Raw genomic sequence first — 144,179 nt, 5'->3', positions numbered from 1 at the left:
TGATCAGATACTAAGAGGGAACTGTGGATAAACGGACTCAGCAGGATTCTTGTTACACCTGGGCTAAGTGGACCAAGGACAGAGCCTAAGGCTGGGACCTAGTCAGACTCAGGAACTTGATTCAAGTTTGGTCAGGGTAGAGAATCTGTCATATTCCACCGTATGTCGTGTGTCATTTTCCCTAGCTCTTTCAACATTTTCTCTTTACCTTTGGTTTTCAACACTTGGACTATGATGTGATTAGGTGTAGTTTTCTTCTAATTTATCTTATGGAGCTTCTTGAATTTGTACCTGTGAGAAGATGTCTGCCCTATTCTACCCCCCCCCTTTCATTTGAGGAGTCCAATTATGTGGGGAGTCTATAATGTTAGACCTTTTGATATTGTCTCCCATGTCCCTGAGGCTCTGTTGACCTTTTTTTAACTTTCTTTGAACAGTTTGAGGATTACAACAAAATTGAGATGAAGATACAGAGATTTCCTACATACCCACTAGGCCCCCCCCCAACACACACATGTATAGCCACCCCTGTTAACATGACTGGTACAATATTTACCAAGGATGAATCCACATTGACACAGCATAATCACCCAAAGTCCATAGTTTGTCATAGGATTCATTCTTGCTGTTGGATATGCTATGGCTTTGGACAATGTACAATGACATACAGTCATCATTATAATATCATACAGAATATTTTCACTGCTTTAAAAATCCTCTATGCCCTGCTTATTCATCACAATCCCCTCCCCCACAATCACTGGTCTTTTTACTATCTCCATAGTTTTTCTTTTTCCAGAGTGTCATATAGTTGGAATCATACAGTATGCAGCCTTTTCAGACTGGCTTCTTCCACTTAGCAAGATGCATTTAAGGTTCCTCCACGTCTTTCTGTGGCTTGATAACTTGTTTCTTTTTAGTATTGAATAATATTCCATTGTCAGGATGAACCACAGTTTCTCTATCCTTTTACCCATTGCAGGACATCTTGGTTGCTTCCAAATCTTGGCAATTAGGAATAAATATCCATGTCCAATTTTTTACATGAACAGTGATTACTGGATCTTATGATAAGACTATATTGCTTTTGTAAGAAACCACCAAACTGTCTTCCAAGGTGGCTGTACCATTTGCATTTCCACTAACAATAAATGAGAGTTCCTGTTGCTTCACATCTCCACCAGCATTTGGTGATGTCAGTATTCCAGAAGTTGGGCATTTTAATACGTATGTCATGGTATAAATGTGCATTTCCCTAATGACAAATGATGAGGAACATCTGTTCATATACTTATTTTCTTTCTGCATATCTTCTTTAGTGAGGTGTCTGTTAAAGTCTTTGGTCTGTTTTTTAATTGGGGTGTTAGTTTTGTTATTGTTGAGTTTTAAGAGTTCTTTGCTTATTTTGGACACCAGTCCTTTATCAGATACATTTTTTAAATAAATGTTTTCTCCCCAACTGTGGCTTGTCTTCTCATTCTCTTGACATTGTCTTTCACAGAAGCACAAGATGGATGTTTGTATTAATTTTAATGAAATCCAGTTTGCCAATTATTTCTTCCAAGGATCATGTCTTCCCAAAGTCATCTAGGTTTTCTCCTATGTTATCTCGTAGGAGTTTTATCGTTTCACATTTTACATTTAGGTCTGTGCTCCATTTTGAGTTAATTATTGTGAAGGATGTAAGTTCTGTGTCTAGACCAGACACAGGCCCAGATGTCCAGTTATTCCAGCACCATTTGTTGAAAAGACTGTCTTGGCTGCATTCTTGCGCTTTGGTTCCTTTGTCAAAGATCAGCTGACTGTATTTATGGGAGACTATTTCCTGGGCTCTCTGTTCTCCTCCATTAATCTATTTGCCTATCTTTTCCAATACCACACTCTCTTGATTACTGCAGCTTTATAGTAAGTCTTGAATTCAGCTAGCATTAGTCCTCCAATTTTGTTCTTCTCTTTCAATATTGTGTTAGCTCTTCTGAGTCATTTGCCTCACTCCATATAAATTTTAAAATCATTTTGCCAATATCCATAAAATAACTTACTGGGAGTTTGATTGGGATTGCATTGAATCTACAGATCAAGCTGGGGAGAACAGACAGCTTGACAGTATTGAGTCTTCTCACTCATGAACATGAATATATCTCCATTTATGTAGTTCTTTGATTTCATTTATCAGAGTTTATTTTTTTTTAATTTTTTTTAATGTTTATTTATTTTTGAGAGAGAGAGAGACAGAGCATGAACGGGGGAGGGTCAGAGAGAGGGAGACACAGAATCTGAAACAGGCTCCAGGCTCTGAGCTGTCAGCACAGAGCCCGACGCGGGGCTCGAACTCACGGACCGCGAGATCATGACCTGAGCCGAAGTTGGCCGCCTAACCGACTGAGCCACCCAGGCGCCCCTCATTTATCAGAATTTACTTGATTTCCTAATACAGATCTTGTACATACTTTGTTAGTAAGTATTTCCTTTTGGTGAATGCTAATGTAAATGGTATTGTGTTTTTAATTTCAGATTCCACTTGTTCATTGTTAGTATTTAGAAAAGCAATTGACGTCTATATGCCAACTTGTATTTTGAAAACTTGCTATGATTACTTATTATACATAGATGATCATGTCATTTGTGAACAATGATAGTTTTAAGTCTTTCTTCCCAACCTGTATACCTTTGGTTTCCTTTTCTTGCCATACTGCGTTAGCAAGGACTTCTAGTACAATGCTGAAACTGGGTTCTGAGTAGGGATATCCTTGCCTTGTACCTAACCTTAGAGGGAAAGTTTTGAGTTTCTCACAATTAAAATGATGTTACCTGTAGGTTTTTGGCAGACAGTCTTTATCAAGTTGAGACAGTTCCCCTCTATTCTTAATTTACTGAGAGTTTTTATCTTGAATGGGTGTTAGATTTTATTAAATGCTTTTTCTGCATCTATTGATATGATCATGTGATTTTTTTTCTGTGGGATGGATTATATTCATTGATTTTTCAATGTTAAACCTGCTTGCATATCTGGATAAATCCCACTTGGTCATAGTATATAATTCTTTTTATACTTTTTTGGATTCAATTTGCTAATATTTTGTTGAGGACTTTTGCATCTATGGTCACAAGAGGTATTGCGGTTTTCTATTCTTGTGATGTTTATGTTTGGTTTGGTATTAGAGTAATGCTGGCCCCATAGAATGAATTAGGAAGTATTCCCTCTGCTTCTATCCTCTAGAAGAGATTTTAGAGCATTGATATAATTTCTAACTTAAACATCTGGTAGAATTCACCCAGGAGCCCATCTGGGTCTGGTTCTTTCTTTTTTGGCAGTTTATTAATTGTCAGTTCAATTTCCTTAATAGATAAGGGCTTATTCAGAGCATCTATTTCTTCTTGTGTGACTTTGGACAGGTTGTTCCTTTCAAGGAATTAGTCCATTTTGTCTACATTGTCAGATTTGTGGGCATAGAGTTGTTCATACTATTTCTTTATTATCCTTTAATTTCTGTGGGTTCTAATAATAATGTCCCCTCCTTTGTTTCTGATATTAGTGATTTGTGTCCTCCCTCTTCTCTTCATCTATTTTATTTTTTATATATTTTATTCATCTTTTCAAAGAGCAGTTTTGAGTTTCATCGATTTTTCTCTATTGATTTCCTGTTTTCAATTTCATTGGCTTTTGCTCTAATCATTACTATTTCTTTTCTTCTATGTACTGTGGATTTAATTTGCTCTTCTTTTTCTAGTTTCCTAAGGTGGAAACATAGATTATCAATTTTAGATATTTTTTTTAATAAATGCATTCAATGCTATAAATTTCCCTCTAAGTACTACTTTCATTGCATCCCACAAACTTTGATAAGTTATAATTTCCATTTCATTGAGTTCCAAAAATTTTTTTAAATTTCTCTTGAGATTTCTTCTAGAATCCATGTGTTATTTAAAAGTGTGCTATTTATAGGGCACCTGGGTGGCTCGATCGGTTGAGTGTCCGACTTCAGCTCAGGTCATGATCTCACAGTTCATGAGTTCAAGCCCCACATTGGGCTCACTGCTGTCAGTGCAGAGCCTGCTTTGGAGCCTCTGTCCCCACCCCCATCCCCACCCCCACCCCCCATCCCTCCTCTGTTCACACACACTCTCTCTCTCTCTCTCTCAAAAATAAATAAACATTAAAAAAAATTAAAAGTGTGCTGTTTAATCTCCACATCTTTTGGGATTTTCCAGTTATCTTTCTGTTATTGATTTCCAGCTTAATCCTGTGGCAGTGTGGTAGCAGAAATCATATGATTCTATTCTACATGAGGAGTGTTTTAAAATTTTTAAAAAGCATACCTAATATTCAATACTATCATTAAAAAACAGTCAAGCTAAAAGAAGACAGGAAAAGAAGAAAATGGAACAAAGGACAAATGGAACAACAACAATAACAACAAGAAAAAGGTTAACAAGATGGTAAATTTAGGCCCAACCAATAATAATTACATTAAGTGAAAATGGCCTAAACTCTCCACTTAAAGATTGCCAGATTGGATAAAGGGAACTAAATATATAAGTATAAATATAAAGATATAACTAGGTTAAAAATAAAAGTATAAAAATAGAAATGCTGGGGCGCCTGGGTGGCGCAGTCGGTTAAGCGTCCGACTTCAGCCAGGTCACGATCTCGCGGTCCGTGAGTTCGAGCCCCGCGTCGGGCTCTGTGCTGACTGCTCAGAGCCTGGAGCCTGTTTCCGATTCTGTGTCTCCCTCTCTCTCTGCCCCTCCCCCGTTCATGCTCTCTCTCTGTCCCAAAAATAAATAAACGTTGGAAAAAAAAAAAATTAAAAAAAAAGAAATGCTATTCAAACACCAATCAAAAGAAATGCCTCATATTGATTAAAGCAAATTTCAGAATGAGGAACACGATCAGGGATAAATAGAAACATTTTGTAATAATAAAAAGGATAACATATTTAAAAGATATTAACAATCTTAAAAGAGTATGCACCAGGGCTCCTAGTTGGCTCAGTCAGTAGGGCATGCAACTCTTGAACTCGGGCTTGTGAGTTCAAGCCACTATTGGGTGTAGAGATTACTTAAAAATAAAATCGCTTTTGGGGCGCCTGGGTGGCGCAGTCAGTTAAGCGTCCGACTTCAGCCAGGTCACGATCTCGCAGTCCGTGAGTTCGAGCCCCGCGTCGGGCTCTGGGCTGATGGCTCAGAGCCTGGAGCCTGTTTCCGATTCTGTGTCTCCCTCTCTCTCTGCCCCTCCCCCGTTCATGCTCTGTCTCTCTCTGTCCCAAAAATAAATAAACGTTGAAAAAAAAAAAATTAAAAAAAAAAAAATCGCTTTTTAAAAAGTGTATGTACCCCCCCTCTGCCCCTCCCCCACTCATGCTCTGTCTCACTCTGTCTCTCAAAAATAAATGATAAAAAAATTAAAAAAAAAAAAGGGGGTACCTGGGTGGTTCAGTCGGTTGAGTGTCCAACTTCGGCTCAGGTCATGATCTCGCGGTTTGGGGATTTGAGCCCCGCGTTGGGCTATGTGCTGACAGCTCAGAGCCTGGAGCCTCCTTCAGATTCTGTGTCCCCCCCTCTCTCTCTGCTCCTCCCCCACTCTTGCTCTGTCTCACTCTGTCTCTCAAAAATAAATGTTAAAAAAAAAACTTTTTCAAAGTGTATGTACTTACCAACACAGCTTAAAATGCATGAAGCAATAAGTAATAAATCTGAAAGAAATAATAACGTCCACTGTTTGAGTGGGATATTTTATTACATTTATTTTTTTATTTTTTCAAGTTTATTTTTGAGAGAGTGAGACAGGTCAAGCAGGGGAGAGGCAAAGAGAGAGGGAGACACAGAATCTGAAGCAGGCTCCAGTTTCTGAGCTGTCAGCACAGAGCCCGACACAGGGCTCGAACCCACCAACTGCAAGATCATGACCTGAGCCAAAGTTGGATGCCCAACTGACTGAGCCACCCAGGCGCCCTTTAGCAGGATATTTGAACAGTTCTCTCTCAGTAATTAATAGAACAGGTAGACCAAAAAACAAAACAAAACAAGACAACAACAAAAACAAAAAACAAAACAAAAACCACCACCACCACCAAAAACCAGTAAGGATACAAATCTTGAATAACATTTTAATCAACTTGACCCAACTGACATTTATACAAGAGTGCACCAAAACACATCAGAATAGGCCATCTTTTCAAGTGCATATGGAACACTCACCAAGAAGAACATATTCTGAGATGAAAAAAACAAATGTCGAGAAATTCAAAAAATTAAAATCATCCAAGAATGTTCTCTGAACACAAAGGAATTAAATTAGAAATCAATAAAAGAGAAATACCTGGAAAATCCCCAGATATGTGCAAATTAAACAAAACACTCCTAAATAACTCAAGGGATGAGGGACAAATCAGAAGGGAAATTAAAAAATAGTTTGAATGCAATGAAATCAACCTATCAAAATCTGGGGGTTGCAGGAAAAGCAGTGCTTAAAGGGATCTTTATCACATTAAATGCTTATATGAGAAGAGAAGACAGTCTCAACTCGGTCATCTAAGCAGGCAAACTAAACAAGTAAGGAGAAGGAGGAAAGAAAATACGAGAGATAAGAAAGAGCAGGAATCAAATAGAAACTGAACAAACACATAGACATTACATTTAATTTAAATTCAGTCTGATAATCACTTCACAAGTCAAATCATTATGTTGTACATGTTAAACTTCTACAGTGCTGTATGTCAAGTATATATATTTTTTAATGTTTTATTTTTGAGAGAGAGGGGGAGAGACAGCGGGAGAGGGGCAGAGAGAGAGGGAGACACAGACTCTGAAGTAGGCTCTAGGCTCTGAGCTGTGAGCACAGAGTCCGACGTGCGGCTCGAACCCACAAGCCTTGAGATCACGACCTGAGCCGAAGTCAGATGCTCAACCGACTGAGCCACCCAGGTGACCCTGTCAATTACATTTCAATTAACCTGGGAAAAAATAGAGAATATCAATGAACCGAAGCAGTTATTTCTTTGAAAAACCGGTAAAACTCCTCTGGGCCAATAGACAGACTGCTTCCTGGGACGCAGAAACAAAGGCCTCTGTCTGCACCATCCCTCCAGGGCTGAGAGACCAAGGGACCTCAGCCTGAACAGGGTTAGGTAGGGGCGCCCTTCCTAACAGCGCCCCTTCTCCAACCTCCTAGCAGATACTGGACAGACGGAAAGCCGGCTCAGTGCACAAAGCAGCCTTTGATATCCAGCTGCAGCAGGAGGCCCAGGGAGGGTGGGAGGGGCAGCCCAAGGGTGGGAGGGGCAGCCCAGCCCTCAGGACCCATAGTCCTTGCTCTGTCAGGCCTCTGACCAGGGAGCAGAGCTCCTCCCTGCCTCTCTGCAGATTGCTCCATGCCTAGCAGGCTCTGGCACATTCCTCACATTCTAGGATTGAGATACACAGTTTGGTTCCTGTGGGGGCGGCCGGGGTGGGGGAGGAGGGCAGGGAGCATCCCAGGAATCAAGGCTGCTGTGCTTGTTTTCCCCCTGACTGCCTTGGCCCTCACGGACTTGCCTGCCAATGAGCAAGTGATCCCCACCCGGCCTCTCTCTGCAAACACCTCCCTGAGCGATCTGGGCGACACCGGAGCTGTGGGCGCAGCGTCTCACCTCGGCCCCAGCAGCATCAGGGAGCCAACCCCTCATCGGGGGGCAGGGGGGTGCGTGCAGAACCCCAGCCCCTGCTCCTAAAGTCAGGAGGAACCTGGGAAATCGCCTGATGGAGCCCAGCACCTTACAGACGAGTGGACAGAGGACCAAATGTGTGAAGGCTAGGAGTATGCACAGAATCTAGTTACACAAAACAAACCTCATTTGCGTTTTGGATAGTCAGCAGAGCAGAGGAATGCAGTTGACATAGTGAGCTGAACTTCAAAAGCCTCCCGTGAGATCTCACAAATGAGACGGAAAAACTATGGACTGAATCCAAATAAGGTTAGACAGATTGATGACTAATTTAAAGGCCACTAATAAATTACGTAATACTTCCTCGGGTGCTATTTTCTTTCTTTTTTATGGGCATATAGTTGACATATAATGTCATATTCGTTTCAGGTATACAACGTAGTGATTCCACAGTTTTATACACTATGCAGTGCTCACCAGGATAAGCGTAGTCACCATCTGTCACCGTACAAAGTTATTACAATGTTATAGACTATATTTCCTGTGCTGTACTTTTCATCCCTCTAAGTTATTCATTTTAGAGCTGGAAGTTTGTGTCTCTTAATTCCCTTCACCTGTTTTGCCCCTCCCCCCCTCTGGCAACCACCAGGTTGTTCTCTGTATTTATGAGTCTGTTTCTAATGTGTGTGTATGTATGTGTACATATTGGCTTTATTTTTTAGACTCCACACATAAATGAAATCATATGGTATTTGTCTTGCTCTGCCTGACTTATTTCCCTTAGCATAATACATTCTAGGTCCTTTCGTGTTGTCACAAATGGCCAGAGTTCGTTCTTTTTTAATGGCTGAGTAATATTCCGCTGCATTTACATACCCCATCTTCGTCCATTAATCTATCAGTGGACACGGGCTGCTTCCGTATCTTGGCTATTGTAACTAATGCTGCAATAAACATGGGGATGCGTCTCTCTTTCCAAATTAGCGTTTTCATTTTCTTTGGGTAAATACCCAGCAGCGGAAGTACTGGACCATACACAGTATTTCTGTTTTTAATATGCTGAGGAACCTCCGCGGTTTTCCATGCTGGCTGCACCAATTTACATTCTCACCAATGGTGCCCAAGGATTCCCTGTTATCCCCATCTTGGATGCTGTTTTTTGAGGACGTTCTTTGTCCAGTTCTCATGCCAGTCCATTCCAGGCCAAAATCTAATCAAGTCTTGGATGAAGGCACAAACTCACTCTTTTATGTAATATTGAATGAGCCCCTACTCTGCACTGGGAACTAGTGACACTGTTGAGTGAAAACAGAGCCCGTGCCTTCACAGAACCCATGATCCATCAGTCACTTAGAGGTCAGCCAAAGTGTCCCACAAATGATTATGCAAGAAGGGCTGTGACGGGGAGGAAGGGAAGTACAATAAGCACATATAAAAGAGGAGGGTGGTGCCTGGGTGGCTCAGTCTGGTAAGCATCTGACTCTTGGTTTCGGCTCAGGTCGGGATCTCACGGGTCATGAGATCGAGCCCCGTGTCAGACTCTGTGCTGACAGCACGGAGCCTGCTCGGAATTCTCTCTCTCTTCCTCTCTCTCTGCCCCTACACACTCTCTCTCCTCTCCTCTCTCTCTCTCTCTCTCTCTCAATAAATAAATAAACTTTTTTTTTACATGAGGAGGCATGTAGGCAGGGAAATCAAGGAAGGCTTCCCTATAGAAGGGACTCTTCAGCTACCATCTGAAAAATAAGCAAAAGTTACATAGACAAAGATGAGAGAGAAAAGAATTCAAGAGGGACCGGCATGTCTCCCAGAGGCCCTGTGCCAGGAGGGGAATAGGACTAGTGTGAGGGAGTGAAAGGCCACTGAGCAAAGTGCAGGGAGCTCTGGGGAGCTGATATTACCTGTTAGAATGAGAGCTCTATGAGGACAGAGAATTTTTATTATTTTGCTCACAGCTGTGTCCCCCAGAGCCTATAACTGTGTGCCTATTACTGTGCCTTCCACACAGTCGATACTGACAGATAGTGAATGAACGAGTGAATGAATGCTGGCTTGGGAAGCTGGCAGAGTGCTCGAGTGACAGGGGATCTGAACAATAGAAAGGGTGTAAGACTTCAGGCAATGGGACATTATGAGCAGATTTCTCTATTTTGTAGCTCCTAGTTTCTTGAGAGATTTTATTATGAATGGATGTTGAATTTTGCTAAAATGCTTCATCTGCATCATTGAAATAATTATGTTCTTCGCTTGTCTGCTTATATGGTAAATTACATTGATCGATTTTCAAGTGTCAAACCAACCTAGCATCCCCCACTTGTGTTATCTTTTTTAATATACTGCTGGATTTGATTTGCTAACATTTTGCTGAGGACTTTTGTGTCTATGTCCATAAGGTATATTTGGGCTTTAGATTACTTTTCATGAAACCTTGGTCTTTGTCTGGTTTTGGTATCATGTTAGTATCGGCCTCATAAAGTAAGTTGGAAAATGTTCTACCCTTTACCATTTTTTGGAAACATTTCTCTAGAACTGGTATTATTTCTTCCTTACGTGTTTGGAAAAATTCACCACCATGTAGCACTGATCAGACTATTTCTTCTTGAGTGAGCGTTGGGAGTTTGGGTCTTTCAGGCAATTTTTCCATTCCGTGTAAGTTCTCAAATGTATTAGTGTAAAGTTGTTCATAATCTTTTAATTCCTGTAAGATGTATAGTAAAGTCTTTTCTTTCATTTCTGATATTGGTAATCGGTATCTTCTCTCCTCTTTTTCCTTGATCAGACTGACTAGAAATTTGTAAGTTATGGCTCAATAGCTTTTTCTCTATTATTTTCCCGTTTTCTATTTCATTGATTTCTGCTCTATATTTCCTTCCTTCGGCTTCCTTTGTGTTTAACTTGCTTTCCTTTTATAATTTCTTAAGGTGGTAGCTGAGATCATTGTTGGAGACTTTCCTTCTTTATAAGTAATTAATTCTATACATTTTCCTCTGAGCATGTCTTTAGGTGCATCACACATTTTTTGAATATGTTGTGTTTCCATTTGTTTAATTCAAAATACATTAGAATTTCCTTCATGATTCCTTCTTTGATCCACAGATTATTTAGAAGTGTGTTTTTAAATTTCTAATTATAGTTTTTGCTGTATCTTTCTCTTATTCAATCCTAGTTTAACACTATTGTCATCAAAGAACATGCTTTGTATTATTTAAGTCCTTATAAATTTGCAGGTATTAGTTTCATGGGCCAGCATATGAATTACTTTGGTGAATGTTCCATGTGTATTTGAAAAGAATGCTTATTTTGTTATTAGGTTCTACACATGTCAATTAAGTCAGGTTGGCTGATAGTGTCTTTCAGGTCATCGACCACAAGTTGGTAGACCACGTCCTCAGCGTCCTTCAGTTCCTCTGGTATATTCCAGGTCTTCTTCACAAGTCACATAGCCATAAATATGTACGCACTTAATAACAGAATTGGAGAATACATAAAGCAACATGCTGTAACTAAAAAAAAAGGAAAGACAAGTCCACAATTATATTTGAAGACATCAACACTGATAGAACAAGTAAATGAAGAGAAGTTACAAGAGAAAAGAATAGAAAAAGTGTAAATTCTATCTGTATTTCTACATCATCGTTAGCATATCATCATCATCAAACATTTATGCCTCCCTGGTATATACTTGACCATTAGGAGTTGCAAACTTCTATGTTCACAAGAGCCAAGCAGGTGAGTAGATAAGTGGAGGTGGCTGGCTGACACTCAGCTTTTGAAGGTGTCAGGGAAACAACAGGAAAAGGTACAGCCCTGAAGCACAGGAGAGGACATGTCCAGTCTAAGGGGAAAAGCCCTACTCAGCTGTTCCAGAGTGAGTAACATGATGTAAAATATGACCAGGACTTCTGTTTTGGCTTAGAAACCAGAAACCCACATCTTTAAGTGAAATATCCTCCATTTTTTAATGTTGGAAAGGTAAATCAAAATAGTACTTGAAACATTGTGTGGACCAATACCTTAGTATAATTGGCTGTAGGCCAAGTCCAACCTAAGGGCCTTTGCCTTGCAACTTCAGGTATAAATGTCAATTATTCCTCTTGGATATTTACTTTTTAGTTGGAGTAATGACATAGGCACTCGGGTTATACACTTAGGATCTGTTGAGAACAAAGTGGGAAACATTGACTCATTCAACAAACAGGCCCTTACCACCTACTATATACCAAGCATTACTCTAGCAGTAGAGATTTATCAGTGAAAAAACAGATGAAATCTTTGCCCTCAAGGATTTTATAATCTAGTGAGAAGATAAAGATAGTGAAAATCACAAATAAATAAATAAATACCATAATGAGTTATATGATACGTACTATAAAAAAAAAAAGTGTTAATTGCCAGGGTAGAAGGGCTGCAATTTTATCAGAACACAGACACATGATCACTGAGAAGGTGACAACTGAGCAAAGACTTAAAGACATGAAGGAGGGATCCACAGACATCTAGAAGAAGGGCATGCCAAGAAAAGAAAAGAGCCAGTGCAGAGCCCCCAGGGTGCAGGGAAGGCACAGAGCTTCCACGACCTCTCTAGGTTCACCCTTCTCCCCAAATCTCCGGGTGTTCAGCAACCCAGAAGCTCTCCAAACCTTGTTTGCTTGCATTTGTATGGAGGCTTCGTTACACAGTCATGATTGATTAAACCATTGGCCACTGGCGATTGATTCAACCTCCAGGTTCTCTGCCCTCCCCAGAGGTCAGAAACAGGACTGAAAGTTTCAACCCTCTAATCACATAGTTGGTTCTCCTGGCAACCCATCCTTAGGTTAGTTGCAAAAGCCACCTCATTAACATAAAGGAGACACCTTTATCACTCTCAACACTTAGGGAATTCCAAGGGTTTGAAGAGTTTGAACCCTGGATGAAGACCAACTATATATGAGAAATATATTTTGATCATCTAAATGACAAATGTATCTTTTTCTTACAAATGACAATATCATAAAAGTGTTGCTTGAACAAAGTGAGCCCTGGGGAAAGGATCAATCAAGATTAGGCAGGAAGCAGAGAGCATCTTCAAAGGAGTCACTGAAGAGTGTTGAGTATAAAGACTACAAAGCTGTGGACAGAGGTAAGGTAAACCAACAAGGTCAGGCCCTGGAGAGTTAGCAATAGCACTCCTTGGCCAGAAGGGGTCAGCAGAGAGCAGGATTCCCAGAGCCCGGAGAAGGCTGGCTATAGGAGCGTTACTGACAGACGTGGTCTTTGGTAAAAGAACAGAGTTATGGCCACGACCAGGCTTGGCAGGGAAGGAAAGAGAGGACTAACTACCCCGGTCTCTCTCAGCTCCCATCTCCCCCATCCCAAACCAGCGCCTGCCATCGACTGATCCAACTACAAGCCAAAAGACTGTGAAGGTTTGAAGATTCCCATGACCAGTCTCCCGGAGAAGAGAGAGGGATGGAAAAGGCTGAAGAGTGAATCTGGGGGACAAGATGAGAGTGTCCAGGACAGAGAGAGCAGTGGGAGATGAGGTCAGAGAGGTGTGAGGTTTTGTAAAGCCTGATAGAGTGTTTCAAGAATGTTGGCTTTTGCTCTAAGTGAAATGTGGAGCCACCACGGGACTTCTAGCAGGAGACTGAGGATTTGACCTGTATTTTACCAAGATTTTACCACTCTGACTGCTCTGTAGAAATGGATTGTGTGTGAGGGAAGGGCAGGGGTGGAGTCCCTTGGCCCTGACTTGGACCATGGTGGTAACAGTGGAGGTGGTGAGAAGTGTTCTAATTCTGGATATTTCCAAGAAGATCTAAAAAGATTTCCAGATGGACTAAGAGTAGGATGTAAGAGAAAGGCAAGCATTGGGATGACTAATGTTTTGGCCTGAGCACTTAGAACGATCGAGTTGCCTTTAACTGAGAGGGGAGAGCCAGCAAGTAGAGCTAACTTAGCAGTGTGGGTGGGTGGGTGGTGGACATATTAAATTTGAGTCTATTAGACATCCCAATGAAGGTACTGAGTAGACGTTTGAATATACCATAAGAAAGATTTGGACTGAAAATATAAATTTGGGAACCACCAACAATGAAATATATTGGAAATATGAGAAGGGAGAAGCACTACCAGATGGGGAAACAAAGAAAGCTTCACAGAGCAGGGGGCATGTCATTTGCATCTTGAAGGATAGAATTGTGACAGCAGAAATAAGTGAGAAGAGCATTCCAGACAGAGGAAAAGCCACTTGGAAAAATGCTAAGATAGGAAATTAGAGGCAGGTTTGGAGAAGGCCAGTAGAGTCAGCAGGTAGACTTGTTGTTAAAGGAAGTCAGAGGCAGAAATGGAGCTAGAACATGGTTCCTCGTTTCCAGTTCATTCATGCAGTTGTCATATATTCATCAAACATCTCTGGGCTACCTACTCGGTCTAGGTGCTATGCTCTGTTCTGAACATTAATAATAAAAACACGTATTGAGCATTAATTATGCACTCAGAGGGAAAAAAGTCACCATCAACGAAATGAAAAGGCAACTATGGAATGGAAGAAAATTTTTTCAAATCACAGATCTGATAAGGGGTTATTATCCAAAACAATATTTAAAAAAAAAAAACACCTCACACAAGTCAGTAGCAAAACACAAACCCTTTGACTAAAAAATCGGCTAAGGAACTGAATAGACATTTTTCCAAAGACAGACAGATGGCCAACAGGTACATCAAAAGGTGTTCAACATTGCTAATCATCAGATGAATGCCAATCAAAACCACAGTGAGACAGTATCTTACACCTGCTAGAATGGCTGTTCGAGAAAAGACCGGAGATAACAAGTCTCAGCAAGGGTGTATAGGCAAGGAAGCTCTTGTGCACTGTTGGTGGGAATGCACACTGCTACAGCCACGATGGAAAAGAGTATGAAATTAAACAAATTCAATTAAAAATAGAAGTAAACTAAAAATAGAACTACTAGCAACAATGATCCAGCCATTCCACTTCTGGGTCTTTACCTGAAGTAAATGAAATCACTCTTTAAAGAGATATCTGTACCGCATGTTCATTGCAGCATTATTTACAATAACTTCAGTGTCTACTGACAGATGAATAAGGAAAAGACCCATATTACATATATGTATATATATATATACACACACACATATATATAGCACATAAATATTATATATATATATACATATATATATATATATCTCCAGTAAGTTTTTGCTATTAGTTTTTGTTAATCTATGTATTAGCAAATATATATTTAAATATATATATGTACACATATATATATATTTTTTTAAGTTTACCTATTTATTTTGAGAGAGTGGGAGCAGGGAGGGGCAGAGAGAGAGAGGGAGCGCGAGAGAATCTCAATGAGGCTCCGCACTGTCAGCACAGAGCCCGATGTGAGGCTCGAACCCACGATTCATAACATCATGACCTGAGCCAAAAGCAAGAGTCAGACACTTAACTGACTGAGCTGCCCAGGCACTCCTCAAATATACATTTCTAATGGAATAACAGTCAGCCATTAAAAAAGGAGGAAATTCTGCCATTTGCAACAACAGAAATGGACCTTGTGGGATAATTATGCTAAGTGAAATTAGTCTCTTAGAGAAAGACAAATGATGTCACCTATATGTGGCACCCAAAAAAAACCCCCAAATTCATAGAAACAGAGAACAGATTGGTGGTGGCCAGGGGTAGAAGGTGGGGTGTAAGCAAAATGGGGGAAAGTGGTCAAAAGGTACAAACCTCCAGTTACAGGATAACTAAGTCCTAGCCATGCGACATGTAGCATAGTGATATAATTAACAGTACTGTATTGTATATTCGAAAATTGCTAAGAAAGGAGATCTTAAAACTTCTCATCATGGAAAAAAAAATTTGTAACTACATGAGGTGATGGACGTTAATGAAACTTATGGTCATCATTTTGCAACATACACGTGTAACAAATCATTATGTTGTGCACCTAAAACTAATACAATGTTATATGTCAATTACATCTCAATAAAGCTGGAAACAAAAGTGATGAACGAAAGAAAAATACAAGAAGAGTGAAATTTATATATATATATATATATATATATACACACACACACACATATATATATATATATATATATATATATATATGTTACCTACTTTGTGCTAGACATTCTCCAAGGCAGTAGGGATAGAGCAATGAATGAACTAGACCCAGATCCAAGCTCCTAGGGAACTTTCAGAGTAAAGTTTGTCCTGCTTTCACAAAGACCCACCTGGCAATGTGCCCCCTCCTGGAGACTCACCTACAGCCCTAGTCCAAGAGCACTCACCTTTTACCCACTTCCTACACCACCCTCTACATCAAGATGCCCGGCTCTTTGGTTTTTATAACTAATGCTTTATTTCAAATTTTATACTTTCATGACGAGAACTCTTTTTATATTATATGGATCCCTGGAATAAATTTCCTGTCAACGAAGTAAAAAACAAAAGGGAGGGGAGAAAAGAAAAAGAATTTCCCTGAGTCCTCCTAGCACTCCACCAAAGCTATATTAACATTACCCCCGTTTAAAGACGAGGAAACAAGAGTCTGAATGACGTGCCCCAGCTCACTCAGACAACAGGGCACAGCAGAGCCGGGGTTCGAGCCAGGGCAGTGGGACTCCGGGGCTCCGTCCTTACCACTCCGGTTAGTGCCCGTCACTCTGGCAGGAAAGGCGAAGCAGCATCTGTGGCTGGAGAGCCCTTGTCACATGGTAGCAGATTACCAAGCCACGGGCGGGCGAGGTGTTCTCCCGGCTTCCCTCTGCACGGATGAGCATCGTGCCCTTGCCAAGGGTCAGGGGAGGACCTGGCGGCCGCAGCTCGGGAGGGGCGGGGCTGCTGACCTGCTGACCCGGCAGAGGTCACCAGTGGCCGGCTGTGACCTCACCCGGGACAGCTGATGCTCTTTCAACGTGTCAGTTTCCTATTTCTTGGCTCCCACAGCCAGCCTGGGGTCAAGGGGCGGGCGACGGGAGCCCCACCCTGGGAGGCTGGCAGCGCAGGAATCCATTCCTGCTTGTTCTCCTCCAACCCACTTTAAAGAGAAAGAAACTGAGGCCCATAACGACTAAATCATTTCTTCAACCCTTTTAGGCAATCCCGTGGCAAAGCCCGCATGAGAACTCAAACCCCGGGACCTTCAATTCAGTGTGCTTCCGCGAACGTGCTAACACCAATAAGCTCAGGCTTGAAAATCAGGTTCCCTAGTGAACAAGCTGGGATAGGATGGTGTGTCAGGACACGAGCCCAGGACGGACACTCCCCACCGCTCCCAGGGACAGGAATTTCTCCTCAGTCCAGCTATCTTTCAGGGACACTCAGGTTTTGCAATCATGGGACTCAGCAAAGGGCAAGGGAAGGAGGAGTCCTTCCGCCCAACGAGCCCAGGTCAGATGTCCTTCCTGGGGAGACTTGCATCTGGGCCAAAAGAGGCCTGTGCGAGCAGCAGGCCTGGAACTAGTGACAAATAGGAGTTTCAACACCCCTCCACCCCCACCCCCGTTCGGGAGCCGTAAATAAGCGGAAGAAGGCACAGCGAGAAGAGGACGAGGAGGAGAAAAGTCATGGCCAAGCGCGTTGTGTCCCGAAGGGCCTTAACCAGCAGGGGGCAGTACAGACACAGCATCTGAGCTACAGAGAAAATCCGCCACGGTGACCTTTTTTTATTCTTTGCAGGTGCAGCGATCACCACCACCAACCTGTGATTGTACAACAGGTCCCTGTTTGTAAAGCTTGTCCGAAGTCAGCGACTCCTTACATCCTTGCACCACGAAGCAGCAGGCCTTTGTGTGAGGAACATGTCAGCTGACTTCTCTGAGGTCTTATTTCTAATAGTCTTAGAAATAAGCAGAGATGAGTTTTCTCACATATGGGGGTGCGGGCGTGTGTGACAGGAAATACACAAACAGGAGCTTCATCACTTAAAACGTATAAAAGAATATAAACCAGAAACACACACACACACACACACACACACACACACACACACACCCCACAGCACCAACCTCACATCCATCTTCAACAATTCTGCCTAATGGTAAAGTCTAGATGCTTCCAACCTACACAGAACCACATTCCTATAGCGCTGAAGCAAACAAGCAGACAAACGTCACCCACACACTTACAAGCACAGTCAGCAAAAGTGAGACAAAACATTTTAAACACATAGGTGAGCTCTTCTCAACTCTTAAAGTGTTTTAATACCATACACTGCTACTTTCCCAAACCTTAAAATGCAAACGAGCCCTTTGGGAATCTTACTAAAATGTAGATTCTGATACTGTAGGGCTGAGGGAGGGCCCAAGTTTTTGCATGTCCTGGCAAGCTCCCAAGTGACCAGTGGCTGCTGGTCTATGGACCACACTTTAAGTAGTAAGGCCACAGCCCATGTCACCCAGGGCCAATGCTTTCCCTAGACAGAGGCCTCCAGTTAGCTTGAGATGGGGGAAATGGAGCTGCAAACCCCTTGGTTCCTTATCTTTCACTCTGAGCATCTCCCCACTGAGAGTAACTCTGGTGTTTAAAGACACATTTTGTTTATATACGGCCCTTAAAGCCTGTCAGTTAACCTGAACCTAACCTGTAGAAACTATGATCCTATAATAGCTCCAGGCTTCCAAGTCATTCCAAGGACTATTTTCACTATTACGAGATTTGGGGGTCTGATCCTCTGATATGTGTGAGTCCCACATATGCAACACCACCATTGACTTACAGCAGAGAAAGAATTTTTGTGAGTGTTTTATTTTGTTTTGTTGTCACTCAGTTCCAGTGGTTCTCAACCAGGGGCAATTTTGCCTCCTGGGAACATTTGACGGTAACCAGGGACCTTTCTGGTTGTCACAGCTGGCTACTGCATTCTGGTGGGCCAATGTCAGAGATGCCGCTAAACATCCTACAGTGCACAGGACAGGCCTTGCAACCAAGAATGATCCCGCCCAAAATGTCAGTGGCACCAGGGTCAAGAAACCCGGCCCTATTCAATCCACTCACCCTGATCCATATCTTCGGCAATCTATTGAATGATTATTTGAATATTGCCACAGATCAGGGGAAAGAAAAAGATGGCGGACAGCCTTTCATATTGGACCTTAGAGGTCTTGCTGTCTTGGTGCCTGAGGCATCCAGTGGTGGGCCTGCCTTCCAACTCTGGACAAGCTGGACAAGCTGGACAGAATGGACAAGTCGTGGACAAGCCGGATGGAATGGACCGGTTACACAAAATCTCTCAGCTTTCACCCCCTCAGATGTCAAGTGACTGTTAGCCCCTGTAAGAGGACAGGGATGTTTCTATAGGGGGTCTCTCTTTGGGACAGCAAAGTATATACATCCTCCTTGCACAGAGGAGTGCTTGTGGGTTTACTGAAGGAATGAATGACACCTGACATGCTTATAACAATCTTTCTTTAGCATTCTGATGGTCACTCCTACTTTTTCAATCTGGATGAGAAACTTGAATGTTAGGGATTCCTATCACTAGCTGCACCTTGTCCTGGCAAAGCCAGACTTGCACTCCAGGATTTGCACAGCATCCTTCACTATGTGTGTACTGTCTTGGAAGTAGGAAAGGCTAGCGTCAGACAGCCTGGGTGCAAATCTTAGCTCCCCTACACGAGCTTGGACATTTGATTTACTCTCCCTAAGCCTCAGTTTCTCCATTTGAAATAATAAAGGGAATAACAGTTCCTATCTCATGGGGCACTGGGAAGAATCAAAGTTAAGTGGGATGGTAACATGCCAAGCCTTTAGCGCAGCGTCTGGCCCACAGCAAGCTGTCAGTAAAAGGGGGCTTTGTCATGCTTTTGGTCTCCAGCCTCCAAATCAAGGGCACCCGCTCAGTTCCCTGTCCAAACAGTAGTAGAGCCTGAGTACCAAAATCAGAACCTGGCCCCAGAGACCAGGCTGACCCAGCTCCTTTCTGCTGTGTGGAAAGTCGGGAGCTGATCCTCCCCACTCCCCACTCCATATGCCTGAACAGAGGGGTTCTGAAACCAATATTCCCTACTCTTCTGCGTGCCGGCTTAGTCCTATTCAGAATACAGCCCAATGACTAGATACACCGCATTTTCATTCTGCTCAAAGGCCAAAAGACACCAATAAAGACATCAAAGCTCAAAATTGTTTGGAGACCAAAGAAACAAATGAGGAGAGAAAAATGTAGTCTTTGATTCAATAATGAATTTTGCATCAAGGGCTCCGGATCACAGTTCACCAGAGACCACGCTGCCGCACATTCTGCATTCCATTTTTTATGAGAAAGAGGAAAATGGCGCCGGGGTGGGGTTGGGGGGTGGAGGGGACACACAAACCGATATTAAGGGCATATTAAAGAAAGGGTATTCAAGCATATATCTTGATTTGAGCATGTGGACCCAAACCATTTATATTTTATAGCATAGTAAAAGCTTGGAGCAGAAAAGGAGCATCTAGTCCAACCTCTTTGTCTTCTAGATGAGCAAACCGAAGCCTCGGGGCATTAAATAAGGGCCCCACACTTTCAGCCTCATAGCAACCGACTTAGGCAGGGGAACCATGGGGCTTGTTCCTCCATCCACTCCTGCCTCACTCAAGGATTTGGCTCTTGCCTGGAAGGGACTGGAAGGAAGCTTGGCATCCTTCTTCTCCCAGGACACCATTCTCGCTGGGCTTGCGAAGCTCATGCATTCATTCACGTACTCTTTACTGAGCACTTACGATATGCCAGACACCATTCTTGGTACTCGAACTACAGAGAAGGACCGGACAGGTGCTTGTCCCTAATGCACCTGTCTTCCAGGGGGCTACCCGGTCTGCAAAAGGGCGCGACCCAGCTCTACAACAGAATTCTGGTGATGTTCCATGCTCCCGGGGGAAGTAACATAGCTTGTGTTAAGGGAGAGGGACTGACGTTCACTAGAGATGAGATCTGACCCCTGAGAAGTAGCCAGTCATGTGGAAGTCAGAGGGAACAGCGTTCTAGTTAAAAGGAACAGCAACCCCAAACACCCGAGGCAAGCAAGGGAGGCAGAGTGACCAGAAAGGAAGCCGGTGGGGCCAGAATAGAATGAACAAGGAGAAGGTGGTAGGAGTGGAGCTGGGCTGGGAGCACTTGCCCCAGGACCCCAGGAGGTGGAAGCAAGACTGAGATTCGGACTGGAGTGTCCAGGCTCACAGTTGTTATAGTTCTGCATCAACTATGCTATGCAGACCCTTCTCTCATGTTGAGTCACCCACCGGGTCAGCTACAAGAAGACCCTGACACACTGGGAGGACCCCGGCCATGCCGAGCTCACACTCAGGATATGGCATGGGGCAAGCCTCCAAAGGCCGGGGGAGCCCCCAAGACCAGACGGACCAGACATCATGGAGATGGGAAGTGGACCCATCCCTCCCTAGTAGGCGCCATGACTCATACAAAGTTAGTCAGTCATGAATCAGTCCTGCCAGCCCAGAGGAAGGGCTCAATAGAGTCTAAGGCTAATTTTAAAAACCACTATTATTAATTTTTGATCCCACAAGAACTCATGAATACATTTTCCTTATTTAAAAAAAATGAAATGAAACGAAACATGGTCCCTAAGGCTAGTGTCCCCTTAAGACTCCTCTCCTCCAGGGGCACCCAGGTGGTTCAGTCAGTTAGGCAACAGACTTCGGCTCAGGTCATGATCTCATGGTTCATGAGCTCGAGCCCCACTTTGGGCGATTCCCGCTCCTCTCCCTCTCTCTCTCCCTCTCTGCCCTCATGGGATTCTCTCTCTCCCTGTCTCTCTGTCCCTCGCTCACTTGCACCCTCTCTCTCTCAAAAAAATTTTTTAAAAAAATTAAAAAAGAAAGACTCCTCTCTGCCAATCCTGGCCATCGGGTCAGTTCCCCAGCTCTCTCTCACCTGGACCTAAATACAATTATTATTCCAGCCCATCTCATACGCCCTAAAATGCACTCCTAGGAAAGATAGTGTGGTTTCTATGTGTTCATTCGAATAACTTGTGGCACATTGTATATACTGGTCTGCAGCCTGTCCTTGTCCCCACCAGACAGTAGGTCTTGAGCAGCTCTCCAGGTTCTGACGTCAGCACTCACCTCGCTTTGCTCATTTGCCGTGTCATATTCCTTAGTATGATACGTCGCTGCTCACCTCCCTCTGAACTGGCATTTAAACTGTTTCCACTTCCCTTTGTATCACAAAGACAATCACGCTGCAGTGAAATTTCCTCTTTGTCCACCATGTGGGGATTCTTCTGTGATGGGGGGAGGACTCTACTCTTAGAGGCAATCCCCGAACGGAAGCAGAATCAGCTCTGGGAATGTCTAAGCACCTAGGGAGCATCTAGACCCCACAGACCTTGCCTTACCGTCACTGCCCTATTCCCTGGACGCCACTGGGACTCTGTAGAAGGAGGGACTTAGTTTCGATGGGCTCTAAAAACTCTCCCAGCGGGGGCAACCTAAAACTCCCCCAATGCCAGGGAGTGAACAGTGGGACTTTCTCACAAGTAGAGGTGTGCTGCCCTTTCAGAGGTTATGAGGCACGGGCAGGAGGCCTGTGGATTTCAACGCCACTCCCAACAGTGCACTGTGCTTTAATGGTGTTCCTGGGGAAGTGACTAGTGCACACATACCGCGGACTTCTGTTTGCCCTTTACCAGGGCCTTCCTGGATATCAGGGGATATGATGTTACTTCCCACAAATTCTGTGTAAATAACTGAGCCGGAGTGGCTAATTTGTAATGAGATGAGGGGAAAATAATCACCACCTACTTTGCATAGACCGGAGTTCACAAAGCACACAGTTTCTCATTTCATCTCTGGAACTACCCTGAGATATACACAGGGAAGGGATAATTACAGTACGTATTATGATAATGTTTCATGGCAACTGTTATTCATTACAGCTGAGCAGATTCAGACAACAAGAATGAATTGGTTGCCCAAGGTCACACAGCGAGGAAGCGAGGGCAAACCCAAAACTCGGGGTCTTTTGACTGCTAGTCCATTTCTCTGTACTTCCCAGCTGTGCCGCCGTGAAGACCCGCTTATAATTCTGAATGCCTAAGGGACAGGTGCCCCCTTGGCAGACTCTGCAGGATATAGTGGAAGACCATATTCAGAGATAGACTTCGGTCTTAAGGAGCCAAGTGAATCAAGAGGGAAGCAAGCCAAGTTCGGGGTAGGAGGGCAGGGCAGTTAATTCAACTGGACTCTGAGATGAGTAAGTCCGTGTTGTCTGAGAGAATTTTACTCCACCCATTAATTAAAGATACTCTCTGGGATACTTTGGCTAGCTGGTCATGCAGGGCCTCTCTAGGGAGGTAGCAATTAAGCAAAGACCTAGAGGAAGAGGAGCTTCCAGCTTTGCAAAGAAGCAGGGAAGAGCAAAGCAGGTGTAGGGAACAGTGTGTGCAAAGTTCCCAGATGGACAACCTCACAGCAAGGCTGGGGACCCCCTCTGCGGGGAGCCAAAGGGAGTGGGGGCAGGAGGTGAAGGCGGTCCCTTGATGACTGGCCTGGGCAGTCAGTGCTAGAGGAGCTCAAAGGATGGCTTCCAGGAGAAGACAGGACTTGAGGGCATCTTGAGGAAATGACTGGCGTCATTCAAGGGAGACACAGCGGGAGAGGGCACTACAAGCAGAACTGTAGGCAGAAGACAAATGGTCAGTGAATAATGGGTAAGACTGTCTCTTAACTGTCAAATGGACGGAGGGGTTAGAAGGCTCACTGACATCCCATTGGGACGCCAATAAGGAAACTGAGCCCAGTGAAGCCTGGCCAAGGGAATGGCAGGGCTGAGTCCAGCTCCCAGATCTACCAGATTCCCACCCTCCCATCCGGAGCTGGCTCCACCCCAGCCTCTTCTGCTGGCAGGGCCACTGTCAGGAAGGAGGCCCGGGCTGTGGTCGGATGTGAGTAGAAGGCCTCAGCAGAACCCTGCGGTGGAACCGTCTGGCCAGAGCTCCCCCGCAGCCAGCACTGCAGCCCCCAATACTCTGATCTCAAAGCCAATTCCTTTGTTCCCGCCCCCCCCCCGGAAGCTTCCCAAAGACCTGGGGGACACCTTTGATATTTTTTAAACATTTTTGCACAAAACAATGTAAGGAACCAGGGGAAAAGCATGGCTCCATCACCAAACTGTTTGGGCCAGAAAAATAGGCCCGTGTCCTGCCAATTCCATTGCAGTTTGGGAGCTCCCCCCAGGGAGGAAAGGGGCGCGCACAGGGAGCCAGGTCCGGGAGCACCACGCAAAGCACCATTTCCTGGTGGGAAGTCTACTCTTTGCTCAGGGCCTAAGGCCCAGCACAAATTAGTGGTGCCCCTGGGGGATCAAAGGTCTCTGCACCAGCCTGGAACATGGTCAGATCTTCTGCCAAACTCCAACCATAGGTCACTCGGATACTTAGAGCCAAGAACGCTAGAGTAAAAGGTACCTCAGGACTCATCTGGTCCAATCCTCCACTTATAAAACTCAGGCCCAGAGAGCCACCTCCAAATCAGCCAGGTTCTTCCGAGGTAAACAACAGCAAAGTGTATGAGCATCTAATGATGCCTGACACAGTGCTAAGTCGTGATGCCTGTCATCGCTGCAGACGCTAACAGTGAAGTAGATAGTGTTATGACCCCTGCTTCACCCACAAAGAACCTACCTAGCCTAAAGAGGTTAAGTCACTTGCCCAAGGTCACACAGCAAGGAAGAGTAGTCAGGACTCCAGTCCAGACCACTTTATCCCACGGCCCCAGGCCTCCTCAGAGCTCACTGCATCAGGACTGTAAGCAGGATCTCTGACCTCCCAGCCTCGTAGGGCATTTCCATCCCAGGTTCACTAATGCCGAACGTGGTCTTGACCATCTGCACTGGGCTCAGCTCTTCCACAAAGAAGCCTCTAGACTCCCCACCTGCATCCGGTCCTGCCTCCGCCTGGACCTGTGACGTTCTTTTTTTAGTGCTGCACCCGCTCCTTCCCCACAACCCTCCGCCAAACCAGGATGGCTATTCCTGCTTCTTCAGCTCAGCTCGAATGTCACCCGTTGAGAGAGACACCCGTCTTTAATGTCTACTCCCAGCCCCTCTTCACGTACTTTACAGACTGCAATTATAAGTCTGCGTGTTTGTGTGTGTATTGTCTCCTCCCCTATGTTTCTGGCAGGCACAGTTCCTGGCGCGGATAGACAATTAGAAGTTGTAAAGTGAAGGAACAACCGAATGAATGAACCAGAAAACGAAAGAATACCTTAGTTCTTCTTCGAATAAGTGCCTGCACAAAAGCTTACCCTTGTCCAAGTGATTTTGTTAAGACTACATAATCCAGGGGGCGCCTGGGTGGCTCAGTCGGTTAAGCGTCCGACTTCAGCTCAGGTCACGACCTCACGGTCCGTGAGTTCGAGCCCCGCGTCCGGCTCTGGGCTGATGGCTCAGAGCCTGGAGCCTGCTTCCGATTCTGTGTCTCCCTCTCTCTCTGCCCCTCCCCCGTTCATGCTCTGTTCCTCTCTGTCTCAAAAATAAATAAAAGCGTTAAAAAAAATTAAATATAAAAAAGACTACATAATCCAAAAAGTTACTTTGATCCAAGAGCCTGATAATTATGAGTGTGTATTCCCATGTCTTTTTCTACGTCATATAGAGATAGGTATATGTGGTACCTATATGGGATCCCATTTATGGAAAAATGATTTAACTATGTTATATGATATGTATATTCTACATGTTCTACAGATTACATAACACATAGGTCCACCAATATACATCACCCTAAAAAAAAAGTACAGAGTATATTTTTCTGCAATTTGCTTATTTAACCACATACCCTGAACGTTCTCCCCCGCTACCACATATAATCTGCCTCTTCTCGCTAACAACTACATATTATTTTCGAAAAATAAAAATTAAAGTACTCACTCTTGGTGGGATACTCAAATAGTCTAAGAATGGCAAGTAGAAATCACTGGATCATAAGCACCTCTTCCCACCATTGCCACATCTCCCAGGCCAGAAGGATGTGGTGTCCAGAGAAGGGTGAGTGAGGGGGTATTCGTGAATGGACAGGAGCACACAGCAGTGCGGTGAGAGGCACAGGCTCCCGTGCAGGAGAGAGATGTGGGGTGCAGCCGGATGAGAGCGAAAGAAGGGCAACTAGGAAGAAAAGTTGGGGAGCCTAGGGCTGGGTTCGTCAGGGAGAGCCTTGAGAGGGTCAGAATATGGGGAAGAAAGCTAGAAACCACCCCAGTCGGGGACCGGAAGTCGAAAGACAGAGGGGCTCTTGGAGCAGAAGAGAAGCATAATGGGGGAAGTTCTTCCATCCCACGAAGAAGGTGGACAATCTGTCTCCCGGTGGTTTTCCCACCTGGCTTTCCAACACCCAGGAGCATTTGCCTGTTTCCGAGTGAGACGTGTTTATCTCCATTCTGGAGTCTCAAAGTTCAAAACAAACTTCCAAACAAAGGGACCCTCCGCTCTGCAGTTTTCGGCTTCATTCTCTTGCAAGGACAGAGCCAAGATTCTGCTTTCCTGATGACTTTCACAGCCAATTCCACCGGGAATCCCACCCCCAGCTTCCTTCTGCGTCTTTCCTGGCTGCCTCCGATTGTTGTGGACATCCTCACGGGTATAGTTTTTTTTTTTTTTTTTTTTTTTAGCTTCTTTTAACTCTTTTCTTCCTATCTTTATAATGATGCAGGAAAAATAAGATTGTTTTCCCAACAGCAATTTGGGGCTGGTAGAGTGGACCAAAGTTCTCTCCAAAGAGCTGGATTCATCAGCACATATTATTAAAAAGAACCCTAGACAAGAAGAACCAATCAGTCAAGCTCCCTGTAGTTGGAAAATTCTGAGACATGTTTTCATGGCCATCACTCTATGGAAAAGCCCAACAGGTTTGCATAAGTAGAAAATGACAAGAATGTCTCTGAGGGCAGGTATAAGTGAGGGATATACTAAAACTCAGCACACGTCGTGTTCATTTGCTAAGCATTACACTGAGTATTTTAATACAGACAATAATCCATGAGGTGGAAACCATATTAATGTCCATTCTACAGATGAAGAATTTGAGGCTCATAGAGTATCTCACCCAAAGTCACACAGATACTAAATGACGGAGGTAGGACTGAAAATCAGCCAGTCTGGAAATGGCTCCCAGACTCTTAACCAAGCCACCATTGGGTTTGCCTAATTCATGCTTTGCTAACTTAATTATTGTCTACCACCCCTCTTCCAAGTAGGAGTTATGCTCCAGGAGAGCAGGTCCTTGTCTGTCCTGTTGTATCCCCAGCAGCCAGCACGGGGCCTACCACAAAGTAGACACTCAATAAATGCGTACTGAGTGAATGAATTAATGAATGAATGCTATGGTTTTATTTGACGATATCCTGTTATCTGACAATTTCTGAACATTGAGGCTTTGGGTGATAACTAAATATGTTTATTGAACAGTCCTATTAATTTTACCTATTTAACTTACCTGACCCTGCTCCCGGGGCGGGGGTTGGGGGGGGAGGGCGGGGAGGGACAAAACTTTTCCAAGCATTAGAACCTAGCAAGTTACATGAAACTTAGGAATTGAATAAGAAATTCTAATCTGAAAATTTAAAGAGAAAGTACATGCAAATTTAAAGAGATCTTTTGGAATCGTGTATTTAGTAATCACTTTCTATGTTTTCAAAGCTGTTCCAGGCCCCTGGCTTTTTCAGTAACAAAGGTGGTCTATGAACCACCTGGGATACTCATTTCAAATGCAGAGCAAGAAAACCAGGAAACTGGGAATCTGCATTTTGCGACCATCTCAGTTGGTCTGACATAAACAGAACTTTGACGCCTGCTGTGAGGAAGTTAAGGTTATTCTCTGCCCGTTGGAAAAAAACCCTAACAAGCTACCAAAATGTGTTTCAAAAACCGCTGACCCTTTGATTTATCTGATGATTCCTTAAGGACTGTGGCATCTTGGGATCGTGAGCCATATCAATTTTTTTAGTCCTGTATAAGGCAGGAATGTTGTATTTATCTGCAAGATACTCTTTCCCCAGTTTTGAGCGGGTGGTCACCTACCGTTGCCCTGACATCCCGGACTCCTGTGCACTGATTCACTCTCACACGGAACCAAGCCAGGAGCGAGGGGAACTGGTCCAATTCCGCCGTGAGATGCTGCGTGTCCGAGGGCAGGTGGCTCAGCCTCGGTGACCGACTGTTTGCACGTCCATAAGCCTGGGGTGTGAGTGTTCCCCACGTTTTGATTCTACACATGCTCAAACCAGAGTCCTTCTATAGACAGGGATCAGGGAGTCTCCCAATCTTGTTTTTCTGTACTCAAAAGTCATGCTTCTGTGACCATGAATTAAGTTCAGAAGGTGACAGAAGTAGTCAGGGGACTGTGAGGAACCCCACCCCACGGCATTACTCACGACCAAAAAATCAGAATATAGGTTTCTGTAATCCACACCCGCAAGAACTAATTACAAAGATAATAATAATAATACTTTGGGCAAGAGTCAGTTGGCCATACAAAAACTGGGGGAACCAGTGAGGTTGAGCCGGGAGGCCACATACCTGCCTTTGCCACAGATGGGGAACGACCTCAGGGTGGCGATTCCCAGACCTTCTGCTCTGAGGGCTGCACAATAGTAGATCCAGAAAAGACCTGGGGCATTCTGTCAACAAATGTTTACTGAGACCTCCTATGTGCCAGGCAACGTTCTGGGGATGGGGGGCCCTGTGGTGAACCCACCTGACGAGAGCCATACTCTCAACGAGTTAAGATTCTAGTGGGGAAGGGAGATGATAAACAATTGTCCCAAATGAATCTCATAAAGGGGGAGGGAGGGACACATGTGAGGAGGCTGGTGGAACCCGTCATGTCCACCCACTCGGTCCAACCGCCACCTTACACACGTGAGGAAAATGAGGCAGAAACAGCAGTGACCTGCTCAAGACCAGAGTCCACGGAGCTGGTTAGGAGTGGAGTTAGGAGACGCCTGGGTGGTTCAGTCGGTCAAGCGACGGACTTCAGCTCAGGTCATGATGAGCTCACCGTTCGTGGGTTCGAGCCCCACGGCTGGCTCTGTGCTGACCAGCTCAGCGGCTGGAGCCTGCTTCGGATTCTATGTCTCCCTCTCTCTCTGCCCCTCCCCTGATCGCGCTCTGTCTCTTAAAACTGAATAAACATTTTTAAAAAATTTAAGAAGCAGAGTTGGAAGTGAAAACTGTCTTCCTGCAAAACCCATCCTTTCTTCACAGCCCCTCCCAGTGACTGCTTTATTTCCCTAACACTGTCTCCGCATAGACCCCGGCACTGAGGGAGGGGAAAGAAGCGCTCAAGCACCCCTCGGCTGGCCCCAGGGTACAAGGGTCCCCTGCATCCCCCCCCCCCATCACACCCCAAGACCCAGCGAGAAGCCCCGCGGGGCGGGGCCTGGCCACGCGCCGGCGCGTCCAGCAGGTGGCGGCAGCGAGCGGCCGCGCCCCCCGCGCTGCCACCCCGCGAGCCCGCATCATGGATGTCGAGCTCTCCTATTTCGCTTTGCTCGCCTTGGAATTCGAGACTCCAGACGAGGACCAGGATTCATGAGCCGGTCGCAGGGGCCCAGGCAGGGGCCTCTGGCTCCCGACGCTGGCCGAGAGGTGGGTCCCGGGGCGGTGGCTGCTCCCGAGGCCGGGCGGGGACGCGCTGCCCCCGCCCTGCCTCCCCGTGGTCCACACCCCCTTTGGGCTCCGGAGCCGCGGGGACGGAGTAGTCGGGGGTGCGCGCGGGCCGGCGCTGGCAGCCCCGCTCAGCCCGGCACTGGGGTCCGAGGGGCCGCAGGACGCGGCGCGCGTGCCCTCCCGCCGCCGCCTCCTCCCTGCTCTCACCTGCGCCCGTTAGCCCACTCGCCTTCAAGGCCAGTGGCTGCAGCCCAGTCCGCGAGGGTCGGACCGCAGAGGGAGAGAGAGCACCTGAGGATACAGAGCGGGCACTGGACTGCCTTTTCACCCCCCAGGTGATGAGTGAGGTCGGAAGATCGCAAGATTTAAAAAGCAACCGGGTCCTCCGTATTGAATGAAAGACCCAGTGCAAAGGCATCACCATGAACACGAGCAGTAAGTGGGTCCTCCTCTCCTTTGCCATGGGAACAGGGTGGGGGCGGGAGGTGCAGGAGCCTGCGCTGGGGCTGCCTGGAAGGAGGAAGGAAGCCTGCCATCGTGGTGGACACATGGCCCCCAGACTCCTTCGTGGTCCTTCCTGTGCTCCCCCGGGGAAGAGGGATCTGGATCTGGCTTTTCATGGTCATTTTGCTAATGTTTTACTGGCAGCAACACTTGCCTCTGCGGGGAAGGCTGCCTCTCTCCTTCTAGCAATGCCTGGGAAGGCCTAGGAAGCACTAACGAACGTGGCCATTGTCTGACTGTGGGGCTTCTGAGGAGACCTCCCTGCACACAGCTGGAAAGCCACGGAGGACCTGGCTTGTCCTGAAGCTGGGAGGAGCAGGGAGGCTGGCGCTGGGGCTGGGGCTGGGTGGATGTGGGCAGGCAGTGGGCTGGGAGCGAGCAGTTTGATAAACAAATCATCAGGAAGCCACCTCTGGGTCTGGAGATTGTGAAATACCCTGCTTCTGAGTCTGCAGCCCCACGGGCCGGGGGCTGATGGCTCCACACACCTACAAGCCGTGTGGCCATCCTGAGAAGAGAGGAAAGGGACGAGCCCTTCGGCCGAGGTCTCTAACATGCTAGAGGCAAGGACTGCTTTGCAGAGACAGGACCAGACATTTTGCTGCTGGGCTGGGCCTCGGCTGCTGAGACACGCAGGCAGAAATGCAAGGAGGCCCAGTCGGTTTCTCTGAGTGTAGTCCCTTTGACCGTGGGCACCCAGATGACCACCACCCTGGAGAGGAGGTCGGGGTTCAAATCCTCTCCCTCCTGCCTCCTCATCAGCTTAGCTTGTCCTTCCAGTGGTAGGTGGGATTGTTGAATCAGAAGACCCCTAGCAGCATTCAGTTCCCTGGTCTCTGACTTTCCCGTCCGTCTCCTCTCTGGATCCCAGATTGCTCAGTGAAACGAGAACGGTTGAATCCAAATCTGTAAGTTTCCTCTGAAGACGCTAGAGCTGAACAGCAAGGCTAGAAAAATCAGTACCTTCGGAGGCTGTGTCCAGACCAAACGCACGATTTCCCCACCCTCCCTCCATTTCAGGGCTGGTGGCGTGGAGGGGAGGAAAACAAAGCAACAGCCAGTGAGATGGAAATGAAATATATTTATTTACTATCTATTTGTATGACTCATCTCTCTGCTGTCTTTCTTTGTGTATTACATAGCTCTGCTAAGCAAGCGAGTGTGGCTGAACTCCCTCTGCCTCTTCCAGCCAAAGAATTTTGCCTCTTGATTTTCACAGTCTGGACTGGTGCTTTTTGGCTTTACCCCGGGCTCAGGAAAAGAGCAAAATTCTGTAGACCTGCTCACCTGAGTGGGCCACACGTTTGCATCTGCGTCCTTTCAGCCAAGATGTGAACGGCCTGTCACTTGTCACTATCTCTAGGGGGGGAAACGGATTTATGGGAGTCCTTTCTCACTAAATGATAGAAGAGAAAGATGGCTCATCTATTTTTCAAGAAACTGAGAAATAAGTTCACAAGCAGCTGGCCCTGCCCTTGTCTCTTGTCCCAGTAGCAACACCGAATGTTCCTAAAAGAAGGAAACAGGTTTTACTTTAAAAAACAAACAAACAAACAAACAAAAAACGAAATAACAACCAATAGAGTTGAATACTGCAGAAGACGAAAACTAACAAAAATGCTATTCCAGCCTCTCTAAGTAGGGAGAGTGCGTTCATCTTCCAGGCATAGTGGAAAATAAACAGAGTACAGTGACGTGGGGAGCCGTGGGGATCCCTAAGGTCCCTCCCCATAAGAAGAAGTGTTTCTCTAAGGGCTACCTGGGGGAACACTGTGGCCACTCATCTCAGGGCTCGGGGGCTGGGGTCCATCATCATCGAGGCTCCTTGCAAGCCTGAGAGGCCGCAAATGGAGAGAACAGAAGTCAGACCTCACAGAAGTGAAGGAGTGACAGGGTCACCAGGTTATAGGGACGGGGCGTTGGCGGAAGGTCGTTGAGGTGGCCCGATCTAAGCAAAAATGCTCTCCCCTTTGGGATGTGAAATTCTTACGTAATCCTCGTGCCTGAAATTGAACCTAAGAGAAAGTCTTACTCGGTTTTTCTTTCACTTCCACGTACTGGGTCCTCACTCTCCACCAGTCGGTGTGCTAAGCCTCTCACCTGCATGGTCTCCCCAGCTCTCACCCCCAGCCCGTGAGATGGGTGTGTTTACTCCGGTTTTACCGGTGACGCCTCGTGGCTGATGTTCACTAACTCTTCAAGCCGTGCAGTTAGTTGTTGGATTATGAAAGGTATTTGGATGCATTGCATTTTGACAGGGTGCATCCTGCCTGCTCAGTGGTTCGGATGTCACGGCTGAAGTGGGGCAAAGCATGAGATTATTATGAAGTTGTTATCTGGGCAGGAGGAGTGTGGGGCGGAGGTCTTGGGAGAGCATGTAAGAGCTGACAGAGCTCGGGCTCTGGGATCCGCTGGTCCCGGGGTTCTGGTCCTCCTCTTCCACTCCTCAGCCGCGCGGTCTTCAGCATGGTTGTCGCCGCAAACTGGGGATGATGGGACCCACCTTGCGTGGAATGGAGATAAATATTAACACGGCGTGTAAAATGCAGAGGGTGGTGCCGGGGCCGTAGCTGGCCTCATGTCAGTGACGGCGCTGTCCTTGTCACCACGGTGGTCATTGTGGCCGTTGTCACTGTGGGCTCTGTGTCATTAGCAGGCGGGTCACTCAGCCTCTCAGATGTCACACCGTTGTCATAAATCGAGGATACCAGAAGTGTGGTTTTGTGGATTGAGCACGATCACGAGACAACGCTTTGTAAACACACGTGAAATTGTTTGTATTCGTGAGACACCCGTGGCTCAGATGGCAACACCAGGGGAGCGCTCCATCAGCGACTTCTCAGGGCGCTTCTAGTCTCATCACAACGCTTTCCTCCAAAAGCTAGCTGAGCGTTAGTACCCCACAGAGCAGGAATTTGAGACAAAGGGGTAATTTTGGAGGTGATGGAGTGAGGTGGTGGTACAGACGTGGGCGGAATGCCAACGGAACGTCCCGCTGATGCATGCTGTCCGTGCGCCTTCGCTCTGTTCCGTCAGAGCCTTGTCCGTCATCCCACACTCGTCCACGTGACCACTGGCCACTTTTCTGAACCCACAGAGCAAGGAAGGCGCTGACCCCAGCCCCATCACTTTCACACGGAGCCATGGAGGCACCCCCATCTAATCTGCATGTTGTTAGGCAACAGGAAATCTTTGGTTATTCCCTGTCAGTGTTGCCCATTCCCATGTCGGCCCCAGGAGCTCCCAAGCCCCTTGGTCCAAAGCCAGGGGAAACTGAGTTTACCGCAGGTGCCAGAGGCCCTGAGCTCCAGAGTCGATTCTGGGTGCCACAAAATGCCGTTCTCCTCACGTGGGTCAGAACCCCCAGAGCTCCTGAAAACTATGGCTTGTCGTCGGCATAAAACTCAGCACCGGCCCATCCTCCAGGTTGGGGGGCGTCATGCACACCATGTACGGTCGGGCCGAGAACCACCCTCCTTCGCCTCATCGGCTTTTCCTGTGCTCTGACCCTTGCCTTGGTCTCCATCATGGATTGGAGCCACTGTTTTGGAGTAGACTGTTTTGCTAAAGAGACCGTTGAGGGGTTATATCACCCCCACAAACGTACCAGGAGGTAAGCAGACACCATCCTGGGGCTGTAAGAACCTGAGCTTTGGGGTATGGGTCCCTGAGTTCAGGTGCAAGATCTGTGGTGCACTGTGTCTGTGATCTTGAACTGGAGAGCTCACATCTCTGAGCCTAAATTTTATCACGTATGGAACGTGAACGATCACGCCAAAGTGCAGGGTTGTGGTGAGGATTAAGTGAAATCACGTGAGAAACTCACTGGCATCGGGTCCCAGGGGATGGAGTTGAATCTGAAGTTGAATTGGCCATTGAGCGGAGCCAGGTTCTAGAATGACAGTATCATAAGAACCCAACCCTCTGGTTGGAAATGAGCATGCTGTGCCGCTGTTGTAGCTAGCATTAGGTTCTGTTCATAGGAAAGCCATAGCTTCCTGAAGGAAGGCTTCGGAAAGATTATTAACCCAGTGTTGTATATGGCATGGGTTGAAAATTCAAGACAGGAAGTTGGGATCCTAGCTGAGAGACAACTACCCTGGTTCAGAAAAGGTCTGAGGGCCAGGAGTTTGGGGGTTGCAAGGGAAAAGGTCTTTTAGAAAATGAAATCTACATGGCCTAGCACCTGTTGGATTATAGGGTAAAAACGAAGGGGAGGAAACTATCAGTTAGGGTCCTGGCAGGGAACAGACGGGCAGGTTGAAGGGAGCGAAATAGAAGGAGCCTTTGCAAGTGTGTGAGAAGCGTGCAGAGAAGCGAACAGGAAGCCAGGACAGCCAAGTTCTAGAAGGCTGGTAACTGCCTGACCTCTCTCTCCTCCCTGCCTCCATCTCCTACTACGCTCCCCCTTGGCCCAATCCAACCAGGGGCCAGAGGGCAAGGAAGGCGGTTGATGGGCCCATAATATTCAGCCTCGCAGGGCACAGTGCTGACGAGAGAAGGCAGCAGAGTGGGTGTGGAGAGGCCTGGGAGCTCAAAATTGAAGACATCCAGCGAAAGACGCAAGCTCTGCCAGGTCAAGAGCTCCAGGAATTCTTTAGGAACAGTCTCCATTACAAACGCAAACTTGGCGGGACACCCTCTAGAGAGATCTTAAATTCGCCAAATTTAGATAAAGTAGAAATGGCTCTATACCTTATAAAGATGGAGATTTTTTTTTTTTTTCTTTAAACCATGCTTCCCAAGTGAAGGAAGCAGTTGGTCAACAAATGATTACTTGAGGCTGGGCGGGGGTGTTGGGGGAATAACGTAAGGAACCGTTTAAAAACCATCCAAAATGAGTATAACACACCTCTGAAAATCGCAATGTGATTTCAAGAGTATTTGGGTTGCATAAAGGAAGTGATATCAGTTCTGAGCTCCAGTTTTCCTATCTGGCAAAGGCTTTATCTTGCTGAGATATCATCTGCTGTGGTGAACGGTCCACAGCTGGCTGAGCTCCAACGGTAGCCAGATTCCATTGTAAAAGAACAGAAAACAACCAGGAGTGTGGAAGCACCTCTGACTTTTTGAATATTTCACCAGTTAAGTTGTTCTCCTTTAGTTCTTAAGGGCCCAGACTGGAAATTGCCCCCTACTTGCTGTGTGTTCTTGAGCAAGTCACTTACCTTCTCTGTACCTCACTCACTTCCTCATCGGACCACACGAGACCTAAAAATAGTGCCTCTCTCATAGAGTTATTATAAAGAACATGTAAGTTAATAGTTGTGAATTGCTTGAAACACTGCAAGTGTTTATAAAATGAGTAAAACCAGTGGATATTCGTTTGCTAGACTTGCCACAACAAAGTACCACAGACCGGGTGGCTTAAACAACAGGAGTCTATTGTCTTACAGTTCTAGAGGCTAGAAATCCAAAATCAGGGCGTCGGCAAGATTGAGTCCCTCTGAGGGCCGTGGAAACAATCTGTTCCAGCCTCTGTCCTTGGGGGTGAATGGCCATCTTCTACCTGTGTCCCTTCACATCATCTTTCCTCTGTGTGTCTCCAAATTTCCCCTTTTGATAAGGACACAAGTCATATTGGACGGGGGCCCATTCTAATGACCTCATTTTTAACTTGGGTCCCTTTGTAAAGATCATATCTCCAGATAAGGTCACATTCTGGGAAGAGAGGGTTAGGACTCTACAACATAGGAATTCAATCCGTAACACAGTATTTGTTACAAAAATGACCCCCTCCAGGAGAAGACTTTTCTGTGGGTTGGTTCCCCCTGAATATCAGCTACTCCCTACCCCCTCCCCCCCGCCGCCCCGCACTAGTGGAAGATGCTGACCTCTGACCAGCAGGGATAGAGCCTCTCCCTGGGCACTTGAAGGGTAGGAGGTCCCCAGAAGGGAGGACTGTGGAGGCCTAGTATTCCACACTCAGTCTGTCTGAAGAAAACACACTCCCCACTCCATCCTCTCTCTGGGTCATTATGCAAAAGTGTAGCATCTCAGTGGTGTAACAGAATTTATAGTCACAGTATTGGTTTTCAATCTGCCTAGTTCCTGGGAATGTCCAACATGGGGAATAAGAATTGGATTGCTCGTTTGTTCACTCAACAGATATTTACTGACCACCAACCCTGCACCAGGCATGATGCGGGGGGACACAGTAGTAAATATAACAGCCATGGCTCCTGCCTTCGTGGGTCATGCAGGCCCTGAAAAATGGGCCATCTGGTGGCCAGCGTGATGGGACATGTTTTATTTGCCCTTCCTCAGGTTTTCAATGAACTTGAATTCTTTGCCAACGTTGGGAAACTGGGAAATGGAGATGTCAAATCTGGGATTCCTAGCTCCTCTTGAAAAAGGCAGAGAGGGGAAGGTCTCCATCCCTGCCCCTATTTTCCTACATGACACTAGTCAGTAGGATCGCCTGCTTTTAGTGGGGCAGGTACGGGTCTCTAGGGCAGAGCCCAGTTGCCACTGCTTCGTCTCAAACTGCACCAGGACAGCCTTGTACTTTTATGCTCCCTCGCCCCTGTGCACGTTTTAATTTTTAAACCCCAGTCTAGTAGATGATCAATACAACATTAAACACAGAGAAGTGTCTCTTCACACAGAGATGCCAAGACGGCAACATATCCACTAATTTTTCCCGGAGAAAGCTTGATCTAGAGTTAGCAACTGATTAACACCGCCATGCTGTTAAAGTCCCCTTGGAATGAGCAAACTCCTGTCGCACAAATAAGGATTTCCTCAGCTGACCCATTCCCAGAAGGGTGATATCATATCCTGTCCGATACAGTTGGGCAAACATGTCCTGCCCCCATCTCCTAGAGGTCACTTTTGTTTCCAGGGGAACCTAATAGTAGGGGGTAGGGCACAGACCGAAGGAAGGCAATTCTGGATAACCCATCCCAGCTCTGGGTCCTTTTTCCAAACCAAAGGAAGGTACCGTGAAAGACTGAACTATTCCAGAGATTGTTCTGACATATGGGACCAGCCTGGTCCTTTTGAGGAGATCTGGTCAACAGCATGAGTTCTGTGTCAGTAAGGTCAGTTTATGTACCCACCCAGCTAAGGAGTGATTGCCAGAAGGTGATCGCTGAACTTGACCTCATGTAGCATTCATCCCATATGGCTATTCAAGACTTCTCCTCTGTCATTACAAGGTTCTCCTGCTTGAGAAACAAAGGTGAGTAAGTGGATAATGCCAACATAATTTCTTCAGTGGAGGGCAGATTTTTCTTCATTCTTCTAGAAGGAATAAGGTAGCAAATAATTCATAGAAAGCAAAGCACAATGTCTAACACATCGTAGGTGCTCCAAAGATATTTGATGAATTCATTTATTTTTTTTTTTTAATTTTTTTTTTCAACATTTATTTATTTTTGGGACAGAGAGAGACAGAGCATGAACGGGGGAGGGGCAGAGAGAGAGGGAGACACAGAACCGGAAACAGGCTCCAGGCTCCGAGCCATCAGCCCAGAGCCCGACGCGGGGCTCGAACTCACGGACCGCAAGATCGTGACCTGGCTGAAGTCGGACGCTCAACCGACTGCGCCACCCAGGCGCCCCGATGAATTCATTTATTAATGAAAGGCCTGCTCTTTTTTCTTGATGATAAAGAGCTCTCTACTAAGTTCTGGGTTCATCTTTTGGACCGTCTGCTAAGTTGCCCACTTGGACGTTCCCAGGCACTTCAAACTCAGCCTAAAATTTGATAAATTTATTCTCTTTAAAAGAAAAAGTGGAGAAAAACTACTTCAACTCTAGAAAATAGTTGATCGCTAGAAGAGTCACCTAAGTGAGTCATTAAAAAGTAGTCCTCGTTGGGGCACCTGGGTGACTCAGTGGGTTGAATGTCCTACTTTGGCTCAAATGATGATCCCACAGCACACGAGTTCGAGCTCTGCATCCGTCTCTGCTCTGACAGCCCGGAGCCTCCTTCGGGTTCTGCATTTCCCTCTCCTCACGCTCCCATGTTCAGTCTGTGTCCACGTCTGGTCACTCCTACCTCCCAAGCCTGGCTGGACCTCTTCCATTCCTCAGCTACCATCACTTCCCTCTGTTTACGACACGAAGTATGGCAGCCACTGGAGTAAAAGGTTGGAGGAGGGGAGGAGGGGATCTCAAGTTCAGTAGGAGGCAGTGGGGCAATGTGGGCTGCCGGATGACACGATTCCAGGCTGCATGGACAGGAGGAGATCGTAGCATCGCTCTGCAGAACCCCGATGAGGCTGTGTCTGAAGCACGGCATTCAGGCAGACAGTGATCAACCAGAGCGTGCCCAGGAAAGGGTGGCCAGAAGGGTAGAGAGAGAGCATTGAAGGGGCAGTGGGGAGGTGTCAGAGTCAGCCCCACACATCTGCTTTGTGTCCCTCGGAGAGGATGAATGACCCCTCGATGATTTCACACAGTGCTACGGGGATGTGCCCTGCAACCCAGAAGTCCCTAGCCTCTTTACTAAGTTTATCACCAGCCAGACGAGGGGTCCAGACAGGCTATGCTTTGCTGTCCCATCGCTCCCAGTGCCGTGGTTACGGCCGTGTGCTCCTGCAACAGCCCCCACACCCTCTCTTGGCAGAATTCCACTCTCTGCTGCCTGTATCCTTTCCAAACCTTCTTCCTCGCATCTGCTTAATTTTGTGCAGAGCGCAGGTCTTTCTCCATGAGCTGTTATCTCTTGCCCTCACCAGCACCAGCAGGGGCAATGGAGCGACTGCTTTGCAATAGTCTGTCTAATGACACAGTTGATCTATTTTAAGCACCTGAAGCACACCCCACTGCTGCCAATCTTCCCTCAGCAAGCTGCTCTCAGCATGCTGGAGCAGAGGCAGCCTGAGGTCTGTTCCTGCTTTTTGAGATCTGGGGAAACAGCCCAGGGATCCGGACCCTGCCCGTCCAAAGACGATCTAAGGCAACCGTAAAATTAGATATTTTTACGGTCAGCATGAGTTATTCTGGAAGCAGAAATGCCTGTGATGCTAGGATTATATGGGGCAGGAACCTCAAGTGAACAAAAATCCATCTTTCGAGGGACAGACACAGAGCCTGTGCCCTTCGCATGTAGAGAGGAGAGACCTGGGAGGCAGCATTTCAGGAACAAAGAGAAGCCCAACCCCCATCAGAGATCTCTTAGGCCCCCACCACGTTTTTCTCCTCCTCCTAATCAAGAGACATTCTTTTCCAACTAGAGGCTGAGTGCAAATGTTTTACGTATACGAGTTATTTAATCCTTGCAACAATCCTACGTGGGTCTTCTCTGTATCGTAAACCTAAGACACTCCCTGTGTTATGTTGGCTCTCACCATCCTTCACAGAACTCACCGCAGTCGGTAACAGTTTCATCCATTCGCATGTGTACTTTGTTTCTGTCTCTTACTCTCTTTGGACTGTAAACCACATGATGACAGGCCTGTCTGTTTTGTTCACTTGCCGGGTGCTCCAGACTCATCACAGTGCTTGACCCAGAGTGACAATAGCTAACGTGAGCATTTACTGTGGACCAGGCACTGTGCTAACTAAACTCTTCACAGACAGAAACTCACTTTACAACTTTGATTGAAAGTTGTAGGAAATAGGTAGTAATAGTGCCCTCATTTTCCGGAGGAGGGAATTAGAGCCCAAGGACCGAGTCATTGGCCCCAAATCTCACATTTAATAAGCAATGATGAAAAAATGCTCAACATCACTAATCATTAGGGAAATGCAAAGCAAAACCACAATGAGAGGACGCCTGGGTGGCTCAGTTGGTTAGGCATCCGACTTCGGCTCAGGTCATGATCTCAGGGTCTGTGGGTTCGAGCCCCGCATCGGGTTCTGTGCTGACAGCTCAGAGCCTGGAGCCTACTTCGGGTTCTGTGTCTCCCTCTCTCTCTGCCCCTCCCCAATGCGCACGCACGCTCTCTCTCTCAAAAATAAACATTTAAAAATTTTTTTTAAAACACACAATGAGAGAACATCTCACACCTGTCAGAATGGCTTGTATCAAAAAGACAAGGAATAACAAGTGTTGGTGAGGATGTGGAGGAACAAGAACCCTTGTGGACCAGTGGTGGGAAAGTGGATTGGTGCAGCCACTATGGAAAACAGGGTGGAGGTTTCTCAGAAATTAAAAATAGAACTACCATTTGATCCAGCAATTCCCTTCTGGGTATTTACCCAACGAAAATGAAAACACTAATTTGAAAAGATACATGCACCCCTGTGTTTATGGCAGCGTTATTTACAATGGCCACGATATGGAAGCAGCCTTAAGTGTCCACTGTTAGATGAGTGGATAAAAAAGGTGTGAGATATATATATGCACAATGGAATATTACTCAACCTTAAAAAAGAATGTGATCTTGTCATTTGCAACAGCATAGATGGACCTAGAAGGTATCATGCTAAGTGAAATAAGTAAGACAGAGAAAGACAAATACTATATGATTTCACTCATAGGTGGAATCTTAAAAAAAAAAAAAAAACAGAAACAAGCATTAAAAAAGCAGAAACAGTCCCATAAATACAAAGAATATACAGGTGGTTGACAGAGGGAACGGGAAGCGGGTAGGGGCAAAATGAGTGAAGGGGAGTGGGAGACACAGGCTTCCAGTTACGGAATGAGTAAGTCACAGGAATGAAAGGCACAGCAGGGGGAATATAGTCAGTGATATTGTGATAGCATTAGCTACACTTGGGGTGAGCATAGCATAATCTATAGAGAAGTTGAATCACTATGTTGTACACCTGAAACTAATATGACATTGTGTGTTGACTCTAATAAGAAAATAATCATAAGTGATGAAACCTTGAGCGAATATGCAAATGGATGAATTGAACAAGGAATATTTAATTCTCCCCTTTTTCATGAAAGGGAAATGAGGTTCAACGTGAAGACACCTGGCCACCCTCACGTGAGCTAGGAGGTATAGGGCAGGCGTCTAGAACCATGTCCATCTGACCCTGATCTCCTTTCCCTCCTTCCTGCTTCCTCCTTTTCACCATCTTTCCCCATTTTACACTAACGAGCATCACAGGGGGAAGGTGTGGGTTGGGGTCGCTGATCCTACAGTCAGTCTCCTGTTAGATGCCCAGCCCTGCTGTCCCATTCACTGGGGCAATGACACAAATCCCTGCTCTGGGTAGAGCAGCATGCCAGGCCTCGTGGTGTGGGAGATGCACAGGACAGAGAGCATGACCTTGGATCGCCTCCCTTCACAGTCACCGAAGGGTGGACACAAGTATGTGACTGAAATACTAGAGAAGCCATCATGGGTGTTGAGAGAGAAGGAAAGAGTGAAGGAGAAGACAGGCCAGATTCCTTTGGAAGACTTGGGACATCCTTTGTCGAGAAGACCTTGGGAAGTGAATACACTTTTGTTGGGTAGAGTATAAGGGAAAGTTGGGGCATTCCAGATGGGCTTCCGCAATCCTTCTCCAGCATGAATTCCACAGTCCGTGTTGCACAATGTCTGTGTCCTGGGCCCTTGGCTGGGGTGGGGACGAAATAAATAGATGCAGAGTGTTCCAGGAAATGTCAGGAAAGTCCAGTTGGTCTGTACTCTGTAGAGTATGACTAGGTGGCCAGAGAGGAAATAAGCCTGGGCAGTTGGTGAGGATCAGATTTTTGCGAGTTTTAAATGCCAGTCTAGAGGGTGTTTGTTACAGTCTATGGCCAATGAGGAGCTGTGGGAGGTTCTGAGCCAAGCAGTGACCTGACCAGAGCTGTGCATTATTTAGAACTATCCCCTCAGCAACACATACGTGATGGACGGGAGAGCCCACAGGCAGTGAGAGGCAGGCTAAGCTCAGTGGTGCCAGGTGAGTGGATGGCAGGGGAGGTGCGAGGTACAGAGAGCCCGCTGTGCATTACTGCTCTGACGCCCACAGGTAGACCTGTTATCTGATTCTGATTTCTGGGACTGGGAACTGATACTTTGAAAACTAGGTTACTAACCAAATCCAGCCGCCTAGATAGTGTATTTGATAAACACCTGAGCTGCGGAGTCAGACTACCTGGGTTCACATTCCAGCTCGGCCACTCGCTAGCCATGCAGGCTTCGGTGCCTTGCTTTGTCCCCAAAGTTGCAGTTTTGTCTCAAGATGGGAATATTGGGGTAATGCTTAGTGAGGGAATGGAGGTGTGGTGCTTAACACAGTGCCCAGCACACGAAAACGCCCGGTAATGATTAATAGTGGTATAGGGATGAAATCCATTTGAATGTGTGGGGGAAGCCTCTTTTAAATACACAAAGTAATTGGGGCGCCTGGGTGGCTCAGTTGGTCAAGCGTCTGACTTTGGCTCAGGTCATGATCTCATGGTTCATGGGTTCGAGCCCCCCCATCGGGCTCTCTGCTGTCAGCATAGAGCCTTGTTCAGGTCCTCTGCCCCCTCTCTCTCTCTGCCCCTCCCACTCATTCTCTCTCATAAATAAACAAACAAATCAATAAACACACAAATTAATCGACACATAGTGTCGTTACGATGCACTTTGCCTCTTCGTCATCCCATCGCGAAAGGGGAGCAAAGGTATGGATTGATAACCCAGGGCTCTGTTTGGCTGACATTTAAGGAATGCTTTATTATATGTCCGACTACAGTCTAAACTTTCCTCAAATGGTCTCTTTTGATCCTAGGCTTGAGTCAGAAATAAAATTAGTGCTGTAGAGGATAATACTAATTGAGTAGGGAGCATGTCGTACTAGACCAGGGGTTGACGCCTTTTTCTGTAATGGGCTACGTAGTAAATATTTTGGATTCTGTAGGCCATACAGTCTCTGTGGCATGAAAGCAGCCCCCAGACAATGCGTAATCAAATGGGTGAGGCTTCCGTCCAATCAGAATTTATTTACAAAACTAGAGGCGCCCGGGTGGCTCAGTCGGTTAAGCAGCCGACTTCGGCTCAGGTCATGATCTCACGGTCCGTGAGTTCGAGCCCCGTGTTTCGCTCTGTGCTGACAGCTCAGAGCCCGGAGCCTCCTCCAGATTCTGTGTCTCCCTCTCTCTCTGCCCCTCCCCTGCTCGTACTCTGCATCTCTCTCTCTCTCTCTCTCTCAAAAATAAATAAACATTAAAAATTTTTTTAAAGTATTTACCAGAATGAAAGTGGAGAGCGACTTAACCCCCGAGCCAGAGTTGGCTGACCCCGATGCTACATAATCTCCACCATGTCTTCCAACGTTGACATTATACTGCAACAGTGACACCAAAATGCCTAGTCCTTAGCTCATCGTTGTAACTACAAGGGAAATTTACTTCGAATATGATACACAAGATGCACTGGAAAGATTGACACAGAAAGGCCTATACAAAGTTGTCTCCAGTCTTTGTGCCATCGTCATCTTCAGCACACCCCATAATTCACACTGTCCCCAAGGGGCCACTTAATGCCAGGCTGCCCAGGCTGCCCTGGGATCTGTTCAGTAGCCGGCTCTTGGGCTATAGAGAACGATACTGGGAAAAGACACACAGGGTGGTACTCCACACCCCTGCTTCCTGTCCAGAACGGAGTCTCCTCCTGCTTTGCTCCCCGTTCACACTTCCTACTCAAAGCCCCCATTCCCTTCTAAGGAAATACCGTAGCCAGGTGTCTGTTCAGTTACCATCCCTCCCTCTGATTCTTTCCCACCAATTCCATGCTGGGGCATGTAATGGCTGTCAGCTGTAGTGTTCTGCGGCTCCCCCAGGTGACGACATGTGGCCTAGACTGGCCAATCAGAGTTTCCCATCTACCTTGGCCGCAAAGATTGCTCATCAGTGGACATTAGACCCAAGAAAAGCCAACCAGAGTATTCCTTGAAGTTGAGCAGGGAGCCATTGGGAAGGAGAAATATTCATTTCGTTGAGGTTGCTGAGCTGAGGAGATTCTGGGAGGGCCCAGGGATTCGAGTGGCCATTCTTATCCAGTATGTGGGAGGAAGAAGCTGTCTGAAAAATAAAGAAAGTCAGAGCTCTGACCATACAGTAAGGCCCCCGAATCTAGCCAGACCTGAAGTCAGAGGCTACCTACCACTCCCCAGCCCCCAGACCTCCCAGTTGGAAGAACCAACAAATTCACTTTTTGCTTAAACTACACTTCAGCGGGGTTTCTGTAAATTACAACAGAAAGGATCCTAACTAGGGCACTTCTTTTTTAACCATTCTTCCCTTTGGCAACTATCTCCTATAATTATTCCCATTTATCAAAATCCTAGTCATCTGTAAGCTAAAAGACTCTTCCAGTCCAGCCTCCTCTCATCCACCCCTGAAGTGATTTCATTCCTTCTTCTCAAGTCCCTGGCCCTTGATTTAAAACATTCTTATGGTCACAGGTCATTTGCTGGAGATCAACGTGGTTTCTTCATGAGCATTTCCTAGCACTCTTCTTAGCGTATAAGCTCCTTGAGGAGAGGAGCCATAAGTCAGATGTCCATAGGGTAGATTTCCTCCTCAACTTCATGCTACAGACCAGGAGGGAGCCGGAGAGTTACTGCTGGAGCTTATAAATCCATGCGTGCGCTAAGCCTCAAATGCATAATATTCTGTCAAATCCACGTGCTGGAGAAAATTCAGTATGGCCAAAAGCTACCATAACTATTACTTAAACGTAATACTAATATAGAGAGGCTAGCAAATACTTGGGGCATTCAAAACAAGTCCTCAAGTGATCTGAGTGTTATTACATGGATGTACACGTATGTGGAAACCTTTTGAGTTTTACACTTAAGATGTGTGCACTTTAGGCAAGTTATGCCGCCATTCAAAGTCAAAACTGAAATAAAAATACAGGAGTCCTCATAGTTGACAAATCTGTCCATCACTAGTCAATACACAAAAAATTAATTTGAAATGCATCAGGGACCTAAATAAATTGAAAGCCAAAACTATACAGGTCTAGAAGAAAATATAAGAGAATATCTTATGCCCCTGAGGTAGGCAATGACTCCTTAGAACCCTAAAAGCAGCAAAAAAAAAAAAAATAGGCAAGAAATTCTAACAGACACTTCACAAAATAACATATACGAATGGTCAATCAGCACACAAAACATGTACAACATCATTACTCATCAGGGAGATGCAACTTAAAACGACCAATTTAAACCCACCAAAACGACTAAAATTCCTCACACATTGTTGGTGGGAATGTAAAATGGTACAACTTTGGGAGCCCGTGAGTTTCCTAAAAACTGAACGCATGCCTACCTATGATCCAGCACCCCCACCCCTAGGTATTTACCCATGAGAGATGAAAACATGTATCTGCAAAAAAAGATTTGTGCAGGAATGTTCCTGGCAGCTTGACTCATAACATCCCAAAGCTGAAAACAACCCAAATGTTCATCTACAGACAAAAAAATAAACAAATTGTGTTACATTTTACACAGTGGATTGCTACTCACCAGAATGAATAAATAAATAAATAGCCAACTATTGATACAAGCCATAGCATAAATGAAATCTCACAAGCATGCCAAGTAAAGGGAGCCAGATGTAAAAGATCACATACTGTATGATTCCATTATACGAAGTTCGAGAACAGGCAAAACTAATCTATGGGGGTGGAAATTATAATAGTTTGCCTCCGGTTGGGGAAGGAGTGATTGATTGCAACAGCTTGCAGCAAATTATCTGGAGTGGTGCAAACTGCCCAATCTTGACTGTAGATGTTGTTTACATGGGTTTATGCATTTGTCAAAGCATTGTTTTTAAGATCTACGTATTTCATGATTTTTTAAAACCTTTTCAGTGCTTGTTTATTTTTGAGAAAGAGAGAGAGCGCAAGCAGGGGAGGGGCAGAGAGAGAGGGAGACACAGCATCTGAAGCAGGCTCCAGGCTCCAAGCTGTCAGCAGGGAGCCCAACACGGGGCTCAAAATCACGAACTGTGAGATGATGACCTGAGCCAAAGTCAGATGCTGAACCAACTGGGCCACCCAGGTGCCCCTACATATTTCATTTATAATTTATACCCAACTTATGTGTGTGTGTGTGTGTGTGTATATATATATATATATATATATATTGTAAGTATTGTGTATATATATATATAATAAGTATTATGTGTATATATAATATGTATATAAGCATACGTACACACATTTACATATATATGTGTATATATATGTATATATACGTATATATTACATATATATGTGTATATATATGTATATATACATTATATAAATATATATGTATATATAGTTATGTATAAACTTTTATACTCTAAATTTTACATATAAATAATATATAGGTATGTAAATATATACTAGGTATAGATATATATGTGTATATATATGTATATATACGTATATATTACATATATATGTGTATATATATGTATATATACATTATATAAATATATATGTATATATAGTTATGTATAAACTTTTATACTCTAAATTTTACATATAAATAATATATAGGTATGTAAATATATACTAGGTATAGATATATAAACATATAGGTACATAAATATATATCATATATAAATATATAACAATTATATAAATATACATTATATGTATAAATATATATATAAAGAGAGAGACAGACAGAGAGAGACCTTTTAAAACATTCCTAAGCTTAGAAACAGAAGAACTGACTCCAAATCTCAACTCTCCTATGAACTCTGTGATATCTGCTAGGATCCTCATCAACCTAATAGATCTATCAGCCTCGCTTACCTCAAAGGGCTGTTTCAACTGTAATAACACCTGGGAAAGTGCTTGGGAAACTTTCAACTGTATATTTTAAGAGTCTCCTCTGCAAGTTACTTTGTGTGGCTCTCTCCCTGACCCAGATGTTCTAGCTATACTGGCCCCCTTGAACTCGCCATGTGCTTCCCAGCCTCAGGGCCCTTGCTCATGCTGTTCCTCCACCCACATTCTTCTTCTCCCTGGTCTGCCGTGGCTGGCTTCAAATTCTTGCAGTGTCAGCCGACATGCTTTATCTTCAGATTACCTGTCCCCACCCCTTACTCATTTCCTTCTTTCGACTAGTCCTACTTTGTAGTTATTTATTTGTTTATTGACTTACTGTGTATCTTCCCCCATGGAATTGTGAACGCGCAAAGAATAGGAAGCATGCTGGTTTTATTCACCAGTGCATCCCTAGTCCTTAACACATAGCAATTACCCAGTCTGCAAGAAATTACCCAAGTTTATTGCCAAATAAATGACTACACCAACACGCATGAGCTTCAGGGCATGGTCTTTAAAATCTGCTTGTGCTGACTGGTCTTCCCTGGACTTGGTGGGTACCAGAAAAGGGACACCAGGGTAATGCTAGTGTCATTGTAGCGTGCTCACTTGGGAAAAGCTTTGGGGTCAAAGGACTCAAGAAAACCTTAGGACACCTTGTCCTTAGGAAGTCTGAGACGCTCTGTATTCATAGCTATTCTTTATGGTCCCTCTGTTGGCTCACCACCTGGCGTTCTGACTGTACCTCCAGGTTGAGAAGAATCTGAAGCACAAATAGGCTAACTATCTAACAGGCAAGAATTGTCCTCCAGCTCCAGAGCCCTCTGCGTCCCGTACCCGGCACAGAGACCGGAAGCAAATGGTATGAATGCCTGTGTCCGTCCTCTTGCTTGGCACTTTTCAGACTTCCGGCTTCTCATGGAGACTTTTAGCCCTAATCTCCTCTGTCCCCCTCCCTCTAATAATCGAACCACTGTCTTCTCTTGGGTTTTCTGGATCTGAATGCCATTGCCCTTACTGAGGTCATTTCTCTTTCTGGTATTAGCCCCAGGTTGAGTGGCTGCCCCCACGTCCAGGACACCTGAGCGTCACACATAGCTAATCTGCCTGTGGGAGCTCTCTGAAACCTTCTGTTTTATAACTGGAATGTGTTTGCTGGCCTGGATTATTTTGGCTTCTGTGACATCAGTGCTATGGGGAAATGCTCCTTAGCCAGTGGCAAAGTCCATTTGACTGTATGAACTTAGAGAATGCTCTGGTGAAAATGTAGGGACTTTGAACTAGGGGAGAAGTTTCCCCCTGCCCCCCACCTACTTCCTCTGTAGCCAAAATTCTGTTTCTCTCTGCCTGTATCCCTTGAAATCTGTATTCTTTTCAATAGATAATGTCAATAAGCCCTTTATGTGAGTGGGATTTGGGGCTTCTCTGTTTCTCATCTGAGAATCTGTCCTATGCCAATGAGTTTGGGCCTGTGGCCCACCTGTTAATTATTGTACCGGGTTTCTGGAGTCGACTGGGGACAGAATGCCTTTTTGGCTAGAAAAGAGGTATTCTGGTAGGATTTTTTTTTTCTTGAAGCATTAATCTAGCTTCGAGAGGCTGAGAGAGCAAAAATGCTTGTATGTTTCATTGACATTTGCTCCTTCTTTTCTGAGCAACACGTTTAACTGGGGTTTGGGAATCAAATGTTAATGAATCTCTTGGGATTTCTTGAACCTATATTGGCAATAATCATTTTTTCTGACATCAGTGCCAGGAAATAAAAAACAAAAAACAATATTTTAGGATGCAGAAGAGTGGAAAGGGAGCCTAGTGGTCTCTGTGAGTGTGTGATGTGTGTGTGTGTGTGTGTGTGTGTGTGTGCGCGCGCGCAAAAGTGTAGAAAAGAAAGTTCACTGAACTAGGGTCAGAAGGCATATGTAGGAGTCTGGCCACATCTCTCCAGCTCCCTGAGCCTCAGTTTTTTCATCCATAAAACGGGCAACATGACCGTCACCTCTCCTGACTCCCATGTCTGGTGAAAGTCAAATGAGGCAGTGAATGAGAAAGCCTTTGGGGTAGCCTCTGTTTTGCTAGTTATTAAGTAGATGCCTTTTTCCCTTGGCTATTCTTTGAAAGAGAAGCCAGCATATATTTGGCTTTTTTTTTTTTTATTACTTTTGGTTGCTGGCTATGTGTCTTTTAATCATTAAAATTTAATACAATTCTGCACAGCAGTTGAGCAAAGGCAAATCCAGCTTTATTTGGGTTATAGGTAAATAGGGCAAGGTAAAAAGAGTCCGTTCGTTGCGGGTTTAGTGTCCTTATGTTCAGTTGTCCTCATTTTAAATATTTCATCCCATTGTTAGGCCATGCGTCCAACCATGCATTTCGGTCTCTCATTCAGAAAGCGTGGTCTCTACAATTAAGTGATAATAGAAAGAGACATAGGACAGCAAGCGCAGGATAGAGGCTTTGCGCTTCTCTTTGTGTCTGGAAGGGCAGTGGACAAGCCAGACCATAAAGAAAGAACCCTTTCATCACTCTCGTCAGAGCAGGTGATTTGTTTTGGCCAACAGGCCCAGAATTTCACCCCTCAGCTCCTTTTACAATTCCCAGGTGAGTGGTACCTGGTGACACCTGTGTCCAGCTCGGGAAGGACATCCTGCGTCCATCTCAGTAGGCCTCACCTTTTACTGTGCCCCTTCCTCAAAGCTCTGACACTTGTCAGCTGCTCTTTGGATGATTTCTGCTGGTGACTAGCCTGACAAAGGCAGTGGGGCAAGAGCAGTGAGGACTCCTTCCTGCTGGAAGCCATCTGCCTCAGGATGCGTTTTCCAGGAAATGTCACCCGTCCGAATGCAGAAGCCCCTCTGGCGTGTCTGTTTCAGACTGGGAGTCTCTGGTGTTGAGAAAGATCAGGATGCATTTGAGGAAAAAGGAAGAAAGCCAGTGTGGCTATCATGCACTGCCAGAGGGGAAAAGGGTCTGGGAAGAGATGGGGGAAGCTGGCAGGGACCGGGCCACGCAGGGCCTTGCAGACCATGGCAGGCAGTCTGGCTCTATCCCAAAGGTCAAGTGAAGCCACTGAATGGTGTTAAATGCCATTGGCGGTGGTGGGAGTCAAGGTGAAGCGTCATCAGATTTGCATTTTGAAAGCATCTCTGTGGCTACTGTGTGGAGAGTGGGTGAGGAGAAGGTCCGGTGTGGACCTGCTGGGATCCTCCGGGCAAGAGATGTTAGGGCTGAGGTGGTGCAGGGCATATTGTACTCTAGGGGCATTGCATAATCTTGATTTCCTGGCAGCTTTTATACCCTTTATGTTATTTAAAATACTGCCGTGGAGCCTATATAAGTTTGCTTGGGCTACCCTAACAAAATACCCCACGTGGGTGGCTTAAACAACAGAAATCTATCTTACGATAGCTCTGGAGGCCCGAAGTCTGAGATCTAGGGGTCATCAGGGTTGGTTTCTCCGGAGGCCTCTCTCCTTGGCTTGTGGACGGCTGTCTTCTTCCTGTGCCTTCACATCGCCGCGTGCATGCTCCTGCCCTGATCTCCTCTTCTTATAAGGACATCAGTCTATTAGGTTAGAGCCTACCCTAATGGCTTCATTTTAACCTAATCACCTCCTTAAAGACCCTGACTCCAAATAAAGCCACATTTTGATCCCCAACGTGCTTTTATTTTTTGATTCCTTACAAAGGGTATTGAGCTGAGCTTTAGTGTTTCTGGTATTTGTCATTGTGCGTCCCCCCCCCACACACACACACACCCACCCCTACCCAGTAACCACATTGTGTATAGGAAAAGTTACATAACCATTTGATGGATTTCATTTGGGTTTTGGTCTTCCACCAGAATGTTGAACTTGACCATGTTGTGATTTCTATTACAGCGTGGTTTAGCCACAGAAATTTCCTGTACTGGCTCCTAGTTACTTCTTGGGAACATGTCTGTTGCATTTGCCTTCTTTGTGGGCTCAAGAAATACCTGTTGTAGGAAACAGCTGTCAAGTTCATCCTGACCAGAAACTTAACTCCTCACCTCATCCCACGGGCGTGTCTAAATGTTTGGCGAGGACCCGCAAGAATCCTCTAGGCTGTAGCATTTCTCCTCAAGCAATTTAAAATCTGCTAAGGGAAATAAAGCAAGCACAAGTAACGCCATTATAGGTTGAAAATGTTCTAGGTCAGTGGTGGTCCCCTGACCGGCAGCAGGAGCATCACCAGGGAACTCATTAGAAATGCAAATTCTCAGCCTCACGCCAGACCTATTCAATGGAAAACCGGGGCATTGGGGCCCAGCAATCTGTCTTTTGACAAGACATTTAGGGATTGTGATGCCTGCTCAAGTTTGAGAACCACTGCTTAGTCATAAGGAGTATATGCCATGAGTTTTTAAAGAAGAGAGCTCATATTTAGAGGAAAGTGAGGGGAGAATCTGGAAGAATTTCTAGAAGTATGTTGCATACGAGATAGGCCTTGAGGAGTGGGTTGGATTTTGATATTTATATGTAGATGATCATATTTACTACAGTTGCCATCTGCATGTTTATGTATTTCTTTTACAGAAGTAATTAACAGCCTGGACTCTTAACTCGAAAGATCTGCTAGCTGTCCCTTCCTTGCATTTTAACTGGCTCACTATGAATTGAAGCTTCCACCAACATATGCTCAGTTATAGAACTGGCAATTACAATTGGAGGCATTTTGTTGGCGGATAGTTTCCATTCCAAACATAGCTTGAATTGGAGGTGGAGATTCTACCTCTCTATCCTTGAGGTAAAATCAGGCCAAAGCATCCTTGAATCTCATAGCGGCTAGGGAGCTTTAAAATCATCTAGTCTAATACCCAGCCAGACAACCTCTGAGCTGGCTTTGAAACATGGGTGGCATCAGGACGCTGAGCATAGACACACACACTTCTGCTAGCCCACTGAATGAATCTGTAGCAGGGGTGGGCAAGCTGTGGCTCGAAGGTTAATTCCGGCCCACTGCCTATCTTCGTAAATAAAGTTTTATTGGAACGCAGCCATGCTCATTCATTTTCCTGTTGTCTATGGCTGCTTTTGAGCTACAATGGTGCAGAATTTTAACCCCCTCCTTAAGACTGTATTTGCAGGAGCTCTTGGTTCAAATTAACTCACGTTAAACCGGATTCTGTGGGCTCCTGGGCTTTTGAGCAGCTGCTCTTGAGATCTAAACGCACTGTGCTCTCTGTGTATGCCGTTCTAGCCAAGTGTATTGTACCTCCAGCTACCAAGCCCCCTCCCTGCTCGTGCCGTCTGCTTGACTCTTCTGCCTGCATTGCCCATTTCCATTTCATCCCATCCCGTCCACTCTCCTAAGTTCAGGTCTTTTTTCTGGTACCGTGGATCCTGCGGCCATGGCATGAACACTAGACTTGGCATCAGAAGTCCTGGATTCTAGTCCTGACTCTGCTGTTGAATCCAAAAACACGAGCTAAAATTCAGTCAAGACACTGAAATGACCCCCCCCCCCCCCGCCAGTGTGTAGGGTCAGGGGGATCAGGGAATTGCCCCTCGTTGAGAGCCACTGATCTAGCAAAGATGTGTGGTAGGAAAGCGATGGAAGCCAGGGGAGAGATGCTTGTGGCTGGGACAGGACTGGTAGAGATGGAGGGAAAAGGCTGAACTGGGAAGCTCGGTAAGGGATCCATCTATATGTCTTGGTAATGGGTAGACTATGAGAGTTTCCACGAACCCACGAGTTTCAGGGTTCATCGTGTCCAAGAACTGACTCTGGTTTGGACAAGTGGCCACGTGACAAGCTGGTTCTGAGACCTCAAAGCGCATTCCTCAGAATACACTAGAGAGAGAGGAAACACCTTTGCTCATCTCTCTGCCCACGCAGCCACCACTGTTCATCTCTGCCTGATGGGGGGGGGGGGGCGGGGGGGTGATAGCTCTAATAACAGACCAGAAACAGCTCTTCCTAAAAGAAATGACAACTTTAGAAAAGAGAAGGGTTTAATGAATTAAGAGGAGGCTAATCTATTTGTATTAGGACATCATTTCATTGCCAGCTGACTTTTAAACATCTGTGAAGATTGGCAAACACATCAGAGAAAAATACACTTTGTAATACTCAGAAGGATATTGGCATAAATCTATCTGTGACAACACTTTCGATGTGCACTAGTATCAGATATCAGGATTTCTAACATTCTCATCGCGGTGCCAAAGAGTGGGTGAGTCTTCTAGTCACTAACCCAAGGGCTCTCGGTCTTTTAAGAAAAGACTCTCCAGAGGAGCTTGTTTAAAACTTAAAGTCTGATTCAGTAGGTATGGGGTAAAGCCCAGGAATCTGTATTTTGATAATCCACACCCCCTCCCCAGGTGATTCTGAAGCAGGCGGTTGGCTGATCACTTTGAGAAACACCCAGCAAAAAGCACCACCATGAAGACATCCGGTCCGGTTTCACTTCCACCACTGACTTCCACACCCACCTTGTCTCACCTCTCCTCTGCTTGGCTAACTTTTTCATCCCCAGAGTGGCTCCAGAAACCTCCCTCGACTGCTCAGAGGCTCCTTAGCATAGCACCCTTGGTACCGTAGAGTGCCTGCAGCCATACGGGACAGCCCCCAACTAAAAGTAGCTTCAAGAATCTAGCCATGTCTGTTTCATAGAAGAGAAAGGCCAGAGGAGGGGAGGGGTGATAGCAGATCCACGCATGTCGATTTAAAGGCTCAGCAGCCTCCTCAAGCACCCAGATTCTTTACAGTGTAGGTGGCTCCCCTCAGGATCCGTTGCGGGAGGCAGGGCTGCAGTTCCAGCGTCCAAGGCGGACAAAAACGTCCAGAGGCTGAGAAGCACAAGGAAAACCTTGGGCTTCCACCTGACCTCCCCTCCTGTCTCTTCGGCCAGGAGTCCGTCACATGCCTCTGCCTGGGTCAATCAGCTGGCAAAGGAATGAGGTTATGAGAGCCAGTTTCACCAATAAGGACTCCCTCCCCAGGTCTAGGAAAGACAGAAAGACATGGCTGCTCAGGGAAGGATAAACAAAAATGGGTTTCCTGCAGGAGAGGGAGGTTCTGTTAGCAGATGAAGAGACGAATGGCTGTTGAGACCGCAACAGTGGTGCCTGCTACGGACTCCTCTTCCTCTCTTGGAGCACTTTGCCCACTATTTTCCCTGCTGGAGTGTGAGTCACACGAGGACAGGGGACCGTGTCCACCTCATCCGTCCTTGTGCCCTCAGCGAGATGCCGGGATCACGTCACATACATGAGGTCTGGCATGAAATGGTCCTGGAATGTGTTTAACTTAAATCGATGGCAGATTATGATTTAGAGGGAAAACTGTGATTAATTAAGACATAAAGTAGTCGGCTGCATGTGACGAAACCACAACTCAAGCTCACTCATAATTGTTTTAGAAAAAGACTGTGCTATATTGGTGCGTATGATTGGGAAGCTCAGATGTGCCGCTGGCTTCGGGCCCATCTGGATCCACAGACTCAGGTGATAGATTCAGGGATCTGTTCATCCTCTCCTTCCATCCCTATCCACTAGGCTGTCCCAACGTGGGGGGCGAGATGGCATCGGGAGCCCCCGACCGCCTTCCCCTAGCTTAGCAACCCAGATGGCTTCTGGGAGAGCTCCTGTAGAAATCCCCGGAGATGACGTGGTCACGTGCCTGCCAGTCACGTGGGAGAGAACTGGGGTTCTCTGGCCTGGCCGGCCCGGGCTCCTTCCCGACCCTGCGTTGGAAGAGGGTCAGCCCACCCAAACCCCACGGAGCGGGTTCCCCACGGGAAAACGAGGTTGTGTTGCCAGAAGAAGCCGAGCAGATGCTGCGCAAGCAAAACAACAGATGTCCGCTACATTTGCGGCCGGGAAAAGCTGTTTGCAGGGCACTCTGCACGGGCCAAACCGTAATTGAGAACTACTTGCTGATACGCACAGAAAGTAAACATTGCCCCCGCATCCCCCTGGATAAACAGATTCAACTTTAAACTCTGAACAATGCTTTGTTTCCTGAAGGTAAAAAAAGCAACTTTTGCCCATTGATTTGGGGAAGGGGGGCAGGGAGAGGATCTTTGTTTTCATAAAACCTTTTCTCTCCGAAGGAAATGTATTCATCTTTCCCCCTAATTATCTTTTAGTCGTTTTATTCTCTTTCTTGGTTACTTCCCGTGTCTTGACTTCTTCATCCCAGATGACCATGTGTCAACAACCTACTTTAAAGTACAAAATGCCCCGTCCTCCGTTGTTGTCTTTCTTCCCCCTCCCCTTTTCAATCAGAAATAATCGGTAAGATTGTCAGCACCCCATTTTTAGACCTCTCTGATTCTTTTAAGAAATTCTAGGCTGTAGCATTTAGGGACATATTTTCATTATTTGTTATTTGGCAAGTATGAATTGAGTGCCTACTAGTCCCCAGGGACTGGGTTTGGCATTAAAGTCGCAGTAATAAAAGGGGTTCCTGGGTGGCTCAGTCAGTTAAGCCACCCACTCTTGGTTTCAGCTGGGTCATGATCTCGTGAGTTCGAGCCTGGCGTCAGGCTCCATGCTGCCACTCAGAGCCCGCTTAGGATTCCCTCTCTCTCTCTCTCTCTCTCTCTCTCTCTGCCCCTCCCCCACTCACTCTCTCAAAATAAATAAACTTAATTTTAATAAATTTAGGGGCATCTGGGTGGCTCAGATGGTTGAGCCTCTGACTTCAGCTCAGGTCATGATCTCGCAGTTTATGAGTTCCAGCCCCATACCGGGTTTGCTGCTGTCAGCACAGAGTCCGCTTCGGATCTTCTGTTCCCCTCTCTCTCTCTCTGTCCCTCGCCTGCTCCTGCTTGTGCTCTCTCTCTCTCTCTCTCTCAAAAATAAATAAAACGTTAAAAACGTATCTTTAAAAAGATGCAATAAAACAAAAACTTCCCGACTCCATCGTGGAATTTCCTATAGAGTAGGAGATGTATTTACTTTATCTTTACATCTCCACAATATTTAGCTTTGCTATTATTATTGCTGTTATCGTTATCATTACAGCAAGCTTTGGCTTAGCACTTGCAATATACCAGATGATATGGCACAAAGCACTTCCAGGAAGAAAGGAGCCATTTACGCCACCTTTGCTCCATTCAAAAATTCTAAAAGGCAAATATACCATTCCCAGTTTACAGATCAGGAAACTGAGGCTCAGTGGCATAGCACTTTGCTCGATCTCATACAGCTTGCGAGAGGAAAAGGCTGGATTTGAACCCAGATCTGACAGGTTCCATAGCCTGTTTTTGCTCCAGCTCACAGAAACTACTCCATAAATACCACCTAGAGCCATGAAAATTTGCTTCGGTTTTTCTGTGAAGGTTAAGAGTCTAATCCAACCACCTGTGGTTGCAGATGTGGACTGCAGATGTGGCCTTTGAGTTGCGGATCCCATAGTGAAGATAAACCTGCAAGGGCCCACTCTTCACCCTGATTCCTCGTGTGACCCTGGCAGACATCTTTGAGGCTACCTCCATTTGTCCCCAACCCATACGTCCGCAATTTCAAATCTCTGTCTCTGAAGGGCCATGGGCCTTGGTCTCTTTTCTTGGCAAAACCGCGAGGCTTATTGTAAAGACACCTAATAGAACTTTCTGCACTAATGACGATGTTCTATTTCTGCTGTCCAATACAATTGCCACTTGCCATATGTGGCCACATGAGTACTTAAAATATGGCTAGTGTGACTGGGAAACCGGATTTTTAATTTTACTTAACTGATGTTAATTTGGCCACATTTAAAGAATGATTAGCCTGTGGGACAGTGCAAACCTAGAAAGATCTTCATCATTCTTTTCATCTCTGAACTTATACATATTACTGGGTGGCAAGCAACATCTTTTAATGAAATAGCATGAAGTATTCAAATGGAATGGAATAGAGAAAGAAAAGATCAGTACGTATCATGTGTACTAAAAATAAGTCTCGTTTGCGAAAATTTTGTTTCACGTATTTGTGTATTGGGTCATTTTGCAAAAGTAATTTCTTCTAGTGGTTCATGGCCAGAAAAATTGAAAACCCATGCCCGTCCCTGAGGAAGTAATGTAGCCAGGACCTTGAGATTGACATGCTTATATGGTGCTCCCTTACCCAGCCTGGGGCTCTGCAAGACCTCATTTTAGGAATATTCTACTCTTCCAGATCCTACAGGCATATGGTGAGCATGTGACTTCTCAGATGGTAATTGGAAGTGACTTTGTGGTCATCTATCTGCCTGGATGCAGGGATCCCAAACTGGTGGCCCACAGGCAGAATATATCCCGCCACAGATACGCCTTTTTGGGACCTTAACATGTTTTTGCAGGACAATAATCCCCTGGGGCCTAGCAGCTTCTTCTCCATTAGGTGAGCGAATCTTGTCAGTTTGATCCCCTTGGATTGATTTTGCACTGACATTACCTGCCTGGCCCCTGAAGGCATTTTGTGTTGCACTTGTGTTTAATATGCATAGCATATTGGCTCCGAAAGGAAACTGAGAGATCCAAGAATGCAAACCTTTTCCTTTATAGATGGGAAAACAGTAACCCAGGAATGGGGCGTGTCCTGCCTGAGGCCTCACAAAAAATAACTGGTTCCGTCTCCCAGGGAAGAACCAGCTATTAACAGAAATCTTGGTAAGACAGAGGAGGAAGGAAGACAGGGGGAAGGTGGGAAGGGGGAAGAAAGGCAGAAGGAGAGAGGGACTGAGAGATAAAGAAAGAAAGAGGGAGGGAGGGAGCAGATGAGACACGGTAGAACCATGGTGAGCCATTCTCCCAGCCTGGGGAAAGGAAGGCCTGACAGCCCAGATTGGGGGGATGGGGGGGGTGCTATTGTGTAGTAAGCGCACCTGCAGGTGAATGGATGATGGCCAAGGTCATCCAGGAGAGCCCTGTCAAACTTGGAGCAGTGAGGCAAGCAGTCTGGACACCAAAGAGGGGGCTTTTGGGGACCTCTGCACCCTGAGCACTGAAGCTGCTTGGGATGGCTTTGGTGTCACTTGTACCTGACTTTGGCCTGTTCTTGGGCAAACGGTCCCTGATCAGAAGGGAGAACATCTTCCTGCTGGAGAACATCTGATGTGGCCAGGGTGGCAGAGACCCTGAGCGAGCTCCTCCCCTCACGGAGCCTCAGGGCTGCATGCTGCATCTGTAAAATGTGGAGGAGAAGGAGCCTAAGGAAGGCGTCCGTCCTGAGGGCTAGCTTGGAGAGAGAGGGGGTCACAAGTAGGTGGCGCGTCAGACCCTACATCACTTCAGTCACAGCAGCTGTGTGGGCCTTGGGCGGTGATCACAACGCCAGTGCCTTCAAGTGCCTGGCAGTGTGGGAGAGAAGCTGGCCAGGGGTGAGGCAAAAGGAAGAGGTGGGAGCCATGGTGATGTGGAAGGATTTAAAAACAAACACCGCGCCGCGCAAATAAAGCGTGTCTGGGAGCCCCATCCAACGCAAGCATCCCCTGGTCTAGGGGATTTCCCTGAATAACTCCCAGGTCACCGTGTGTTTGCATTCCAGGCATGGTTTGCAATGAATCCGGACAACCTAGAGGCCATTTCATCATTTCAAGGAAGGGTTTGAAGCTTTAAAAAAAAAAAAAAAAAAAGGAAAGCTCTAGACGAGATATTTTCTATATGCCTTCCCTTCTGATGCTGAAAACCCATAAGTCAAGGGGAGCCCGGGTGACAGCTGATGTTCCTTGCATTTCCCAACAGTCTGTCAGAGCCTGATGGCCTGCCAGTCTCAGGAAGCAAACATTGTATAAGTATTAAAACCTCTGGCTCGGAGGCCAAGGGACTGAGTCACTCATAGCACAAAGACAATTGGTAGCTTCCTGGAGTCCCTCTATTTCCGACATGGTTTCCAGGGCCTCGGAAGCAACCCAAATAGTGTTCTCAGATAACCTGTAGAGATGCTGGAAAGGGTGCCTCGAGGCCCCAGAGCAAGACAGCCATTATGCTTGTTGGGATTGCCTGGCTGGCCAGGTCCCCTTCTTTCCCTCAGGATACACTAGGAGGCAAAATCAAGCCTCTTCTAGACCTCCAATGCCTGCCTGAATCCTAGCTCCAATGTCTGCATGTGGTGTGAATTCAGGCCAATTAATTAACCTCTCTGTGCCTCAGATTGCCCTTGGATAGAAGAGGGATCCTGGGGTATCTGTCTCGTGGGGCTTGAGAACTCAGTGAGATGGTGGGTCTGAAGAACTTAGCACAGGGCCTGGCACCTAGTAATTGCCCAGTTCATGTTAGCGTTTAGCTCTTTTCACGGCCCTTCAGTGTCCCTGATTGGGGGCTTGGTAAAGATATGAGGGACAGAGTCAGCAATGACAAGAGAGTGGTGTTGATTGACAGGAGCCACCTCCAAGCGGGGGGGGGGGGGGGGGAATGCCAAACACCCTAGGGATTTCCCCCTCCTGCAGCAAGTCTCAACTATTTCTCAGCCATTCATACCCAGCTCTATAGATCGTATTTTTAGAACCCCATGCCCAAGTGCAGCAAGATGATAGTCTTGAAATATTAACTGGTACTTCCTTCACCCAGCCCTCCTGCTCCTTCCCTCTATTCAGTGAAGGAGGCCTCAGGGCCAGGATGGGCAGCAGGAGGCAGAGACAAAAGAGGCCACTTCCTGGCTTTTGAATTTCAAAAGTTTGTGCCCTTACAACAGGAAGGATCCACTACAAAGCTAAACATTCTAGAGAAAGTGTAAATTAGAGAGAGCAAAAAGCACTCCTTTACCCCCAGCTAACAAAATGAGTCCCTGGCCCAGAGGTGGGGAGGAGAATCTGCGGGAAAGAAATGAGAACACAGATCTATTTGAGTCCTTAGAAAGAGGCCCCGTGCTGCCCCTCTGGGCTGAGCCCCCCAACGCAACCCCAGTGAAGAGCAGGGTGGGGGTACATGCTGGCCATCTGCTTATGTTGAGTTTCTGCTTATGCTTAAATAGGAACCGAGCTGACTTAAAAGAAAGAATTGAGGGCTTTTATTGTTGTTGTTTTCTAATCTTGAAGTGTTTTATTGAATTTAGTCAGAAGTATATGGGTTTTCTTTCTTTCTTTCTTTCCTCCTTTCTTTCTTTCTTTCTTCCCTCCTTTCTTTTCTTTCTTTCTTTCTTTCTTTCTTTCTTCCCTCCTTTCTTTTCTTTCTTTCTTTCTTTCTTCCCTCCTTTCTTTCTTTCTTTCCTCCTTTCTTTCTTTCTTTCCTCCCTCCTTTCTTTTCTTTCTTTCTTTCTTTCTTTCTTCCCTCCTTTCTTTCTTTCTTTCTTCCCTCCTTTCTTTCTTTCTTTCCTCCCTCCTTTCTTTTCTTTCTTTCTTTCTTTCCTCCCTTCTTTCTTTCCTCCCTCCTTTCTTTCTTTCCTTCTTTCTTTCTTTCTTTCTTTCTTTCTTTCTTTCTTATCATAAGATTAACATAGAAATGAGTAGAAAGTTAATTCTATGATATTGTCTCGGGACCAGCTTTCCGAATTTAGCAACTCAATAAAAATCCACAATTCTCATTTTATCAAGTGACTTGACCAACAAGTGAAGAATACATCACTCCAGTCGTGGACTTGAGGTCCAGGGTCCTCGCCTGGGACCTCGCTGAGGTAAAGAGCCATTTGAGTCTAGACAGACTCTTGCTGCTGGAGCTGGAGCATGGCAGCTGGCTGTCAGGCAAGAGCAGCCTGTCTGGCCAAGAGCGTGCCGTTCTGACACATGTCCTGACAACATACTTCTGAAGAAGGTGGCACGGCCATGTTGCCAGCTCCCCGCCATGACCACAGAACACACTGACGAGCCTGGCAGAGAGAGGCTGAGGAAGAGTTTCTGTTGCAGCAAGGCTTTTACAATGTCGTCTTGGGGTGACAGACCGTGTTACCGACCTGCTGACACGGGAAAGTGGGGCCAGGCCGGGCCATCTGTGCAGGGACTGGGGGTTTCCCAGAGCGCCCCTGCCTCTGCTCTGTGACAGCTGCCAGCACCTGCAGAGCCTGCCTCTCTGAGGGACCCAACACCCACACCTGTCGGGCTGCCCCTCTCGTGCCGGGGAAGTGGCTCAAGGCTGCCATCCACTCATTGGGGGGGGGGAGAGGGGCAACCATCATGGCGTCTTCATCCTTGGCCACAGATGCTGCGTTACCGTGCCCAGTTTCCTGGGCTGTACCCTCCAAACGTTATTCTTAAATCTGTGTGAAATTTATGTGCACATTGGAAATCGGCTAGACAAGGGATGGATGATTACTGTCTGGGGAGTAATTAGATGACCTTTGTAGCCTCCCCCAAGCCCACTCCCTCCCCAGAGGAAGCCGTGTTGGCACTGGTGCATGGCAGGCAGTAAAGCATCGTGGTGAGAACTGCCTAGGTTCAGGTCCTGCTGCCATACTAACGGTGTGGCCTTGGGCGAGTGACCTCAGCTCTTTGGGCCTCAGTTTCCGCATCTGTAAAAGAGGGATATTAATAAGGTCCCCCTCCTGAACTCGAAAACTCAGCGAGATGGCATATGCATATGGCTGAGCACAGTTTCTGACAGAGTAACCGCTCTCTCACTGCTGTCCCTTATCCTTCCAGGCCTTTCCTTGGGCATTCAGCCATGCTGTTTTGTTCAGCTTCTTTCCGAGCTGTCCCCTGATGCTTCTGCATCTTAGACCACTGACCCCACCCCACCCCCAACCCCCATCGGCCCACCTGGGCTAATGCTAAGCCTCAGCACGACTCCAGATTTATGGAAATGTATTCTTCTGTGTCTGTGAACTCCCTCCCCCACCTTTCGGTGACCCTGGGGCCACTCTCCGGGTTGCCTCTCTTATCCTGTTATTCTAGAACACACACCCTCAGACACTGACGCAAGCAAGCCTAAGTTCTCTCCCCTCCCTCCGGGCCTCAGCCTTCTCATTTGTTAAATGAAACCAAGGGACTCATTTTATTCGCTCTTTAATTTATCCACCAAATACTTTTGAGCACTCACGTACGTGGCACACAATAGTACAGTGGCCAACAAGACACCCGTGGTCCCTGCCCTCATGCAGCTCACAGTCTAGTGTATGAGGTCACCTCCCAGTCCTCTTCCGCTCTGACCAGCCCCAGGGAGTCACACGATGAACACAGGTGTAATGACGCCATGAGGGGGCACACGCGTGGCCCTTCTGCGCTACGGGAAAGCAGCCCTCGCGGTCTCCCTACAGTTTCCAGAAAACAAATCACTCACCGATTCTCAGTATGCACACACAACCAACGTGCCAACGCGTCCCCCAGGGAACAGCAGATGTGCCCAAAATACACCGCCCCAGGAAAGCGCAGATCATAGCCTCTGTTCCCACCACAGGAAACACCCAAGTCACACATTCCTCTTCAGGGTACATCAAAAGCGTGTCAACCACCCACCTCTACAGCCCACGGAAACCCGTACACAGACAGCTCGGAGATGGGGGGAGAAAGAGGAGGAGCCTCTAAGGTGGGGAACAGGCGGCAGCCAGGGCGCCACTCTTCCTGACAGGAGGGAGGGAAAAATCCAGAAGACCTTTGCCCAAGTTGGACTGGTCCAAAAATGGATTTGACAGTGTCTGAACCCAACTCGGTAGCAAGTGACAGGAGCCATTCAGAAAAAGTTCCTATACTGAGTTGGAGATGGGAGCGTGTGGCTTCAGAGGTCTTTTAAATTTTTTTAAGTTTATTTATTTTTGACAGAGAGAGAAAGAGAGCGTAAGCTGGGAAGGGGCAGAGAGAGAAGGAGACACAGAATCCGAAGCAGGCTCCAGACTCCGAGCTGTCAGCACAGAGCCTGACCCGGGGCTTGAACTCACGAACCCTGAGATCATCACCTGGGCCGAAGTCAGACGCTCAACCCACTGAGCCACCCAGGTGCCCCCCAGAGATCTTTTAATATTAATCATTGCTTGTATTTACCACGCCCGAGTTACATGCAAGCTGTGTACTAAGCACTTCTATATAATTTAAGTGATATAATACTCACCGATGACCTGAATTATTCCCACTCTAGAGATGAGCAAACTGAGACAGGTGTCACGCCCTTAACTTGTTCAAGGTCACACAGCCGGCAGGCAGCAGGGCTAGAATAGAAACTCAGCCTTCCTGACTCCAGCGTCCACACCCTTAACCTCTGTGCCTCAATGCAAGGATCCTACATCTCTGTGGCCTTACCCCAGGAAACGGGATCAGGGCTGCAGGCCCTGATTCAACCCCAAAATCAAATTCAAGGATCCTGTTGTAAAGTGCCAGATACTCTTCTATACAGGCCCCACCCTAAGCTTTCAGGCAACTGCTTTCTACCCATGAAATGCCTGGATCCATAGTCGGGGCTCCTCCTCGGTATTTAGGAAATACCTGTGAACACGCCCCGGGTACTCTGGGCCCTAATGAGGCCGTGGGGAGCAGACGTGTGACAGCTCCTGCCATCGGTTATTTTCCTGGGCCCGGGGCGGGTGCAAGCTCATTTCTGAACCGGTTGATTCCCTGCTCGATGTTACACCATTCACCCAGAAGCTCCACTGTTTTTATTACACTTCCAGCCAGTGATTCACAGTTGTACTGTCTCCAAGTCAGTTTCGTCGCTCTTTTCATTATGCCCCAGGATAGCATAGGTGCTCCTGCCTTTTAAAGACTATTTTAAAGATGACTCAATTAGAATGTAGGAACGTTGTTATCTACAAGGTCAGGCAACCCTCAGGGGAGGAAGGCAAATTGTGCAGGTACCGCATCAGTAAGGAGAACATAACTTCGGTCGGGGTGTTTGGGAGAGGGCAATCACGCCATCATCTGCTTTTGAAAGAGACTCATCTAATGACAGACAACGCGGTCTAGTTTAAAAGTCGAGACCAGTTCAGGGAGAGAAGGGGGGTGGAGGGGGGGGGAGGGAGAAGGAAGCACAGAAAAGGACACACAGAGCCAGACCCAGCTTTTAATTGGAGGGAATCTTGCAGATCATTTTGTCCAAGCCCCTCATTGATTGCAGAGGGAGGATTTGTCCAAGATGGTAGAACCAGGTAAGAACAGGGAGGGAATTGGAACCCAGGCCACCCACGCACTATCTATGAGAGAGAAGCAACTAAGATTTAAAAAAAAAAAAAAAAAAAAAGGATGGCCAGAGGGAGGGAAGGAAAGCTGATGGAGGAATTGGATGCTCAGCTTGTTTCCTGCTCAGTTCAACTCGCTGTCTCCTTTAAACTTGCCAGGAGGCCGGCCACCCCTCCCCTCCCGAGGTGCTGTTGTGCTCCAACACTTTTAAATTATCTTTGTCACATTTGGGGAGAGCTTCACGTGCAAACTTCATCGCGGAATTAAGTTGTATTTCCCCATCGCGCTTAAAGATTTGCTATGCATGTGAAAGACGACTTCATTTTTCAGAACCTTCAATTTTCATCTCGAAGGCATTGACCAGCTGATTTTCCGTCTTAAAAAATTACTCTGACAGCCTTTTGCCAGCTGACTTTTTTTGCCCTTGTTCTTGGAAAAATTAAGATTATTCAGTCTCGCGGTGCCTAAAACATTGTGACTTAAAAAAAAAATAGTATTTATTTCATTGCTCAGAAGATTTTGTTTCCAGATCAAATTCAGGATGGGTGAATGTGTGTGTGTCATTGGCTCCTGTTGCAAACTGCTTTTAAGTACAACTTTAAAACTCTTCAAGGGTGAAAAGGAATAATTTAAGTCTGAGGCGGTATTCCTGAACTAATTGGTACGTGTTATTTTTATATAAATAAGATTCAACTAGATTTAATTTCTTTCCGGCCCCCCTCCCCCACCCCATCCTCATTGCCTGGTGTCCGTTTGTGGATCTATAAAGCTGTAATGTCCAATAATGGTGCCGCTAGCCACATGTGGCTATTTAAATGTAAATTTGTATTAATTAAAAAGAAATAAAATTAAAAATTCAATACCTCCGTCATGGTAGCCACATTTCAAGTGCCCAACAGCCACATATGGCTAGTAGTTATTAACATTGGACGATGTAAATGCAGAACAGTTCCATACTCAGAAATCTACTGGACAACACTGCTTACGGACTAGGAAGGGAGAATGCCTCTCCTAGGTGCCCTTTATTGGCCAAATAACATTAAACAGAAGCCAGAGATTCCCTACGCGCATTTGAGAAACAAATCACATGATCCATATGTCTAAACCGGTAACTTCATGCATTATTCCACCAGTGAGCAGAGTTAATGTCCTTTGAGGTTCATGGTCGCTGTAAAATGTTGCTCCCAGGGATAGGCAGTTCAAAAATTCAGGTAAAAGTCAATTTGGAATTCAAGGGACATTTGCCCATAAGACAAATGTTATAAGTCACATGACTGATTTTGTAGTACTTTCTGAGATGAAAATTAGTGGAAATGATACCCAGCAGAAAATCAACAATAAAATTTTAATGTGTTTTTTTTTTTTTGGAGGGGTGTAGATTGGTGGGAAGAAATGACCCCTCCATACACACCTACATGCACAGAATCAGGTTAGATTACCTTGTGGATGTAATCACCCGAGGATGCTTTCCGGGCAGGAGCAGATATGGCATATGTCAGCATAGCCTCCTTGACCCCTAGAGTTTCTGTTGGCACTATCTAGATAAGGAAAGATCTTCACACATCTCGAAGATCAAATCTTGCTACACCGCTGCCCTTTTATAATCACAGTTTATTTACATCAGCAATCTGGAAGAACTCACACCCGTGATGCCTGCATTTCTATTTATGGGATTATTTACAAACATCAGACATTTGTAGGTTTCCAGCCTGTCAGCCTCACCAAAGCGGCACCCTCATCCTGAGGGAAGCAGCAGGGTTAGGGCGGGGGGAGCCCATCAGTAACTCTGCCCCCCCCCCAGAAAACCCATTTTCTCAATCCGTCCCCTCACTCTGATTTTACGCCTTTTTATCTGAGTGGTTCAAAGACTGAGTTTTGACTGAGGACCATGATCACAAATAAATTTCCCTAGAAAATCAAATCGGGGAAAATCTAATTGATCTTGGAAGTTGGTTCTTGAGCAGGAAGGCAGGTTAAATTAGAAGAGGTAGATGAAAATCAGTTCAGAGCATCTGGAGGGACTTTGGGATACTTTTGAGACCTCTCATCCCTATTGGTGATGATTATCCTGTTGGTACTTACTTGATTTTCAGACTCATAGATGTGTTTCCCTCGACAATGGTGGATCACTTCAGTGCTCAAGTAAATAGAATCTACGTGGCTTTTTTCCCCCACAGATTGGTGGGAGAGGGGAGAGTGGGATATTTTCCAGGGATGGTGAACAAGAATCAGAGAAAGAAGAAAAGGAAACAGGATGAATGCATATGGACATTCTGGGGGTGGGAAAGGATTGCTCTGAGCTGTGGGGAGGATGTGATGATCATGGTACCGGTGAACATTTGTGGAGCACTTCATGTGCTTTTTGAAATGCTTTACATGTATTAACCGGTTTAATGAGTTAATTAATGATTTAGTTAACTAACTCACTTAACTTTTGTCTTAAGTTTAAGACGGGAAACAAGTTGGATAAGGAGCATGAACTCGAGAAAAAGATTGGGAAAAGGATATTCTCCTGCCTCAGATGGCAAACTTGTCCGAGGCAACACTTTCAGGGCTCAGCAACCAGCTTTTTGCCCTAAGGTGCACCGGGACTTCAGGGTACCTGTAAGTGAACGATAATTTGAAGTCCCACTTTCCTGTTTCTTATCTTCAAAAGGAGGAAGCAGATGAGATCAGTTACAAAGATCATCTTTGAGAATCTGGAGAAAGCTGTGGGATAATGTACCTAACACCAAATTTTATATTTAATTAGAAATACTAGACCCCAGGTGCCTCCGTCAGGATATGCTGCAGTAACAAGGCAATGACAACAAAATTCCTCCTTGCTCACAATAGATGTTCATCCTGGGTTAGCCTTGGCACTCTGCTCCATGACTCCCCAGTCAGGAACCCAAGCTGATGCATCCTGCACACCATCTGGGGTTTCACTGGTTGCTGGGCTATGGAAAAGGCACCAACTGGCTCATAGGGCTTCCAGTTGAAAGTGACACACACACTTCCCGTTCACATTTCATTGCCAAGCAAGACAGCACGGGCCACCCTTCATGTGCCTAGAATAAAAGATTCAAATTTCAGCCAACAGCCATTAACAACTACGGCCCTAGGTCAGGAAGCCCTGAATCAAGTGATCTCTAAGTCCCTTTTCAGTGCAAGGTTTGCGTGACTTAAAATACGCTTGTTCAAATTGTAGGCAATAAATCGATATGTCTCAATGATAGACATCAATTCCCCTCCAATCAGGTGGTCATCTTCATAGCCAGGACAAGAGTGAGCCTCCTCCTAATAGGATATGAGCAAAAAGAGTTTAGACTGTTGCTTCAAGTTTGAGAATTGAGGAATTCTCTCCCAGTCCCCCTAGGGGCTTTCTACAAGAGAGATTTGACTCCTCATTGGCAAAGCTATGTCAACAGCGTATACGTAATGAGTGGACCAGAGAGCTGTCAATATCCCTTCCAAGCCTGAATGAAGCAGGTGCTTAGAATAAACAAACAAAGTTATTCTAATCAGATGACCAGATTTTAGAATGGTTAAGCAAAGTATATCTCAGGGACGGGAGATCTAGAAAAGTGGCCATGAGAACGTCTGAGCAAGAGAACAATAGACCCAGAGGCTAGCAGAGCTCTGCAGTATTGTTAAATGCCCAGCCTCCAGGGACTTCAGCCCCTTCGTCCTCTCTGCCAGATCCTTTTTCTTCATTAGATACTTCTGATGTTTTCTCAATGTTACGGAAACTGCTCTCAAAGGCAGCCTTAAGAGGCGTCCCCTCATCAACCTCCTTCCAAACTACAGTGCCTCCCCTTTATGCCTCTTTGTTACACAAAGTCTGTGCTACCACTGGCTACCCTCATTTTACAGATGTCAAAACAAGAGGCCCAGTGAGAGGGTGTCACTTGCTTAACTCAAAGGCCGATTGGAGGCAGGGTCAGTCACCCATTTCTTTGAGACCCGTGTCAATTGCAGGACCCAAATTCTCTTTGAGAAGTTCGGGGCCTGGTTTTGATCCAGAAATCACCAAGGAAATGGGATTTCTTGAAGTACTCTACTTCTTTTTTTACTTTTTTTTTTTCCCACGAATTTGGCCACTATTATTGCGAGGAAAGGTTATGCTCACTCTTAAGTCTCTGCCTGCTTAAGGAGATTTATGAACTCACGTCTCAATGCCACTCACCTTCTCATGATGCCCGAGCTTGGCAGGTGCAGCCCTGATGATGTATTGAAGGTACTCAGCTAATTACTTCCCTTTCTGCTTTTTCTCCCAGTTAGGATTAGGACAGTGTCTTCTAGCAGAGTTTTTAAAGAGCAAGGGCCTTCTGGATGGTGATCTCTTTGTTTCTTTCTACAGTTCCTTATCAGCAGAATCCTTACAATCCCCGAGGCAGCTCCAATGTCATCCAGTGCTACCGATGTGGAGACACCTGCAAAGGGGAAGTGGTTCGTGTCCACAATAACCACTTCCACATCAGATGCTTCACCTGTCAAGGTAGGAGACCCAGACTCCCAACCCCCTTGTCAGATTGCAGGCCCTGGTGTCACCCCCCAGGACATGCCACAGGGGCGGGCAGAGCGAACACAGGCTGCTGAGATACCTATACGGGCCCAAAGAAACTTTCTTTGCACCTGTTATGAGAACTCTCCCATAGGCAGCGTGGAGTGAAGAGGGGACAGAAGAGTCGGGATGTTGGGGAGAGAGGCAAGCTGGTGACCTCAGAGTGGTAGCGCTGACCCGGAAGGAAAAAGGCAATCCCGCAAGCTTAACTTACAGATCTGGAAAGAAATCCTGTCTTGTGCCTATAAATCAATCTGAGAGTGAATGAAAGAGTAAGCAGTCCTGGCTGAAAGTCAGCATGGTGCTGAGTCAAGCACCTGTTCTGTAACAATGTGGCAATCCTCAAAGGTTAAGTTTAACAGAGGAGAAGGTCCATTATGACTTCACTAAGGTCTGTAGTTTGGGGGCAGATGGATGTTGGGTTACCTCTGAACCCTTAGGAGCCATCAGTTCCTAAAGAAGCAGGATAACCAGCAGGAGGAAGGAAGAGAAACTCTGCTGACAGAGCCCAGAGACGCATCTGGCCCAAGCAGGGCAACACTCCCTTCCCCATCGTCCCTGACAGATGCCTCCCCAACAGATGCCTCCCCAGCCTCCACTTCTTGAACGCCTCATCCAGGCTTCCTGTTCCACAGCGCAGCCAATCTGAGGTTGGACGGCCCTGTGGGTTATAAAATGTTTGGCCCCAAAGAGTTAACGTGGCACCTGTTGGTTCTAGATCCGCCCTTATGAAGTCCGATGAGCACTTCGTGTTTGCCTTACAACCGTGACTGCTATTCACATGCTTGTAGCAGCTAGGGCTCCCCGTGCCTGATTATAGATCCTTAAATTGATCCTATGGACCCTTAAATTCCAACTTGTATCATCATCGTGGAGTCTTCCTCCTTGGTCCATTCCGGTTTGTCAGTATCATTCTGAAAACATAGCGCCCAGGACGGACCACGGCTCTCAAGGTCCGCCAGCTACAGCAAGGGCAACATTTCTGTGAATTGGACTGACGTCGAATTGACCTCCTGAGGAGCCACTTCACACCATTGACATAGACTGAATTTGAGGCCAAACGAAACCTCGGATCTTTTCTTTTTAGTAACTGCTTCCAACCTCAGTCTCGTGTGTCTGAGATTGACTTCCCCTGCCATCGAGAAAAACTCTGGATCTCTTCCTCAGGATCTAACTACACACCACACTGAGCAAATAAACTCAGCGAATAAACATACTCACATGCCCTAATTTTTTGTACGGAAGCATACATGGAGTATATTTTAATTGACATGGTTTAAATTCTATAGTGTGAGTTGGCAAGTCCCTTTAGTGCAAGCTGACCTGCAAAAGTGTCTTGGTGAGTGACCGTTGTTACATCCCCTAGAAACCGAGGCAGGACAGAGGGTGCAGACAATAAAATTGTTCTCGGGAGGTTTGAGCTAGCACGGTGCAGTTGTATTCTTAAGCAAGTATATTAGTTACCTTTTGCTTACACCAAAATTTACCAGTGTAAAATAATTTTTTATTTAGCTTGTGATTCGCTGGGTTGGCGGGGCCGTTCTTCCAGTCTGCGCTGGCCCTCCGTATCTCCGCTCGCCTCATGATATCGGTGGGTCAGCTGGCAGTGGTTGACAGGCTGTTGAGCTGGGTGCCTGCATATGGCTTCTCGTCCTCCAGCAGCCTGGCCTGGACTCCTCTACATGGTGGTCTCAGAGTTCCAAGGACAGGAGAGCAAGCTTCAATAAGCGAGACCCGTTTGAGCCTCGGCATGCGTCCTGCTTGCTAATGTCCCATTGGCCAAAACGAGTCAAATGGCCAACCCAGATTCAAGATTGTAGGGAGATAAGCTTTGCCTTTTGTGGGAGGATTTGCAGATGTCAAGAGCATGAAGGCAGAGAAAGGAAGAATTTGGCCATTTTGACAATCCACCACAGGGCGGTTATGGAATCTCCTTTCATGGAGATTTTAAAGAAAAAAATAGATTTACTTTTCTGACTGTTTTCCATGTCAGCTTGCTTAGAAGTGAAACAAATGAGAGGATTTTTGTTTCCAGCAGTAACCAGTTATAGAGACTAGTTACCCTAAATAGCCTCATTTGAAAAAGTTAAAATCTCTATGAATTTTTCTTACAACTCTTTTACCGTGCCCTACTGTGCTGACATGAAAGGAAAGAACCTGCAGAGGTGAAAAACAAAAATAAAAGCAGAAGTCCTGGTGTGACTTCCAAAGCCATATTTAGTCCCCTAAACCTTGGAGACCTTGAGCTCTTGCCTTGATGGCTATACGGATCATGGACAGGTAGAGGTTAGAGCTGGTCTGAGTAGAAATGTAATAGGAGACCTCTGAGTAAAGCTGAGATTTTCCCCTATGAAAATCTTACTCTCATTGTATGGATGGATGAGAAATAAAGTGGAGAAGGAGACAGCAACAAAACTTGTCTGTACCAACTTTGGCACTGGGTAGAGAATAAAGCTTTTATCAAAATGTCTGTCCACAACCCACCTTTAACATGGATTCATGTTCTATATTCATGCTATATATTTGGCATAAATTTTTAAAAAGTATAACGTCATTTAAATTCTTTTTTAATTTTTTTAATGTTTGTTTTTGAGAGAGAGAGAGAGAGAGAGAGAGAGAGACAAGCATGGGAAGGGCAGAGAGAAAGAGAGACAGAGAGAGGAAGACACAGAATCTGAAACTGGCTCCAGGCTCCGAGCTGTCAGCACAGAGCCTGATGCGGGGCTTGAACTCGGGAACAGCAAGATCATGACCTGAGCTGAAGTCAAAGGCCTAACCGACTGAGCCACCCAGGCACTCCCAGAATTTAAAAGAAAGTGATCCTACATTTGGTAAATGGCAGAAGCAAATGATAGTCCTCTTTGGAGGAACTCAGCTTTACTCCAGACCTCAAAAAACTCCCTCAGATAACATTATTAGCAAAATGAGTAACTCATTCCAATCATAATGGCATAACTACCAGCAAAAGCAACGTAAAGAAGAATCAGGACCTTAAAGACTTCATAAATTGGTATTTTCTGACATTATGTAATGACTAGATTCAATACATTTAAGTAGGGGAGAAGGGCCATAAAAAATGAGCAAGAAACAACATATTGTTACCAATAGCACAACAGATTTAAAAAAAGACACATGGGGTGCCTGGGTGGCACAGTCGGTTAAGCGTCCGACTTCAGCCAGGTCACCATCTCGCGGTCCGTGAGTTCGAGCCCCGCATCAGGCTCTGGGCTGATGGCTCAGAGCCTGGAGCCTGTTTCCGATTCTGTGTCTCCCTCTCTCTCTGCCCCTCCCCCGTTCATGCTCTGTCTCTCTCTGTCCCCAAAAAAATAAATAAACGTTGAAAAATAAATAAATAAATAAATAAATAAAAAAAGACACAAAACTTCAAAATAAAAATATGTAATATTTGAAATTAGAAAGTCAATGTATGGATTATATAGCAGATTAGGTGTTGCTGGAGAGAATTTAATAAGCTGTAAGATTTAGCCAAGAAAAAGGTATATCCATATAGCCCAGAAATATAAGAAGGTAGTAAAAGTAAAAGAGAAGTTCATACACGGAGAAAATAGTGAAGAGGTTTGACATACATCCAATCAGAGCTCTAGAGGTATGTAACAGAACACATGAGTGGGAAGACAGTATTTGGAGACATGACAGCTCTGAAGTTTCCAGAACTGTTCAAAGATACAAATCCTTGGATCCAGAAACTTAAGAAATCCCGCTAGAAAAATAGAAAATACTTACATCATCAGAATGAACTGCAGATTACCAAAGACAGAAGACGATCTTAAAAACATCCAAGAGAAGAAATAGATCATCTGCACATGAATGGTAAGCAGACTGACAGCTGGCGTGTTAGCAACAAGGAAACCAGAGAACAGTGAAATAATACCTGTCTGTACTGAAAGAAATAACTATAAATGTAGAATTAGGTATTCAGCCAAAGTATCTTTCAAGAACAAAGGCAAACCCATGACCAACGTCATACTTAATGGTGAAAGACTGCTTGCCTGCCTGTAAAATCAAAAGTAGGAACAGGATGTTTGCTCTCACTACTCCCATTCAGCATTGTACTGTAGGTTCATATTGGGTCAGTTATACAAGAAAGTGAAATGAAAGACATCCAGATTGAAAAAGAAAAGGTAAGATTATTTCTCTACGCACGTGGCATGATCTTAATATATGCACTAAAAAACCATTGGAAATAAATAAGTTCAGCAAGGTTGCAGGGTGAAAGATCAGTATACCAAAATCAATTCTTTGTCTATACACTTGCAATGGACAGTCTGAAAATGAAATTGAGAAAGCAATGCCAGTGACAATCGTATCAAAAATAAAATATGTAGGAATAAATTTAACAAAAGTACAAAATTCATACTCTGACAGTTACAAAATATTTAAAAAGATCTAAATAAATGAAATCTCGTGTTCATGGGTCTGAGGTCTTAATATTGTTAAGATGGCAGTGTTCTTCAGATTGATCTATAGATTTGATGCTATCTTAGCTTACTTAGTATTTATCCCCAACAAAATACCATAGATTGAGTGGCTTAACCAACACAAGTTTGTTGTCTCACTGTTCCAGAGGCTGGAAGTCCAATATCAAGGTGCCAACATGTTGGGTTGTGGTCAGAGCTCCCTTCTTGGACTGCAGACAGCCATCTTCTTACTGTGTCCTCACATGTCGGAAAAAGAGAAGGAAAGCTTGCTGGTGTCTCTTCTAATAACAACACTAATCTCATAATGAGGGTCCCACCCTCATGATCTCACCTAAACCTAATTATCTCATCAATACCCGCTACCCACTGGGAGTTAGGGCTTCAAAAGATAAATTTGGGGGAGGACACTATTCAATTCATAACAAATGCAGTCCCCATAGAAATCCCAGCTGGCTTCTTTAAAGAAATTGACAAGCTGATTGTAAAATTAATATGGAACCGTAGGGGATGTAGAATAGCCAAAGCAAGCCTAAAAAAGAACAAAGCTGGACGACTCAAACTTCCCACTTGTAAAACTTACTACAAAGCAACAAAAAACAAGACATTGTGGTATTAGCACATGGATAGACATATAGATCAATAGAACTGAGAGAGCAGAAATAAGCCATGAGATTTAAGGTCAACTGATTTTCAACAAGGCTATCAGGACAATTCTATAGGGAAAGAACAGTCTGCAACAAATGATGGTAGGAAAACTAGATACACATATGCAAAAAAAAAAAAAATGAAGATAGACCCCCCCCTCCTCACACCATACACAAAAATTAGCCCAAAATAAGTCAAAAACCTATAGGTAAGAGCTAAGACTATAAAACCCTTGGGAGAAAATATAAGAGTAAGTCTTTGCAACCCTGAGTTAGGCAAAGACTTCTTGGCTGTGATGATGCGTTCGATGTCATCAAAACGGATGAGTTAGAGGTCATTAAGATTAAACACTTTTGTGCTTCAAAATATACCATCAACCATGTAAAAAGTCAGCCCGCTAAATGGGAGAGGAAATTTGTGAATCTTACATCTGGTAAAGGACTTGTATCTAAACTATATAAGGGATTCTTACAACTTACTAAGAAAAAGACAAATAATCTAAGTTCAGGATGGGCGAAGGATCCGAATACAGGTTTCTCCAAAGAAGTTCTATAAACGTCCAATAAACTCATGGGAAAATGCTCAATGTCATTAGTCATCTGAGAAATGCACATCAAAGCACAAGGAGACACACATTACACCCACTAGGATGGCCATATTCAAAAAGACAGATAATACAAGCGTTGACAAGAATGCGGAGAAATCAGAACCCTCATCCATTGCTGGCGGGAATGCAAAATGTGTAGCTGCTGTGGAAAAGTCTTGCGGTTTCTCTAGGGGTTTAATGTAGAGTTACCATATGACTTAACAAGGTCAAATTCAGAAGATATGTGCTAAAGAGAAATATATGCCCACACAAAGACTTGTGCATGAAAGTTCATAGCAGTGTTATTCACAAAGTCAAAAATTGGAAACAATTCAAATATCCAGCAACCAATGAATGGGTAAATAAAATGTAGTGCAATATCATTCAGCAATACGAAGGAATGAAATACTGATACATACTCCTACGTGGATGAACCTTGAAAACACAGATGGCCCAGAAACATGTAATCAGATTCTTGGGGCACCTGGGTGACTCAGTCAGTCAAGCGTCTGACCCTTGATTTCAGCTCAGGTCATAACCTCACGGTTCATGAGTTCGAGCCCTGCATCGGACTCTGCGCTGACAGGGAGGAGCCTGCTCCGGATTTTCTCTCTCCCCTCCCTCTCTGCCCCTCCCCCTGTCACTCATTCTCTCTCTCTCAAAATAAATACATAAAATTTTTTAAAAAAAGCATAAGATTCCCAGTTTGGTTAATAATCAGGGAGAGGAAATTTAAAATCACAATAAGATGTCATTTTGTAGCTACCATGTTGACTGCCCATTATCAGCTTTCAGTGACGATATCCATCAGTGGAAACTGCTGGTGGGAATGTAAATGGGATAAACTCTTTGGAAAACAGTAAGGCATCACCTTGCAAATACAGGAGTTTTCAAAGCAACATTTCAAAACAAAACAAAACTGCAAGGAGCTCAAATGTCCTTCAACAGTAAAGTAGATCAATTATGATGTGGACAAAGGGATACAGCACAGCAGTGAGAATGAAAACTGCAGTTACGTGCATGGATGTGGATGAATCTCAAAAACATAATCCTCCAAGTATGACGCAAGCACAGAAGAATAAATGCCGTATGGTTCCATCAATATAAAGTTCCAAAAAGGCAGAACTAAACAACGCGTTATTTGTGGATACATCAGAGGTGGTAAAAGTGGAAAGAAAAGCAAGGGGAGGACAAACGCACAAATTAGGGACCACATGGGAAGCGGATGCTTCTAGGAGGTGCAAACAGTCTTCCAACGCACTGGTAGTGTTCTATTTCATAACATGGTAGCGGCTACCTTCTTCTTTATACCGTACGTTGGGGCGCCTGGGTGGCTCAGTCGGTTGAGCGTCCGACTTCGGCTCAGGTCATGACCTCACGGTCCGTGAGTTCGAGCCCTGCGTCGGGCTCTGTGCTGACAGCTCAGAGCCTGGAGCCTGCTTCGCATTCTGTGTCTCCCTCTCTCTCTGCCCCTCCCCCTCTCATGCTCTGTCTCTCTCTCTCTCTCTGTCAAAAATAAATAAACGCTAGCAAAATAATAATAATTAAAAAAATAAACTGTACGTGGATATTGACTGTCTTCTGTATGTATAATATATTTCGCAATTTAAATATTTAAATGTTAACTAGATCGCCCTCGGTGGCCCTGCTAATAACACTTTGGTTTTGAAATTCCGTAAAACTCAGTCCCATTTGAAAAGTTGAAAATCAGTGGAATCATATGACAGAATCCTGGGCTCTCGGATCTGGGGTGTGTTCTCAGTTACCGCATAGCCCCTTCATTTCACAAATGAAGCAACGGAGCCCAGAGAGGTGGGGTAACTTTTTCAAAGCCACACAGCCCCTGAGTGGTAGAACAGAAATACAGACGAAGGTCCAGTGACCCACAGAGCAGTACAAACGTGCTGTGACTGTATGCCAGGCCTCTTTCTAGGCATTATATTTATAGTGGACGTTCGTTCCGGATTTTCTCAAAGCAGTGCCAAGTTTTCATATCCTGTCCCACTGTCAAACCAAATGATCTGCTTTTTTTTTTTTTTAAATAGTAGACTTTTTGATTTTTTTGATTCACAGAATAACGACTGCCCCAGGTGTGTTCATTCCACATCAGTTCCATACTGCAGACCCTCTCCAAGGCCTTTCCTGTTATTTGAATGTTGGGCTCTGTTCAACCTCAGATGCATCTGTCGGTGCTGTCCAACTTGTCTTCCGTCCCCGCGTTCCCCACTGGATTTCCAGGAACCCCCCTGAGATCCTTATCAACCTTTGCGTCCTTTCTACCAAAAACTTCCTCCTTCAGCTCCTTGGGGGAAATAGAGGAACTGATTGTTCCAAGTTTTCTGATGGCCTCCTGGTTTTGTCCACTGGGAGAGGTGGCTGTGAGGGTGGAGCTGGCTGGGGAAACAAAGGAGAGAAAAGAAGGAAAAAACAGGAACTGATTCCCATGAGGTCCTAGGCCATGAACTAACTAATTCCACAGCCATGAAGTCAATTGATCCGCCACCTGCACACCCCAGAACGGCCTGTACTCTGGCCTCGCCTGCTCTCGAGGCATTGTTTGATGTGATGAATTTTCACCAAGCCCCGGTGGCAGGTGAACCCTCCCCCCACCAACGCCCACCACTCCCTCCAGCCTCTCTGCAGGCGTGGTCTCCAGAGGCTCTACCTCGCACTGAGTTTAAAATGTTTTGGCACCTGGCAAGCCCTTGAGGAAGTTCTCCTTCTAGACTCACAGCCTGTCAGTCAGTGTCAGAAGAAAAGCTCGGGTCCCTTTTTAATCCGGCTTCTTCATTTTGCATCCATGTGAACAGAGACCAAGTTCATGGTCACCCACAGAGTTAGTGGCGGTGACAAAACCAGAGCCCAGATGGCCCAGCTCCCAGACCGACTACATCTCCCACTGTGCTGCACTGTCGCCCTAATGCTGGGACATCTGGGGCTGTCCTCCTCCTCACTCATCCTGGCCCTGGAAGCCTGCAAGGTGAACAAACACTTGCGAAATAGTTCTGCCACGCGCCCGGAAGTCCCTCCTATCTTTAACCTGGCTGCTCTTGCAATGCAACTTCCCCTGTTAACGAGGAGGTCGTGTTTGCTGGGGTAGTATCACCCAGGCCAGGCCAGGTCCTCACGATTACAGGCTCAGAATTCCGTCTCCTTGGTTTCCACACCGCTGACCGTGCTTGAGAAAGCTCACTCGTGGTAACAAAGTCCACAGGAAACCTACGTATAAAATCAGAGTGCCTGTTTATTAATGGAAACAAGAGCTGCGATGCTCCGTTGTACTAGTTCTCATTCCCCTGACCAGCTGCGTCTCTCCCAAAGGCCAACTGCATAGAAAGCCAAACTCTCAGACGATCACTCTGAACACTCAGAGCAAGGGGGGTGGTCGTAGGGTGCGAATGGACTCCCTAATGGCCTTCCTTTGATTTCTGGCCAGCCCCTTCCTGGATGGCCACCCTTGCTTTATAGCTGGATCAATACACTCGGCAGTTCTGGTGGCCCTGAGAGCCATTCGATCTCCTGGAAGAGGCTTTGCCTCTTTCTGCTCTTCTCATTAGGTGTTGATTTCATAACTCAACCCTCAGAGGGAAATCTCATTTCCCATGTTTCTAAGTCCCTCGGGGGAAGGGAGTCCCACATGGGTTGAGTCGTTCGAGCACCTATAATTAAATCCACCTGCTCTATCTATTATCGGTCCTACACATCTTCATATTGTCCGCAAGGAAATCCCACAAGACCTTATGAAATCATATTGCCTGTCTATTCAAAAGCTATCAGTGCAACTGGTCACTTTTGCAAATAGGTGATGGGACATCATTATAACCTTCTCTCGTCTTTTGTATATGGTGGAGAGTTTCAAAATAATTTTTTTAATGTTTTTAAAAAACTATCCGTGGCTTCTCAATATCCCACAAAGGCTAAACTTCTTAAGCTAGACTCAGGCCCTCTTCCAACCGTCAACATTTTCCTTTATTACTATTCTCCGTTCCCTAAAAACACTACCCCAACCCCCGCCCCACCACCACACGAATATCACTTGCAACTTCTACTTATGTGCTGTGGCTCATCCTGCCTTCAGAGTTCAGCCCAGCTGCCGCCTCCTCCAAGAAGCCTACCATGATCCCTCCCCAATGACATTGCTCCCTTTTCCTCCCCACTAACAGCACTTGCTGCCTGCACCAGCCCATGGCCTATCGCCCGTGACGTGTGTTCCATAAGGTCGTCTTTTGGCATACATTAGTAGCTCATTAGTACAGTTCGGGGATCGTGTTTTATCATTCCTGCCCGGGGAACAGACCAACTCGTTATGTGTGTGGTGAGAGCAGGTTATAAACTTCAAATCATCCGTCCCATTGCCATTCTAAGTTGTCTTCACCTAGCACAGACTCCAGCCCGTAGAAAGCGCCCAGAGGAACTTTAACTGAATGATTCTTCTCAAATTCATAATACCACCGGTATGGCATTGCGTGAGCCACGGCAGCCCTAAACTTTCATCCATGTATTGAGAGGGCTGTCCATCAGTGGTCTCAGTCAGGGCGCATCAGAAGCAGCTGGAGAGTATGCTAACACTCAAACTCCTGGACCTTAGCCCCAGCGAGCCCGATTCAGGCCCAGGCGTCTGCACCTAAAGGAGCCGGCCGGGCTCCCGATTCTGACGCAAGTGGTCTTTGGGATATACTTTCAGAAACGCTAGCCCCGTGAGGTCCAATCTGCCACCATTTTCTGGCCACATGACCACGTCAGACACCAGCCTTGTCCCCAGTGAGAACCTCATGCTTGCAGACCTTCCTGGACTCAGCCTGCCCTTGTCTCTCTGTTTGTTGCCCCCAGTGTGTGGCTGCGGCCTGGCCCAGTCGGGCTTCTTCTTCAAGAACCAAGAGTACATCTGCACTCAGGACTACCAGCAACTCTACGGCACCCGCTGCGACAGCTGCCGGGACTTCATCACCGGGGAGGTCATCTCTGCCCTGGGCCGCACCTACCACCCCAAGTGCTTCGTGTGCAGCTTGTGCAGGTGAGCAGGTGGCCGGCAGAGGGCGGGACCCTCTGCCCGAGCGCCCTGGCAGTTCTGGGGCTCCCAGGGCTGTATGCCGAACACTAGGATTTTTAAGATCTCACGGGTGGAACGATCTGACAGGCCAGTGGTTTGCAAACCCTTTTTTTTTTTTTTTTTAGTTTTTTTTTAATGCTTATTTATTTTTGAGACAGAGAGAGACAGAGCATGAGCAGGGGAGGGGCAGAGAGAGAGGGACACACAGAATCTGAAGCAGGCTCCGGGCTCCGAGCTGTCAGCACAGAGCCCGATGCGGGGCTCGAACTCACGGACCGTGAGATCATGACCTGAGCCGAAGTCGGACACTCAACCGACTGAGCCACCCAGGTGCCCCTAGTTTGCAAACCTTTTAGCAGCTGAATCCAATCTGTCAAATATGATCTAATACAAAACACTAGTTTGTCCGGCGGTCAAGACAAGAGTAAGGATCCAGGCCTCCACACTCAGCCTCCCACTTCCCATCAGAAGTCCTCAAAGGAGCCGCTGACTACCCTGGCCTCTCACAACCCATTTTGGGAACCAGGCACCTGGGCCAGCTCCCACACCTTCAGCCACATGTGGTTCAGAGATACCCGTTTGTAGCCTTCCTCTGTGACCCTGGAAAGTGATCCGACCTCTGTGAGCCTCAGCTTCTTCATCAGTAAAATGGGCCTCAAAACCACCCCAACCTCAGTGGGTTTTCCTGAAGATATAAATGAGTTGGTGCTTGCAGAGACCACAGCTCAGGACATAATTGGGTCTCCTTTTGCTATCCTTGTCATCATCGTATAGTAAGCACCTAGCTTCTCAGGCTACCTGGTAGATGATGGAAACCTCGCCCCCCCCCCCATGCCCTGAATCCCCAGTCACTTGTTAACTTAGCAGATGTACATTAAGGGTCCATTGTATGCCAAGCACCACATTAAAGAGATGAGAAACCTAAAGGAAACCTCAGCCCTGCCCACAAATACATTAAAATTTAATGGACTGCTCTGATTAAGTCATAAGTAGAAACAGGATTTGGAAGAAATATATGCATTTTTTAATCAGGAAGGGAATTTATAGATTAATTATTCTCCCCATGAAATAACTACCTGTTGGTTAGAGTTCCCAGCTGAGACTAATGACACAGCGTATAAGCAAATAAAATCACCCAGCGGAATTCATTCATTCAGTCGTCCGTGTCTTAAAACCTGGGCTCTGGGGCCCAGACTCCCAGCCCCATTGGAGGTTAGCACAGTAGGGTCCACATGGTATAAAGTGAAGTTTCTGTCGGGCCCCATACGGATATAGTGCCTCGTCCTTTGCCACAAGTCAGTGCCTGGGCCAAGATGAGAACACAGCTCCCCCACGTCACCCCGGCGCTCCTTCCCTTGTCCCACGTTGCTCACGCAAGGGCGGTGGAGCTGTGCCCAGAGCCTGTGTCCCAGACTCTGTGCTCAAGCGCAGCTGAACAATGGGGTTAATGCTGCCAGGGACTCTGTGCACAGTTTATATTTGGTTAGGGAGGCAGGACGTGTACAAGCTGGAGACCTTTGAACCCTGGAACCCAAACGGCACAAACGCGGAGGAGAGGAAGAGGGCATCTGGGCGCTTCTCAACCTCCCGGGTAGTGAAAGGAAGAGATCTGGGTGAATGGAGGAGTTGGATGGCTTCTTCTTGACATAGGGGGATAGGTGAGGTTGGGGTGGAAAAAGTCCTTCCAGGAAGAAGGGACCACTCGAGGAGGAATTGTTAGCCAGTTCGTTTACAGATGAGAAGTGTAAGCTCAACTAAGTGTCATGATTTGCCCAGTGTTAAAGTCATGTAAATGGCCCCAGTGGGCCTCCAGTTCCGGTCCTGGCCCCAACTGAGCAGTTCAGTCAGCCTGGTGCTGTGAACAGCCCTTGAATTTACCTGGTATAACGTAAGGCAGGCTGTGTGCGGTACCGAGCTGTGAGCCCATGCGCTGTCAGCTCACCAATAGACGTGGAATCCCTCCAGAGGAGAGGTGTTGAATTTCTCTTTCATGTCCCTTGCAGGAAGCCTTTCCCCATTGGAGACAAGGTGACCTTCAGCGGGAAGGAATGCGTGTGTCAGACATGCTCCCAGTCCATGACCAGCAGTAGGCCCATCAAGATCCGCGGACCGAGCCGTGAGTCCTCCCCCGGGGCACCTCCCTGTCCCCCGGCCGTGAATCCTAGGGCTCCCTGTCCCGGCTCCGTCACCGGCTCCTGCGGTCCCGGAGGGAAGTGGGGGAGGTTTCCACCCTGGAGGACTCCTGAAGCATGACCCAGTTGGCACCCTGCCCGGACTCACAAGCTTCCTTAAGCAGAAATGCAGGGAAGGCAGGCTGCTGATGCTAAACCATGACAGCCTGTATCATGTTTGGCCACTTGGGTGGGGCTCTTCTGGGATGAGCTGGGCTCCTGATCTCCTCCCTCCTCTGGACCCACATTCCCCGGGGGTACCTTAACAGGGCTGATGAAGCTACCAGTGGTTCTCAATTTTCACAAACTCTACTAAAAAGTATACACAGATACGTCTTTAAGGGGAGAAATATGGGAGCGAACCACCAGGGCTGTGCTAGTGTCTCTTAGGGAGTGTCCAGGGGACCACTGCGTGACTAGTAAACATGCAGATTTTTAGGCCTGCTTCGGGCTTCTAAGAAGGGAACCCAGAAACCCGCAGCCTTAATAAGCTTCCTGGGCGAGGTGCTTGCTGCTCGTAAGACTGAGAACCACCGTTCGAGATGAGGAGCATCGGCCACACCAGAGCAAATGTTGTGTCTCGTCCCCAAACCATAGATCTGGGGGGAAACTGAGGTTCAAGAGTGTACCTTGGAACACTCATTCAAATGTGTGGAGCCTCCATCCCACCCAAGTATGTCTAGCGGTAAGATGTCTGAATCACGGTTCCCACACGCCCTTGTCAGGCTGCTGATGGCAGGTGCCCACACACACACACGGGCCTGGCCCCAGGGTCTACGGTAAGCCACGCTAGGCTCCGGCGTTCTTACGTTACATGACGCTCCCCCTGGCCTCCCCAGCAGAATCAATGAAAACCCATTAGCCTCCTGTGCGGCATCACCGTGTGGGTGCGGGCACCGACAGAGTCAGCATGGCGGGGCTGCGTCCCCCTGCGGGGGTGAGCACGAAACCACCGAGTCGGCAGGCCTCAGCCCCTAGGGGTTCCATGAGAGATTGCCCGGTGCCGTGTGCTGGGGAGAAAGACAATGGGAAGGCTCCCTCCCTCGCCCTTCCTTCCCCTAGACCTAATTGGATCTGCTCACAGACTATGCAGAGAGCACTTCCTTCAGCGTCCCCGGTGACGTTCATGAACAGTTCGCTGGTCTGAGCAGGTTTCCGTCTCAAGGTGGCTGAGCACACATGCTGCTGTCTTTTATAATTCCTTGAAAGCATCGTGAAGAATGACAGCAAGGCTGGGAGTGCTGGGGTGCAGGACCACGGCCCTGTGACGGATGCTGCAGAGGCGCCCAGAGACCAGCAGACCACGTGTCAGGCCGTAGAGAGAGGCAGGCTGGAGCCAGCGGCCTGCCAACCCTCTGTGAGAAGCACAACAGATACGCAGCCTTGCTGGGGCTCTGTTTCCCCAGCTTTATGGAAAGCAGATATATTAGTATCCAGGAGGCAGACTAACATACATCATAGTGTGTAAAATGCTCTCTAAATATAAAGTGAGGGATGCTGCCGACTTGGAGATTTAATCTGGAAAGCACGCCGGAGAGAGAATATGATCCCTGGGTGTGTTGTTTCTCGTGACTTGTGCTGCATTATGCATTTCTGCGTGCATCAGGGACCTCGAAGAGGTGGGAGACTTCCTTGGCTGCGTGTGGGAATCCTGTATGTGAGCGTGTCCTTGAGGAGAGGCTGCTAAATGTCTCCACCATAATTCTCCCAAGTCTAAAGGCAGAGGGGGGTGAAGAAGAGTGAATAATGGGAAGCAGGTGAGCACATGAGCATCTCCAGGGGGAGCACGCAGGATCCTGGCTGGTCTGGTTGCTCACGAAGTAAAGACATCAGTGTGTGGATCTACAGGGCATATGTTCCACAGAAGTGTTTTCTCCCCAAAGGTGGTCACTCTCCATGCCGCATGTAACCAGAGGGGATGTTGGAAGATCTGCTGAGTTCCCGAAGGATAGAGGAAACCAAAACCAGATTCAAGAGAGGGCTAAGATGAAGAGCCTATCATAGAAAAGGAAAAAGAATGAGGAAATACGTGGTGTATTTTCAATCTGCAGGAGTGTGACATTTATCCCTGGAAGGTGAATAAAGACATTCTGCAAAAGCAAGAATAATGTCTACTCAAAAGAGATCAAGAATACTCAGGAACTATCAAGATAAAAGAAGTATATTACTTTTTACAAGAGGAAGTTTTTCCTCATCACCTTCACTGAGAGGAATTGGCAGTAGTTGCAACATCACTATCACCATCACAACTGTCACCACCATCGCTGTCAACACCATCACCACCACCACCACCACCACCACCTTCACCACCAACACCATCACTACCGACACCACCATCACCACCACTGCCATCACCATCATCACTACCAACACCACAAATACCACCACCACCACCATCACCACCACCACCATCACTACCAACACCACCATCACCACCACTGCCATCACCACCACAACCGTCACCACCATGGCCATCACCACCACCACCACCACCACCACCAACACCAACACCAGTACCACCACCAACACCACCAGCACCAGCACCACCACCACCAACACCAGATCACCACCAACACCAACACCACCATCACCACCACTGCCATCACTACCACCACCAACACCACCACCACCACCACCACCATCACCACCACCACCAACGCCAACACCATCACCACCACCACCAACAATAACAACACCATCATCACCACCACCACCATCACTACCAACACCACCAATACCACCAACACCACTACCACCACCACTACCACCACCACCACCATCACCACCACCAACAACACCATTTCCACCACCACCACCAACACCAACACCGCCATCACCACCAACACCACCACCAACACCATCGCCACCACCAACAACACCATCGCCACCACCACCAACAACAATAGTACCACCACCAACACCGCCATCACCAGCACCAGCACCACCACCACCAATACCAGATCACCACCAACACCAACACCACCATCACCACCATCACCACCACTGCCATCACTACCAACACCACCATCACCAACACCACCATCACCACCACCACCACCACCACCATCACCACCACCAACACCATTGCCACCAACAACAACACCAACACCACCACCACCATCACCACCACCACCATCACTACCAACACCACCACTGCCATCACTACCACCACCACCATCACTACCACTGCCATCACTACCAACACCACCATCACCACCACCACCATCACCACCAACAACAATACCATCACCAACACCATCGCCACCACCACCAACACCAACAGCACCATCACCACCAACACCAATACCACCACCTCTACCACCACCACCACCATCACCACCACTACCAACACCACCACCACCAATACCACCACCACTATCACCACCGCCACCATCACCACCACCACTATCACTACCAGTACCACCACCACCACCAGCAATACCACCATCACCATCGTCACCACTGCTAAACCACAGATAACATCGATTGGCTGTTATTATTGTCAGGCAATGCACTAAGTTTTCTATACATAATATCTCATTTAATCATTATAGCTCTACAAGGAAGAGAAGAATAATTTTTTACAGATGAGAACACTGAGACCCACAGAGCGTAAAGAGCATAAATGACTTGCCCAAAGTCACACAAATAGTAGCTAATGAAACTGGAATGTGCCCAGGCGGTCTGGCCCTGGGGCCTATTGCCTTCACACCCTATACCAGAGACATGACTTGCTAGTTGGGAAGGGTCCTGTCTTCCTGGATTAGTGTCTACGACAAGGAAGGGACTCACAAAACCCACTCATTTTTGCTGATCTAAATGGAATGTATGACACAGTCAAGAAAAACTAAAAATGGCTGTCTGGAGTCTTTAGACACCTCCACAAACTAAAGGATTTGGAGGAACAGGTGGTGGCATCATCCTTTCTGCCAGCCGAAGGCTGTAATTTTGGAAAAGAGGGGAGCAGATGAGGAGTGGACAGCTGGCTGTGCAGCAACCAACTCAGGGCAGGGTGTAGTTTTCCTGACCCTGCTTATTATACGAGACTCATGGGCTCCTGGGTGGATGCCTGAGGTTCCACCAGCGGTCAAGGGTGAAAGGAGGAAGAAGAGAGAAAAAGCTCCCGATCAACCTGAGGCCAGTACAATGAAGGACCAGCAGGATCACACGGAAAGAAAATCCACATGGAGAAGGCATCTCAGAATCCCCAGGCGGAGTCAACAGGCCTTCCCTGCAAGAGGAACGTTCTTCTGGCCTCAGGTCAGAGACTGGATAGTGCCCGGAACGTGGGCTAGAAACACGAGAACGTGAAACAAGAATGACGGTGACCATTTATTGAGCACACGTGTTGCGTCCTCCCAGGCCTGATTATGGTGCATCCCCACACTAGTGTTGTAAGGAAGAGATTCAGGTAAAGAAGCAGGGGCTTAGCGGTCGCACAACTGGTAAGTGAGGGAGCTGGGATCCTGCCCTCGGCCAGCGTCTCACCATTCACTCTGTCCTCCCGGCCCAGCCTCTAACCACTACACCGTACCGAGTCCTGAATTTGAACTCAGGGTGCTAATTCTATCCCAGGTGTGCCATTGCAACTTACGGAGATAGGACTCATTGCTAGAATGTGGCCACGAGAGGATGCAGCTATTCAGACAAGACGTATCAGAGAGGTCGGGAATTGTGTGATTGGCCACAATAGACCTCGCTCCATGGAGTCCACAGGGGAATCTGATCAGTGGATGACCACATCCAGCAAGGAAAAGTGAAGCGAGAGGAGTGAAGGAGAGGAGGGAAACTGTAATTGTCTTGAAATATTTAAAGGAGGGGCACCTGGGTGGCTCAGTTGGTTAAGCGTCCAACTCTTGGTTTTGGCTCAGGTCATCATCTCACAGTTCATGAGTTTGAACCCGGCATCGGGCTCTGCAATGACGGTGTGGAGCCTGCCTGGGATTTTCTCTCTTCTCCTCTCTCTGCCCCTTCCCTGCTTGCTCTCCTTCCCTCTCTCTCTCAAAATAAATAAACTTTAAATAAATATATTTATATATTTAAATAAATAAGTAAATATTTATTTATTTATTTATTTATATGTTACATAAAAAATAAATATATATATAAATAAATGTATATATATATAAATAAATGTATATATATTTATATATATATTTTTTTAAAGGAAATGTCAGGTGGCAAAAGAGGTAGGTTATTCTTACTGCATAAAATAAGGGGCTTCACAAGGAGTCTAGTCTCAGTCTCCATAAAAAGAAGGCAGTCGTGACGAGAAATGACAAGTGTCGACGAGAGTATGGAGAAAAAGGGGCCCCTGTGCACTGTAGGTGAGAATGTGGACTGATGCAATCCCTGTGGAAAACAGAACAGAGGTTCCTCAAAAAATTAAAAATTGGGGCACCTGGGTGGCTCAGTTGGTTAAGCGTCTGACTCTTAGTCTCAGCTCAGGTCAGGATCTCACGGTTCGTGAGTTTGAGCACCACATTGACCTCTGTGCTGACAGTGTGGAGTCTGCTTGGGATTTGCTGATTCCCTCCCTCTGCCCCTCCCCTGCTTGCTCTCTCTCTCTCTCTCTCAAAATAAATAAACTTAAAAAAAATTTTTTTTAATTAAATATGGAACTTCCCTAGGATCCAGTAATTCCCCTGCTGGGTATTTTCCCAAAGGAAACAAAATTACTAATTTAAAAAGATACACGCACCCCGATGTGTATTGCAGCATTATTTACAATGGCCAAGATATGGAAGCAACCCAAGTGCCCATCGACCGATGAATGGATAAAGAAGATGTGGCATATATATATATATATATATATATATATATACATACATATATATATATATATACATACATATATATATATATATACACATACATATATATATATATATATATATATATATATATACCACAAAAAAGGAATGGAATGTTGCCATTTGCAACAACATGGATGGACCTAGAGGACATTATGCTATGTGAAATAAGTCAGAGAAAGACAAATACTGGATGATTTCACTTATACCTAGGGTCTAAAAACCAAAACAAATGAATAAACAAGCAAAAAAGCAGAAACAGACCGATAAATACAGAGAACAAGCTGATGCTTGACGGAGGGGCGGGGAAGAGGGGATGGGCAAACATGGGTGACCAGGAGTAGGGGTTACTGGCTTCCACTTATGGAATGAGTGAGTCCTGGGGATAAAAGGCACAGCATAGGGAATGTAGTGAATGGCGTTGTAACAGCGTTGTACGGTGACGGATAGCGGCTACGCTTGTGGTCTCATAGCACCAGGTAGGGAGTTGGTGAATCGCTGTGTTGTATACCTGAGGCTAATGTAACATCGTGTGCCAATGATACTTCAGTAGAAAAAAAATCAGATACGAAATAAAAAGGGAAGTAACAAAAGAAAACACGAATAAACCTTTACGTGATACGTATTTTTAAAAATCAAAATCGGAAAAATAAAGAAAGCAGGCCTGACAGTTTTGCCTGTCCAAAGGCAAAGTAGGCTTCCGCAGAGGGGGTGAGCTTCCCATCGCTGGAGGCAACTAAGCAGAGGACGGTACCCACCTGTCAAGAATGCTGTAGATTCCTGCGTTAGGTGGGACTGTGACCAACTGCTCTGTGAATTCTGAGCCCCTGTGGAATTATGTAACCCTATCACGGAGGCCCACAGAGACGCGAGTTCGGTATTTGACCCCTGAGCCCCCAGGTTCTTCTGTGCTGAGCACGGGCAAGTCACTTGTATGAAGTCATCTCTAGATGATTACATTCCAACATCTATAATTATTGGGATACAAGTGGGTAGACTTATTCCAGGCGTAAAGGCAGGAAAAGAGATCTCAAAACCATTCTCCCAGTCCCCAGAAGCAGTTTGCAATCAGAGACCCTCCTGCCCCTAGTCCGTGCTAAGGATGTCGGAAAGGCTCTAGGTAGCCAAGAGCTCAGAACTGTGGGGGCTGCCTCCTACAGGCATGTCATCAGGGCCCAGTCCCTCCCCACAGTTAGCCAGGCGCACCCCCTTCCTAGACAGGCAGACACATCATCTTCTCTCCCAGGACCCGCTCCCAGCTGGACTTGAGGGTTTCCAGCCAGCCTCTCCCAACTTAATGTGCAGCTTCTCTCCTCCCCACGGCTCCAAAGTATGCATCTGTCTTGTGGCGCCAGTAGGGAGGCTTGTCCTCTGGTAAACTTTGTCCCATGACCCTTTCCTCCTCCAGAATGGGACATCCGGTCGGGTAGGCTGATTTCCCAGCATCTCCCAAGTACCTCGGACGCTGGCTCCATTTCCTGCCCCGCCCCCACATTCTGTGGCCCTGATGCCCATTCCAGGGGAATCAGGATAGAGAGTGAGGGCACCGCTCCGGTTTGGGACAGTCCTATCACGTTCTTTAATCCTTGGAGCGGAAAATGTTTGGCATATAAGTATGTTGGAGTGGGGCCAGTCATGGTAAATTCTGTCCTTTTCTTGGGTACCGTGTGAGGTCCGCTCCTTCGTGCGTGTTCAGCAAATATGATTTGAGTGCCTACTATGTCCCCAGCACAGCACTAGGCAAGAGAATAGATTTAAGCACAAAACAGAGACGGGGTCCTTGCCCTTGAGCACACAGCCTCAGGGTGGGGAAAATTAGCCACTAAGCTTATCCCTGGAGCGGTGCGTCTCAGACGTTAGTGTGCTTGGAGATCTATGTCAAATTCAGTAGGTCTGGGTGGGTCTGAGAGGATGCACACCTGTAAGCTCCCAGGTGATGCTGATGCCTCGGGTCCCCCAGGTCACGGAGAGCAGCCTGCGTAGTTACCTGCTTGAGGGCAGGCGGGAAGCAGGGCAGGCTCCGTCTGGTTTTGGATGCACAGTGGGCAGGATGACAGAGAACTTTCTGAAGGAATCCTAGGATGTCTTTCTCCCTCGCGCCGAGACCTCTTGTCCAGAGGCCCCGGCGGCCTTTGCTTTTACCTGGGAGACCCCTGGACAGGTGCCAGGACCAGGGTGTCCACTGCGGAGAGAAAACCAGCTTTGGCGGGGGGGGGGGGGGGCGGTGGTTCTCCTTCACCTGGCTGGAGAGGAAGGCCGGGATGTTTTGCTCAGTGGCGTCCTCTTGTCTTTGCAGACTGTGCCGGGTGCAAGGAGGAGATCAAGCACGGCCAGTCGCTCCTGGCGCTGGACAAGCAGTGGCACGTCAGCTGCTTCAAATGCCAGACCTGCAGCGTCATCCTCACGGGCGAGTACATCAGCAAGTGGGTGTCTCCCCCCTCCCCGCCCCAGCTTCCGCGCCCCCCTCCCATCCTTCCAGCCTGCCCCCTGCGGCCTTTGCCCGGGTCTCCAGTAGCGCCTCCCTCCGCTTGCATCCAGCCACCACACGGCCACAGCCGCAAACAGCATCTCCCCGACCCTTGGGCCCTTCCGTGGTGTTTCCTCCGCCCGCGATGCTCTCCTCCCTCCCTGACGTGCTTGCGCCTCCCCTCCCGCTGGTCCTGCGTCCCACACTGTCTCTTCAGAGGTGGTCTCATGCCCTCCGTGCCCTGTTTGTGTCCTTCACACGGGCTAACACCGTCTGCAGTTATCCATTTATCCATGTCAACTCTTTAATAATGATACTAATATCAGCTACCACGTATGGAGCTTTTACCGTGTCCCAAGAATACACTAATGGCTGTGTACGGGTTATCACATTAAATCCCACAACTACCCCCATGAGGCGTCCAGCCCCATTTTCAAAGCTGTGAAAACTGAGGCTTGGGGAAGTAAGTAACTTGCTCCATGATTAAATTGAATGTCTGTCCTCACCAAGGCAGGGACTTTGTTTCAGCCACGGCTGCCTTTTTAGCACAGTGCCCGACCCCCCCCCGGCCAATGATGCAGTTGTTGAATGAATTTAATCCATGAGATGAGATACAACGGACACACGAAGCTATCAGGAAAGAGGGCCCGACCCCCAGTGCCTGCGCAGTGTGGCACCAGTCCCCTGGCCACTAGACCCTAGCGACAGCATTTACATACTCAAGTACCTACAAGAAATCGTGGCCGCAGGCCCTGACAGCTTTGATGCTCTGTGACCCAGACCCTTCTGAGGTGCCATTGTGACCCACTGCTAGGACATAGTGAGCACGTAAAGTTGTAGCACGTATGGTTTTTGCTGTCAAGAGAGTGATAATCCAATAAGGGAGACAAACTACATACATAAAGAATTATGACATCAGCAGTTGTGTGATAGGGAGCTCAAGAGTTTTGTTGTTGAAGACCCTTCAGATCATAAGTGACAGAAAACCCAATTCGAACTCATTTAAAGCAAAAATGAGAGTTTATTTTCCCAGAAATGGGAAAGCCAGAGGCATACTGACTTCGGCGTGGCTGAATCCAGGGACTTAAAGATGTCATTGGCTCTTTAGAAGTGCCCCTCTCCCCCACCTCTCTCTCCCCCACCCCTCTCCCAGCTCCAGCTTCTTCCGTGTTGGATTTATTCTCAAACAGGCACTCCCCAAAGTGTAGCAAAGGTAATCACCAGCCACTCCAGGCTTTCATTCTCCCAGCTTAGCCAGGCCAGCAGAGAGAAAGAGGCCTCCTTCCCAAGGATTCCAGCAGAAGTCCCATGGTTGCCCCTGATTTGGCCACCCTTAGGTCACATACCCATTCCTGAGCAATCGCTGGCCAGGAGGATGTGAACCCTAGAGCCAGAGACCAGCCCTCCGTGACCCACAGTGACTGTGAGGGGCAAGGGGTGGCCCCCAAAGGAAACCCCAGGCGAGGTTCTGGGCAAAAGGGGGCACGGATGCTACCAGAGAGCCCTGTCTGTCGGAGGCCCAAGAACAGGGCTGTGAATATTCAGAGAAAGAAGGGATCACTTCGAAGTAGCAGGGAGTGAAATCTGGAGTCCGTGAGAGCTTCATGGAGGATAGTGCTATTTGAGCCAGACCTTGGAAACAGGGGTAAGAATGGAAAATGCAAAGAAGGAAAGCTGGGAGGCAGAATGCCCGGCCTGGGCAAGGGCAGGGTGGTGCCTGACACGTCCATCTTGTTGGCCGGAGCTCAGACGCGTGCACATGTGAAGCAAGGTCCGAGGCTGCAGAGGTGAGCTGAGGTCACGTCACCCAGAGCTTTGAATGCCATGTTAGTAGGAGTTTGGCATCTCGCTCTGTGCTTGCCAAGTAAGAAGTGCCCTTAAGTGAGTCACCAGCCAGGAGGCCTTGGGTCTGTGCGCCCAAGTGAGAATCCTTTAGAGGCGCAGGGTTTGCCCAGAGCTCCTCTCAAGGAGGCCCAGCCCTGACTGCCCGTTGCACCTTGGGCCTCTCAAGCCTGCCCTGGGCTTTTCATTTGTCTGCTGGCAGAGTGGCAGGTGCTTAGAGGCACTGGCTGTGGCATCGATGCCCTGGTTAGAAGCCCAGCCTGCATGACCTTGGCAAGAGACTTCACTTCTCCCAGTCCCAGTTTCCTCACTTATCAAAACAGATAAGAAGACCTACCTCATTGGGTCACGCAAAGGCTCAGGTATCAGTGCTTCGTACGTAATAAGTGTCTAGTAAATATTAATTTTACCCTCTGCCTCTCTTTAGAATCATGCATATTTCAAATTCCCTAAGGCCTCCCAACCCGTGGGTCCAAATGAGGCGGGGTTGGCATTTATACCCAAAGTTTGCTGGCTCATTTTACCCCTCTGCTGACACATGACTTTATCCCCCCTGCAGGGTCACCTCCCACACCCACGGCGTGCGGAAAGGTTGGCAGGGGTGGGAGGAGGCTTGTCTCCTGGGCCCACGAACAGCAGTCTGACCTCTGGGCTTTTCTGGGCCTGAGCCCTCATTGCTGCCTCTCCTTCAGGGGAACACAGACTCCCTGCCGCCCAGGGTGGGGTCCCAGCAGTCCCAGCATGGCAACAACTTGGAGACAAAACAGTGACGTGCCTGTCCTTCAGGCCTCTGTGTGTGAGCCGGTTCTCTTATGCCCAGAGGTGGGGGAAATGGCCCTCTCTGGTCCTGGATTCATTAGCACTACACAGCTGTGTCATCAGATCTGGTCCTTAGATGCAGTGTCCTGTTGAAGTCCCCTCTCCGCACACGAAGTCCTCCCTACAGGCCGGCACAGCTGAGCCCTACACGCTGGAGCCGTCTTTCAGTCCTCATGATGACCTGGGCGAGAAACCAGACCGCCCGGCTTTGGATCCAGCTTTAGAGCATCTGTGTTGAGTTACTGAGTTGCCTCATCAACACAATAGGGAGACTGATAGTTCTGACTTCATAGGGCGGCCGGAAGGATTAAACGAAATAATCTATGTGAAACACCTTTGGAGGGCCTGGCACACCCCACGAAATAAATGTCAGTGGCTATTAGTAGTAGGCGGTAGTATAAGAATCATTAACAAAAATCCTATTACTGCCTGATAAGTTTTAAGCACCGGGTGAAAACGAAACACATAGGAAGTGCTTAAGGTAGTTTCCTGTTATCTACTGACCCGGGAGGACAGTCAGATGACTCTTTCACTGCAGGTAAAATCTCTTATTAGAAGAGGAGCCCTTAAGGCTATCCACAAAAATTGACCACATCGATTCCCTCCTGGAAAGGGCTGGGAGGAGGGTGAAGGCATTCCCCTTTATGCCTTTATAATGTGCCAAGTGCAACTATCACCTATTCTAAGTACAATAAAACTTAATGCATTTTGACAATACTTTTTCCTCACAGCCCTTAGGGATAAAGAGAAGAAAGTGGGTCTGGAGAGCTTGCGGGGAGGAGGGGCGGAAGGAGGACAGAAGAGGGGCACCCATGGCCAGCAGCCCAGACCAGTGGTTCCCAGGTGCGCTCGGGAAGTCTGCCGAGATGCAGATTCCCAGGCCCCCTTCCAGGGGTTCTCTGATTCCAGAGATCTGGGGGGGGTGGCTGGGGAGTCTGCATTTTTGACAAGCTCCCCAAGTGTTTCTAATCTGGGCCCAGTCACCATTGGCTGCAGGTCCTGGAACCTCCATGTGGCTCCCCCTCGGATCCCCACACCCCCAACTTCCTCTCCCTGTGTGGATTTCCTCTTGCAGGGATGGTGTTCCGTACTGCGAATCTGACTACCACTCCCAGTTTGGCATTAAATGCGAGACCTGTGACCGATACATCAGCGGCAGGGTCTTGGAGGTGAGTGGGGTTCAAGGAACTGTGAAGGTGTTTGCGTAGGATGGCCCGTGACTCCAAAAAGTCATCACTGAGGCCCCCTTCTTCCCTAGCCTCCCCGCCCCCCCGCCCCCCACTGCCTCTACCCCGGCTGAGCTTGCTGCACGACTTGAGCAAATAACTTTGCCTCTCTGGGCCCTCCCAAAGTGAGAAGCCAGACAAAATTATTCCTGGTTCAAAAAACGCCGTGCTGGGAATATCAGTGGCTTCTCTGGACTCAGACCCAGATAGATTACTGGGGAGAGACAATTACGGGTTTCTTCCCAACCTGCTAAAGGATGGAAGCCAGTTTTAATTTTTTAAGCATTTGGTAATGTGCCGATTTAAGAACCAGCTTGTCTACTGGCTTGCTCCCTGAGCCCTGCTTTGGCTGGTCCATCACCATGGCAACAGCTCTCCCCTGCCTCTGATGCACAGCCTCAGCTCTGCCAGTAACAGGCAACCTGCGCCCCTGCCCGAGCTCCTATCTGCTGGCCTTCCTGGCCTTCCTTCCCACACCCTGTGAGCCCAGAAAACTGTCTTCCTATGGTTTGGGACCACCCACCTCGAGGAATTCAAAACAGGAAAGAGTTTGGTGCGAAGGAGAAACAATGGCGGAAGACTAGAAACAAGTGGGTTCTGATATTGACTCAACTGCTCCCTCATGCTCAGATTTGGGGTGAGTCTCTTTGCCTCTCTAGGCCTCAGTTTTCCCTTCTGACAGTGGCTGGGGGATGGCAGACTGCTCTTCCAGGCAGAATCGCGAATTCTGAGAACACCAGTCACTTGGTCAGTGTTACCTGAAGTCAGCGCTTGTGTTGAGAAGGATTCTGCAGCCGCGTCCAGTCTGTGCAGGAAAGAGTGTAGCAACCAGGAAAGCAGGATCCACAGAGATGCATTGAAGCTGAGCCCCAAGGATAAGAAGGAGGCTGTCTCGTGACCAGCTAGGGGAGAATAGAGCTTGCCCCATTCAAAGAACAGAGGAAAAGGCCACTGCGGCTGAATTATATAAATTGGGGCTAGGGAGGATGGAGTCTATCACACAGGACATATCATATAGGGCTTTGTAGCCATTTAGGAGTTTGGATTTTAGAGTAAGTGCAATGGCAAGGTAGTGGAGAGTTTTTCATTTTTTTTAATGTTTTTATTTTTAAGAGAGAGAGAGAGACAGAGTGTGAGCGGGGGAGAAGCAAAGAGAGAGGGAGACCCAGAATCCGAAGCAGGCTCCAGGCTCTGAGCTGTCAGCACAGAGCCCGACATGGGGCTCGAACTCACAAACTGCGAGATCATGACCTGAGCTGAAGTCGGACATTTATGCGTCTTAGCCACCCAGGCGCCCCAGGTTTTAAACCAAGAAGCAACATGATAAGATTATGTTTCTAAAAGACTGTAGGGAGTCAGAGAGAATAAGCTAAAGGCACAGAGCTGACCAACTATTAAACCTTTCCAGGGAGCAGTAGGAGTGCGATGTGGAAGACAAAGCAAGACACAGGAGCACAGCTGGGGTGTTGGCCTGGATTTCTGAGGGCCCAATACCAGGGTGAGGCGTTTGTGTGGGATTCACTGGGCAATAGGGCTTATGCAAAGACTGAGCATGAGTGACCCACTTAGAGCTGCTCCTTAGAGAGGGCATAACGGACACGGGCTCCATTGGGAGGAAAGAAATAGAAGTGGGAGACCAGCGGGGAGGCCGTGACGTCATGGGAAGGATTCAAGACCTACAGCGGCAAACAGAAGGAGCACCACCTACCTCCAGCATGATGGAAGTGAAATTCCCATCTCTTTGCTGCGGGGCAACTTGTAGACAGGAGGGTTGAGGGAAAAGAGGCCAAAAGTTGTACCACAGTGTCAAGCCTGGATGAGAGGACGTCTGCTGCTGTCATCTGCGGAATGAGGGGTGGCAGGGAAAGCAGCTGGTCAAGGCAGAAACACAGCGAGTTCCATTTGGGACAGGTTGTGATTGAAATTCCGAGAAGGTTTCAAGAAAGCGGTCAGAAATGTGGAGCAGAACTCAGGAACAAAGCTCCATCAGGCTTCGCAGCGTGGAGGGAATAATCTCAAAAAGGCTAGGATCTGAATAATAGTCAGCGCCAGGGGAGTCATTGGGATGGAGAGAAGGAGGGAGGGAGAGCAAGGGAGAGGAAGAGAGGGAGGGGGAGAGAGGGAGGGAGGGAAGAAAGGAGGAAGAAGAAGGAAGGGGCTGAAGGCAGCCTGGGGGAGTGGCCGCTTACAGGTGCACAAGGGGAGTGAGGTGTCAGAGAAAGAGGAAGAGCAGTCAGGGACGTGGGGGGAGAAAGGGACCTGGGCCACAAGAATACGGAGCTTCAGAAAGGATGGCGAGGTCGGCCAGTGTTGGTCAGATTCTGCGGAGCAGTTGAGGACTATGCGCGCTGAGAAGAAGCTGTGGAGTGTGGGGAAAGGTGACCTTCAGAACAGTCTGAGGTCAGCTGGATTATAGGAGAGAAGCGTCTGCATTGTAGTGGGGTAAAGGGTCAGTGGGAAGGGCGGTCATAAAAGCAGACTTTTTCGTTCGAGAAGGAAGACACTTGGATCACACACAGGGCTGCAGACGGGAACTCATCCCAGCATTTCCAAGCCGCTCTGACACTGTGTCTGCGGCGGCTGTCTTCTCCCTTGTGCTGCTGCGTTGAGCAGTTGAGCATCCCGGGAGCCTCCTCTCGGGCTGCTGGTGTAACCGGGTTTCGATTGATTCCATTTGTATGAGGCTCCATTAGCATCGTGGACGTATTGATTTTTTTTATTAAAGCTGGAAGCGACTTTTAGCTATCAACTAGTTAGCCCTCCTCATTTTACAGATGAGAAAAGGGAGCCCCAAGACGTGTGGTGCAATCCCAAGGTCATACGCAGTGTTTCTGGTAGAGCCGGAGCTAAAATCTAGGACTCCAGACTCCTATATCCCACACACGTGGCCACAGCTCTCTGCCACTCAGTGAGTGGTCTTTGAGGTCATGTGATGTCATGAAATACATGGTTGGAGTGAAACAGACTTGGATTCCAATGTTACCGCTTCCGGCCATGAAACCTGACACCAAGTCACTTTCTCTGAGACTTAGAGTCTTTATCTATCACGGCGAATACTACTGTTATTTAACTCCTGATGGATATGTTAGCGTGAAATAATAGAAAATATATGAACTTCTCTCTGTCCCTGGTACCCAGCACAAGGCTCCTAAAACTTGCAACCTCCGTAAGTGTTAAGAACACCAGGAGCATCTTTTGTATTGATTTTATATACAATAGTATAAATATTAGTATTTGCCCTTGACCCTGGTTCCTGACCCAGAGTTCCTAAATCTCTTCCTAAATCTGGGTGATAGGAGTGGCTTTTGTTCTAATGAGGTGACTGCCGGTGGACTCCTGGAGAGCTTCAGGGTGGGGGCTGGACACCAGAAAGATCTAGCCATGAATAGAAGCTTGGAACTTTCAGGGCCACCTCGCATCCCCCAGAAGGGGGAGAGAGAGGGTCTGGAAACTGAGGTGATGATGGATCGTGCCTCTGTGATGGAGCCTCCATAAAAACCCCCAAAGGGTGGGGTCTGGAGAGCCTCCGGGTTGCTGAACACGTGGAGGTTCTGGGAGACTGGTGCACTGGGAGGGGCCATGGAAGCTCCACGCCTCCTCCCGCACCCCTTGTCCTACGAACCCCTTCCACCTGGATGTTCATCTCTACCCTTTGTCATCCCCTTGTATAATAAACCAGTAAATGTAAGTGTTCCCCTGAGTTCTGTAAGCTACGCTAGTGAATTATTGAGCCCAAGTTGGGGGGTCATGGGAACCCCAATTTATAGCCAGTCGGTCAGAAGCACAAGTGACAACCTGGGACTTGAGATTGGCATCTGAAGTGGGTGAGGGGCAGCCATGTAGGACTGAGCCCTTAACCTGTGGGGTCTGATACTCTTTCTAGGTAAATAGTGTCAGAACCGGTTAAGCTATAGGACATCCAGCTGGCGTCTCCGAGAATTGCTGGCAATGGAACCTCCCCCGCCCCCACCACACACACACACATCTAATGTCAGAGGTCTTACGAGTGTGGTAGTCGTGTGAGAGTAAAGGACACGTACAGAAGTGTGTTTACAGTTAGTGAGGACTTTTTTGGTTGCAAGCGCAGAAACCATAGTCAAATAGCTCAGACCAAAAAGGAAGTTTATCAGCTCCCATAATAAAAAGCCCAGGAGTAGGTCTTGCTTCAGGCACAGCTGGATCCAGGGCTCAAACAAATGCATTTGGAGTATCCTACCATCTTGGCTCCACTGTACCCTGTGTGGGCCTTATTCTCAGGAAGGCTTTCCTTCGTGATGGGGAAGTTGGACACCATTGGCCCCAGGCTTATATCCTATCAGACAGCATGCCCAGGGGGAGGAGAGATTCTCTTTTTCATAGCTCAGCCCGGGACTGGCTCTCACTGGACAATCTCAGGCCCATCTCCAAACCAATCACTAGGACCACAGAGTTGGAATACACTTGTTGGTGGGGTCTGCCCTACTTAACCACATGGACTGATGTGGGGAATGAGTAGTCCCACTCAGGAAAGGCCTATTCGCGTGACCCCCAAGCTGTTTCTGGAAGAAGAGGGAAGGACAATGGCCAGGCAAAAATAACAGTTGCCCACCACAGGGCCCAGTGCATTTGCTGGTACACGATAGGCACTGAATTAAATCCCATCACCCCCTTTCCCATTCCCTCCCTAGGCCACTCCGCAGCCCCTTTCCTTCCTAGTCTCTGTCCTCTCCAAGGAGAACGACAAACGTAGTATCCTGGTACTGCCTTTCCTAACCTTGTGGTTCTCGGTCCTGTCCAATTTGCCCCATTTTCGTCCACTATTTTCTCGATTCCGGTGTGTTAACAGACAGAATGTCCCGTATTCCCTCGCTGACTTGGTTTCCCTTATGCTGGTGCTGGCTGCTCTCGCAGCCTCTCTCCCCAACTCGCTTCCAAGCTGTTGCTGAGATGTTGTGCACCCTCTCCCAGCCGGGGCAGGGTGACGGGGCATGACATTTAGGAAGACGCCAGGCTTCAGTTGCACCAAGGCGCTGTTGCCTCCCTGGAAAACAGCTCTATAATTGAAATGATAAAGAGACACAAAGTAGGAAGAAGCTACTAATTAAACCGATTATCCTTGTCATGGTAGGAGAAAATCAGTCCCACATCTCAGCTTGGGAAAATAGCAGGCTCCTTCCAAAGTCTGAACACAGTTTGCTTCGATGATGAGAAGGGTGTTTTGTCACCGGTGGGAAGCCCCACAAACGAGACTGAAACAGGAACATTGGAGACTTTTTTTGAAAGTCTTCATTTTGAAAAATCTGCCCCGTTCTTCATTCTTGCTAAGTTTTTAGAATAAATCAAGTATCTCCAGAATAGGCAAGCCCATGCCCCACCCCACCACCCCCCAAAAAGATTCAGACATAAGCCTTGAGAATTACTCAATTATATATTTTTTAGAATTATTCAATTATAATTTTTGAATTGTAAGGAACCCATTACCATCCACCCAAATGATGGCTTGGGGGGGGGCCTTTAATAATCCCCCAGTATGCATCAATTTCACTCAGGCCTATCCCCCCAAACTAATCCTGCCCTCGCATGCATATTTTGCAGTTGACTCTTGACTCTTTTTTTTTTTTAATTTTTTTTTAACGTTTTTATTTATTTTTGAGACAGAGACAGAGCATGAACGGGGGAGGGGCAGAGAGAGAGGGAGACACAGAATCAGAAACAGGCTCCAGGCTCTGAGCCATCAGCCCAGAGCCCGACGCGGGGCTCGAACTCACGGACCGTGAGATCGTGACCTGAGCCGAAGTCGGACGCTTAACCGACTGAGCCACCCAGGCGCCCCGACTCTTGACTCTTGAACAACACGAGGGTTAGGGGCACCGACCCCCACAGAGTTGAAAATCCGTGTATCGTTTTGGCTCCCCTAGAACTTACCTACTAACAGCCTACTGTTGACTGGAAGTCTTACCAATAACATAAACATAGATTAACGCGTATTTTGTGAGATATGTGTATTATATATGGTATTCTTTTTTTTAAGTTTATTTATTTATGTTTGAGAGAGAGAAAGAGAAACATGAATGGGGGAGAGGCAAGGAGAGAGAGGGCCAGAGGATCTGTAGCGGGCTCTGTGCTGACAGCACAGAGCCTGATGCGTGGCTCGAACCCACGGACCGTGAGATCATGACCTGAGCCAAAGTCGGACGCTTAACCGACTGAGCCACCCAGGCGCCCTATCTATATACAGTATTCTTACAATCAAGTAAGCTAAGGAGAAGAAAATGTTATTAAGAAAATCATAAGGAAAAGAAAATACATTTACGGTGCCGTATCGCATTTGTCAGAAAAACGACCCACCTGTACATGGTGAGTTCAAACCACAGTTCAAAGCAGTGTTGTTCAAGGTCAAGTGTACCTTCAAAACAAGCCCCCCTGCTTCCAACCCCAGTGCTGAGCCAACCTCCTCCATATAGAGAGTCTGCAGATGCCCTTGAAGGACCCTTATGTATCACACCCTCTTGGCTGGGATTGTAGTGTCACAGCCGTCAGCGCGGGAGTGAGTGCCGCACGGGTGACAAGCCCTCACGATTCCAGCTTCTACTGCTTCTGGCGAAACCTAGAGGCATCGCCTTCTCTGAGGCTGTGTCTTGCCCCACAGAAGAATTTGCAGTTGCAAATCATTTACATTTTTACTTGAAATAGTTGTAAGGAAGGAAAGTGGGAATCGTCAAGGCGGCTTACCGAAACCAGACTGGGCTGAGCTGGGGTTGGGACGGAGGCACTCAGGTGCAGCAATCACAGGCCCGGAGCATCGGGGTCGGAAGGTCCCCAACAGGTCCTGCCTTTGTGGGGCCCATTGTTTGTCCACGGAGCCCCAAAAGCCAAGTTTTGCCACGTCTACGGACCTTGTATATGCCTGTGTGGCAGACAGCATCACAGCCTCTACCCCACCTCCCTGCCCCCCCCCCAACTCCGAGTGCCACAGCAGGCTGGGTCCTCCCAGGGGCACTGGGGATCCACCAAAAGCTGGCTCACTTACAAATAATTAAAAAAAAAAAAAAAGACAAAAAACATGTAACAGGAAAAACCAGGATCACTTGCTATACTGCCAGTAACCAAAAAAAAAAAAAACCACACACGCACAACACAACAACAACAACATAACCCACAGCTCTTGCTAAATTCTACTGTTTGTTAGAGGCTCCAAGCCTCAAATCTGTTCTCGTTCTTAAAAAGGTAGGCTAGTGGGGCACCCGGGGGGCTCAGTAGGCTGAGTGTCCAACTTCGGCTCAGGTCATGATCTCACGGTCCGTGGGTTCGAGCCCCGTGTCGGGCTGTGTGCTGATGGCTCGGAGCCTGGAGCCTGCTTCGGATTCTGTGTCTCCCTCTCTCTCTGACCCTCCCCCGTTCATGCTCTGTCTCTCTCTGTCTCAAAAAAAAAAAAAAAGGTTAGTAAGTTTTGGATAGATGTTAAAGACACAGTAGCACCAAACTGGTCTCTGTCCTTGAAGAAACCGGAAGAATTCAGGGTGCCCGGCTGGCTTAGTTAGAACGGCGTACGATTCTTGATCTCAGGGCTGTGAGTTCGAGATCCACACTGAGTGTAGAGATTAACTGAATGAATAAAACTTAAAAAAGAAAACGAAAAATTGACAGAGGATTGGAAAGGAAGCTTTTCCCCCCCTCCCTTGATCCAACGTTATTAAATCGCAGGTCCAGGTACATTCAAAGTCACTTGGGTGCCACTAGTGACAAGGGCCCCATTCCTGGGGAACTGTTGGGATATCTTCAAAGCAAGATTATTTCCTCATCTGGAAATGATGGACCAGTGGCTGTCAAGGCTGTTAAGGGACCCTTCCACTGCCAGAATAGAAGTGCAGGTGTCCAGAGAAGCCCCCTGACCTGCCTTCAGGGACCCGTGGTGTGGAATCACCAAGCTTCCTGGGTGGGCTTTTCAGTGGTTCACGAAAGTACCAACACCCTTGATGCGCCCAGGAGATGTTCAGGCCCAACCTGCCCCCTGGACGGCAGCCCCAGCTCTGACCTCTTTATTTCTTCTTTTCCTTCCACAGGCGGGAGGGAAGCACTACCACCCAACCTGTGCCAGATGCGTACGTTGCCACCAGATGTTCACCGAAGGAGAGGAGATGTACCTCACAGGTAGGCAGGTGCGGCCTCGTGGAAGGCAGTCCTGTCCACCCATGTCTATAAAGGAGACACGGTCTCCTTCATTTCAGTGTTATCTTTGCTTTGGCTTCTTCTCAAAATTGCAATTAACTCGCCCCTCTCCGGGTGGTTTGGCAAAGTTGCCGGTGTGGCTAATATGAAGTGACATGTAATCTGCCTTCCGTCCCTGTGCGCCTCCGCCCGCTGCTTAGCTGGCCTGCTTCCCTGGCAGCGCTCTGAGCAGACTCCCCTGGCTCTGCCTGGGGGCGGGAGGTTGAGCTGAAGCAGGCCAAGGGGACAGAGGACCTCAGAGAGATGCCTGTGTGGCAGGCGGCACCACAGCCTCTGCCCCCGCCTCCCCCCCGTCCCCCCACATCTCCGAGCACCACGGCAGGCTGGGTCCTCCCAGGGACGCTCAGGATCCACCGAAAGGAATGGAAGCAAAGAGGGACTGGTTTCCCTCTCCGCCACTGCAGAGGGCCCAGCCGTCAGGCCCCAGGATCCTTGCGAGCCTTCTTATTAGTCCTCAGGCTCTGCTCTGTCCTCCATCGTCTGCCCAGTCCAGCCTCCCGGGGCATCGTCGTGTCCTTGGCAGAACCCTGAGCCCTGTCCAGAGGTCTTCAGGGCCCCTCCCCGCCCACCATCTCAGGTACCAACACTTCAGCCTTGCGTTAGGACCCTCTCACTGAGGTCTCAAGCTGCCTTTCTCTCTCTGGCCCTGGACAAGCCCCACGTCTCAGCTGCCAAAGCCAGTTTCCAGTTGTTTCTCCGTCCATTCCACAACTATTTTTTGAGACCCTACCATGGGTGGGCTCTGCCCTGGGGTCGTCAGTGAGCTCCAGCTCCAGCCCGAGCCCCACTGCCCTACGGCCCGATGGGGGGTGGGGGGGGTGCAGTCAGTAATCCCACAAATAACTGTCAATAGTGATAAGCTTTATGAAGGGGGGAGGCTTGGGACTCTGAAAGCACTTAATGGGTGGGGTGCACGTCAGGGAAGGCCCCCTGAGGAAGGGCCAGAAGCGGGGATCCAAAGGATGGGTGGGCGTTAACTGGACAAACAGGGGAGGGCTGGGATATGCCCCCTGAGGGGATAGAGGCGGGTAAAGAAATGACAGGCGTGGGAGACCAGGAGGAGACGGAGGGGAGAAACGAGGCTGGGAGGTGGGCAGGGGTGGACAGTGAACACATGCCCTGCTGCCTGCCTCCTGGAACATTCTAGTCTTCCATGCCCCCGTTTGGAAATCCTGCCATTCCTGGCCCAGGTTAGTTACTGCTGACTCTGTAACCCCCTCAGGTGCCCCCACCCCGCCCACAGCCTTCTTCCCAGGCTTCTCCAGCTTACAGCAGGGTCCTTGGCCTTCTCCCTGAGACCTTTTGATCCTGACATTGATCCCACAAGTACTCACTGTACAGGTGGTCACTGTTGGCTGATTAGTTGGATAGCTGGCCGATTAGTCATCCCCAGATGTTTGAATAGCCCCAGGAGGGCTCTTCCTCCAGATTTCCCCACAAGGCAGAACTAAGGCCGGGGACACAGTTACAGAGAGCGTGTCTTCCTATCAGGCTTGTTCTACCACGAATGCCCACGGCCACAAGTTCCCTCCACTTGCAGTGAGTGCCTTTGCCCAGAGTAGGACTTCGCAACCTTAGCACTACTGACATTTGGGGCCAGAGAAGTCTTTGGTGTGGGGACTGTCCAATGCATCGCACAGTGTTTAGTAGCATCCCTGGCCTCTACCCACTGGGTGCCAGTAACGTACTCCTTCCCATTGGGACAACCCAAAAGATGCCAGACATTGCCAGATGTTCCCTGGGGGGGCAGAATAGTTCTCCATTGAGAACCACTGGCCTAGAGAGAGTCAACAGAATCTCGTACTATCTACTGGGACTGCCGGAGTAGGAATTCCTATGTTGGATTGAACTAGGTGACCATTCCTAAGATGCTGTGAATTTACGAATACTTGCTTGCATGTACAGTCATACAAGTACTGGAGATGGAAGGATCCCACAGGTCACCCTAGACTGTAACATACAACCTCATGGTATAGATGGGAAATGTGAGGCCCAGAGACAGGTAGAGAACGTAGGGCCAGACTGGTCTTATGACTCCCACCCCAGGGCTCTTTCAACCTCACCTCCGGGACCCAGGCTCTGCCTGTTACTTAGGTCCCTGCGAGGACTGGACCTCCTCCTTCCATCAGTACTGATCCCTAGGTGCCTGGGTCCCCGAGTGCGTGCTGCAGCAGGACCCTGGGTTCTGTGCTAGGACATTCCCCCTGAGTCTCAGCAAACTGCATGATGTCTTCATGAGCCCTGCGTCCATGGCAATCCGGACTTTGCACTTAGTCTGGAAATTTTTTGCATGGTATTCCTCTCCCCCTTTCCTGGCGAACACATATCCTAGTGTTGAAACCGTTCTCTCATTCACATCACTAGAACAGTCAACATCTTTATCTCCCTGCCTGAATTCTCAATCCTAACCTTGCCCTATTGGGTGCCTTGAACCCTGGCTCCACTGCTTCCTGAGTTCTTGACCCTGGGCCAGCCTCTTAACCCTGAACCTCAGTCACCTAGCCTGTAAAATAGGCTAGTAACGGTCCCCACACGGCATAGCAAATTCCTGACACATGGAAAGCTTTTAGTTCATTCATTCATCCAACAAATACCTATTGAGCCTTCACCTGTGTGCCCAGTGCTGCCTTAACTACTGGAGATATAGCAGCGAGGTCCAACAAGTTGACTGCCCTCACAGAGCTCACATCCTTATGTACCAGAATCTTCTAAGCCCTGCATCTGGCCAGAACTTCACAGAATGCTGAAAGAGTGAAGCGATGAGGTGAACAGCTTTGTAATCATTCGAGAGAATGCACAATCAAACCTACGACAGAGATGCCTGCGGGAGGTGGGAGATATTTTTGGTGATGAAGGAAGGGCCTGTCACCCTCCTCCTTAATTATCTCCATTCCTACCCTCCTGGCTCCTGGGAGAGTGGGAGTAATTGCAGGGCGCTCAAGGACCTGCCTCAAGGGATGCTGAGTGATTCTACAATGAGGGGGACCAGGCCATCCCGTGCCGGAGTCATGCTGACTCCGGCTGTGGGTGTCGTGGGGGAGGCAGCCACCAGGGGGTTGTGCTCCCACTGAGATTGCCTTGGACACCCTCCCTGGGTGGGGGTAGAAAACTCTCCACGTAGGCAGCACAGAAGTAGGGAGAGCCCGCTGAGAGCCTGGACTCCTGGGTTCAGGCACCAGTACTTCTGCTGATGGGCTGTGACCTTGAGAAGTACCTTCCTTCTCTGGGTCTCTTCCTTCACCTATAAGACGGGGAAAATTACTCTCTCATTCATGCATTCAAACTGGGGCCCTTCTATGTGCCAGGCTCTCTGTGACGTGCTGGGTGCTTGGACGTGAATGAGGCACGAGAGCTTGCTTCGTGGGTGAAGTGTACTGTCAGGACGGGAGACCGACTTAAATAGAAGTGTAAACACAATGACAAGCTGTGATTAAGTGCAGAGAAGGGAAGGTTTGGGAATGTGTTGGCCTCCTGATCTTGTCTGGGAGGTCAGGGGAGGCTCTGCTGAAGAAGGGAGATTTCAAGCCAAGAGTTTGGAAATGACTAGGAGGTGGGAGGGTGAAGAGGGGAGGAAAGATGGTGGAGGCGTTGGGAACAGCAGGTGCAAAGGCCTGCGATGGGCGGAAGCATTACACGGTGGAGAAACTGAGGCAGGCCCACACACCTCACCCACAGAGAGCAGGTGTGCTCCACAAGGTCCTCATGAATATGGGAGAGAATGAATGTGAAGGTGCTAGGTGCCCCATGAAGCAACGTACATGAGAGAGAGCATTAGGAAGGCTGCAAAGTTTAAAAACCCGGCTTTTTCTTTTTTAATGTTTATTTATTTATTTTGAGAGAGAGAGAGAGAGAGAGAGAGCATGAGCACAGGAGGGGCAGAGAGAGGAGACAGAGAATCCCAAGTAAGCTCCACATTGTCAGCACAGAGTCCGATGCGGGGCTCGAACTCGTGGACCGTGAGATCACGACCTGAGCCGAAATCAAGAGTCGGTCGCTTAACCGACTGAGCCACCCAGGCGCCCCCTAAAATCCCAGTCTGGTCAGTTCTGTAGCGGGACACGGCAAGGCACTGGCAGCCAGCCTCGGGAGCTTCTTTTGGTCAGTTTGTTTGTGTTTTAATCACTGCGTGATGGCTTTCTGATGAGCTCTAATTGGGAGAAGGCTGACGTCTGTCTGGATGAGAACTTCCTGGACCCCGGGAGACAAGCAAGTTTTCTTTTGTTTGTTTTAAGTTCTGTTGTTCATTCAGCCTTTTAACTGTTTCTGTAAAGATGCCAGATTTCTAATCTGTTTGTTGTCCAAACCCGTCATTTGAGCTTCACCAGGAAATTAGGTCATTGAATCTGTGCAGCAAAATAAGCGCCAAAATGCCGCAGGTTCGGGCAAAACATACTGAAATCACAAGGTTACAGCTGCTGGATCGGTGGGAGTTTTCTAAGCCCCAAATGTGATTCATGAGATAGATTTTGGTCTTATTCTAAAAATGCCTGTGCCCAGGAAAAAGGAAAGACAGACTTTGCTCCTGTCCTTCTTTCTTACACTAAATACACCCCAATTCCAAGGACCTGGGGGGGAGGATCACTGGGAGCCCAGGAGCTCAGCTGCACAGTTCTAAGCAGGTCTCTGCCATCATTCACGTATTTAACTAAAACCAACAGGCGGGAAATCTGTTATGAAAGCCTGACAAACCTTACTCTGCTAAGGAAAGTATTGTAACAAATTGTAGGTCCTACTCCATCAGCTGATAATTCATGAAGCACTTACTATGTGCCAGGCACGGTTCTGAGAGCTTTAAATGCAGAATCCCATTTTTTCCCCACAACAGCCCTATGAGCCAAAAGCGCCATTAACCTCCCCCGATTCAGAGAACAACAAAGTTGAGAAAGTTTATGTCCCTGGGCCAAGGTTAGGCTGGCCTATCTTCCTAGGCTTTGTTTAGGGCAGTTTCTTCCATTTAGTTTCAGAATTCTTAACCTGCGGTTTGTAGTTGCCCTTCTGAATCCAATGAATCCCCTGAAGTTGCTTACCAAAGTTCACACATAGGTATATTTCTCTAAGGAGAGGGTCTGTAGCTTTTATCAAATTTTCAGAGGTGTCCATGGCCCAAAATAAAGTAAGGAGCCTTGGTTCTGTGTTAATGCAAATCCAGACCGGAGCCCTGAAAGCTTGCTTTGATAATTACACCAAAACCTTCTCTTCTATTTCAGATCACGTTGTTTTTGTTTTGTTTTGCTTTTTGGGTTTTGTTTTTGTTTTTTTAGTTCAGGCGATATAAGGTCCTGGCACCAGGAGGTATGTATTTCTGGCACGGCCGGGGATGCCATTGATACATAGCGGAGGTTTCTCTTTCCTCTGACAAGCACCTGAAAAGAAGTGCATGGAGGAAGCAGATGTTCAAGACAGGTGCCTTCCGCCCTTCGGATTGCAGAACACCAGCCCTCAGTCATAATCGATGCGTCTCATCAAACCACACTTTAAAAGGCACTAACGTCCTATTATTGGTTGCTATAATCTGGTAGTTTAGCATTGTTATTTTAAATTGGATCTCTCCACTGACAGCTTAGTTTGTAGGAGTAATGCTTAAAAACTTTAAATCTCATGTTTCCCCAATCCTGCTACATAATTTTAGACTCTTCAAACATATCCCGTTACCGTACTAAATTGATATCTCCTAAAGTCTGAAACTACTAAGCATATTTCACTTTAAATAGAATACATTTTCATTTTGGATGAACTGCAATATTTTTTTTAGACTTTTAGGGTTACCAAACATCTTGAATCCTATAGAAAATATTACAGCATAGTAGTTTAAAGTTGGTGATTTAAAGTCTGTTTCCAACTTGCTTCTTCTCTCGGGTCACCTCAAACTCAAGACGATGTGGCCATTTTCTCACCAGTTACATGTCACATCTACTTCACCAGCCAATTTGTCCACGTTGGTCAGAATTAGGCCCAGAGTAGCAATTTCCCTGGCTGCTTCCTCTATTTTCTGGGAAACAAAATTGCCCGCTGGGCAAGTCAAGAACTTGTCAGATACTCGGGTTTTAGCTCAATGAGATGTTTTATTAGTCTGGACTTTTTAGGCGGCAGAAACAACTTTAGGTAAAAGGGCATTGATCATCTCACAGAACTGAGAAGCACCTAGAAACAGCAGGGCTGGGTTGAAGGGCGCACAGGGCTCAGCAGGTGGTTATGCTCTATGCTTCTTTCTCTGTGTGGCCTCCCGCTCTCCCGCCCTGCCCTGGCTGCCTCTGTGTTGGGGAAGGAGGGCTCCGAGGGCACAGAGAGGCAGCGTTCCCCGCCAGTTTAAGCACAGAAAGCCCAGAGAGACTCGGAGGAGCCCAACTTGGTCATATACGCACACCCAGGCCAGGGCGAGGAGACAGTGTTGGACGGGCGGGCAAGACATCTAAGCTCCCTAAACCTCAATTTCCCCATCTGAAAACAGGGGGTAGCCTTAGGCCCATTTCGCGAGGCTATTGTGTTAAATGAGCGAATGCATGACGAAGGCTTGTAACACCGAGACTGGGACCCCCGGCTCCGCCAGTCTGAGCTGATATAAACATCCAGGAAGGTGGAGTGGCCATTCCCCATGATGCCATGCACTAAAAAATGCTGGCTGTTGTCAATGTTACCATTGCTATTAATAGCACTTAGCATAGGGCTTAGCCTACGTGGGCAATAAATGCTAGTCATCACGGTTAGTTTCTACCTAAGTACTACAATTATAAAGTATATGGCATAAGGCCTGGCTTAGGCACTCTCTAAATATTAGTTATAATGATGACAATAAGAATAACAAGAATGCACGACACACAGAAAGCACTCACGCATTTTAATTACCGTCCTGGCTGTTGCTATCAGCCGTTACTATTGCCTGTGAACTCCCGCGCACCTGGGCTCCGCCGTCCTGGCAAACAGATTTTTGTTTAGGTAGGGCAGGGAAGATAATAATAATCCCAACCACTAACACTGTCACGGTACCCACTCTAGGCGGACCTTGTTCTGCGGGCTCTGTGAATGGTAACTCACTGATGCTCACTCACAACAAGCTCCGAGGCAGGTACTGTTCCCATCCCCCATTTTATCAGCGGGGAGACTGAGGCACAGAGAGCTAACTGACTTGCTCTGGACGATGCAGCTAGGAAGCGAGGTGTGAGTGGCATTCAGACCCCTTAGGAATAGTATACTCAGTAATGCATGGATTGCCTGATATGCGGCGAAAATTTACCAGTGCGCAGGATTGTCTGAAGACGATGTTTGCTTCCATGAATATGCTGGAGTGTCCCATTAGACACTTCCCACTGCCTTCCCCTAGACCCTAGCAACTACCAATCTGCCATTTGCCTGTATAGATTTACCTATTGGGGAAATTTCATAGAGACGGAATCCTGCAAAATGTGGGCTTTTGTGTCTGGTTTCTTTCACTTAGCATTAGCATAATGTTTTCTAGATTCATCCATGTTATAACATGTATCAGTGCTCCATTCCTTTTTATGGCTGAATGATATCCCAGTGTGTGGACACAGCGCATTTGTTTGCCCAGGCAGGGATTTTCAAGGAGCCAAAGGGCCAATCCAAGATCCTAGCAAGCCTAGGTCACCAAGGCTAGTGCTGCCACAAAGCAGAGAAGCCTCACCCTGCTGTGGTCAAGAGAAATCCGGAGAAGAAGCCTGCTGTAAGAGAACACCCTGGCCGGGAGCCGGGTTTAAAAACCTAAATGCCTACTTAAATGAACAAGAAGGGCTGAGAGGCAGACAGCAGGGAGGGGTCACTGGCCACCTGCAGGGTCTAAAAGCATTCATGTAAAAACACCGTGCTGGCCAGATAGAACCTTTGGGTGGGCCGGTTTCGGTCACTGCTGTGTTTGTAACGCTGGCCGGGCGGTCTGCAAGACTGTGGCACCAGGACTGATCTGGCATTAAAATTTCCAATGATCCAAAAAAAAAAAAGAAGAAGAGGCTTACCACCCAGCTGAGGGACAGCTTTGGAGATTCAGATCTCAGCCTCTGAATCAGCTTACACAGAATAGCTAACCCTTCACTTCCATAACGTTTACAGGAGGTTTTAACTGCAGGACCTGGAACTGTCAGTGATGGTCTCAGAGGACGAGGGTATGACTCATGAAACCAGGAGTCTAACAAGCAAAAAGTGTTGACTTCTTTCAAGAAGTTAAAGAGTTCTTACGTCTTATAAAATTGGTTTTCTTTATCCCATCACATTCCAAAGGAACAAATTTGGAGTATTAACTGGTATCCAGCCCTGTGGTTTTTCAATTTGGAGTCATAAGTTATCCGGGGAGCTTGTTAACATCACACATTCTCAGGCCCCGCCTCCAGGAGTTGACTTCAGGGACTTTGTGGGGGCATCTTACCGCGATTCTGGACAGCTGGTCCCCAAACCCCACTTAAACAAACCCCAGTCTAGTGACTCTCTGATAGACACTCACTCTGGAATTGTAGCTGTTGAATCAGAGTCTAGATTGTACCACTTGTCCAAATCTCTGAGCCCAGCTTAAGGGATTCAACTGGCCTACAACACAATATCATGTGCCTTTCGTTTTATTCATTCACTCAATGAGTATTTATTGAGAATCTACAGTCCCTGCAGCTGTATCTGCAGATAAGACAGATATGAGTCCCACTCCTTATAAAACTTACAGAAGGAGCGGGATCATTGGATAGGGGCAAATAATTCATTCTTTCTATACAGAGAAATCTGTGAAGATAAAGCACAGAATCTCCAAGGGTAGGGAGTTACGTGCATCAGTGTAACTACTTCATTGTATGTCTCCTCTACAATATCCCTGCTGAGCATGTTTCTACCCAGTGTGTACTTACATGCTTCCAGGGACAGGGAGCTCACTCGCAAAGGGGCCCGTTCAGTCCTCAGACATTGAATTCTCATTCCCTGAAACTTCTGCCCCGGTCCTTATTACAAGACACGCAGAACAAGTTCATTGCTCTTCCCACAGAGAGTCATTAAGATATCAAAAACCTTTTTCACCATTCTGCTAAGTATTCTCTTCTCCACAGTGAAAACCCTACTATTATGGCTTAATTTTGGGTCCCCTCTCCGCCCTGGTTACCATCATCCTCTGGGTACCTTTCATCCTGTGTCTCATTTTAAAATACAGAGGTGGGCGGGGGGGTGCCTAGGTGCCTCAGTTGGTTAAGCTTCCAACTTCAGCTCAGGTCATGATCTCACGGTTCATGAGTTCGAGCCCCTCATCGGGCTCTGTGCTGACACCTCAGAGCCTGGAGCTGCTTCAGAGTCTGTGTCTCCCTCTCTCTGTGCCCCTCCCCCACTCGTGCTCACTCTCTCTGTCTCTCTTTCTCTCTCTCTCTCTCTCTCTCTCTCTTAAAAACACGAATAAACATTTTAAAAATAATTAATTAATTATTAAAAAATAAATAAATAAAAATACAGAGGTGGGAATCCAACCAGCCATTCATTTATGTCTTTATTAAACACACATGAGCCAGAAACTGTTTTAAACTCTGAGGAGAAGCCCGTAGAAGAGAATAATGGCCTTCCGGATGCTGTCTTTCTGTCAGTGTCTCAGTTGAGCTAGTGGCTGGTGGCAGAAGCTCAGCGGGCCATCATCTCGTAAGTGTCTTCGTGAACAGATCACCTCTTCTTACTTTAACTCACCTCCGTCTATCACTCACAGCCAGCAAGTTCCTTCCCTGTTTAATTTAGAGGCTATCCTGCCAGCTCCCAAACTTCTGATTTCTTTTCCTTTCTAATTATATTTTCTTTCTCGCCTTTGATTCTCCCCCCCAGCCCCCCACCCCCGCCACTTCTATAAACCTGCTTTCCCGTATGCCGAGGGCTGAAGCCATTGGCAGCCCAGCTTTATTTCAGAACAGACTGTGTCCGTGGCAGGACCTGACCATCTAGTCTGACCTCCACTCTTTACACATCATTTCCCCCCATGAGAACTTCTGCCTGCCTCTTTCCCCTCAGATGCCTCTTTCGCTTCATCTCACGACCTTCTTAGACATCTGTATCCCCCTCATCCATTTCCTACCGTGACCTGTAACATGTGCTTCCTGCCAGAGCCACAGGGGTAAACAACTCCTGGTGGATTCAGCAGCTTCTCAGACCCGGAAATGCTCTCTCGACTAACTCCCCAAAGCAAGGATCCCCACCCATCACTTGGTCGCAGACACACCCTGCGACTGGCAGGCTCCAGCCCGCAGACCCAGAGTCCCTCTACTGGGCTCCGAGAGCCATTGCACTTTACGTGAGCAGGAATTAAACTCGTGTTGAATTATTAGGAGCTCACAAGAAACTCAGCAAACAAAACTGAAAGGTCCCTATCTCATAAATGACAAACCGGGCCTAGAATTAAACTTTTGGAGATGAAAATAACCTCGGAGACCATCCAAACTCCACCTCGTTGTTATTTAGACGCAGAAACCGGAACCCAGGGAGAGGGTGTGCCTGGGGCCGAGAGGAGGCAAGAATCCAGGTTCCAGAAACCAGACTCCAGGCTCCTTACCTTCAGGCCTATCCTCTCTGTATCACGTTTTTGGGGCTAATTTTTCAACTTTACGCCACCCCCTGTCGCTTGGCCTGCATCCCAGGCCTGGGGGTTCCAGGCAACAAACCATAATGGAAAGTATATCCTAAAAACAAAGTCAGACAAACAAATGCCATCTGGGTGCTCAGGAATCCAGCCATTTGCTGGCTCCTTTCCTTTTAGGGCTGGTAATAAGAGGAGTGGCACCAGAGGGATAATATGTTCCTATTTTTCCTTCTAATCCAGGACACCTGTCTCTTCTTTGGGGAATGTGTAATATTTGGGGCTTCTTCCCAACATGTGACCAGCCACCTGTTGTTCATGCCTTCCCGAGATGGCCTCTAGACTTTGGTGCCCACAATAAAATGCGGGCATTTGCGATATACTATATTTGAAGAGTCTGGAGCCGCTTAGGAATTAGCAGGTCAAGACAGTGCGCTCAAGCAGAATATACACCATGACCCCTCCCCCCCTTCGGTTGATAGATCTAGTAGACTGTCATAAGTCTCTGAAGAGAAAGGAGGTTGGCGTTCACCATGGCCTGTCACTTTATTTCACCTCCACTGTCATTCATTCATTCAACAAATATTTATTGACCACCTGCTACTTGTCACTCACTGCCAATCATCCGCTCATCTGTTCACCCTGCAAAACACGTACGGGGCCTCTGCTGAGAGCAAAATCCCATTCTGGATGCCGAGGGAGATCCAGCAATGAATAAAGCTCAGCCCCTGCCCAGAGGAGCTTCTAATTTGGTTAGGGCAATGAATCCACAAGCTACTGTGATGTGAGGTCGTGTTAAGAAAGATACAAAGAAAGATGGATCACAGAGAAGAGAGAAGTCTCTCCCAGCTGCCAGGTAAGAAAGTTTGCAGGAAGATGCCGTGTGGAACCTGGACCTTGAGGAATGGGTAGGATGTGGACAGGTAGAAAGGGGGGAGGGGGTTGAACTGATGTCGCAGCAAAGAGCCTGGGACACCTGGAGGTGCTCCTGGCCCCTGTGTAGGGCACTTGTGCTGCTGAGGGACTACACTGAGGTGAGGATGGCAAGAAAACTAGTAGGTATGAAAGGTCCGAGCCTTTGTTATTTTGCTGTGCCCTTAGGTTCTGAGGTTTGGCACCCCATCTGCAAACAGGCAGCCCGGGCAGAGAAGAAGTTAAAGGTAAGCAAGCCGGTAGCGAAGCTGGACCAGGCTTTTTGCCACCGGGTGGGGGCCCTGTGTTTTAGTAGGGAGTTGTTCCTTTGTACGCACGCTCCCAACTGTGTACCTGTATCCTTAGGTTTCCTTAATGGTAACACCTGCCTCATGGGACTTTTGCGGGGATAAAGACATTGCATGCGAGAGCACTTTGAGAACCGTGAAACACTGTATTGATGTGAGTTTTTAGCATTCCTGGGACAAGGCTTTCGCCTTAGCGAAAGATGCGGCCTCTCTGAAGCACACACACGGGGGGTTTTCCCGAGCCTGGGGTCATTTATTAGTGATTATTGACACACGAATTGGCAGTTTGCAAAGCATCAGCCACTCTCTGATTTTATTTCTTTAACCCCATGGATCAGATGGGACAGGGAATTTTATCCTCTCTTGGCTTGTGAGAAATTCAAAGTCGAAAGAGGATGGTGATTTGCCCACAGTAATGCTGCTAGCAGAAGCACAGCCCGTGTCCCCAGGCACACGCTAGGCCAGCTGCGGTCCTGCGTCCCTTTCAATTACCGCTCTGACTAGTACCAAGAAATCCTGTGAATCTGGGTTCCTGTTCCAAGGACTGCAGGGAGGAGCCCAGCTCCTGAGTCCTCGATACTGTGGAGGAGAAACCTGGGTGTGTGTTGGGGACGGGCACTAGATAATATCCAAAATGCCTCTTTGTGAAAGAACTGGTCTGTTGACATATAATTTTGTTTGCGCCGTGAGGTTCTTTTTCCCCGTTTCTTCCAGGTCCTCTCCCATTGAAGATGTAAAAAGACCTAATTGCCCTTTCTTCCCCATTTTCCACCTTTTGGGTGGCATTTCTCAAATCCAGTTATCCTTCTACAACCCTGATGCTTTTGCCACGGCTGTGAACCACCTGTATCAATATTTTGTCTTTAAGTCAACCCACTGTTCTTTACTTAACAGAACTTATTTTAAATAAGAAAACCAGCATTACTTGCTTTAACAGTAGAAGGCAGCCATAAAATACATTCAATGCAAATGAAATGTTTCTTATAAATAAATCTGAGAAATTCCAGCTAGATGGCATTGTTTAAAAAAAAAAGGGAACTGTCAAGAAAGTTGCTAAAATATATTAGCACTAAATTAAGACTCCCTCCTTGATCTAACCAAGAGGAATGAAATACAATTTTACATTTTACACGCGCATTCTGCAACTCGGTATCATCAAATGCTCCCCCTAAATTCATCTTCCCATGAACTAGGATCACTAGTTCATGACCCACAGTTTGGGCAACACTGCTCCAGAGCCCCAAGTAGAATGCTTTAATTCTAAGCTGTGGCGTGAGAAATCTGGCAGGAAATTTAGCAATCCCAAAGACCAGCCCCTTCATTTTACAGATGGGGAATCCGGGATCTCTAAAATCACATAGTTCACCAGTGATCCTTGGTCCCCGGTCTGTTTGCTTTTCAACTACAGGCTGCCACTCTCAGGGCTGCACTGAGGCTGACATAGTGCCATTCGGCTGAGGGAGCCATTAACACATCATTGCCACCGTTCAGAGAAAGATTTTTTAAGTTTATCACTTATGCTGATGTTAATTCGCAATGGATACCCTGTAAAGAATCAATACATTATGCAATTGCATGAAGTTTAACCTGCTGGTATGTTTTATATCAACTGCTAAGGAATAAATACTAACCAATTTTATTCGTTTAAAGTAAATACATTATTGGCAGGATAACCCCCAATGAAAAATTTTATGAATAAATGCTTACCTCAAATATGTAAAAGAAACAAATGAACAAAAATCCAAATTCTGTCCAACAGCCCAAAGTCCTGTGCATTTCCAATTCCATTCACACTGAGACACGGATTTAAAAGGCAGAAAATAAAGAGAAAGTACAGAAGGCCAGCAAGTGCATTTCACAGTGTTGTCGCTGTCCCCTGCACAGCCACCTTCTTCTTCCCCGCCCCTCCTCCCCTCCAGAGCGAGGTGCACCTTCTCACTCCTTCTGTCTCCTCTCTCCCACAGCATAGGCGGACGTCCGAAACTTCCATCTCACCCCCTGGCTCCAGCATCGGGTCACCCAACCGAGTCATCTGCGTATGTATCACTTTTCAGCCACCAGAGGCCTTCCTTAGCCCCAGGTCGGGGATCTAAAGAGTTCCTAAGGACCCCCAAAGATAGCTGTGAGGTTTTCATCCAGCTAATGTCTTGTGCGTGCCTGTCATGTGCTAGACTCTGTGCCAGGTCCTGAGGACACAGTGGGGCACAGGGAGGACATAGACGCTGCCCTCACGGAGCACACAGCCACATCAAACAGTGTTATGGGGATAATCAAGTACAGAAGGAGCCCAGGAAAGTGCAAAGACAGAAGAGCCCTTGATGAGCTCTGAGACCCCTGCAGTGTGCGTCCTTCCCCATTGTTTAACTGAGACAAGAGTGAGACCAAAATCTGGGGTCAGAGTGGCATTCAGAGTAGGGACTGCGGGGGAGGTCCGTGTGGCGATAGGGTTGGGTGACAAGGAGGCAGAGAGGAAGAAGAAGCCGTATGAATGTGGATTTGCAAATGTAAAGAAAAGCTTACTGGTGACCTAAGAAGTTCAAAGGTGGAGAGGACCGCAGGTGTGTGCCTGAGCTCCCATCCCCGAAGCATTCAAACAGAGAAACTCATCACTTGCAGGGACATGGCAGAAGGGACAAGAGTTGAGCCAGATGAGCTCAGAAGTCCCTTGGATATGTAATTTATCCATCCATCCATTCATTCATTCATTCATTCAACAAACGTGTGCTAAGTGTCTCCTCTGGGCTGGGTCTGTGCTGGAAAATGGTGGTGAAGTGCCCTGACTTGATGCCTGTCCTCATGACATTGACTACATGCATACTCACTCACAGTTCTGATAAGTGCTACTAGGAATAAAAAGTTCAGGGTGCTCTGATGATGGTGCAGATGGACAGAGGGACGGACCGTCTAGGACCAACTGGAGGAAGAATCCTGAGAAAGAAACACTTAAGCTCAGACCTGAGAGAGAAACAGAAGTGAGTTAAAGCAGGTGGGGGAGGCAGAGCCAAAGAGGACAGAGATGAGCAAAGAAGAGGAGCCATCTGACTGCAGACTGTCCCAGCCTTCCCCAAGTCTGAGGGGCCACGAAGGCCAGAAGAGGAGGTGGGGCAGGGGAGCGGTCTACAGCAGGAAAACCGCTCCTGGTAAGAAGTTCTAGATACAGTCCCCAAACTAGCCAGCCTTGAGTGGGCCCTGACCACCATTGCTTCATCACGATTCTACCTCAGATCCACATCCAGCTTCTTCCTTGATCCCTGGATAACGCCCCTTAGTGGGACTGTTTCCTTTCCTTTCTTCCTCTGTTCAATGAAAATCAGACCTAAAAGTTACCATGGACAGCAACTTCAGTATGGTCAATACTGCCTTGCGGCTCCCGCAGACCAGCGCTTCGATCCCAGGCCGTACTCACTGAAGAGTCCTGTCCAGAACAAGAGAGACTGTCGTCCCCCCGGTGCTATGAACGGGGCCAGACGCACGCAGAATTCATGAGCTTAGTTTCAGGGCCTACACCATGAGAAGGCTATTGACAGAAGTGAGCACGTCTCCCGCAGAGCGTTGCCAGGATATACAAACTTGGGGAATACATACATATAGCAGTGCTCTAGTGCCTTTCATCCCTGGCTGGTCTCCCCTGCTTCTGAGGAGCCTGGCTAACCTTTGTGAAACAAACTAGGCCTGGTGATGCGCACCCTGGAGTCCTGGAGAAAGAGCGTCGTGTCGCCCCTCTGAGAAACAGCTCCATACAAGTGAACAAGAGCAGCTGGGGACACCTGCCGTTGAGCTGTCCACCGGAGTTGGGGGGGGGGAGGGGAGCTTGCCCGTGGAGATCAGTTCCCCGCGCATGCCAGTGTAGACATGTGTCTCCCTTTCTGTACTCTCCTTTCTCACTTTTTAGAACGCTCACCTTCAGCTGCTCTGGGGAGTGACTGCACGTCATGGGGGCCATGTTTTTAATCAGACCATTCCAAACATGGCTTCCAAATTCAGGGAAGGAACCATCCCACCGCTTTGGGAATATGCGATAACAGGCAGAAAGAGAAGAGTGTTGGCTTAATTTTCATAAATACTGAGGTTTGGTATTCAAATAGAGTTATCACTGGACCTGGAGGGGGCAGGCTCTTTCCAGCTTTGCTCATTCCCCGCTTGACTGCTAGAATCATCTTCAGGAGGTTTGTCTTCGACCAGCCCCACACGTTCTCTGCCTTCCTTCCTGGCTAATTATGTTGGGATGCCTCTGTTCAATCACTGCGCCTCCAAACCTAAGGCTCATTTATAACCCTATAAACAAGGAGCCTACAGGAAGAAATATAGATTTAGTATTTCTGAGGTTTGGACTAAAGCACTGAGAAGAATATTGATGGGTCGAGACATGTCTGCAAGGTGCCAGGAGCTCTCAAGGTCAAGACCTAACATCCCACAACAAAAGGCGGCAGTTACTTCGGCAGGTGGACCCTTCTCACAAGGTTCCCTTGACCCACCCACCCCCAGATAGGTACAGATATGGTGCCTGAGCTGGGCAGGCTATGGCAGAGATAACATGGTGCATCTCTAAGGGTTTAGTTGAGAAGGTTCTGCGAAGGGACCATTCACAGAGGTGTAGGCAGGGTTAGAGGACCCACAAGACAGAGTGTGGCATGCAGGGTCTATAGCAGCAGGAGCTGTCACTACCCTAAGCCTGAAGAGATGGCCTGGTGAAAGCTGGCGCCGTGAAAGGCAGTCCTGGATAGGATCGATGCCCACCATAGCCAGCAGGGCAAGGGCGGTGCCAAGGGGACAGGTACATAGGTACACAGCCTCTCTCGCCATCAACCCCCTGTCTGCTGGTGACCCCCCCCCCCCCGCACTGACCCAACCCAACTGAAATCCAGGGAGTCTTGATGTAGCCCATGGGGTCTCAGAGCCCAAATCAGGGCAAGGAGGAGTGGACAGTGGATCTAGAAGCAATGGAGAATGAACACAAAGTGCTCAAACAGTGGTGGGCTGGGACCAGGACAGAATGGTGGAAGGACGCTGGAAAGTGTTTCAAACAGCAGTGCTCATAAGGTCTTTATGAAAGTTGCCCTCTCTGCCGTAGCTTTGGCTGGAGACTCACCTGGGCCCCAAGACACTAGAAGAATGTCATGAGGGTAATTCAGTTTCTTTGGAGTCTCTGTCTAGTGGCCTCGCAGTTTATCTCATGTCAGGACCTTGCAAGCCACAGTAGTTATGGGGCGACAGATCCTTGATGACCACAGCAGAAGCGGGTCACAGGGGGAACAGGTGGAGGATGCAGACGTGGAGAGGACATGGCTTCAGAAGCCACGAGAGGTGGTCTCCCCCATGCAAGGGGAAGCTGTCTCTTCTTGATCAATGCAGTTCTAGAAGGCTGAACTCAGCCAACGGCAGAGTTCTCCACCTCCCCACCTGCCAAGCTAGCAGAGGCTACTGGAGAAGGCCAGTTCCCAGGCTAGACTGGCTGGGTTTGAATTCTGATTTTGCTACTTATTGGTTCTATGACCTTGGGCAAGTTCATTGATTTCTCTGTGCCTGTTTCCTCATTCAAAAAATCGAGATGATAGGAGTGCCTACTAGTAGCGTTGTGAGTTGTAGGAGTTAAGGGAGTTCATTCCTACCGGGGACTTAGGACAGAGTCTGGCCCGTGATGAGTGCTCACCCAGTGTTAGCTAGTGTTTCACTCTCCGTGGTTAATTGTCTTTATCATCTCCATCATCTTCAAGGAGCCGTGAATGAGGATATCCTTCCTGTGGCGGGGGGGTTGGGGGTGGGGGGTCAAAAGGCAGTCCCCACCCAGGCTGTGTGGTTCAGACTGGATTCAAACCTACTGGCTAAACGGTGCAAAGTGCAGAACGTTTGGAGCCTCAGTTTCCTTCTCTGAAAAATAGTAGTAACATTGACACTGACTTCACAGAGGCATCCGGACACTTAGAGGAGACAATTCCTGCAAAGCACAGGGCCTCCCACCTAAAATGCGCTCGATCAGTGTTAGCCCTGTTGGAATGGATGGCCTCTATGACCTGCCTGATTCTAACACTCTCCTCATCTTCCTAAGACCTTGTCTCTAGCGGAACCTGGAGAAGCTCGTTGCCCCTGTACCTGGTTTTTGTGTCCTCTCCCTTTTCCCTCTTATCTCTCTGCCTCTTTCCTATACCTTTCCTCTTCCTCAGGCTAAAGTGGATAATGAGATCCTTAATTACAAAGACCTGGCAGCTCTCCCCAAGGTCAAGTCCATCTACGAGGTACAACGCCCCGACCTCATTTCCTACGAGCCTCATTCCAGATACACGTCCGACGAGATGCTGGAGAGATGTGGCTATGGAGAGGTATGGCGTCTCGCCCCTCTCTCAGGGGCTGTTGAAGGAGAGGAGGCCCGCAGGGTCCCCAGCCACTCCATCACAGACAGACACTTCGGCTTCCACAGTGCTGGCCCCTGGACTATTATAAACTGGAATTTATCGTCAACATTTAAAAATCAAAATTTCACCCAGAAATCTGGCTTTTCTTGAAAAATCAGAGCAGGTGACAGTACACCAGAATTTCCACCATCTGGAGGGGGGGGGAGCAGCGCCTTCTATAGGCAGGACATGGGCTCCCCAGTTCTCCCCAGTCTCCACCACCCCCTGAGAACCCCAACATGGAAGCCGAGAACCTGTGACCACGTATCACTTGAGCTATTGTTTTTCTTCTAGTGGAGTAATCTGATACACAGCCCATGGCTGTCACCCCCTGACAGGCTCAGTGGCCTTAGGTTTATAATCCCTGGTAGGTTGGTTCTCTGGTTTTTGCACCTGGTCTTAAGTCCCTATGCTCAGAGCAAGAGCCACTTTTTAAAAATTCAGCATCAGATGGCTTTCGAAATAATTCAGTGGTGGCTGGACAAGAGAAAGTGTTCTCTGGAGAAGGCAGCGTGGCTGTTACCCCGAAGGTCCTGGCAATCTCTATCTCAGGCAGCTTCTAGCCCCATCCATGGCCCCTGAACTGAGATTGTTTAAAGCAGAAGAAGGCCTGGCCTGGGGAGCAGGGACCCAGGTTCTTGTCCCCACCCCTTCCTCTCTAAAGGGATTAGGGTTCTTTGGTTGGACAGCCCAATGCCGAGACTCTCTGGGCCTCTAATACGAACCGGGAACAGGGGACCAAGTGTCAGGTAGAAGCTGATGCTCCTGAAGCCAGAAACGGCTCCCTGGGCCCCACGAGCCAAAGCCAACTCCAGATCTGTTTTATTTCACTCACAAAGTATCTTTTGAAAATGCAAAATCAGTTGCCAATATTTACACACGGAGAGATTTCACATAACAACCTGCATTTCTGACTTGTCCTGGAAACTTAAGGAGCTGTGTTCACATTGAACAGGTGTCCCAGGGGCTGAGCGGCCAGCGCCCTCTGCAGGATGGGATGTCTCATCTCCAGTCTGCTACACCACCCTCCAACCCAGCTCCCACGTTGATGGCAGCGGCCTGGCCTTCAGTTGGCCTTACATTTGGGTCCCCCGCCCTGCACACTGTTGTCATGAACCACAGAGGGTCATGAACTGGTAGAAGGACAAGGAGGGGTCAGGAAATGGCTCTGAGCTTGTGGTGGAGAAGCCTGGGTCCAAACGAAGACCCTGCCACGTCGTACACGAGAGGCCCGAAACCACCCCATGCCCTTTCTGGGCCTTGGTTTCCTGTTGGTAAAAGGAGCGCACCATCTCTGGGTTTCCTGCTCTCTGTGGGCACTGCTGGTATCCCCGTATGATAAGTGCACCTGCTGTCTGGGGAGGGGGCCCAGGAGCAGCTGCAGGCCGGCCTCTGCTGTGCTACTTAACCCTCTTCCTCTCTCCCTCCTCTCTTTTCCTTTGCTCCTTCCACCATGGCCTTCAAACTCTTCGCTTCTAAGTCGCTGGGAACACTATCTCCCTACTCCCAGGTAATCGAGCTGGTTCAGGAAGACCTTTTATATGATTGTGTCCCTTTATGCTGACCAAGCCGACCCCTGGTTTCACCCCTCCCCAGCCCCCTGGGGGGCTCCCCAACCACGGCACAGACAGGAGACTTAGGAGCATGATCTGGAGGAAGTGGCTGCGGCATAAACAGTAGAGGGTGCACCCCTTCTACCCAGAGAGGGCCTCCCTGATGCTCCTCTGATCCTTGGCCAGGATTCCAGGCACGTGACCTACGGGTTCTGTTCAAGGGACAGAGTGATGGGTGAAGGCCCCAAAAACTTGTCTCAGGCCATGTGTGTAACCCAGGGAGGGGGCCTCTGTATTCAGAAGGGCAGCACCATGAATTTTGGATCCCCTAGAATCCTAGATTCTATGTCCCTCCCCCGTCTGCCTGCTAGACCCTTGAGCCACAGGCCTGCCGCATCGCCGGCCTTGCTCACAGCCCACTTCCTCCCCCAGGACATCTACGAGAGCCTGGACCTCCGACAGAGAAGGGCCTCCAGCCCAGGATACATCGACTCCCCCACCTACAGCCGGCAGGGCATGTCTCCCACCTTTTCCCGCTCGCCTCACCACTACTACCGCTCTGGTAAGGAAGGGGGAAGCCCCCAAAGGGACAAGAAGAGCCGGGGGACAACGCAGTGGCCGGCTCTGTCGCCAGCTGCAGAGACGGCACAGGGCCCCTGCCCCAGATCTCCATCACAGCACGGCCCTCTGGGGGTCTGTGACCACACCCAGGTGACCAGCTGGGCCATATTGAGATGCCCCTAGCAGGGGGAGAGAAGGGGCTGAGAAGCAACAGGAAGGCGGGTGGTAAGCTGCCAGGAGAGAAGTGGCAGGCATCCCAGCAGCCTTGGCTGGAGGAAGACTCCTTTGCCGTTGGCCTTGGCCTGCCCCATCCAGAGGGTAGAGCCAGAGGACCAGAAACAGGCCCAGCCTTACCCCCTCCGGTCAGGCCATCCACGTCCACCTTGAGGTTAGGGGTGAAGCAGGTGCTTGGACGGAGGAAAGAAGTAATCAAGAGGGGTGGTGGGGAGCTAAGAGGTGCAAAGTCACCTTCCTGATGCTCAGTGGAGTTGATTCTTACAACCTACAAAATCTGACTTCGGGGTGAGGCAGGAAAACAGGGTCCAGCCTGTTTCTGCAGACACGGTGCATGAGAGCACAGCCCCTCCCTGCCATCCCTGCTGTCATCACGTCACTGCTGCCTTTACTGCCACCGCGTTAATGCCTGTTTTCTCTGTGCCTCTGTTCTTTCTGGGGACCACTGCCTGCGTGCTCCAGGGCCCGAGAGTGGCCGGAGCTCTCCATACCATAGCCAGTTAGATGTGAGGTCCTCCACTCCGACCTCTTACCAGGCTCCCAAGCACTTTCACATCCCAGGTAGGCTGCCAGCCCGGAATTCCCAGCACGGGTGCATGCTCCATGGGGACGCCGGGCGCCCTGCACCGGCAGCGAAGAGAAGCCGGTTCCTGGGGACCCTCCCTAACCAGCTACCCACACTAACCCACCCTGCAGTCCCGACTCGCCCATGGGCTTTGGGCCACCCACTTGACAGAGCCAGCCTTGATCAAGACCACCACGAAGCAGCCGGAGAAGTGCCTCGAGTGTCTGAGGGCCGTGCCGGGACCCGGCAGTAACCATGCTGGAAGTCCTGGGCTTTGGCATCAAAACTCTTAGGATTGAATCCTGATTCCACCACTTAGAAGCCTGTGAGCTGGGGCCAGTTACTTAGCTTTCCTGAGCCTCTGTTGTTCTCTCTATACAGCCAGGCACTGTTCTGGGCCCTGAGGTTGCAAATGTGCTCAAACCAGCCCAGGTCCTGCCTTCATGGTGTTTATATGTGGAAAGAAATTTAGTAAAAGAGTAAACGAGTAAAAGGGTAATTTCAGGTAGATGATACGTGCAGTAAACATAATAAACAGGGCACCGCGGTAGAGTGACTGGGGTGGGGAAAGATGAGAAGGAGCCAGCCGTTGAAGATCTCAGGGAAAAAGTCCCGCGCAGAGGGCAGGGCAAGTGCAAAGGCCCTGAAACACTGAACTGGCAGCAGGCCAGCGTGCCTGGAAGTGGTGAGCAGCGAGGGGAGTGATAGGAGATAAAGCGGAAGGCAGGGGTTCGGTGACCTTGTAGGTCTGACTTAGGGTCTTGCCCAGAGTTCAGCAGAGCCGGGCCTCAACCCTGTCTCCCAACTCTGAGCTCAGGTGTTTACTCCCCACTCGCTTTTCCCCAGGAGCTCATCCTGCTGTTTCATCTGTACCTTTCTCCACTGCCCAGGAAAGGTCCCATCCTGTCTGTTTTTGAGCAAGTGGGAGGGCGATCGTGCTGAAGCATTCTGGGCACTTGTGCGTGGAATGAGGCGTGGCCGCAGGGTGGAGGCAGGGGGCACCTTCCTGCATGGGGTCCTGCTGAGCACGCGCCGCCTCCTGCCTGCATGCCCACCACTCGAGCCCGCGTCCCTTCTTCCGCACCATTAGAATCCATCCATTCCTCTCCCCTCCCTCACCTTTCTTAGAACCTCCCGGGTTGAGGTTGGAAACTGAGTTTTGAAAGAGGACGTCCACCGGGGAAAGGTGGTGCACCCTTGGGAAAGACGCTGTCTTTCGTTCTCAGATCAGCTGACCAACTGCTGTCTCCTTTCCTCTGCTCTCCATCTTTCTCTCTTTCTCTGTCTCTCCTCTCCCCATTGGTCCCTTCTGGGTCGGCCTGGCAGCTGGAGAAAGTAACATCTACCGGAAACCCCCGATCTACAAACGGCATGGTACGGTCCGGTCCGGCGGGCGGAGAGGGCGTGGCCAGGCAAGGGGCGGGGCCATTCACCATCTGTGCAGATGGTCTGCTGGGGCCACGTGGAGGGATGCACGAAGGGCTGCAGTTCTGTCCTTCTTGTTGGCTATCCCCCAATCACTTGAGGTGATACTGGGGGGGAGTTTGGTGTCATTTCAAAAGAGCAAGGAAGCTCTCGTGTCCCCTAAATGTTTTACTACCTACTTTCCAACCCCACCACCCTGCTGTCTGGTGTCCTAAATTCCATGGCCAGAGCAACCCTTCTCAAATGCGCTGGGAGCATGTACTCCAAGTCATGGATACTCGAGCAGATGCCCTGGTCCCTCCCTTGCTCTGGACTTTCTTATTAGAAATACTGAGAGTGTGACCTAGGAATCCACACCATAACGAGTTCCATTCATGATTCCTACCTGCACTCCCGTAGGAGAAGTCAGGCATCGCTGAGACCTGTTCCTTCTTGCAAACGCGTTTACTAAGCCTCAGCCGATGAAGCACTCCCTTTGCATTGAGGATGCACAGGGGCAACTGGTACCCTGTATCACCCTCACATGCCCACAGGCTACCTGGGTAACAGAGGGGGTGGGGTACAGAATTGGAGGAAGATGGAAACAGGTGGAGGTAGCCCAGGACTGGGATCTGAGCTCACTGAGCTGGTGGAGGAGCGATACAAATATAAATCACGGCTCTAGGCTGAGACCTGACAATTTCCTCAGTTTCAGAGGGGGCTGGGCTGGGGTCCAGGTGACTCTGTGAGCACGTGCATATCTATGTGTGGCTGTGGATGACAAGCCGTGCATCCCGAGTGGCCACAGAAATGTACCAACCCTGACAAAGCCAGTTTGTCCAGAACAGGCCCCCAGGGTCTCAAACGCCTCGGGACTGTGGGATGTTCCAGCTGGGCTCAGCACCAGAGCAGACGCAGGAGACGTTTGGGGTGGAGGTAGATTGCAGGGATAAGAGGGCACGTGAAAAGGCTGAATGACATCAGTTGAGATGGGAGGGACTGCCCAGGACCCAAGTTCAAGAGAATCTGCAAGCTTTGGAAGCAAGTGCTGCTGGGGGAGGGTGCACAGGCTGGAGCTGGCAAGGGGCTGATCCCAGGACGCTCTGCTGCTCTGACTGCACAGGGCGTGGGATAGTCCCTATCGCTTCTTCCTGAGATGATCATGGGGGCTCACTTGTGTCTCCAGTTCTCTCTCCGCCCTAGTCGGTCTCTTGCCAGGCTTTGGGCTGTGCTAAAATCACTGCCCTGGATGGTTTTGTGGCTGCAGTAGGTTTGATGGTCCATGTTGTGGAAGCTTGAAGCCAGATGGCACCTGACCCAGCAAGACCAATTCTGATACTTACAGATGAGGAAACTGAGGCAGAGAGGGGCAAGAGGTGCCCAGTGTTATAGCTTAGTTAAGTGGCAGAGCTGGGGCCAGAACCCAGCATTGTTGAACCCTGTCCAGTGCTCTTTCTCTGGGCCATAGAGTCTCCCCAAGCAAGATGTGGCATTTTAGTGGGAGGGGAAATCTGATATGCAGCACGTGGCCCTAGTTGGTGACTCCCACCCTACGTATGGCTCAAATACAAAACAAGGCAGGTTTCTAGAGGCTGAGGAAGGTAGGGACATGGGATCACCTGGGACCTGCTTAATCTTACTTGGAGGAGCCACAGCCTTAGTGTTCTCTTGGGAGCAGCCCTGGGAGTCTGTGAAATGTGGTAGCAGGAGCCCTGGGCAGGCGTCTGGTCCCGTTCTGGGCTACTTGCTGTGTGGTCTTCAGTAAGCCCCTTGCCCTCTTTGGTGTTCAGATTCCCAACTGTAACATGAGGGGGCTTGGCCTGTGGGCTCTTCCAGCTCTGATGCTCCATGTCCTAGACCCTGGCGTCAGAGTGACCTCCCTCCCCCAGGCTGGAGCCTGGCCGAGGCAGGAAGAGAGTATGTAGTACACTGTTCCAGGACACTCTGCCTCCCTGAAGCTCTCTCCTTGGGTCCTTTTCAGGCGATTTGTCAACAGCAACCAAAAGCAAAACAAGTGAAGACATCAGCCAGGCCTCCAAGTATAGTCCAGCCTACTCACCAGACCCCTACTATGCTGCAGAGTCTGAGTACTGGACCTACCATGGGTCCCCCAAAGGTAACGCGCCCCACAGAGGAGCCTGGACCAGAGCCCTGTCACCTGTGCCAGGGACACAGCGGGGCTAGGACGGTTGCCCACTCCTTCACACAATTGTTCATTTATTCATTCGGCAAATGTATGAATGTATGTATGTACTGAAGGCCAGCCCTGGGCCCTAGTGAGTCACCGGGGAGCAAAATAGACCAGGTTCTTGCCTTTATGGAGGAGACATAGGTCCCCGCTGGAGAGGGAAGTGATGTACGGGAGGTGATACACGGAGGTAGAGGAGCTAGTGGGAGGGGCCGTGCAGTCCAGTCTAGAACGTGATGGAACCTTCTCAAAGCAGATACTCAGCTGCCACAGGAAGAGTGGGGAGGAGGTAAGCCAGCAGGGTATAGAAGGACATCTGCAAAGACCCCAGGTGGGAGGGCGGGTTCCACTGGAGGAAAGGAAAGGCTGTCAGCTTAACCTGGAGTCAGAGAGGGCGGGAAGCAGGTGCGGGCTGAGGGACCACATCCCATGGGGCCTGGTGCATTGAGGTAAGGATGTGGGTCTTTATCCTAAACAGTAAGAAACCATTGAGAGTGACAGGATCAGATGTGTGTGTTTAAGAGACCACTTTGGCTGTGGGTTGGAAAATGGTTCGGAAGATAGAAAAGGGAGTTTACCCTGGCAGGGGGTCCTGATGGCGCCATCCCACCCGGTCAGACATCTCCACCTGGGGAGATGGGTCCCCACCCATGAAGCATGGGGGCACATTGTCATCAAGCTCCATTTTGATTCAGTGCATACCTTTACTGACTGAATGTCCATTCTGAGCAAAGCTTCATGGGAGCTCGGAGATGGGCCCTGCCTTGCCCTCAAAAAATTCTCCATTTGGGAAAGGAGATAAGACACAAGCAACTACATCCTAAAGCAGACAGCGATCTTCGAGAGCTACGTGTTTTGGGGAGGCATGGGGGGGGGAGGCAGAGGGATCTTAGACCATTGCAACCACAAAAGAATAAACCCAAAAAGAGGGAAAAAAAACCTCCAAATGGCTTAAGCCAAAGCAAAGATTTTCTGGGTCATGAGAGTGAAAGTTTTTGAGGCACAGCTGGATCCAGAGGTGAATGGCCGTCATTGGGGCTGGTCCTGTTCCCGGGGTGGCTCCGTTCTCAGGCCGGGTCTGCCCTTATCATATGGCAGGATGAACTCCAGCAGGTCTAGGCTCTCCCAGGCCTATCCTTGGCAGAAAGAGGGCTTCTCTCTCCCGCCAGCAGCAAGAAAAGTCCCAATGTTGAGGCTCATTGGCTGTGTTTGGGCAGTTGGCTTCACCTGCCCTTCATGGCCAAGAATGGGAAGGGCTGCTGGGCCTTCCCATACAGGAGACCCACACTCCATCGGGGTCACTCAGCTGGAAAGTGGCGGACTGAAAGGAAACCCCTCACCTGTCGAGGCTCTGTGTCCCTCTGGGCCCTCTGCCGGGGGCAGGCTGAGTGGGGAACACACGCGGGAGCTGATCCTAGCTGTCTTTTGTCAGTGCCCCGAGCCAGAAGGTTCTCATCTGGAGGAGAGGAAGACGACTTTGACCGCAGCATGCACAAGGTGAGCAGGCTACCCCCTGGGTGAGATGCCTAGGCGGTATGTTACTGAGGATTTTTTCATTTGACACGGACAGAAACCGAATTCAAACTCACTTATGGTAAAGAAAAGAGACACACAGCCTTGCATAACCAAAAAAGTCAAACGGTAGGGGGAGTTTCCGGTATGACTAGATCCGGCCGCTCAACTAATTGCCATAGGAAGGTTGTCTCTACCTTCTCTTGTGCTGGCTCACGTCTGCGCTGCCCCGGTGCTCAGGCAGGTTATTCTCATGCGCCGCCAGTGGGAATGGAAAGGGGTGCAGCCACCAGGGAAAGGCTGGCAATTCCGTTCCTGGGTAATTTACCCAGAAGAATGGGAACCTGGGACTCGAACAAGCGCACGTGTATGGATCCTCCTAGCCGCACTTTGCACGATAGCCAAAAGGTGGACGCCACCCACACGTCCATCATTGCCCAAATGGATAAGCAAGACGCGGTGTACCCGTCCAATGGGATGTTACTCAGACCCAAAAAGGAATGACGTAATGATACAGGCCACCATGTGGATGAACCTCGAAAACCGTATGTTTAGTGAAAGAAGCCAGTCACAAAAGCCCACACGTTGGATGATCCCGTTTCTAGGAGATGTCCAGAACAGGTCAATGCACAGAGACAGAACGCAGACTCGTGAATACCAGGGCCCAGGAGGAGAGGGAAGCAGGGACAGGGTCTTTTCGGGGGGTGATAAACAATGTTCGGAACTAGATAAAGGTGGTTAATTGTGTGTTATGTGAATGTCACCTCTATAACAATTTTTTTTTTTCAACGTTTATTTATTTTTGGGACAGAGAGAGACAGAGCATGAACGGGGGAGGGGCAGAGAGAGAGGGAGACACAGAATCGGAAACAGGCTCCAGGCTCTGAGCCATCAGCCCAGAGCCTGATGCGGGGCTCGAACTCACGGACCGCGAGATCGTGACCTGGCTGAAGTTGGACGCTTAACCGACTGCGCCACCCAGGCGCCCCTATAACAATTTTTTAAAAAAGACACGGGTGCCAGTGACAAGAGTCCCAAGGAAGGCCCTCACTGGCCCAGCTAGAGCCATCTGCCCACGTGCCGTTGGCCAGGCCCACTTCCAGTGCCCTCCACCGGAGACCCCTCCCCATCCCCAGACCACGGCACTGCTTGTGGGAGGGGGACGAAGTCCCAAATGAAGCTGCGGGGTTGCGAGGAGGGGTTGCGGGGTTTGGGGAAGGCAAAAATGACAGAGGTTCACCAGAATCCAGTCACCCACCCTTCTCCCCAAGCCTGCTCCGGCTCAGTGTTCTTTGCCTCCTTCTGACTCCATCTCACCCCCCTCCCCCACACCCAGCTCCAGAGTGGAATTGGCCGGCTGATTCTGAAGGAGGAGATGAAGGCCCGGTCCAGCTCCTACGCGGATCCCTGGACCCCACCCCGGAGCTCCACCAGCAGCCGGGAGGCCCTGCACACAGCTGGCTATGACATGTCCCTCAATGGCTGTAAGCACCGCCCTGGAAGTCTGTGGGGGTGGGGGCACTTCCTTCCAACTCCCTGAATGAATCTTAAACTCCTTATGGCCTTGCCTGGGTCTAGAATGCACACTTGGTGAGGTGCTGTCTGGGGCACTAAGTAAGACCATGCTCTGCCCTGAGCGGGCATTTGTTTCTCTGGGGCGTCTGAAGCTGTGACTTTCGGTCAGACTCAGCGCAAAGAGAAATGTCTCCTAATAGCCCGAATGGCTCAACGATACAAGTGACTGCCTCTTGAGGTAGTAAGCCTCCCATCACAGGAAGAAAACAAGAAGAACCTTGGAGCAGGCACTTTGCCCAGAGATCCTCTCATTGTAAATTCCTCCCTGTTCCTGGACACACACATGCTTCCCTCCCTCCCTTACCCCTGTGGGAGTCAGTCTTGCTGGGAAATCCTATCTCCACTCAATACTTAATGGATAATCCCCTATGCCCGCCACTCGTAAATACATTATCACTCTTGGTCCTCACAAAGACTGGCAATGTCGAGGGATTATTATCACCCACTTTATAGATGAGAGACCTGAACTTACTGCTTGCCCAAGGCCACTCACAAGCCTGTAAGTGACAGAGCCAAGTGGGGTCGGACCCAAGTCAGAGTGACTCCAAGGCCGTAAGCTGTTCCCTCTTTTCCCTGCTGCACCTCGACTTTAGGCGAGACTGAGATGGCGGTGGTGGTGAAGGTGATAAAGTCCGTTTTACTTGGTGCTTTGTATGGTGACACGCACCGGGCTAATACCTTATGGAATCATCGTATATCATTTATTGTTCACAGTAACCCCATACGGGAGACACTATCCCTCCCTGTTTTACGATGAGAAAACCAAAGCATGATGAAGTAACTTGTAGCAATTAGGTATCGGCCAGTGGCAGAGCCAGGATAAATCGATGTGCCTGTTTCCCTGTTTGACTACCAAGGGGCAGTGTTTTCAGCCTCTGGCTCTGGGTTCTGTGCAGTGCGCCAGAGTCGCTCAGAACGCAGTTCCGTCCAGTGGCCTCTGTGCAGCAAATGTCACAGAGCACCCGCTTTGCACCGGGTGCTGGGCGGGGGAGGGGGCATGCGGGGCAGGTGTAGCGACTGAAAACTGACCAGTGGGAAGAGAGGTGGCGAAGGAGGCCCCTCCTCCCCACCAGCCAGGGTAGCCCAGGAATGGGAGCCATGTCTGTTTGTCCCCATGAACCTTCCACCGTGTCCGTCTGCCCCCACGAACACGGCTTTCTGGCTTTTCTTTCTTGCAGCCCCTCGGTCCCACTACCTGGCTGACAGCGGTATGTTCTGCCTGCCCTCCCTTCAGCCTGTCGTGTCTTGTGAGAGCCAGAGCTGGAGGCGGGTCCCCCGGCGCCGTGATGTCCCAACACGATCCCAAACTCAAATAGCCCACCCCACCGTGTTTGTCAGATGTAGGCCTCAGTTTTTGGTTCTGGAACCAAAGTTGCCGTGCCCAGTAGCCCCCAGAGAGAAAGGAAGAGCACGCGTCTCTTCTACCCACACGAGAGCCTGCCTGTCTGGGCTCTGAGCCCAACTCCAAATCCAGGGCCTGCGTCCAGAGCCACCGGTGGCCAGGACGCAGGGGTTCGTCACGGGAGGTTCGTACACGTGGGAGGTGTGTGCAGGGTGAGGCCAGAAGACTGTGCACGTGTGCTTCAGGTGGCCCTGGAATTCTGCCAGGGGGAGGCATCCCTGAGTCAGCGGCCAGTCTGCAGAGCAGGGGGAGGAGCCAGTGGCCCCTTTCCTTCCCACTTCCCACGGGGCTGGGGGACAGTACTGGCCATTAGCAGAGGCCAGATAGCCTCAAGGAGAGGGACCCCTGGCTTGGGGCTCCTGGTAATTGTTTGGCTGTTTCTTTTCAGACCCCCTCATCTCCAAATCTGCCTCCCTGCCTGCCTACCGAAGAAATGGGCTACACAGGGTAAGAGAGGCCGTGCTGAGACATTGCCCCCAAGATGTTAACAATTCCGGAGGCTAGACATTGAGTCACGGAACAGATATTTATGGAAAGCTTTTTACATACGTCGGGTACTCCTCTGGGTGCTTGGAATACATCAGTGACCCCTGCTCGTTGGAGCTTACATTCTTGTAGAGAGAAACAGAAAGCAAGTAGTAAATAGTATGCAAGTCAAACTATATAGACTGTAGAAGGTAGTGAGTGCTATGGCGGGGGAGGGTGGGGAGGGAAACAGTGAGCTGGATGAGGGGGATTGGGAGCTTGGGGAGGGAGGGCGGCAATTTGCAATTTTAAATAGAATTGCCAGGACAGATTTCATAGGAAGAGCGGTATTTGAGCAGTGAAAGAAGGCAGGGAATGTAGTTCACCAAGAAATGAATATTTATAGGGTGCCTAACTACGTGCTGCGCCTAGGCACCAGGGATGTGCCAGTGAGGTGGGTCCCCGTGACTTAAGACTGGGGCTTCTCTGAGGCCATGTCCCATCAGCCCCAGGCCATTTTCTGGAGGTGGGTAATGGCCCCAGGGAGGCAGCAGTGAGCTCGCTCAGGCCAGCCCTCGCTCTATCTCCCCTGCAGACACCCAGCGCAGACCTCTTCCACTATGACAGCATGAATGCCGTCAACTGGGGCATGCGAGGTGAGTGCCACCCCGTCCTGGGACCGACGGCAGCTTTGGACGCACTGCTCGTAACTGTGTCTTCACCTTCTGCAAAGGATCACTACAGATTCTGGCCCTACGCTGGGCTCTGTCCAAACCCCGAGTTCCCACACTCCCTTTCCCTTCCCACTCCCTCCCTCTTCCCCTCCTCTTCCCTCCTCCTCTCAAGTCCCTGGCCTTGGGTGATCTCCAGGCCATCTGTCCCATCTGGGTTCCCAGAGCCATTGCAGAATGCCGTCGTCCCAGTACTGCTCGGCTAGACTTGCCTGCCAGCCCCGGGGGGGGGGGGGGGGAGGGAAACTCTCGGAGCCAAATGCACATTGTTCCCAGCGAACATTCCATGAGCTTCATGCTCTCTGCCAGCGATGCTCTCCCGCCAGCCTCCAGCAATTCCTACAAGCGGGCTCAGGCAGGTGGACGAGGCTGCACCAAAACCCGGGAGGATTCCTCTGGAAGATAGGTGGTCTTGCCCATGTGTTTCACAATCTCCTCTTATTTCTGTTCTAATTATCTCAAAAGTCACTTCTCGTCGAAAACCCTATCTCTGGATCAGCCCAACCCCCATCCCTAACCAATCCTTTACGTTTATACCAGCCTTGATTTGGGCTGAATTCAACAAGGACAGGGTCTCTCAGACAGAGGCCAGTGTAGTGGTGCAAAGCAAAAACCAATGTATTTCCATTTTGTGTGTGTCTCTTTTCTCTCTACAGAGTACAAGGTAAAGGAGATGCGTTGACCCTGGGGGTCTCTGGGACCCTGGGAGCCGCTCCATTGGGGGCCAGCAGGAGGATGACCGCACTATCTATGCAGGGAAGGGAACATCGAATAAATGACCTCAAGGGGCCTCTTGAGACCGGCATATCCGGTCCCTCCCTGGCCAGCTTTCCCCGAATCCTACCCTGTGTCTTTTGCCCGCTGAAATCAGACAGTTCCTTGTGGGCCTCGGAGACTTTCTGGAGGCTTGCCAATCACGAGACCTGAGACGTTTACAATTAGGAGGCCTTGTGCCAACTTATGTCAAATACCACCAAGCTTATTCTTAGCAGTATTAGGGAATTCAGGTTTTGCCTTTGGGGAGAAGGTGCCTTGAGGCCATCAGGCAACTCCAAGAACAGACCCAGCCCTTCCTCCAGACTTTAACCACTGGCCCTTTCTGGGGAGAGGAGGGAGCCCAGACACAACATGCGGCTGAAGGGATAAGCCTACCACCTTCACCTGACCTGGAACCCCACCCCCCACCCTGTCCTTTCTCCTTAGATCTACCCTTATGAACTTCTGCTGGTGACCACAAGAGGAAGAAATCGACTGCCCAAGGATGTGGACCGGACGCGTTTAGAGGTAAGTATAGAAAACTGAGCAGGCGCCTTTGGGTTTGAAGGGATTCCAGAAGTTGCCTGATCTAACGCAGCTCGAGAGGGCAGGCGGAAAATGAAAAGCTTTAAGGTCGCACAGGCTTGTTGAAAACGCAGGGATGCCAGCCTGGTTCCTTGAGCCCAGGTCGAAACGCTCTGTGCTGCCTTCCCAATCCGATGAGCATCTGTGGTGCAGAACTTCAGCACGTCTCCCGCTGATGCTTCTGTCGACTTAAGACAAGAGCTAGATTTGGTCCCTGCTCTCAGGGGCCTGCTGACTGGTTGCTAAGAAGAAACACAGCACTGGTTTTCTGCAGGATGGTACAGAAAACCGGTGCTCTGGGTGGGGAGCATGGGGGAGTCAGCGCTGTGTAGAAGGCAAAAGCATAAGGTGGTCTCACATCAGACTCCCGGTGCAGCCCTTGCCCTGCCATCATCCGTCAGCAAGACAGCTTGGCCAAGTGACAGCCTCTCCAAACCTTAGTTTTCTCCTTTGTGGAGTGGGACAATCATGGTGCTCCCCACAAGGTGCCAGCGGAAGTAAGTGAGACACTATACACAGAGCCCTTGGCACAGAGTCTGGCAGTGACCTGGGCGGACCGACTTTGAAGGCGCAGGTTGGATGGGTGGAGAGGGGGGAGGGAGCATCATGAACAGCGGAACAGCATAAACAAAGCACAGAGGCCGGCCCGAATGTGGCATCGGACTTTCCAGCAGTCTCCTCCACTTGGCTTGGCGTTCCAGTCCCTGGGCCCCGATCCAGGAGCATACTGCCCTTTTCCACTGTGCCTCTCCCTGCCTCTCGCTCTCCTAGAATGCCCTTCCCATCTTGCCAGCCTCCTGACTCCTCAGGGCCCCCCATAGTGATGATGCCCATGTCCAGAGCCCCCCAGACCTTCCCAGGATGTGTCCCTCACCCCTCCCCCAGCCCCCCCCAGCCCTGTGTCCAGAGTGCAGATCAAGCAGCTCTTCCCCTCTCTCGTATCAGAGCAACGAACTATCTGTTTCCTCTGCCTGACAGAGGCAGTCAGTCCTCTACCATGGGGCTCGGACCAGGGGAAGTACTGAAAAATGTTTGTGGAATTGAATGCTTCTAAGAAAGGAGGTTCAACAGCCCTTGGGATGAGCATATCAACCGCCCTTCAACTGACTGCCGAGGTTTCGCCCAGAATAAAGGTTTGGGACAGAGGGAGGGGAATGTGAGTAGGCCAGGAAGTTTTGTGAGTCCTTCCAACTCCCGCGTGCTGGGCTAGCAGCCTAGCGATGTGATTATCCCCACTTTTACGAGGGCCTCCTTTACTGTAGCAGTGAGTGGCTGCTGGTGCTGAAGGGGACAGCTCCCACAGCAGCTCAGTGGAGCCAGCATTCAGGGATAGAAATGAGGTTCGGGAACCTGGTTCATCCTGGAGGACCAATTGCCCTCGTACATCCTCCAGGATACCCAGAAGCTCTGATCAAGGAAGCTCACCCTGCCCTAAGAATCAGCCAGGGAGCTTCTTAAAAACAACTATACCATGCCCCAGCCTAGACCAATTCGATCGCAATCTGGGGAAGGAGCTCAGGCATCAGAGAGGCTTCCAGGGATGTCTAACATGGAGCCCGAGCTGAGACCACGGGGCTACAAACACTGCCCGAGTCCCCTCCGGACTGAAGAGCTCCTCAAGGAGCTCAGAGTGCAGATTGTCATTCCCCCAAAAAATACTTACTGAAAGTCTATTATATAGGCCAGGTCCTGTTCTCAGGGCTTGCAGTATACCAGTGAACAAAACAGGGACCCCTGCCCCCTTGGAGCTGGTGTTCTCGCATGAGGAGACAGACACTAAATGACACAAATAATAAATAAATGGTCTGGAACGTGAGAAACTAACTGGGCTGAGGGAAGAAGTGAAAGGACAGTGGAGAATTGGGGTTTAGAGGGAGAGGTAAGTTGCAGTGTTAAATAGGGTGGTCAGAGTGATCTCGCTGCAAATGTGACATCTGAATAAAGACCTGAGATAGGTGAACCATTTAGTTAGCCACACTTCTATGAGGAGGAAGAGCATCCTTGGCAGAGGGAACAGCCACTGCCAAGGCCCTATCACAGGTGAGGAAAGCAGGTGGTGAGTGTGGCTGGGTCACATGAGCACAGGGAAGAGGATGAGGCAGAAATGAAATCAAATGAAATGAGGACCAGACCCGCCCACTATGTGACAGACACATGAAGGGATTGTTGCAGGAGTGAGGCTGACCAGCAGTTGGGTCCTTCCCGTGTGCGGACCTCTGTCCATGACCTGTGCTTTCTCATTCCCCTTACTGTATCCAGGAGGTGGGCGCTAGGATGCTCCCACTTTCCAGAAGAGGAAATCAAGGCTCAGTGGGGTGACGTAACTTGTCCAAGGTCACGCAGTCATGTCTGCCTGGCTCCAAAGCCTATGCCCTTAACCTTCATGCTTTAAAGTCTGTGGAGAATGTCACAGGGACAGGGCTGGCATTAGGTGCTCTGAGAACTGGCAAAAAAAAAAAAAAGGGGGGGCAGCAGCTGGTCCTTCACAGAGGGGGAGCGGGAGAGCCTCAGTCTCCTCCAGCATGTTCTCAAGTTGAGTCTGCCATTCCTTTACATGGAAACTCATAAAAAAGATTTGGGGGCACAGCAGAGAAGATGAACTAGGGAATCAACCATAGCCATCACTCTCCACAAGAACAACAACAACAACAAAACAGATGGAGGTTAAATTACAGTTCCCTTAAGTGTTTACTGTGGAAGGAACTGAGAAGAGAAATCCCTCACATCCACATCATTTCTCAGCACTGACTTGAGTGTGGGTGGGACAACTATGGACAAGTCAACAGCATGGACAAAAGAAAGCACTGTCTGGCCCCACAGAGACTGAAGGGACCTAAGAACCACATGTGATTTGTGGATGCCGTTGGCCCCTTTGTTCAAAGAGACAAACTACAACAAGAAGACATTGTTGAGACAGTTAGGGGCATTTTCTAATGGACAGGTATTAGGTGATTGTGAGGAAGTACTGTGAACTGTTTTTAGGAAAGAAGATGTCCGGTAGGCTTTGAGATGTTTTGAGATCTCTAGGGGAGATACGTGTTGCAGCACATAGGAATGAACTGATACAGTGTCTAAGATGTGCTTTAAATACTTCAGAAAAAAAAAAAGATGAAGCAAACCTAACAAACCCTTGATAACTGTTGAATCTGGCTGATGGGCATAGATGTACGCATTTTGTGATTTCCTCCCTTTTGAGTATTTTTGAAATTTTTCCATAATAGAAAGGATTACTTATGAATTTGTGATGGGGTTGCCCAAGGGGGCAACATCGTGCACGGTGTTTGGAATCGGAAAGCCTAGCCTTCGGTCTCCGCTCTGCTGCTTACCCCGGCCTCCCTCCCACCTGCCCTCCCTCCCTTTCGGCCGAGTTAGTCATTTTCACTGTTTGACTTTTGGTTTTCTCATCTTTCAACTGGATAGAAATAATTTCTGTTTTTCAGAGTTGTTGGAAGGATTCAGTGAGAAAAATGGGGGCGATCATGCAGTGATGCGTATTGAGCATAACAGAAATGCAATGCAAGGGGTTGCTGGGGTTGTTAAATATTGTTACATATTGAAACATCAGCTCAGAGTCACCAGCAACCGATATTATCTATCAAAAATATCAAAATTACCTTTGCCTCAAGATCTGGAAATGTGGCCAAAGTATTAGTTCACATAGGCGGGGAATTGGCTAATCACCGCGTGGCTGTATACAGAATTCTCGGTGAATCTCTCCTTCAGTCTTCAGTTAGCTAACATCATGGCGACCGACAGGGCATCTCAGTGATTCCAGTTAGTTTTCAGGCAGGATATGTGCCAGATATTTCTCCCTTCAAACATAATGTTAAATTTTATTTTGAAAAAGTTCAGGCCTCCAGAAAAGTTGCAAGAAGAGTAAAATGAACATCCTTCTACCTTTCACCTAAATGCAGGAATTGTTAACATGTTGCCACATTTCAGGTGCCACATATTTCTAACTCTGAAAGCTTTTGACAACGTATCGACTTTCCAGGCTGCTTGGAAGGGCGAGAGGTCGGGGAGGCAGAAAGGAGGGGGGAAACCGGCTAAGGAATGCAGAACCATGTTTCATTATGTGACCTATTTCTTTTCATATAAGACAGATACGAAAGGACAATTCGGTGGGTGGAGAAATAGGAACAGCAGTTTTTTTTCATTAACTGGCCTGAGGGACAGCCTTCCGGGTCGTCTGTAAAAATATTAATAAGAGGAAGTGCATCCTAAAATCTTGGATATGCCCCCCTTTTACTCCCAAAGGAAGGAGGAATAGCATTCGTCCATACACCCCCTGGGGCACAGAATGCAGGCAGCAGGATGCGGGCGGGTGGGGTCAGCCACGAAGCATGGAGAGGAGGCACTTAGGTGAAGTATAGAATCCCCACTGAGTCTTGGGCAGGGGGGGCCTCTCCCGACCAGCTACAGAAGCCCCTCTGAGGAAGCATTCATGCACACGGTCTGCCATTTGACATCTACGCAGCCCACACCCCTGTGGGTCACACACTGCGCCAAGCACAGCACGCCCAGAGGATACGCACAGGGTCCGCTTCTGCCTGCACCTGCCCCCAGCCTCCACCTCACATCCTCAAGCGTTCCCTCTGTGTCCCCTCCCACCTTATTTCAGCGCCACCTGTCCCAGGAGGAGTTCTACCAGGTCTTCGGCATGACCATCTCTGAGTTTGACCGGCTGGCCCTCTGGAAGAGGAATGAACTGAAGAAGCAAGCCCGGCTGTTCTAGGCAGAGGCTCTATAAATATATATGCATTTATATAAAGATATATGTAAAATCTCTATACTGAAGCTCGGTATAATCCTCTCTTGTGTAATGGGACACACTGCCTGCCATGAGACTTGCTTTTCTGTACTGTCAGGCAAGCCCACGTCATCGAGATATTTTTATGCTCCTTACTCTCTCTTTTCTAAGTGCTCTGGGGTTTGGGAAGGGATTTGAGGGGACTCCCATCCTTTTGCCGGGGATCCTTTTTATACCGAAACATCTGTCCCTAACCTGAGTCCCCCAAGGTCCAACTCTCTTTCCTAAGGAGGTGCCTGAAGAAGTCTCTCTTCTCTCTGCTTCTCGGCTCTTGCCCCAGTCTCCAGGGTGGATGCTGACCATGGAGTTTTCACACCTTATTGGCCCCAGAGGGGCCCTCCCATGGGAGGAGCCACAGCGATCTCCCTAAGTCCCTGAGCGCCTTTGAGAGCCCGTGCAGAATTTTCTCCACCTCTCCAATTAAGAGTTCGGTGCTCTCTGGGGGTGATGCGCTTAGCAGTGTGGGCCTCGGATCTACTCGATACAGCAGCATACAGAAGTGGATAGGGCCTTGGCCTCTCTGCAGCTCCTCAGTCCTCCTCCTTCTGTCCTTGATCCTAACCTCTCCCTTGTCCGAGTCTCACGGTAGGGGAAGAAAAGGCACTTCCCTTCCCTCCGCCACTTGCAACTGGCCCCTTTGCCTGGCCCTGACGCGGAGATGAGGGAAGACGCGGGAGCTGGAAGCAGGAGCCAGAGCAGGGCACCTGTTAGAATTGGAGCTGCAGGACCTCTTGGGACCCTCCTCTCACCCCCACTGTTCCCAGCGCCTCCTGACCCTTCCCCCCTTTGGAAGAGAGGCCCAGTACTGCAGCCTGTATTCTTTGGCCTTACTACAATCAATGTGCCTGACAACTCAACACACCACAGGGCTAATGTTCCCATCATAGCTCCAACAGTACAACTAGACAGACAACCTCTAATACCCCTCTAAACATCGGACAGGCCATGTCCCAGAGAGAGCTTCCTGGTCTACCCCTGCTGGTCCCTAGGCTAAAAGGGCAACCAAACCAGCCCCCCACCAGTCATCGGCTCCCACTACAAGGTTGGCCATGTCTCATTGGGGAAACCTTTGGAAGAGTGGCTGCTTATAGAATTCCAGAATGAAGCATTGGCCAACACTGCTCACGATCACCCTGGATTTCCCCAGTGGCTGCCTTCCCTGCCCCCTTGCCTTCCTGAACAAGAGTAAAAGCTTAACTTTAGCTTCTCTCCTCTCCTCCCTTCCCCAAACCTTTGACCCCAAGTTGGTGATGTTTGGTGGGTCTGTTCCTTCTTGGAGATGCCTTGATTTAGATCACTCTGAGGTCATGGAGGAAAGACAAAGAAGTGAGAATAACCATTATCACTGTCAAGAGGCTGGTGATGTGACATGGCAAATATAGAACTGACTTCAGTCCAGCAAACCCTCACTGAGCACCTGCTGATGCTGAGCACCTGCTGTATACAGAGCACGGAATAAGGGAAGGAGATGGGAACACCAAGATGAGCAACACGGGATCTGGGCCGGGGTGGGGGGCATGCCTACTAACAATGGGTGTCGTCAGGCATGAACTCAAACGTGACGGTTGTAAGGCGGGAAGTGATGGGAGATGGCACGAGAGCATGTTTGTAGCATTCCTGAAAAGGTAGATGCAGCTGGTGGAGACCAAGGAACGCTTTCTGGAAGAGATCGCATTTGAGCAAAGTTCAGGAAGGATCTTTGTAAACTGAGAAGAGACTATGACTTGAAAGGGTGATGGGATGAGGGGCCAAAAAGAGGTCTAACGTACTCTCATTTAAAACATCAACCCTCTCTGCAATTCTCTTTTTGGCCAGTGTATTTCAACTGTCCTGACCCTTTAGAAATGTCCCCAGCCAGACACAATCATTGAAACTGCCTCATTATCACTGGTTGAGAACTTGGCGAGATTGAAGGGCTTTTGTTATTGTTGTTGGGTTTTTCTGTTTCCCATAAAAGCACATAATTTCAACCCAGACCTGTGTCCTTCTGTTGTTTCCAGTGTGAGTGGAAATGTGTGATATGGGAAGAGACCGATCGTGCACATGTTCCAAAATAAAAGAGTCTAGAGAGCAGCTCTCCCTTGGCCTCAGTTTCTCCTTCTGTACATTAAAATTTGACAACGTAAGCATCACCCAGATTGTTTCCTGCAGAACGTGGGGTCCTGCAAAATGGTACAAGATGTTCCAACAAATACAGGTCCGTGATCCAAAAAATAACGATAATGACAATAGTTCGTTAGTAAGTACCGACAGTGTGCCAGTCTCGATGCCTCGTATATGCCTCATGTCATGTCAGTCGGCCTCTGTCACAACCCAGGAGGGAGGAAATAATAATTCTTTCCATCTCACAGATGAGGAAGCAGCTTTCAAGAGGACACATGATTACCGTGATGGAGCCAGGAGCCAAGTCCAGCCTTTTGGGGCTTAGACCAGCTTAGCCGCGCTTAGCAGTCAGGATGTTTTCTGCCACAAGTAAGGAGCGCCTTCTGCAGAGTGACTTAATGACAGTGCATATTGCCCTGCACGGCAGGAAATCAGTTCAGCAGTCTGACGATGCCGTCAGGGGCCCAGGGTCTTTTCACCTGTCCTTTCCACCATCCTCGGTACGGTGGCTTTTGTCCCCAGATGTGACCCTTCATGTTTACAAAAGGCTGCTGTGGCTCCAGGCATCGTGTCTTCGTATGACCACATCAAAAAACAGGAAAGAAATTTCTCTTTATGTGTCTCTTTTGATCAGAAAGCTATCCCAGAAGTCCCCAGGAGACTTCTCAGGTCCCATTGGCAGGACTAAGGAACAGGTCCATGGCCTCGCTGCACAGAAGGCTGGGAAGTCATGTATTGGGCCTTTTGAGACTCGATAGTGGGTGGCAGGCGCTGTGCCGAGAAAGAAGAGAGATGGGGGAGACAAGGAAGGGCCTCTAGGCGAGTGAATCACGGTGTCCCTGCCACAGCCACTGTCCCTCGCCTTAGGGACTCAGAAGGCACATTGCCAAAAGTCCCTCAGAGCCCTGCAGTACCTTTGTTTAATCCAGCGTGTCATGAGCTAATTTGACATAACTCTGTTTAAGAAATGTTAGGCTCACTGCTGTTTCCACTATATTTCCTATTCCTGTCCTAAGGGAAACACTTCTTTCATGTTTGACATCTCTCAAGATGAGATGTGGCTTCAAAGTATCTCCTTTCCTGACCTCTCATCCTATGATTCTTCTAAGTATCGTGCCCACCACAGCCCCTTCAGACAGGTGGCTCAAATGTGCAAAAGGACGCTGAAGAATGCCCCTTTGCTCCCCGCCTACACACACGCCCAGCAAATGCTTACTGAGCGTCTGCTGGGAGGCAAGAGCACTTAAGACTCACCAGTGTGTAAGGCAGTGTGGACTGTCATATAGCTCTGGTCTAGAGGAGGGGACAGACTGTACATAAGTAACAGAGACAGACGGCACACAGAGATAGCTACTGCACAACAAGTAGAATACTGGAGAGAGAGGCAGAGAGGAACTCACTTCACGGACTCGCTGAAGGATGAAAACGAAGGAGCCAAGGGAAAAAGAGAGGTGGGAGTGTTCCCGAGCACCGAGGATAGCATGAGCAAAGGCACTGTGGTCGGTGAGAGTTTGGTGTATTTGAGGAAGTAAATGTTCCAGTGAAGACAGAGAGGTATGAATGAAGGGGAGAATGAATTTAGAAGAGGTGGGAAGGCAGGCAGGGGCGAGAACACACAGGGAGACAGAAAGGATGCCTCTCATTCATTCAGGCTTTGTGGAGATTGTCTGTGGCTTGCACTGTGGTTATTAACTGACGAGATGCAGGGAAAATCACTCTAAGCCTTGTTACTTGGAGTGTGGTCCCCAACCCCAGCACCGGAGACACCTTGGGAGCATGTGAGAAGTGCAGAATGGCAGGCTGCACCCTCGACCTACTCAACACACGTCTGTATTTTAATAAGACTGCCAGGTGATTCACACACATGGGGAGGGTTTTATGGACAAATGCAACACATTTGTGCCAGACTTTCTGAAGTTCTAGAAGGAAACCTTTTCCCCATGCACATGACCTTTTTGAACACTGGGGGGCAACCTTACATTAATAAAGCAGAACTTAAGGAAGCCGGGGGGGGGGGGGGGGGGCACAGAAATCGCAAAACGTGAGAGTTAAAGTCAATACAATGGCCGCATTTTGCAGCCACAGGAACGGGCCCACCGAGCATCTAAGCGGATCAGGACAAGCAGCCAGCTCACCTTCACGGCCACTTGGAACAGAAACATGGGCCGGGCTGCGCAAGGTGTCAGAGGCTGCAGCCGGCCACTGAACCGAGCCAAACGTGGAGGAGAAGGGCTTGAAATTCCAGGAGGGAAAAGCTCTGCTAAAATTCGTAGTAGTTCACATCCCGTAACTGTGCCCGCTCCGGTAATACCCCGTGTGGAATTAGGTTTTAAATGCTTCATTTTGCATCAGACTTCAAGTTGCTAAAAGTCTTGACCACACAGTGATAAACACCTGCTGATATACACAGCCATGAGCTGCTCTCAAGCCACTCAAAAGCCCTGGAGTGAGACTAAATAAATAAAATCCAGAAGCTGTGAAGACGAGGGCCAGCCTCTCACTACCACCCAGGAGCCCCCTTGCCTCCTTACCTGGGCTGGTCCAAGGTGATTGGCACAGGAGCACAGGCAAGAGAAACCAAAGGCCTGCAGCCACACACACACACACACACACACACATGCACACACGCACACACACGCACACACTCAGAGTTAGTCCTCAGGGCAAATTAGGGCCATGTGTGCAGATGAATCAGGTCACAAAGTAAGGTGACATCTATGCCCATGACCAAAAGTGTTTCCCAAATTTCAGTCACTCAAACACAACCTTCTTGAGTTCCATCAGATTCTTTATTTACTTACTGCTATTTACGTGATATGTTTCTTTCAAGGACTCATCCCTGACATTTCTATTTTAAGCACTCTCGGTGAAAGTATGGATGCCTAAGGACCAGTTATTGGCTTTTCATACAGATTCAAAAACTTTCATAACTCTTCAAATATGTTGATGTGTGTAATATCTAAACCCGGGCCACATTACCCTCTTGCACTGCTGGTGGGAATGCAAACTGGTGCGGCCGCTCTGGAAAACAGTGTGGAGGTTCCTCAGAAAATTAAAAATAGACCTACCCTATGACCCAGCAATAGCACTGCTGGGAATTCACCCAAGGGATACAGGAGTGCTGATGCATAGGGGCACCTGCACCCCAATGTTTACAGCAGCGCTTTCAACAATAGCCAAATTATGGAAAGAGCCTAAATGTCCATCAACTGATGAATGGATAAAGAAGATGTGGCTTATGTATACAATGGAATACTCCTTGGCAATGAGAATGAATGAAATCCTGCCATTTGCAGTAACGTGGATGGAACTGGAGGGTATGATCCTAAGTGATAGAAGTCAGCCAGAGAAAGACAGATGTATCTTTTCACCCATATGTGGAATTTGAGAAACTTAACAGAAGACCATGGGGGAAGGGACGGGGAAAAAATAGAAAGGGAGGCAAAATATAAAAGAGTCTTTAAAAAAATTTTTTAAAAATCTTTATTTATTTTTGAGAGAAAGACAGAGTGTGAACAGGAGAGGAGCAGAGAGAGGGAGACACAGAATCCGAAGCAGGCTCCGGGCCCTGAGCTGTCAACACAGAGCCCCATGCAGGGCTCGAACTCACGAACCGTGAGATCATGACCTGAGCCAAAGTCAGATGCTCAACTGACTAAGCCACACAGGTGCCCCAAAACATAAAAGACTCTTAAATACAGAGAACAAACTGAGGTCTGATGAGGGGGGCGGGGAGGGAAAATGGGTGATGGGCATTGAAGAGGGTGCCTGTCGAGATGAACACTGGGTGTCGTATGTAAGTGATGAACCATGGGACCCTATCCCAAAGCCAAGAGCACACTGTATTAGCCAACTTGACAATAAATTATATTCAATTTTTTTAATTAAAAATTTTTTAAATAATTATAAATAAATAAATAAATCCGTCCCACCTTGCCACGAGGAGTCTGCATTCCACACTTTAGGAAGCACTGCTCTGTTTGACAGAAGAGGGAGGGGAGAAGGAGACGTGTGTTCCCTCAATTTCTTCATGATGGGTGGTCTCTGAGGAGCCAAGGGGAAAGCAACCAGAAGACTCTGCAGAGAGAAGCAAACACAGGCTTCTTTGACAATCGAGCAGGGCCTGGCCAGCCCCCGCCCACCTCAGAGACCCAAGACCCTCGTGTACCGCTGGCTGGTTCCCAGGTGTGTGCCAACGGGAAGTTCCCAGACCTTGGACGGTTTTCGTTGGATATGGTCCCTCCCGCTGCGGCCCCAGGTTGTGTAGCCTTTGGGCTCACAGGTGCCGTCATGAGCTGCAGCAGGGACATTACAGCACGAGGACTAGACTCAGCCTCCCTCAGTGCAAATCTCAGCCTCGCCATTTACCAAGCATGGGTTCTGGGATGAATCGT

At 48.2% G+C, this 144,179-nt stretch overlaps 1 protein-coding gene across 1 annotated transcript; it reads left to right on the top strand.

Moving 5' to 3' along the window:
• The first annotated feature begins 29,157 nt into the window (after positions 1-29,157).
• Positions 29,158-139,649, top strand: ABLIM3 (actin binding LIM protein family member 3). The gene is made up of 21 exons (XM_047073697.1): positions 29,158-29,248; positions 29,605-29,704; positions 67,732-67,869; positions 78,436-78,619; positions 80,659-80,771; positions 88,936-89,062; positions 92,843-92,936; positions 101,036-101,123; positions 112,834-112,892; positions 114,917-114,988; positions 121,327-121,456; positions 123,581-123,628; positions 125,640-125,774; positions 127,279-127,343; positions 128,695-128,842; positions 130,112-130,141; positions 130,724-130,782; positions 131,396-131,456; positions 132,188-132,195; positions 132,735-132,815; positions 137,494-139,649. The coding sequence occupies exons 2-21, from the start codon at positions 29,692-29,694 to the stop codon at positions 137,605-137,607; spliced, it is 1,767 nt and encodes a 588-aa protein (XP_046929653.1). The 5' UTR covers positions 29,158-29,248; positions 29,605-29,691; the 3' UTR covers positions 137,608-139,649.
• Positions 139,650-144,179: the final 4,530 nt, after the last annotated feature.

The sequence above is a fragment of the Lynx rufus genome, unplaced genomic scaffold (assembly GCF_022079265.1).
Source record: "Lynx rufus isolate CCGP_SWC_20201006 ecotype Redwood Valley unplaced genomic scaffold, mLynRuf1.p SCAF_1, whole genome shotgun sequence".
Taxonomy (NCBI): domain Eukaryota; kingdom Metazoa; phylum Chordata; class Mammalia; order Carnivora; family Felidae; genus Lynx; species Lynx rufus.
The sequence above is the reverse complement of the archived record's forward strand: the minus strand, read 5'-3'. Positions and strand labels throughout refer to the sequence as shown.

What these genes read in the sequence shown, in the direction of transcription:
- ABLIM3 (XM_047073697.1), top strand. An exon ending in CAGATGCTTCACCTGTCAAG is followed by an intron (nt 67,870 to 78,435) that starts GTAGGAGACCCA and finishes TGTTGCCCCCAG; the next exon opens with TGTGTGGCTGCGGCCTGGCC. An exon ending in TGACATGTCCCTCAATGGCT is followed by an intron (nt 128,843 to 130,111) that starts GTAAGCACCGCC and finishes TCTTTCTTGCAG; the next exon opens with CCCCTCGGTCCCACTACCTG.